This window comes from Rhinopithecus roxellana, chromosome 11 (assembly GCF_007565055.1).
Source record: "Rhinopithecus roxellana isolate Shanxi Qingling chromosome 11, ASM756505v1, whole genome shotgun sequence".
Classification (NCBI taxonomy): Eukaryota; Metazoa; Chordata; class Mammalia; order Primates; family Cercopithecidae; genus Rhinopithecus; species Rhinopithecus roxellana.
In genome coordinates, this window is record NC_044559.1 from 96,794,239 (window position 1) to 96,932,255 (window position 138,017).

Consider the following 138,017-nt stretch of genomic DNA (forward strand, 5'->3'; position numbering starts at 1 on the left):
ACTCATACTGGTGATGTCTTGTCTATCTCTGAAGAAACAATGGGCATTTATTTGGGATTGCTTAGATTTAGTAACATTCCTTTATTTTTCATTTCAAGTGGCTCTTAACTGTGAAGTGGGGGGAAAATGAGTTAATTTCTTGACTATTTTAAATAGTTGTAATAGGTTCTAATTTTACCTCCAGTGGAAACAATTGAAAGTTTTTATGTTTATATTATTCTGGCAAGTTAATATGAACTAAAGAACATTAAACAAATATTTCAGTGCAGATCATGAAACAAATACAGCACAAGATAGTAGCACTTCCAGTCCTGAACTGATTTCTGTGTATATTTCCTTTTAAAAAATTGCTTCTTTTCCAACACTACTGAACTGTACCCTTAAAAGTGGTCAAGGCCGGGCGCAGTGGCTCACACCTGTAGTCCCAGCACTTTAGGAGGCCTGAGGTAGGCAGATTGCCTGAGCTCAGGAGTCTGAAACCACCTTGGCCAACATGGTGAAACTCCGTCTCTACTAAAATAAAAAATTAGCCAGGCATGGTGGCCTGCGCCTGTAATTCCAGCTACTCAGGAGGCTTGAGGCAGGAGAATCGCTTGAACCCAGGAGGCAGAGGTTGCAGTGAGCTCAGAGATTGCGCTGCTGCACTCCAGCTTGGGCAACAGAGTGAGATTCTGTCTGGAAGAAAAAAAAAAAAAGTGGTCACAGTGGTAAATTTTATGTTAAGTGTATTTTACATTTTTTAAAAAAAGCTTCTCTTCCAAATCTTCAAACTTTGGAAGCATTTATTTGGTGAAGTAAGTAGTACAGTTGGCCAGGTGTGGTGACTTCATGCCAGCACTTCAGGAGGCCAAGGCAGGAGGATTGCTCGAGCCCAGCAGTCCAAGACCAACATGGACAACATAGCGAGACCCTGTCTCTACAAAAAACACAAAAATTAGCCAGGAATGGTGGCACACACCTGTAGTTCCAGCTACTTGGGAGGCTGAGGTGGGAGGCTCACTTGAGCCTGGGGAGGTCGAGGCCGTAGTGAGATGTGATGGCACCACTGCACTACTGCCTGGGTGAGATCCCGTCTCAGAAAAAAAAAAGAAAAAGAAGTACAGTTGTCTCTCTATCTGAGGGGAATTGGTTCCAGGACTCCCCTACAGATACCCAATCCGCACATGCTCAAGTCTCTGATATAAAACAGCATAACATTTGCATATAACCTACACACATCCACCTGTGTACTTTAGATCATCTCTAGATTACTTATAACAACTAATGCAATGTAATGCTAGGTAAATAGTTATTTATTATATTATTTTAAAAATTGTATTATGTTTATTGTTCCCCTCCCCCAAAATATTTTTTCTTTTTTCTCTTTCAAGACTTTTTTTTTTTTTTTTTTGAGACAGGGTCTTGTTCTGTCACCCAGGCTGGAGTGCAGTGGCACGATCACAGCTCACTGCAGCCTCGACCTCCCAGGCTCAAGTGATTCTCCCACCTTAGCCTTCCAAAGTGCTGGGATTACAGGTGTGAGCCACTGCACCCAGCCTTTCCCTCCTGGAATATTTTCATGTGTGGTTGGTTGAATCCACAGATGTGGAACTCATGGATATGGCGGGCTGACTGTACTTCCCATAGCTGCTTACCATATTCAAAGGGGAGCTTGATGGCAAAATATAATCTGAGGCCCAAAAAGTCAAACAAGCTCTAGAAAACATCCTTAAAAAACCAGCAGTTCCTTTCCTGTGGGGAAAAGAAAGAGAGATCAGCTTGTTACCATGTCTATATAGAAGGAAGTAGACATAAAAGACTCCATTTAGTTCTGTATTTGAGATGCTGTTAATCTGTGACCTTATCTTCAACTTTGTCCTTGCAAGAGACATGTGCGAAGGTGATTTAAGGTTAAAAGGATTTTGGGCTGTGCAGAATGTGCTTTGTTAAACAAGTGCCTAAAGGCTGCTTGTGGTTAAAAGTCATCACCATTCTCTTAAATCTCAAGAAAGAGAAAAACATTTGTCTCCTGCCCCTCCCTGGGCAATGGAACATCTCCGGGTAATACCCATTGTGTGCCTTGCTTACTGAGTGAGGAGAAATCGCCTTTAGGAATAAGGTGGGACTTGCTGGAGCAATACTGCTAAAAGGTTTATGGAGATGTCGCATATACATCTCAAGGCACAGCATTTTCCTTTAAACTTATTCATATTACAAGGATTTTTTCATATGTCTTACTGCCGATTTCCTCCCTACAATAATCCTATTATCCATCCACTCCCTTATCCTTTTAATGACTAAGATAATTCTCAATAAATACTAAGGGAACTCAGAGGCCGGTGCCGGCGTGGGTCCTCTGTAAGCTGAGCGCCGGTCCCCTGGGCCCCGCTTTTCTTTCTCTACACTTTGTCTCTGTGTTTTATTCCTTTTCTCAAGTCTTTCGTTTCCACCTAACGAGAAACACCCACAAGTGTGGAGGGGCAGGCCACCCCTTCACTTTCCCACTTCACATTCTTTGCACTCGCCGGAAGTAACCACTTTCTCTGTTCTCATCTCCAGATCTCCAGTACTTCCAAATTATTCATGTTTAAGCATTATCAGTTGTCCCATCACTATGGGAGATGAGGACTCTTTCACTACCATCAACACACACACACACCCCTCAACTCCTTCTCTTCCCAATAAAGGCGTATCGTGAATTTCGTTAATAATCCTTGTTTACATTTTTATGATGATGACATGTCAATCACAGCTGAGCCATGTAATTAGACTATTACTTTCCCTTTCTTGCTTATATGATTCTTTTGTGAATAGTAATTTTTTCTTAGTGTTCTTTGCACCAGTCATTTATTCCACCCTAAACTCTCCAGTTTTATAAATCTCCTCTCAAAAAGTTCAAATATATCAATTACTCTCCATTTTGTCTTGGAAGCGTCTCTGACTGGCTCCTGTCTGGACTGGTTGCTGTGTATGCCGTCACCTTGGGGGTCCCGTTCTTTTGTATGCCCTGCATCTTCCTTAGTTTAGTCCCTTATTATGGTTGAGGTACAGCTTCCTGATAAAAGGTATGTAAGAAGTGACATGTTTGCTGGCCAGCACGGTGGCTCATGCCTGTAATCCCAGCACTTTGGGAGGCCGAGGCGGGTGGATCACTTGAGGACAGGAGTTTGAGACCAGCTTGGCCAACATGGTGAAACCCCCACCTCTACCAAAAATAAAAAAATTAGCCAGGCATAGTGGTGCATGCCTGTAGTCCTAGCTACTTGGGAGGCTGAGGCATGAGAATCGCTTGCACCTGGGAGGCGGAAGTTGCAGTGAGCTGAGATCACACCACTGCACCACTGCAACCTGTCTTAAAAAATAAGTAACATTTTTGGGAACTAGTGTGCCTGGAAACCTTTTTATTCCACCTACCCTTACACTAATTGAGGGTGGAGATAACGTTCCCTTGGAATTTTAAAGATACCGAGCTACTTTTTTTTTTTTTTTTTTTTTTGCTATTTCAAGAAATTTTATTATTATTTTTTATTTTTTTATTATACTTTAAGTTCTAGGGTACATGTGCATAATGTGCAGGTTTGTTACATATGTATACTTGTGCCATGCTGGTGTGCTGCACCCATCAACTCGTCAGCACCCATCAACTTGTCATTTACATCAGGTATAACTCCCAATGCCATCCCTCCCTCCTCCCCACTACTTTCTTCTAATATCTGATGTTATTTGAGGCATTCAGATTCTCAGTCATTTGTATGACACTTTTAAAATTTTTTCTAGTTCAGGCATTCTTTGTAGTGAAATTCACAATGGCATGCCCTAGTGTGGGTCTGTTTTTAATATATTGTGCTGGGCATTGGAAAGCCATGGCTTTCAGTTTCACTAATGATTTCCTCTGCTGTTTCTTCTGTTCTCTTGATGGCATGCTTATTTTCAGACCTGAGGCCTTTTGTTCTGGTCTTTTCTTTCCTACTTTCTAGCTGTTCTTTTTGTACTACTTTGTGGGAGATTTCCTCAACTTCATGTTCTAACCCTTCTACTGAGTTTTTAATTTCTATTTTCAGGATTTGTTTTCTGAATATTCTTTTTTTCTTAGATGGCGAAAAACCTTACAATTTGAAAACCTGAGGATATTAGTGGCAGTTCCTTAAAAATGTTTTCTTCTCCCTTCACAGTCCCACTTTGTTCAATTTTGGGTTGTGGGTTTTGATTCTACCTTTCACCCTAGAGGCATCCCTCAAATGGCTGGTGATCCTTGCCTGTCTGTGCATATTGAAGAGGAGGACAATAAACTGACTGGAAGCAACTGGCTCACAGGAGTAGGATTTGTTGACTGTGGCATTCCCGAAATTGCTGCTTCCCTAGAGACCCCCGATATCAGCTGCCAAATTTTGCACAGAATCTTCTCATCTCCTGGCTGGAAGCGTAAGCCTGGCTACCAGCATTCAGACAGCCAAGTAGGGGAAAGGGCTAAGCATTAAATATTCTGAACATAGGCTGGGCGCAGTGGCTCACTCCTGTAATCCCAGGACTTTGGGAGGCCGAGGCGGGTGGATCACCTGTGGTCAGGAGTTCGAGACTAGCCTGGCCAACATGGTGAAATCCCGTCGCTACTAAAAATATAAAAAGTAGCTGGACTGGGCGCGGTGGCTCACGCCTGTAATCCCAGCACTTTGGGAGGCCAAGGCGGGCAGATCATGAGGTCAGGAGATCAAGACCATCCTGGCCAACATGGTGAAACCTCATCTCTACTAAAAATACAAAAAATTGGCCGGGCGCGGTGGCTCAAGCCTGTAATCCCAGCACTTTGGGAGGCCGAGACGGGCGGATCATGAGGAGATCGAGACCATCCTGGCTAACCCGGTGAAACCCTGTCTCTACTAAAAATACAAAAAAATAGCTGGGCGAGGTGGCGGCGCCTGTAGTCCCAGCTACTCGGGAGGCTGAGGCAGGAGAATGGCGTGAACCCGGGAGGCGGAACTTGCATTGAGCTGAGGTCCGGCCACTGCACTCCAGCCTGGGCGACAGAGCAAGACTCCGTCTCAAAAAAAAAAAAAAAAAAAAAATACAAAAAATTAGCCGGGCGTGGAGGCACGCATCTGTAGTCCCAGCTACTCAGAAGGCTGAGGCAGGAGAATTGCTTGAATGCAGGAGGCGGAGGCTGCAGTGAGTCAAGATTGTGCCACTGCACTCCAGCATGGCAACAGAGCAAGACTCCGTCTAAAAATTAAAAAAAAAAAAAAAAAAATTAGCTGGGCGTGGTGGTGGCTGCCTGCAGTCCCAGCTACTTGGGAGGCTGAGGCAGGAAATCACTTGAACCTGGGAGGTGGAAGTTGCAGTGAGCTAAGATCATGCCGCTGTACTCCAGCCTGGGCGACAAGAGCAGAACTCCATCTCAAAATCAATCAATCAATCAATCAATCAATCAATCAATCATTCTGAGTATAAACTTACATATCTCCCTTTGTATCAGCCAAGGTCCAAGGGAATTGCCTTCCAAATGGATACAGAAAACTTTATAGGATACCCAAGGGTTAAGGAAAAGTACCCAAGGAAGGAACAAACTTGGATAGGGATGTCCCTCCCCAAGTTTGGGATTCAGATCTTGTGGAGGTGTGGCTGCAGCTCACTGTATGGCAGGGACATTTGCTGGATTGCCCTGGGTGACAGCCGAGTCAGTTACCAGAAACTTTCCTTTGAGGTGCATTCAGGCTGCCACTGGCAAGCAGGGAATCATGGCCAGGACAGGCAAGAAGGAAACACACCATGGGGGTACACATGGGCTGAGGCTGGCACACTCCTCCAGAGTACAAGGGGACAGAAGACTGCAGCCGCAAGCAGCGAGTGCCTCTCCAGGCTATGTGTGAACTGAGGCTGAAGGACAGGCTCAGAGGGAGCCACCTGCCAGCTAGCGAGGTAGTCACAGGGCGCCAAGGCCAGAGCTGCAAGCTGGCTAAGTGACTGCATACTCGGGTCACAGCTGGAGCTGAGCCATGCCTGACAACAGGATGGTAATAAGCAGCCAGGGGAAGCATGCCAGACCTGAGAAAAGTAGCCCCTTTCTCTCATACTGACAAAGATCAACTGTACAAAGCTTATGCTGACCATGCTATGGAGAAATGCTTAGAGGGTCCTGCTGAATTATCAGAGCAGGCTATTGTGTTAGTTTGCTAGGGCTGTTGTTAAATATCACAAACTGGGTGGCTTAAACAACAGAAATGTATTGTCTTATGGTTCTGGAGGTTACAAGTCCAAAATTAAGGTGATATTGGCAGGATGGATTCCTTCTGAGGTCTGTGAGGGAAGAAGCTGTTCAAGACCTCTTTCAGGCCGGGCGCGGTGGCTCAAGCCTGTAATCCCAGCACTTTGGGAGGCCGAGACGGGCGGATCACGAGGTCAGGAAATCGAGACCATCCTGGCTAACACGGTGAAACCCCGTCTCTACTAAAAAGACAAAAAAAAAAAACTAGCCGGGCGAGGTGGCGGCGCCTGTAGTCCCAGCTACTCGGGAGGCTGAGGCAGGAGAATGGCGTGAACCCGGGAGGCGGAGCTTGCAGTGAGCTGAGATCTGGCCACTGCACTCCAGTCTGGGTGACAGAGCGAGACTCCGTCTCAAAAAAAAAAAAAAAAAAAAAAAAAAAAAAAAAAAAAAAAAGACCTCTTTCCTTAGCCTGTAGATGCCATATCTACACATCATCTCCCCTCTATGCATTCCCTTTCAGTCATATTGGAAAATGATGACTGCATTTTAACCTGATTACCTCTGCAGTAATGAGGTTCAGTAGCCAGGAAGAAGGACCTTGCAGCAACCTGGTACAATTCCCCAGTCCTGCCCTCAAAAGAATGATGGCCATTTGTTCAGGTTACTGGACACTAGATAAAAGGGAATGCCCAAATATTTTGAAGGCTGTTGGATACAGGGTCTAAGCTGACATTGTACCTAGAAACCTAAAACATCATCATGGGGGGCACACATGGAGGTATGGAGTGCCAACTAAGTTCTACTTAGGCAACATATAGTGCTCACATAAAAGCGGCACGTGCTCTGTGGATCCCTCTGCTGGTCATTTCCTTGTCTCTGATGTGTAACTAGAATTGACACACTTAGTAACTGGCATGATCCCTACATTAGATCTTTGGCCTGTTGGATACAGGTTATCCTGTATAGTGACAAAGGCCAAACAGAAGTCTCAAGCTGCTGTGCCTGCCCTTCCCATAGACACAGACAGGGGTAGGTATGAGCAAAGGATGTGAGGATCTTGTGTGACATGTTAATGCCTACCAGACAGTATCTACTAGGGAAGAGGAATTTAACCAATGGTTGACATCAGCCAGTCTGTCACCCATCGCTGCAGTGCTGGTACAGTGAGTACAGGAATGGTGTGGTCAGTGGGAGATGAAAGCTATGCACGTCCAGTAGCAAGGGCTCCCACTTACAAAGCCTGATCGAATTACTGCTTCTGACTAACGTCCTACCAGCAATATTGAGTTCAACTGTTCCTTGAAGAAACCAACTATCAACTTGGTGGTGAGTACATTGAGTCTCCTGTCCCAGGAGGGTCTGCAATTTGTTCTAACAAAAATGTGAGTTTGCCTTTCTTGACCACAGGGCCTCATGCAGCCACTGAGAGTTTTGTATGATCCATCAGCATGGGATCCCAAGTAGACTGACTGCACCACTGCACTCCATCCTGGGTGACAGGGTAAGACCCCATCTTTTAAAAAAGCTGACCAGGCATGGGGGCTCACACCTGTAATGCCAGCACTTTCAGAGGCCGAAGTGGGTGGATCACTTGAGCTCAGGAGTTTGAGACAGGCTGGGCAACATGGTGGAATTCTGCCTCTACAAAAATTAGCCAGGCATGATGGCACAAGCCTGTAGTCCCAGCTACTTGGGAACCTGAGGCAGGAGAACAGCTTGAGCCTGGGGGACAGAGGTAGCTGTGAGACAAGATCACACTACTGCCCGCCAGCCTGGGCAACGGAGCCAGACTCTCTCAAGAAAAATTTTAAAAGCATTGGGCCAGGCACGGTGGCTCACGCCTGTAATCCCAGCACTTTAGGAAGCCGAGGCAAGCGGATCACCTGAGGTCGGGAGTTCAAGACCAGCCTGACCAACATGGAGAAACCCTGTCTCTACTAAATAATACAAAATCAGCTGGGCGTGGTGGCGCATGCCTATAATACCAGCTACTTGGGAGGCTGAGGGGAGAATTGCTTGAACCCAGGAGGCAGAGGTGCTTGAACCCAGGAGGCAGAGGTTGCGGTAAACCAAGACTGCACCGAGCCAAGATTGCGCCATTGCACTCCAGCCAGGGCAACGAGGGAAACTCAGTCAGTCTATGTATTACCCAAAAAAAAAAAAAAAAAAAAAAAAAGCATTGGAGGACCAGGAAAAAGCATTGGAGGCCAGGTGCAGTGGCTCACACCTATAATCCTAGCACTTTGGGAGGTCAAGGTGAGTGGATCGCCTGAGCTCAGGAGTTCAAGACTAGCTTGGGAAACATGGCAAAACCCCATCTCTACCAAAAAACAAAACAAAACAAAAAAACAGCCAGGCGTAGTGGTGCATGCTTGTGATCCCAAGTACTCAGGAAGCTAAGGTAAGAAAATCACTTGGGCTAGGAAGACAGAGGTTGCAGTGCACTGAGATCGCACCACTGCACCACTGTACTCCAGCCTGGGTGACAAGACCCCGTCTCAAAAAAAAAAAAAGAAAAAAAGAGAGACCCCATCTCAATTCAAAAATAATTTAAAAATCTAATTCTCCAGCCATCAGTTATGATACTGTATTAATTATCCACCCCCATCCTAGTTTGCCTGCAAGAGTGTATAAATTTTCTCACTAATTTCTATCACTCCTATATGCCCTTTTGCATCCCATTCCTTAGATGTGCTGTGATTTTTTTTTTAATTTGGAAAAAAAACTATTTTCAGATTTCTCCAGGAAAGGAAAAAAATTAATACGAAGGCTCATAGAGCACAGCTAAAAAATAAAATTAAAAAAAAGCCAAAAAGGAAAAAATACAAAACTAGTTACTACTGGAAGATCGTAGTGATGCAGCTCATTTTGAAGCTTACAAAGGGAAAGAAGCATTTACCTCATCTTTCCTATACAAACTATACATACACACACACACACACACACACACCCATCCCCACTAGATGAACCAAGTAAGAGACCAAGTTTCTCTACTGCAGCCAACAAATGAAAAAAAATACTGTAATTCTGTATCCCCTATTTAATTGATGGATCTAGGCACTGACCAATAGTGACTAACAGTTCAAGAATAGACAAGTACACATTATGTGTCACCTGATGGAAGAATACCACCACCTATCAATACTGTCCTCATCCAACAAAACAACTATCTGAATCTGATTATGTCTGTGGATCCGAAACAAATTTATAGGAAATATAAAGGCCACAGAAATTTGTTAAATGATATGAAGGGGATGCAACTGCTGTATCTAGGAAACTACAGGGCAAAAAAGTTATTTTCTTCATACATTGCAATGAAAAAAGATGACAGTGGGACTCTTCATTAATATATGAACTTCCATTGGATCTTGACTCAAACTGTTTACAAAAACTAAATATTTGAATATATTTTTTGATGTGATTTTTGATTTTGATATGAAAATTATAAATTTTTTGATGTGATAATGGTATTCATTGGGTATGTTTTAAGGAGTCCTTATCTTTTACAAATACATACTGAAATACTTATTAAAGCAGCAAATGCCGGGCGCGCTGGCTCATGCCTGTAATCCCAGCACTTTCTGGGGCCGAGGTGGGCAGATCACGAGGTCAGGAGATAGAGATCATCCTGGCTAACACCGTGAAACCCCGTCTCTGCTAAAATAAATAAACAAACAAACAAATAAATAAATAAATAAAATCAGCCGGGCATGGTGCAGGCGCCTGTAGTCCCATCTACTTGGGAGGCTGAGGCAGGAAAATGGCTTGAAACAGGGAGGCAGAGCCTGCAGTGAACTGAGATCGCACAACTGCACTCCAGCCTGGGCAAGAGAGCGAGACTCCGTCTCCAAAAAAAAAAAAAAAAAAAAAAGCATATGTTTTCTAGGATTGCTTCAAAATAATGTGGGGGGGGGGGGGTTGTTGGGGGAAGATGAGTAGATTATGGATGAAACAATATTAGCTGTAGTTGATCATTGTTGACACTGAGTAACTGGTACTTGGGGTTTACTACTGTCTGATTTCGTATCTGCTTAAAATTTTCCACAATAGTGTAAAAACATATAAAGCCCAATGTACCCCAAAACAAGAAAACAAAATTGCCACTTGAATTTAGGAACAATCTTTTTAAAGTTATTCTCCAGCTAGACCTGAAAGATCATTGAGGAAGTATCTAAAAAACAAACGTTAACAGGTGTTCTTATCCTGGTTAATAAAACCACCAGACTCAGATGAACAATGGGGACTAATCAAAGTAAAATATAGGTGAGACTGGCCGGGCGCAGTGGCTGCCTGTAATCCCAGCACTTTTGGAGGCCGAGGCGGGAGGATCACATGGGGTCAGGAGTTCGAGACCAGCCTGGCCAACATGGTGAAACCCCATCTCTACTACAAATACAAAAATTAGCTGGGCATGGTGGCGCATGCCTGTAATCCCAGCTACTTGGAGACTGAGGCAGGAGTCCTTGAATCCAGGAGTCCCTGAATCTGCACTTGAATCCAGGCGGTGAGGGTTGCAGTGAGCTGAGATCACACAACTGCACTCCAGCCTGGGGGACACAGCAAGACTCCATCTCAAAAAAAAAAAAGTTTTATATGTGAGACTGGTCATTCATTTCTAGCTCTACACATTTAATACCTGCTGTCCAAAAGACTGCAAGACATTAGGAAACAAAATATACATAAATATAATGATGTATCAGTCACTATTCTGTCAAGATAACGCCTGAACTCAGTCATGTAAAATCAATCTAACACTTAAGTTTTAAGAAAGTCATTACATTTCAAAAAATCTTCCTCTTTATTTAAACATAAAACGCATTTACAGCATGCAAGTTAACTTAAAATTAAACGGTGTCTTCCCAAACCAAGTATTTGTGAATGTATCTTCAAGTACTGAAAATAAACCAACATATTCTACAGGTAGACTCAGACTCTTCTGTCACCTCATGTTAAATGGAGTTAAGCGCAAACTGAGAGTTAAGCACAGTAGTTAGTTTGCTTAAGTTAGGCAAATAATTTAATTAATCGCCATGAATAAATATTATTCTCTTTATTTCACTGAGTTTCTCTTCTGAACCATCTGTCAATGCCATTCAGAGGAACGTTAATATGTCCAGTCAAAAAGACACTGCAAATTGAAATGTGTCAATATCCTAGACGATCAGAAATTTTCATTTTTAAGAGTAAGTGCTGTGTTTAATGACCTACCATAGCAAAAAGCAGTTCACTGAAAACAAATTTATGAAATTCTTAGTACACTTTATGAAAGTCTGAAATTATAAATAGAAAAGAACCATCAAGATATTTTTAAAAACCTAACATTGTATATTCTGAACCACATGCTAATTAAAATTCATTGTTCATTACACAGCACCAATACCCATGATACATCTTACAAGAACGAAACTAACATATTCGGAAAAAAGAGAAAAAAAAATTCTGCTTCATTTACGAATATTGCCAAAGGAGGCAAGTTTTCAACTGAAAACAAAACATACAGATCTATGTGAATGCAGCCAAATGTTTCTTCATTTAGAAAACGATCATAAAGAGGTGGCAGCACTCTTTTTGCTTGTTAACTGTATTACTTATATCTGGCTGCACCAACATTTCATTTCGATTTTTGGAGTGTTTCTTCTGATCAATCCTAAAAGCAACACAATCATTTTAGTTTGCAGACTACAACAGCAAAGATTTTTGACTATTAAAAAAATAAATAAATAAATTTGTATTTTAAATCAAAATTATTATAAAAGTGGAAATTACAATAGTTAAGGAAATAGAAAAATAAGCCAATTATGATCTCAGTCTTCTGACTATGGCTCCAAATTTAATACAAATATCTGTGTATAAAACTTTTGGAAAAAGTTAATTCTGCCAGCCAGATCCTAACACAGAACTTTCCAAGTTTCTCTACTGACTAACCTTAAATCCTCATTCTCTGTGAATTTCTGCTAACACAGTTGCAGTCACCGCCCCCTACCATTGATGAAGCAAATAGTGAAATCTCTTTCCCTATTATTTTATAGTTTCCTAAAATAAGCTGTTGACTTAATCATCTGAGGAAAAACTGGCAAAAATACGTATACACTTAGTACTAATTACAAAATTATGGGCTATGGCCAACAAAATAATTTATTTAATGATTATTAGTGACTTGCAAACAAATTACTATTTTTAGACTAAACACGAAATAAATTAGTGTACAAATTAGTGCAGCAGGTTAAAAACACCTCAGGGATTTCAGAACAAAATTGACCTAAATATATTTTTAATTCATCATATATGTGTCCTGTTTCTTCATTTTTCTCAATTTCCACAGGCTATAAATTTAGGTCAGCCAATAAAGTACTAACAGTATAAAATTGTTTAATCCTATAATATCTTAATTCATTTTACTAATATTAAAGATGACAAATTATTACCTGTCCAATACTTATATTAGCTAGCAGGCTCACCAGAATAAAGCGGAGTATTTTCATTCCATCAAGACTTGTTGAGTACAGAATCAGGAAAAAGAGAAATATAATTCCTTTTCCAAACTCTCTTAAACTAAGATCTGTTTTTGATACTTTAAAATATTTCTATTCAAAATAACTCGGCAACAGGCATTTCATGAGATAACAAGTAGCCTTGCTCAGTCTCAAATGCCTAGTTAGGCATTTGTAAGGTTTCAGTGCTCAAACAGTGGTTTTCAGGAGCAAACTTCAGAAACAATACAAGTAATTTTAACCCTAATAATATCATTTCAAGGAATTTTAAAATACAGTACTGACTGGATATATTTTATGGGCATGTAGTGTTGTAAGTGGTAAAATTTAAAGACATTTAACCTAAATGTTCCATTTTCTCTTAAAAAAAAAAAAGGAAGACGTTTTAATAGGAAAAGAAAAGAAGCAGTAGCAACTAGGTAATTTAAACTGAGATTAAAAAATAAACAGACAAAAAACAAATACAAAAAGTACAGTCCTATAAGGTACAGTTAGCTTGGCACAGAGAAGACTAAATTTAAGACATGATAGACAAACTGTGTAATAAATAGGGCCACAGTTGTAAACTGTCCTTTTTCCCTCCTAAGATGCCAAAATTGCACTCTAGTTGTGTTGGGAAGCAGCAGAGTTTACAAGAAGAGTAGGTAGGAAACAGCTGTACAGGCCAGGTATAATTTATACATTTTTTTAAAAGTTATAATTCTACAATCCCAAGGGAGTAGAGGTTATAGTCATTGAATGACTGCTTGATACCATGTCCTCTTCATACTTCGATTACTTTTTAATACCTAAAAATGGGAGAAAGCATAGAGAGTAAATATGTTTAGTTTTACAAAACTTGTGTTTGAGATAATCATGAAGAATAAAACAAGAAAATAAAATATGCCAATAGTTTACAAACATTTTAGCCAACAGCTGTGGCTACTTTCCCCAAAATTACAAAGATGGCAAAATTAAATGAGTTGGTTTCCTTTTATTTACTGCCTAAGTAGAACTGTTTAGAAGCAGTAATGTTTAAAAGGAGGTCAGCCCTCCCTTTGTTTTTATTCTCCCCAATAAAGCTATGGGTAAGCTGATTTATGCATTATATTTGTTTAAAAAAGAAAAAGATGGCTAATCTTTTAACCAGCAGACAGTGGTCAGTGACATCCTTAAACCAAGCAACACTAACCAGCAACTACTAGTTATGTATACAGAAGCTTTAAAAAAAAAAAAAAAAGAGGGGGAGAGGTGTAGAGGAACAGGGATAAACAAGAGGTGTATACAGTAGGAAAAGTAACAGCAAAATACTTCTAGTAGTATTAAACATCTTTGTATTAAACTGCCTACTTACCTATGCATTTAGAAAAACTCAACCTATTTAAAGTGCTATGCAAAGCAGAAGACCAGCCATGTAAAACTGGTTAACTAAAAGTATCAGTATTACAAATGTCATCCTTTCCAAAAATAAACACAGTGACTTGAAATGTTTTTCTTAACATTAAAAAAATTTCTCGCCAGGCACGATGGCTCATGCCTGCAGTCCCAGCACTTTGGGAAGTCGGCGAGGGGGGGGGGGGGGGGGCAGATCACCTGAGGTCAGGAGTTCAAGACCAGCCTGGCCAACATGGCAAAACCCCATCTCTAGTAAAAATACAAAAAACTTAGCCGGGCGTGGTAGTGGGCGCCTATAATCCCAGCTACTCGGGAGACTGAGGCAGGGAGAACTGCTTCAAAGCAGGAAGTGAGCTGAGATCCTGCCACTGCACTCCAGCCTGGGCGACAGAGCAAGACTCTGTCTCAAAACAAACAAACAAACCTCTGCAAATTATTTAACATTTAAACAATTTATCACTTAAGTGAATCATATACTTCCCAATCATGATTTAAGACAGATTACAAGAGTTTGAAAACTAAGAACCACTATCCTTGGACCAGCATCAAAACAAACCTGTAAATAACTGTATTTTTACATCATAACTTTCAAGTCTTGAAAACCTAGTTTGGCTGAGTTAGCCATCTCCCTTATGTGCTAACCTGGTGTCACTATACAGGGATCAGCTATAGTTAATAAAAGTATGGTCTATCCTCTCTACAATGAGGTAAGTTTAAAGTTGACATATGAATTTTAATGTGAGAACAATATTCAAAAAGGGTAAACTTTATATCTATGCTTTGAAATCCCCTTGCCCAGCTCCCACTTCCAGAAAGGTAGGAAAAGGCTTGCATCTACTGAATACTGTGTGATGGGTAACATTTTAACTCGTGTAATTCTTTTTTTTTTTTTTCCTTCTGAGACAGAATTTCGCTCTTGTTGCCCAGGCTGGAGTGCAATGCCATGATCTCGGATCACTGGAACCTCCACCTCCCAGGTTCAAGTGATTCTCCTGTCTCAGCCTCCCGAGTAGCTGCAATTACAGGTATGCGCCACCATGCCCAGCTAATTTTGTCTTTTTAGCAGAGGCAGGGTTTCTCCATGTTGGTCAGGCTGGTCTTGAACTCCTGACCTCAGGTGACCCACCCACCTCAGCCTCCCAAAGTGCTGGGATTACAGGTGTGAGCCACCGCGCCCCGCCAACTCATGTAATTCTTAAGAATGACTTCCATCTTACTAATAAAACAGAGTTATTGTCCAAAGGGGAAGAACACAGGAGCTATCTCTAATTATCAGGAAAACCAGCTATTGTATGTCTACTGATATTAAGTACTTATTATCTATGACATAACCTTGTCAAAAATGTTTATGCTGAGTCTAATCAATGCTTTTGCATAGAAATAGAGGGGAGAGAGAACAAGGTGACTACACATAAGAACAATCAGACACAACATCCAGAAGGTGTTATACCCTCAAGACAACTGGGTCTACTCTTCATTAAGTCAATATCACTAAACAGGGTGCTCATTCAAGATCAGAAGAGATTTAAGGGATAAAACCAAATGCAAACAGCAGTCCTGAATTGTACTCTGGTTTAGACAAACCAGTTGTACAGGATAGTAAAAAAAAATTGGAAAAATGTGAATATGGAATGGCATTAAATAATATTAAAAATATAATCTTACTGGGTGTGATAATATTGTGGCTATGTAGAAAAATTTTGTTTTAGGACGGGCGCGGTGGCTCAAGCCTGTAATCCCAGCACTTTGGGAGGCCGAGATGGGCGGATCACGAGGTCAGGAGATCGAGACCATCCTGGCTAACACCGTGAAACCCCATCTCTCCTAAAAAATACAAAAAACTAGCCGGGCAATGTGGCGGGCGCCTGTAGTCCCAGCTACTCGGGAGGCTGAGGCAGGAGAATGGCGTAAACCCGGGAGGCGGAGCTTGCAGTGAGCTGAGATCCGAGATCCGGCCACTGCACTCCAGCCTGGGTGACAGAGCAAGACTCCATCTCAAAAAAAAAAAAAAAAAAAAGAAAGAAAAATGTTGTTTTAGAGATTCATTAAATAGGCAATAAATCCATAATTTATTTTTATGCTGAAGTACTGTAAAACAAGTCAGAATGAGAAAGAAACTATTAAAAAGTTTATCTGCTCAAGTTCATAAAAGGAGTCAGGATTCCAACTTGGATGGAACTCCATAGTCCATGTTCTTTTCACTCTACCACTGTTTTAAATTCTACATTGTGTGAACGCAATGTTTAAAATTGTTAGAAATGTGAATCCTTCAGAATATTTCTTAATTTTCTACTCAAATTTAGAGACAGTATTATGCAAAATGTCCAAGTATAAACAAGCAACATTAAAATAAAGTTGCTTTAGTATTTGTCAGAAACAGCTAATCATTTCGTAATTATCTACTATATTTTATTTCCAAAGCATATACACACATCAGGGACTTTCTGAAGAGTCAGAGTTCCTGCTATATGATGAATTATTAGGCAACCACTAACTAATTCAATCATGTTGTAGAAGAACGTGTTCTGAATATATTGCTAAGTTTAAAAAGCAGGCTATGAAATACAAAATTAGCCGGGCGTGGTGGTGCATGCCTGTAATCCCAGCTACTTGGGAGGCTGAGGCAGGAGAATCGCTTGAACCCGGAAGGCGGAGGTTGCGGTAAGCCAAGATTGCACCATTGCACTTCAGCCTGGGCAACAAGAACGAGACTCCGTCTTGGAGCGGGTGGGGGGAATGCAGGCTACGAAGCAGCATATGTAGTTAAATAGGTGGAGTGTATTAGAATAGTTATCAACAGTTTAAGCTTTTAAATTGAAAAACTAATACAGAAAGTTCCAGAAAGAGAGATATAGTACTCTAGACTTTTTTTCTAATTTGTGATTGTTTTATGCCCTATAAAGAACAGATATTACTTATACAATTATAAATAAAACTCAGAAATTTGTTAGTAAGCTTTGCTCATATGAAATTTGGTGCAGTCTTTCTAGAAACCAATGTGTTAGTATGTAGCGAGAGCCTTAAAAATGTTCACAAGGCCGGGCGCGGTGGCTCAAGCCTGTAATCCCAGCACTTTGGGAGGCCGAGACGGGAGGATCACGAGGTCAGGAGATCGAGACCATCCTGGCTAACACTGTGAAACCCCGTCTCTACTAAAAAAATACAAAAAACTAGCCGGGCGAGGAGGCGGGCGCCTGTAGTCCCAGCTACTCCGGAGGCTGAGGCAGGAGAATGGCGGGAACCCGGGAGGCGGAGATTGCAGTGAGCTGAGATCCGGCCACTGCACTCCAGCCTGGGCGACAGAGCGAGACTCCGTCTCAAAAAAAAAAAAAAAAAAAAAAAAAAAGTTCACATTTCCTTGTAACTGCATTTCTGGGAACCTCCTGGAAATAATCTCTAATAGGTTAGGGAATACAAGATGTTTCAGGCCGGGCGCAGTGGCTCACACCTGTAATCCCAGTGCTTTGGGAGGCCAAGGCAGGCGGATCACCTGAAGCCAGGAGTTTCAGACCAGCCTGGCCAACACGGTAAAACCTCGTCTCTACTAAAAATATAAAAATTAGCCGGGCATGGTGGCGGGAGCAGGTAATCCCAGCTATTCGGGAGGCTGAGGCAGGTGGATCGCTTGAACCCAGGAGCCAGAGGTTGCAGTGAGCTGAGATCATGCCATTGCACTCAAGGCTGGGTGACAAGAGTGAGACTCCATCTCACAAAAAAAAAAAAAAAAAAGTTTCAAATTTCATATATGAAAATTTTGGTTTTTGAAAATTTCAATTATGGAAAAAATTATATAATTACACGTCCAGCAAAAAGGAATGTTTATAAATCATGGTACATCCATTAGACTGAATATCAAGAGCTAGTACAAATGGTCCAATGCTAGATTTCAAAACAATTAAGACCACAAATTTGAATATACAGTATGATCTAAACTATACAAAAAGATCAAGCTAAATTACCTTTATAATTGCTTAAGTTAAAAAAAAAACATAACACTAATGTGAGAATTTTTTTAAAAATCAAAAAATCTATTTGACAACCAATTTTCCACAAACAGATATGAAAAGCCAGATATAAATAACAAACCTGTGGGTATGTATAAATGTTTACACTTGTTTGCCTCCTCCACCTCGCACTGCCACTGGCTGGCTGTTCTGAACAAATGCACCTCCTCCACGAATTGCACTTGGGTGAGTTGGAGAAGCTGCTGGATGTTGCCCGGGACGAATAGGTTTAGCTAATATGAAAAATAAAGACAGACTTTAGAATAAAGCTTAAGATGTGACTGCAGTGACTGTTAAGGTTTCTTCTCCTAATCACAACAAATTCCCAAATGTTTTGTTTTTCTTTGCCTTTTTGTTTCTCCATCACTTTTTCTTTTCTGTAGCATCCTTTTCTCTAGGACCTATGTAATTCTTAGCCTTTAAAAAAAATCTTTCTGGCCAGGCATAATGGCTCATGCCTGTGTAATCCCAGCATTTTGAGAGGTGGATCACTTGGGTCCAGGAGTTGAAGATCAGACTAGACAATAAGGCAAAATCCTGTCTCCACAGAAAATAAAAAAATTAGCTAGGTGTGGTGGCATGCACCTGTAGTCCCGGCTCCTTGGAAGGCTGAGGTAGGAGGATCGCATGAGCCTGGGAGGTTGGGGCTGCAGTGAGCCGTAACTGTACTACTGCAGTCCAGCATGGGTGACAAGCAAGACCATGTCATTAAAAAAAAAAAAAAAAAAAAAAAAAGGCTAGGCACAGCCTGTAATCCCAACATTTTGGGAGGCGGAGGCAGGTGGATCATCTGAGGTCAGGAGTTCGAGACCAGCCTGACCAACAAGGAAAAACCCTGTCTCTACTAAAAATACAAAATTAGCTGGGCATGGTGGCTTGCACCTACAATTCCAGCTACTAGGGAGACTGAGGCAGGAGAATCACTTAAACCCGGGAGGCAGAGGTTGCAGTGAGCCAAGATCATGCCATTGCACTCCAGCCTGAGCAACAAGAGTGAAACTCTGTCTCAAAAAACAAACAAAGTAAAAATAAAAAAAAAAAAAAAACACTTCCTGCACCATTTTTTTTTTTTTTTTTGAGATGGAGTCTCGCTCGTCACCCAGGCCAGAGTGCAATGGTGCCATCTTGGCAACCTCCACTTCCCGGGTTCCAGCGATTCTCCTGCCTCAGCCTCCCAAGTTGCTGGGTTACAGGTGTTCACTACCATGCCTGGCTAATTTTTTTGTATTTAGTAGAGACAGGGTTTCATGATGTTAGGCTGGTCTTGAACTTCTGACCTCAGGTGATCACCTGCCTTGGCCTCCCAAAGTGTTGGGATTACAGGCGTGAGCCACCGCGCCTGGCCACTAATGATCATTCTTAAACATTAAATCATTGCTGATGGCTTATTTTCTTGCAATTCTCTTGGCTTTAATAATATTGCTCTATATAGTTTCTCCATTCCATGACCATTCTTGCTTGCTTCTCTAGTTCTCATTTATCTTCTTGTTCTGCTAATGTGGTTATTCCTCTCTCCCAACAGTGCCACTCCTTGCTAAGTTAGAAAATAAAGACAGATGCACCATGACAACACATAAAATTCGGATGTTTTCAGCTAAATGAGCATTCAAATTGAGCAAGGTTTAAAGGTTTTAATGTGTTCTACTAACCAATCTGTGCAGAATGCCCTCTTCTGGCCATATTCTTTGACCTGACTGCTTCCTTTATGCGATCTACTTCTTGCTGATAACGTTTGCGATCACGAGATGCATTTTCTTTAGCTTCTTTCAGTGCTGATTCCAAAGCTTTCACTCTCTCAGCTGTAGCTCGAAGTCGCTTTTCCAACTTAGGAAGTTCACAGCGGAGATCTGCATTATCACGTACCAACTAAACGTACACAAAAAAAACACGGATTCCAGATTTAACAGGATGATTTGAAAGAGTACCAGCATTTCATAATTGCTCTTTAGAAAAGAAGTAAAACAGCATTTTATATTGTTTCCCATTTATCTAATTTAGGCAGAAACACGCAGGGAATACATCCATCTCTACATATCATACACACATCTATTTATTGACAAAGGTATAGTTTCCTTTAATTTTTCAGGGGAAGAATTGTTCTCTCCCTCTACTAAGCAAAGATAATACATTACAAGATAGTGCTATGTTTCTTCAGTAAGACAACTAATCTGGTGAAATGAAAACTGCTTCATTATATTTGACACACTGGGGTATTAGATATAAAAACACCACTCTCCCCAAAAGACTATGCAGTATTTTAACTGCAGTCTTGTTGTGTAGTAGAGATTTCAAAATTACCATGAATAAATTATGAAAATCGTCTTAAAATCCTAAAGAGAAAATGAGAATACATGTTTTCACTGCCTCTTTTGATAATAAGGTTGTTAAAAATACTAACTCCTCTAAAAGTTACTTGTGGTTTCTTTATATAATTTCTGATAAAATGGCTCAGGGTATAAACATTCCTGAGGACTCTGAAAGATTGAAATACTCACTTGCCAATCCTCGATTTTTTATTTTTACTATCTTGCAACTACCAGAAAATATACTCTTTAGTACCTGTTTGTGCACTTTAGTCAGCTGTTCAAGATTATTTTCAAGAAAGGAGATTTTCTGCTTCTGAGCAGCGCTGCCTCCGGTGTCATCAGAATCAATCTCGGCACTCTGAGGAAAGAGGTCAATAAGTATTATGAAAATTTAAAAAATAAAAAAAATCTAAGCTTAACTATACAAAAATTGACATGACTGTAAAGTTATTTCACTTTGAATACAAAGAATTACCTAGAAGCAAGCACCATTTATGCAAACACCCACCTCAGCATAGTTACTTTACCTTTTTAACTCTGGTAGCCAGGTCCTGAACAAAGAGTTTGCGTAGGTTGTGTAAAGTCTGAAGTTCTTTTGCCTTGGATTAAGAACAGTGATATTTTTGGAGTTCAGACTTTAAATTTAGAATAATCATGGTAGAAAAAAACACACAAAATATTCCCAAATCCTATTTATTTTCATGTTTTTCTTACCACTGTCTCTTCCAAACCCTTCAAGTCTTGTCTTGCTTGTTCTCGTCTATCTTGCATAACCCTAACAGTAGAAGAACAAACATATATTTTCAAATTTTATTCTGTAAAATTGTACTTAGCATGAGAGTTGAATAAAATCTTTTGTATCTGAAAGGATAAATTCTTAAATAAATACAAGATGCCTATTTTAAACAATTTATCCATGCTGTCTTTTTTTTTTTTTTTTGGACACAGGGTTTCTGTCCCAAACACTGCTCACCGCAACCTCAACCTCCTGGGCTCAAGTGATCCTCCTCACCTGTCTCCCAAGTAGCTGGGACCATAGACATGTACAACCAGGCCTGTCTGAAAATTTTTTGTAGAGACAGGGTCTCACTATATTGCCCAGGCTGATTTTCAAACACTGGGCTCAACTGATTCTCCTGCCTTGGCCTCCCAAAATGCTGAGATTATGAGTGTGAGCCACTGCACCTGGGCGATTTCAAAAAATTTTCATATGCCTTCTAAAACAACAGTTTATTGTTATACATTCCATATATAGCAATGGAAGAGATGAAATAAAATGTGGCAGAATTCAAAGAATAAGGAATGGTTCTAATTTATATTTTAAAATATGCCACATATATTATACTGCTATTTATCCAAAATGATACTGATTGATTATAAACTGTCAAAGACTAAAATATTTTACATTGAAAGTATTCTAAACAAAATCATAGCTGCAAGTTAGCAGAATCTTCATAAAATCCACTCTGAACTGGTCCTGATGTTCCAACTATCCTAATAATATCACAGTTCATTTGCAAATTATCTCACAAACTCAAGGTATGTGAAAAATTATAATCATGAATTTTCTACCTAAGATTCTAGAAAACTGAGTTTTGAGAAAATAAGAAAAGGTAAACTATGAAAACCTCTGTTCAAAATGGCAAGGCTAAAAACCACAATGCTTTTATGCGAAAGAAAGTTTAACAAAAACTCAGTTTTTGTGATAGATCTTAAAATCTCCTAATTACTTAACATATTGTTTTAGGTTCATTTTTATGCTGGATCCTGAAGTAATATGGAGATAAAGAAACAGCAAGCAGATTGATAAACAGAAATCTAAATCTTAACCACAATGAAATAAATATAAGACCTTGCTTTCACTAAAATACAAGTATATATTACAAGTATTTAGATATAAATCAAACCAACTCAGTGGATTTAAGAAAAAATCCTTTAGCCCATACAAAGTAAAACATGTATCCACTGGCTATATCCAGGGTAATGCCTATAATTCTCTAATTTAGCTTTTATTTTTAAACTTTAATTAAAAACAATTACTCACGTAAGTTCATGTAATTTTCTGCTCTTTTCCTGATCTGTGGCTTTCAACTTCTCGTGTTCTACTCTTAGACGTTCCTGCTCTAACATCATTTTCTGATTTTGGCTGACAAAAGAAAAAAAAATTAACACAGTATCAATATCATAACACAGTATCAATATCATAGTTTTCTCAATGTCATCATTAAAATTTCCAAACTTTTAAATTCTATAATCTCATCAAGGACTTTTCTGTTATCCTATCCCCCATGGAGGAAAAGAGGGAAGGGACCTGGCTACTAGCAGGCATACAAAATTTTTCGTATTTTGGTTTGAAATCATGATTTTGTTCTCCTCTTTCATCTTCCCGAATCCTTATGCCTACTTCCATCAAGTACTCATAGTAAGACCTATGCCCCAAACCTCATCATTTTGTTGTGTTACTCTCTTCTGGTCCTTACTCAAACTGTTGCAGACTCTGACTTCCATAAACTCTATGTATGTGCACATGGTTATGGAGGCAGGGAAACTGTCTTCTAGATAAACTAAGATGACAACTTAAAAAAAATAAAAAAACAAAAACCTTTGAAAATCCATAGAACTTCCAGAAAAGTTTTTCCCAGTTAAGAATTTTGAGTCAGGGTCTCACTCTGTCGCCCAGGTTGGAGTACAATCATAGCTTGCTTCAGCCTCAAAACTCCAACACTCCTCAAGTACTTCTTGTGCCACAGCCTCCTGAGTCACTGGGACTACAGGCATGTGCCACCATGCTCAGCTAATTTAAAACATTGTTTTGTGTAGAGGCAGAGTCTCACTAACATGTTGCCCAGGCTGGTCTTGATGAACTCCTGGCCTCTAGTGATCCTCCTGTCCCGGCCTCCCAAAGCACTGGGGTCACAGGCCATCAGCCACTGCATGCAGCCAAGAATTTTTTTAAAAAAGGAAATTAGGCCAGGCACGGTGGCTCAAGCCTGTAATCCCAGCACTTTGGGAGGCCGAGACGGGCGGATCACGAGGTCAGGAGATCGAGACCATCCTGGATAACACGGTGAAACCCCGTCTCTACTAAAAAATACAAAAAACTAGCCGGGCGAGGTGGCGGGCGCCTGTAGTCCCAGCTACTCAGGAGGCTGAGGCAGGAGAATGGTGTAAACCCAGGAGGCGGAGCTTGCAGTGAGCTGAGATCCGGCCACTGCACTCCAGCCTGGGCGACAGAGCGAGACTCTGTCTCAAAAAAAAAAAAAAAAAAAAAAAAACGAAATTAAATAAAGGATTTGGAGGAGACTGTGGTATCTATTTGCAATAATGGACTTAGGTTGGGGATTTTTTTTCTTCCTTTTTACTGAATAATTTAGAACAAAAGACCTAAAAAAAAGCTTCAAAAATTTCACCTGGAATTTATAAGTTTTACTCATAAATGAGAAAATTCTTTATTTTCCAAGATAAAAATGTAATTTTGATGAAAACTGCAGGTTTCTAAATAAGAATATACTGTGTCCATCAGTAACTGCTTCTTTCCTCCTAACTAGAGAAGTATAATACTTACTCTTGAAGATCAGTAATAAGTTTTTCTTTTGCTTCTACTTCATCTCTCAAACTACTGATCTGTTTTTGATGAGTTTCTCTGTGGCTCTGGATCTGCTGTTCAACAGCTTGCTAAAATTTTGAGGGGGAAAAGGTTGTTAAAGTCAGACTAATCAAAATTAATACTGATGAATTAAAGTCATTAGAAACGTGACATCAAACTTGCCTTAACTTCATTTGCAGTCTGAACCTTATTTAAGTGCTCCTTTTCCATTTCATGGACTTTCTCTGTTTGAATAGAGAGAATATAGAAGAGTGAAATAAGCCTTTAAGGTTCCTCATATAAACCAAGGAGCAAATGGATTTTACAATAAGCATTTTCCTTAGCAATATTCCACTTCAAATTACCCAAATGTCACCTGCTCTCCCAGTTCAATGACATGTAGACTAGTATACAAGTCATATCCATCGTGTTGGTATTATGTATTCCTTTGTTTATTTATTTTTTTGCCTAATCCAGAACAGTTAAGGGAATGGTAAAGAAATGAGGTAACTCCTAAGTCCCCTATGTTAAGACACACACACACACCCCTTCATAACTGTGGGAAATCCCCAGATTGGCTATTTCCATATTCAAACAAAATCTTAAAAAAAAAAAAAAAAAAAAAAGTTTCGCCAGGCACAGTGGCTCATGCCTGTAATCCCAGCACTTTGGGAGGCCGAGGTGGGTGGATCACGAGGTCAGGAGATCGAGACCATCCTGGCTAACATGGTGAAGCCCCATCTCTACTAAAAATACAAAAAATTAGCTGGGCATGGTGGCATGCGCCTGTGGTCCCAGCTACTAGGGAGGCTGTGGCAGGAGAATTGCTTGAACCCAGGAGGTGGAGGCTACAGTGAGTCAAGATAGGGCCACTGCACTCCAGCCTGGGTGACACAGCAAAGACTCCATCTCGAAACAGCAAAAAAATATATGTTTCAAAGTAACATTAATATGTATGATTTGTTTAGCATTCCAAGTCAGCCATATTCCTACTATTCTGTCAGTGTGAATATTAAGTTTACTACAATTATACTAAAATAAGAACATAGATGTTAACTCATAAACAGTTGGGAGCTATACCTTGTGCTCGAAGCTGGACTAGTTCTTCACTGAGGGAATCGACAGATTCCTCCAGCTGTCTTTTCTTTTGTTCCACATTTTGAAGGTATTCAGTTAATGACTTAATTTTGGCTTCATGCTTTTGGAAAAAATACACTGATATGAAGTGGAAAACATATCTCATGCGTACACTTTAAAGAATATTTGACAGTAAACATTTTATTATCTATATATGATAAACTTGGGAATATTTAAACCTAAAATGTTCAGGAGCCAATTTTGAAATGTTAAATAATTTAATCAATTAATTAAATGGTGATCATAACTTGCAAACTAAGGCACTGAAGACTCAAATATGAAATACTAATTTTAAAGATACCGCCATCTAACGTTATCATCTTCTCTCTTTGTGAAATTCCGATTGTGGTGAATGGCCCCATTCATTCAGTTGCCAAGCCAGGAAACTGGTTCCCTGCAGTTTTGCCCACCCTGGAATTCTGGAGTCTTTAACAAGTTACTACCGGTCATGTCTTTCTCGTAAATTTCTATACATAACCCACATTTATGCTAGGCAAATATAACTCAGTTAAATCATTCAAATTTACTGCAGCTAGACTAGGAAAAAAACAACTAAACATCACCTACAGACACACATTTTTCTGAAAACTTGTACAATAAATAAAATTTCTATGTGGCTGTTTCAAAAAATACATTTTGTTCTGTAACTTACTTGAGAGATACGAAGCTGACATGCTGCTAACTCCTTTTCATTTTCTTCCACTTTTTTGTTGCTCTCAGTTTGTGTGCTTTCTAACTGCTTGCAACGTTTCACCATGGTTTTTACTTCTGACTTCATTTTGCTAATGTAGAGTCTTGCAACAGTGAACTCTTCATCTATCATGCCAGTTCCCTCGGGCTGCTGTGAGGAAAAAGTAAAATAAAAAATTAAAGCCAAAAAAATGTTCAATGTGTGTTTTCCCAATTAGGCTGTAAAATCTTTTTATAAAATATAATTTAGTATTACTCAATATTCATACAAAGTCTGGATCTTATTTTTTTCTTTTATTACCGTTTTCAATGAAAGGTAAATAAACACAGCTTACTTTTTGCTTTCCTTTTTTTTAAAACTGAAAATAATGTTAATACATGCCAACAAGAAAAATAAATAAATGTAAACCTAAGGAAAATACCAAAATATAACCAAACTAGTAAATTCTGCCTCTTTCAATTTTTTTATTTCCTCTTTACAGGACCTCTTCAGGAAATTCACTGTTAATCATGTACATGTTCAGCTTAAAATTTAACAAGAGGATATTCAGGTGGCAGGGAAAGGATGACCTTTAAGCTCAACCAAAAGGAATTGTGGTCACTGTATATTCCTTAACTTTCAGAAAGAAATAAAACTGTCTTTGCAGATGATATGATTGATAAAGTTTACATGTACAGTCAAAGACCCTGCATAGCTAACACAATACTAAGGAAGAACAAAGTCACAGGACTTGACACTATGCAACTTACTGTAAAGCTATAATAATCAAAACAGTAGAGTGCTGGCAAAAGAACAGATAAATAGGTTAACAGAACGGAATGAAGAGCCCAGGAATAAAACCACAAAATACAGTCAACTGATCTCTGCCAAAAGTGCAAAGGCAATTTGATGGAGAGGATAGTCTCTTCAACCAGACCTCCAGATGTAAAACAATGAATCCTGGGTACAGACCTTACCCCTTTCAGAAAAATTAACTACAAATGGATCACAGACCTAAATGTAAATGCAAAACTAAAAGAAAACTTTTAACATAGGAGAAAATCTAGGTGATATTGGGTGTGGCGATAAGTTTTTAAATACAATACCAAAAACACAATCTATTAATGAAAAACTTGGTAAGTTGTATCTCATCAAAATTAAACAGTTTTAGTCTGCAAAAGATGACAATTAATAGAGTAAAAAAAGCCACAAACTGCGAAATAATGCAAAGCACTATCTGATAAAAGACTTATATCCAAAACATATGAAGAACTTTTAAAACTCAACAATAGGAGGCCAAGTAAGATGACTCACGCCTGTAATCCCAGTACTTTGGGAGGCCGAGGTGGGCAGATCACCTGAGGTCAGGAGTTCAAGACCAGCCTGGTCAATATGGTGAAACCCCGTTGCTACTAAAAATACAAAAAATTAGCCAGGCATGGGAGTGGGAGCCTGTAGTCCCAGCTACTCGGGAGGCTGAGGCAGGAGAATCGCTTGAACCCAGGAAGAGGAGGTTGCAGTGCCACTGCACTCCAACCTAGGCGACAGAGCAAGACTCCGTCTCAAAAAAAACAAAAACAAAACAAAACAAAACTCAACAATAAGGCCAGACACAATGGCTCATGCCTGTAGTTCTAGCACTTTGGGAGGCTGAGGCGGGCAGACCACCTGCAGTCAGGAGTTGGAAACCAGCCTGGCTAATATGGTGAAATCCCATCTCTACTAAACATACAAAAATTAGCCAGGTGTGGTGGTGCACGCCTGTAGTCCCAGCTATTCAGGAGGCTGAGGCAGAAGAATCACTTGAACCCAGGAGGCGGAGGTTGTGGCGAGCCGAAATCATGCCACTGCCCTCTAGCCTGGACGATAGAGCAAGACCCCGTCTCAAAAAAAAAAAAAAGAAAAAAAAAGAAAAAGTAGCACTCTAACAGAGCTTATATATGATGAGAGGAGAATTACTTGTTAATGACAAAAATACTGAGGATCCTTTTGTGTTTTTTTTTTAAAATCAGAATAGCTACTTGCAAAGATGACTTATTTTCAAAATGCTATGGTGGGAAATAAAAAAATATATATGGCCATGCATGGTGGCTCACGTCTGTAATCCCAGCGCTTTGGGAGGCCGAGGCGGGTGGATCATGAGATCAGGAGATCAAGACCATCCTGGCTAACATGGTGAAATCCTATCTCTACAAATACAAAGAATTAGTGAGGCATGGTGGCATGTGCCTGTAATCCTAGCTACTCGGGATGCTGAGGCAGGAAAACTGCTTGAACCTGGGAGGTGGAGGATGCCAAGCACCACTGCACTCCAGCTTGGGCGACAGAGCAAGATTCCGTCTCAAAAAAAAAAAAAAAAAAAAAAAAAAAAAATCTAGTCATCAGGGAACCTGGATTTCATCCATCTGCCACTAAACATAAGCCATTTCCACTCTCTCTCTTTACACTTTTTAACTTAAATCATAATTATTTGAACATAAAATGTAAGATTTTTCTGAAAAGTTGCAAATCTACAAAGCAAATTTTGAACATCATCTCTGGTGTTCTGTGATATAAAATAAATGTACTTTTCTATCGTAGAGATTTCTCTCCATCTCACATTACTCTACATCTCACACTACTTCACCATAAACAGGATAGGGCAGAAATGTTTAGACTGATGGTGAAGAGTAAGCAAGTCAAGTGGCCCGAAAGTGAGTCCACTGAATAACATAAGAAGAGTCATGAGAATCCTTGCCTCCATCAACAAACAGCAACTTTTATTTTGATTTTATTTTATTCTTTTTCTATTTTTAAAAATACTTTTTCTTCATTTTTAAACTGAAGAATCAGTTAACAGCAAACAGCAACATCAAACAATACAACAGACGGAAATGTGTGCTCCATATTGAAAACTTTTATTTCAGTTCCAACTCTGGTTAACAGACTGGGCTTTTTACAAGGCTCTCAATATAAACTCAAGTGTATGCTCTCTTTGTTATTGTAATCAGGCTTTAATCAAAAAGGTAAAGTCTAAACAGCTACTGCAACATAGAAATCTTTCATGTTATATGCATGGTTTTTCAGGTAAGAGTCTTAGTTTTTTGGTCTTAGTTTTTACCAAGTCACATGCCTGATGCCAACAACCAATATTAGTATCCTTAAAAAGATTAGGACAAAGAAGTATAAAGAAAATACGGCAATATTTTGAAAACTGAAAACTCTGGAGCTCATTATATTATTCTCTACTATTATATGTTTCCAATTTTTCACACTAAAATAAACAAGAATTAAGAAAGCAGTGCTCATCTTTTACTTTTTTTTAAATATTTAAAGCAACCACAAGCCCATTCATTATAAATGTATTCCCTGAGCTAATTTTCTTTTCTTTTTTTTTTTTTTTTTTTGAGATAGGGTCTCACTCTGCTGCTCAGGCTGGAGTGCCATGACACAAACATGGTTCACAGCATCCTTAACCTTCTGCCTCAGTCTCTTAAATACCTTGGACTACAGGTACGTATCACCATGCCCACATGCTCGGCTAATTTTTAAGTTTTTTGTAGGGACGGGGTCTTGCCACGTTGGCCAGGCTGGTCTCGAACTCCTGGGCTCAAGTTATCCTCCTGCCTTGGCCTCCCAAAGTGCTGGGATTACAGGCTTGAGCCACTATGTCTGGTCCCTGAACTTATCTTAATTGTTGTTCCAATCACTTCACTTATGGAAATTTACTAATGTAATTTCTAAGTGCCAAATCTTTTTTTTTTTTTTTTTTCTTGAGACAGCGTCTTGTTCTGTTACACAGGCTGGAGTGCAGTCGTGAGATTGCAGCTCACTGCAGCCTTGACCTCCCAGGCTCAAGCAATCCTCCCACTCCAGTAGCTGGGACTACAGGCACACGCCACCGTGCCAGGCTCATTTTTGTATTTTTTGTAGAGACAGGGTTTTGCCACATTGCCCAGGTTGGGGAAAATGTTATAGTAAAGAATCAAACATGAGGTCCAATAAATGCCACCTACTGAATTTATCTATTTGGGTGCCCTTATTCTCTTGCTCCCTCCTGATCTATTTAACATGCAGTTAATAGCACCTACTACACATGACTGATTGTGAGGGTGACATCATGAATACGAAAAGAACTTCATATTAGTAGTAAACAAAAGTACAAGTGTATACAGAAAATTGTCCTGGATATTTAGTTACTATATTTACCTTTACATCATTATTTCCCACAGCAATTCCTATTTCTGCAAGGTCTTTTAGTAAAGATGCCATCATCTCAGCTGCTCGTTTTTTCTGGTGGTTGGTCATTTCCTTAAGTTTCTGAAGCTCAGCATCTATACTCGCTAAAGTTGCCTAAGAGAACCCAAAACAAAAAGTATAGTTAAATCTACATGAAAACTCAAATCAAATACTCATAGATGTTTCAAGTTTTACACATGGTTTTACAAAACCATGCCTTTTCTGCTTTCATTTTCTTGAACCATCTACCAAGTTTTGGGCTCCCAGCTCAAACTTAAAAAATATTTTAGACTTAATAGGCTATGGTAAAAGTAGCCACATTGTTTTCCATTAAGAGCAGGCAGTTTGTGTTATTTCACTAAATTCCTGAGATTGAATAATATTTTCTGTCTAAAAAATGGGAAGCCTCAAATTTAACTAGATTTGATTATCATTTATTACTATATTATGTCTTATCTTTAGAAAGTGAGTCAGCAAATTAACGTTACAATGACACTGTTTTCTAGATGGTTAGTACGCTTTCTTCATCTACTTTCTATATACTTATTCACTAGAAAGAATCCATGTGACAATACTATGATATAAGCAATTATCCAGGAGATCATGATAAAGCAATATTATCTGAGTTTAATGACTATAATTATAAATCTCAAATCATAGCTTGCTTACCAGCTACAAAATCACCAAATTTTGAAAAGTCCAACCCAGTTTGGCCCACTTCAAAATAACTCATATCGCAGATTAGATACAAGGTGAGCATCCCCAATCCGAAGTGCTCCAAAATCTGGGACTTTTTGAGTGCTTACATGATGCTCAAAGAAAATGCTCACTGAAGCATTTGGACTTACCAATTAGAAATGCTCAACTGGTAAGTATAATGCAAACATTCCAAAATCTGAAAAGCGTGGGGCTTATTTTTAATGCCTGTACTGTACTGTATTTTTAATGCCATTTATTGATTTTTCATCAATATCTTTTAGGAAAGATGCCATCATTCCAACTGCTTATTTCTTATGGTAGTTGATCATTTCCTTAAGTTTCTGAGTATCAGTAGAGTGTGTATCCACCCAGGTTAATCTATAATATGATATCAATTATCCTGCAAGTCGTATAATATAGCATGCTTCTACCATAATTGTTTAAATTACCATTTTCTCTAACAACTGAACAGCAACACTGTCTAAGCATATAAATAGATGCTAAACACTAGGGATTTCTAACTCCTATTATCAATGTAATGCTGATAGATTTCAGCTCCACAAGTGAAACATAAATATAGCTGTCTTAAAGACCAAAATCAGTGGCCAAGGACCACCTTTCAGAGTTGTAAGAAACTCCTGTTATTCTTTCATACAACAATTAGCTTTGTTAATAATGCAACTCGGCCGGGCGCGGTGGCTCAAGCCTGTAATCCCAGCACTTTGGGAGGCCGAGACGGGCGGATCACAAGGTCAGGAGATCGAGACCACCCTGGCTAATACGGTGAAACCCCATCTCTACTAAAGAATACAAAAAACTAGCCGGGCGACGAGGCGGGCGCCTGTAGTCCCAGCTACTTGGGAGGCGGAGGCAGGAGAATGGCGTAAACCCGGGAGGCGGAGCTTGCAGTGAGCTGAGATCTGGCCACTGCACTCCAGCCTGGGCGACAGAGCCAGACTCAGTCTCAAAAAAAAAAAAAAAAAAAAAAAAAAAAATAATGCAACTCAGTAAGAGTTAATTATAATGGTGTCTTGGATCTCTACAGTACTGAATGTTAACTTCAAGCTAAATGTAACTTGTAGATTAAAAAGAGAAAAGGAACTCATAGGGGCGCAGGAAACCTTTTAAAAGTGTTATTTTGTACTGTTGACTGCTTTCTTCTAGACAAGCTAATGTGAGTGGGGAAATAAGTGGTGGACACGGGTCCTGAGTGCAACTCTAGATGCTGATTTCTAAACAAGAAGCTAGCATTAACCACAACAAAACCACAAAATAGCTCCTTCATGATGATGTTGAAACAATCACAGATATTATTTCTGCCATCACTGTTGGAAGTTGGCGATGTCTGTCCTGTATCAATTTTTAGCAAGTAAAAATCTCCATCTATTGGGGAACCACAACTACACTGTGCTAAGAAGGCACTGCTCCAGGTAGTGGAAATGTAACAGTAAATAAAACATAAATTGTATTAAGTTACATATCCTCACATCTATTCCAAATAATTCACATAGTTGATTAAATAGCATTTTAATTTGTATTGCATATTTAATTTATTGTTTGAACAATCATCTAGTAACTTTACTGGGCAACTAGGAGCTTTAAATTATTTTTCCTTTAACATTAGTAATAACATTAGGTTCTACATGCTATACACTAAATTTAAAAAAAAAAAACATTAGGAGTAGCAAACATCCTTTAAAATAGCATTTAAATTAGATATTAACAGACCTTAGGAACTAAGATAACTGTCTTCCTCCACCTCTAAGGCTTCACATACAGAAAGAATGGAAGTTGAAACCCGAGTCCTTGAAAATTGATGTTATCGATATTTGACTTACATAGAAGTAAGTTACTCAAGTAGTTTTTAAGTTAAGAATACTTGTACTAAAGCATTAAAAAAGAAAATAAAACTATATCCTACCGATTTCTGATTCAGTTCATCACTAAGCAATTCATATTCCTTAGTTTTGTCTTCAACTTCCTGAGACTTCTGATCATAATTGACAGCAAGTTCTTCTAGGGCCTGTAAAACTTCTTTCACTTCTTCTTTAGAGGCATCATTTTCCGCTTGAAGGCGATTCAGCTCAGCTTGCATATTGTCTTGATCCCTTCTGGTAGATGCCAAAAGCTACAGGACAGAAAATAATTTATTTTCCCCAAAAGTATGCAGGTTTTAAAAAACACCCATGAAGCTTCACCATTTGCCAAGAACAAATGGAGTGAAATATGGATGGTATTCAGTGTGGCAACATTTATTCATTAAACAGATTTACTAAATGTCAACTATGTGCAAGCACTGTGCTGGATGCTGCAAGGCAGAAAGAAAATCAAAGACTGTATGTTTAAGGAACACAGTAGAAGAGAAGATAGGTACATGAATAAGTGCAATACAAGATAGAAGGTAAGAACCGTAGGAGAGGGACAGGACAGATCAAGTGCTTAGTAATACATGGAGAAGTTGGCTATAAGAGATTGATTGCAGTCACATGCAAATTAATGTAATAAAGGAAAACAGCATTCTACAAGAGTTGCTTAAAAATTTAGATTTGGGGCAAGCGGGGTGGCTCACGCCTATAATCCCAGCACGTTGGGAGGCCGAGGCGGGCAGATCACGAGGTCAGGAGTTTGAGACCAGCCTGGCCAACATGGTGAAACCCTGTCTCTACTAAAAATACAAAAATATTAGCCAGGCGTGCTGGCGGGCACCTGTAATCCCAGCTACTCGGGAGGCTGAAGCAGGAGAATCACTTGAACCCGGGAGGCGGAGGTTGCAGTGAGCCGAGATCACGCCACTGCACTCCAGCCTGGGGGACAAGAGCGAGACTTCGTATCAAAAACAAAAACAAAACCTGGTATCAGCACAAAATCTGAACTGCAAGGACACCAAGAGACTGGTTAGGAGAACACCACAATCATCCACATTAGTGGCTCTCCTGTAGGGATACCTGGAAATCTGTGGGAGTGTTAATAATAGGGTAGAATGCTAATGGTATTTAGGAGTAGGGACCAGGAATGCTTAATGTCCTATAATGCAAAGGACAGAAAAACATAAATTATCCAATGCAAAATGTCAACAGTGCCCCTTAGAGGAATAATGCTATAGTTTAAACACAAAATGCTATAGTTGAAAGATGATCTGATCAGGATTAAGTTCACCGACGGAGAGCATCTCCTTCTTACTGAAGCAGTCTGTGTCTTCACCCTACACACCATTCCCACAAAAAAATTTTAAAGGACTGCTTTTCAATTATCCCCCTGCTCTGCTAAGTGAGAAGGTAAAATGAGAATCCAAAGTAGGTGACAAGAAGAGAAAAGTCAAGAACCAGGATGAAAAAAACGATGGCAGAAATGAACAGATTTTATGTGGGTAGATATGACGAATGAGTAAAAACTCATTTTATCCATGTGACATTCTTATTCCCACAAGGAGAGTCATACCCAAAATTATACAACTATTAAAGACAAAGTCAATGGGATTCAGAAACCAAAACTATAAAGCTTTTCTGGAAGCAATATAAAAGGTACTCAACTCACCTCTTCCTGATCCAACATTTGCGTCTTCAGTTTCTCTACCAGTTGACTTTGCTGGTTAATTTCTTCATCCTAGAATTTTGAAGTATCCAGTTAACCAAGTAGTTAACAACCTGGTTCTAGCTGTTTCCCAATACAGGTTATAAGATTACTACTCCCCCAGAAATATTCAAAACCATTTCTCCAAATTCAACATTGCTTATTTTAATGTCTTTTAAGAAAATGGCAAAACAAAAGGAATTTCTTTCAATTATCAATACTTATAATGGTCATGTACTTCGAATCTGCCATCTCTGCTTAAAACACATTAAAAATATCAATTTAAAAAAAAATATTTTCAGCCGGGCGTGGTGGCTCACGCCTGTAATCCCAGCACTTAGGGAGGCTGAGGCAGGTGGATCACGAGATCAGGAGATCGAGACCATCCTGGCTAACATGGTGAAACCCCGTCTGTACTAAAAAAGTACAAAAAACTAGCGGGGCGTGGTGGCGGGCGCCTGTAGTCCCAGCTACTCGGGAGGCTGAGGCAGGAGAATGGCGTGAACTCGGGAGGCGGTGCTTGCAGTGAGCTGAGATCGCACCACTGCGCTCCAGCCTGGGCGACAGCGTGAGACTCCGTCTCAAAAAAAAAAAAAAAAAAATTCTTCTCTTTTTTTTTTTTTTTGAGATGGAGTCTTGCTTTGTCGCCCAGGCTGGAGTGCAATGGCCGGATCTCAGCTCACTGCAAGCTCAGCCTCCCGGGTTCACGCCATTCTCCTGCCTCAGCCTCCCGAGTAGCTGGGACTACAGGCGCCCGCCACCACGCCCCGCTAGTTTTTTGTACTTTTTTAGTACAGACGGGGTTTCACCATGTTAGCCAGGATGGTCTCGATCTCCTGATCTCGTGACCCACCCGTCTCGGCCTCCCAAAGTGCTGGGATTACGGGCTTGAGCCACCGCACCCAGCCTAATTTCTTTACTGCTCTTGTTCTTGCCTTCCATTCTTATGTTCTTAATTTGTTATTATTCATACTATTGACTTTACTTCTATATGCAAAGCAGGAAGATATTATTTCCACTCTATTGTGTTTCCCTTAATCTCTTACATCATCTTTTATTGGAACCTTCAGAGCCCTGATTCTAACAGTTGGTATCATTAAGGCTCCCAATGACCCAATGCCAAATTTTTGTTAGAACAGGGATCCTCAAGTTCCCAGGCCACAGAGCAGTACTGGAAGCCTGTTAGGACCTGGGACGCACAGCAGGAGGTGAGCAGCAAGCGTTGCCACTTAAACTCCACCTTCTGACAGATCAGCGGCATTAGAATATCATTAAGAGTGCAAACTCTATTATGAACTGTGCATGCAAGAGATCTAGGTTACAGGTTCCTTATGAGAATCTAACGCCTGATAATCCAAGGTGGAAGTTTCATCCCAAAACCATCTCTCCCACCCTGGTCCATGGAAAAATTGTCTTCCCTGAAACCAGTCCCTGGTGCCAATAAGGTTGGGGGCTGCTGCCTTATAAAATTCTTTCAGCTTAAAAAGAGGGGGAAAAAATACACCCTCATACAGTTTCCACATAGAAATTGAAATTATGACTTATTTTGTTAATAATTTTTACAAGATTAACAGAAATCAAGGAATATGTATAAAGATCCTAAGTGCCCACAGCACTAAAATATGAAAAATCAGAAAATAAAAACACTCATGTCAATAGTATCCTAATATAAACGGACCTAAATCCAGAAATACCTACCTTGTCATCAAGTTGTTTGTATAATTTGGCAATTTCTTCTTCACACTTTCTTCTTTCAGCATCAGTAAAATTTCCCATAACTCCAATTGTGGTTGCTGGTTTATCATTGGTAATAGCAATATCTTTATCCACTGTGAAAGCTTCCAAGTTGGCCTTCTCTTTGTCAAACTGTTCATCAATAGGCACCGTCTCCCCTAAAATAAAAGTGGTTATATTATAAATAAAAGTGATAAAGTGGTTAATAAGAAACAACATGTCTAAAACTAATTTCAATTTCATTTCTTTAAAATTTTTTTTTTTTTTTTTTTTTTTGGAGACGGAGTCTCAATCTGTCACCCTGGCTGGAGTACAGTGGTGCAATCTAGGCTCACTGCAACCTCTGCCTTCAGGGTTCAAGCAATTCTATTGCCTCAGACTTCTCATTAGCTGGGATTACAGCTGCCCGGCACCATGCCAGGCTAATTTTGGTATTTTCAGTTGAGATGGGTTTTCACCATGTTGGCCAGGCTGGTCTCTAACTCCTGACCTCAGGTGACCTGCCTACCTCAGCTTCCCAAAGTGCTGGGATTACAGGCGTAAGCCACTGCACTCAGTGTCGTTCTTTTAAACTTTTTATTCTCTGACTGTGTTATTTTCAAATAATCTGTCTTCAAGTTCAGATGCTTTCTTCTGGTTAATTCTACTACTGATGGTCTCTACTGCATTTTGCTCATTTTATTTTTCAGCTCCAGGATTTCTATTAGATTTTTAAAAATTATTTCGATGTCTATTACATTTCTTGATCTAGTCACTTACTGATTTTGCTGAACTATTTCTACGTTTCTATGCTCTAAATCTGTATTTAATAAACTTAAGATGACAAATTCTTAAGTTATTACCATTACGCCATCTGTTGAGTTCATTTTCAAGCCACTGAATGGTGTTCCGCAGGATCTTATTTTTTTCTTTTTCTTTTTCATACTTCTTTTTCCACTGTTCTGCAGTTAATTCCACATTGACACAAACTGTGTTCTTAATTGTTTTGGCCCTAAGAGATGTAATTGGAGGAAAAAAGGGATGAGACTGAAATTATTTTTAATTTTATCTATATGGAATATATGTATATATGGCTAAGAAATTTATTCTTGTCTAGTAATCTCTTAGACTAAATACTAAAAGCCACAACCTATGAGGTTATTTACAACCCAACTAAATTTGAGTCTGCTCCAAAATCCATCAACAGCTTAAAAAAAAAAAAATCAACAAACCACTAAAAATAAAAGACAAAGACCTATATTTTTCTAATTTGTTTGCAAGGCTGAATTAAGAAATTACTGTTGAAAGTCAAAGACAGAATCATCATTACTGATTTTCCTAATCATCTCATATAGATGTTAACCTGTCATGCATGTCTACAGGCCTAACACAGGATTATGTTTGCCAGGCTTTTACGTCATTATTTGAGTCAAATGCTTATTTTCTTTAATACCAAATTACAGCTTGTCACATAAATTTGACTAAAATTACATCTGACTTTAATGTGTACTAAAACTTAAACCAAGCAGTATCAAAAACAGACCCACCTTGTTTTATCTGTCATCAATTCAAACTGAGTGTGTCCAGCACAAAACAATATGTACAAGTTGGAATAACAGCTCACATTTTCCTACATTTTATAAACAAAAGGTCTATCTACATTTAGGTTTTGTACTTTCTTAACAACAAACCTTTGGCCAAATAAGAGTGTAGATTTTGTTTCAGATTCATTATATGATGATGGAGAGCAGCAAATTACAATAGTGGTTCTACAGTTGCCACCTAATGAATCTTGAAGGATTCTTGTCATTTTACTATCTCGATATGGAACATACGTCTGCATACAAAAACAAAGAAAGAAAACAAGACCAGTGGGTTCCTGTACAATAAAATGTTATAAAAATATGCTACTTTAAATAAATTAAAAGGTTATTTCAGTTAACTATTTGATATTAAAATGTGAACTAGGATATACATACAATATTATAAACTCCTAAAAGACAACTAACTTACATACTGATTCAAACACAGTGAATCTCTCTCTCTCTCTCACACACACCCATGCACACATATACACCTATATTTAAATAATGCCCCATAAGGTAACAGGGAGATAGAAGACAAGTATACTCACACTACCCTCAGCCAAAGCAGAAATGACATTTCCAAGAGCAGAAAGTGACTTGTTGATGTTTTTAGCTTCATCCAGCACAGCACCTTCAGCTCCAGTTTTACTAACCTATACATAAGATTTCAAAAGAATGAAACAAAATTACAAAAATTTTCTTTAAATTTTCTAAAATTTTCATAGGTCATCAATAACCAGTAAAAAAGAAAAAAGAACATGAAAAGCTTCATGATCTTATTTGCCAAGCATTTACTCTTAGGTACCACCATTTCTTGAGTACTACTCTTAAGAGTTTGATTAGAGAGACATCAAATTTTATCTGTAGTTTGTAGGTACTCTTGAAAATAACCACTTTAAATGTAAATTTGTAGTTCATTAATCTGTTAGTCCCCTTTGCTACATTAGAAAAGAGGAACCGGCCGGGCGCGGTGGCTCAAGCCTGTAATCCCAGCACTTTGGGAGGCCAAGATGGGCGGATCACGAGGTCAGGAGATCGAGACCATCCTGGCTAACATGGTGAAACCCCATCTCTACTAAAAATACAAAAAACTAGCCGGGCGAGGTGGCGGGCGCCTGTAGTCCCAGCTACTTCAGAGGCTGAGGCAGGAGAATGGCTTAAACCCAGGAGGCGGAGCTTGCAGTGAGCTGAGGTCCGGCCACTGCACTCCAGCCCAGGCGACAGAGCAAGACTCTGTCTCAAAAAAAAAAAAAAAAAAAAAAAAAAAGAAAAGAGGAACCTTCTAAAACTGGCTAATGCATAATGTTGATGTTGTAACTATTAGAAAACAGAGACTGAGTTTAAACTCATTATATAAGCAAACCTGCTTCTTCTAAAAAAAAAACCATAAAGTATCTAAATATGTATGTTGTGTGGCTTTTATTTTTTTTGAGACTGAGTCTCACTCTGTCACCTAGGCTGGAGTGCAGTGGCTCAATTCCAGCTCACTGCAACCTCCGCCTCCCAGGTTCAAGCAATTCTCCTGCCTCAGCCTCCCCAGTAGCTGGGATTACAGGCGTGCGCCACCACGCCCAGCTAATATCTATGTTAAAGATAGGTCAGAACAATAAATTAGCAATGCTGGCTGAAGAAACAGCTTAGGAGAATTCTCAACATTAGATAATCTTTGAAAGATGTATATAAGACTTCACAACAGAACAGAACAGATGTATCATTCTAAGCAGAAGAAACAAAATTAGCACAACAGCAAAAATGGTCACAGAGGTCCCTATTATAACATTCAAACTTAATTTGATATAGACTAGAATCAGACTGTATAGAATTATAATAATGAAATAATCATCCAAAGGAAAGAAGCAAGTCCAACCAAACCAGAAAAGACTAATGGACAGTTACCAGTTTTAATAGGGACCCCACTGCCAATATGGATAAAATACATATCAAAAATCAGAAAAGGGATACCTAATAAAGTTTATAACAACATATGCCAAACAAGTTCTCACCATGAACACATCTTAAGTCACAGAAACTATTTATGAGTTGAACTAGACTACGGTCAAACAACAGTAACTTGGAACTGATTATTCAGTTGATGTCATCATAAAGCAATGGTATCAGCAGTTACAAATCTCTGGTTACCAAATGCAATTTGATAAGTTTTCAAGATGCAACAACGAATCCTGCATAACTCCCAATTCAAACTAAAGTTTACAAGGATGCTTAAATATTTATCAAAATACATGAAGACTTTACCTTTTCACTACCAGCTAAATCAACCAGATAAAGTTTTCCACTCAGCTTTTGTTCCGTTTGTGTGTTCTCTTGTTTTACATTAATAAGAAATATACTGTGACTCCTAGAGCTATGTTCATTCATATCTGCAAGGAAATTATACAAATATAAACAAACATGATTTCCTCTTAACAATTTCCCTAAAGCAATCTTATAACAATCTTATAATTAATCACCTGGATAAGGATATTTTAAGCTGGTTTTAAATCCTAACCGGTGTTATTTTCTACTTACTTGTAACTGCTACATGTCTGTTGGATTTTCCTTCATCTATGGTATCCATAACTTCATCTGGACTACATACAAAACGCTCTGTGCACCCCTGTGAAATAATTTTTAAAAAGACATTAATGTCTGGCCAACATGGTGAAACCCTGTCTCTAATAAAAATACAAAAATTAGCTGGGTGCAGTGGTAGATGCCTGCAATCCTAGCTACTTGGGAGCCTGAGGCAGAAGAATTGCTTGAGCCTGGGAGGTGGAGGTTGCAGTGAGCCACTGCACTCCAGCCTGAGCAACACAGCGAGACTCCGTGTAATAAATAAATAAATAAAGTTAATATCCTTTAAAAATGTATTACAGGAGCTGCCAGGCACGGTGGCTCAAATGCCTGTAATCCCAGCAATTTGGGAGGCAGAGGCAGGTGGATCAGGAGATCAGGAGTTTGAGACCAGTCTGGCAAACATGGTGAAATCCCGTCTCTACTAAAACTACAAAAATTAGCTGGGCGTGGTGGCACATGCCTGTAATCTTAGCTACTCAGGAGGCTGAGGCAGGAGAATTGCTTGAACCTGGAAGGCAGAGGTTGCAGTGAGCCAAGATTGCACCACTGCACTCCAGCCTGGGAGACAGAGTGAGACTGTCTCAAAAAAAAAGCATTACAGGGTTTTTCTAGACAATTGTACTATAAATACCTTTACATAGGGAACTCGGTTTTTGTCTTCATGAACTGAAAGGTTGGTCTTTGAAACTGAAAAAGAAAAATAAATATTAGCAACGTTCTCCTAAAACTAACACTGGATGTGAAATAATTCAATTGATAGGCTTCTCTGAGCAGCTTAACAGCAATAGTTGAACTCCAAAAAAAATACTAAAAATTGCTCTAAAGCAGACCTTATAGATACAGTAGGAGATCTAAATAGAAACCAATGTAACAATATAGAATTTTAGGACCACTCCAACCTATACCACCCACATTTTATAAACAAGAACGTTAACCGGGAGTGGTTCAATGGTTTGCCTAAGGACAACGTATCTAATTGAGAGCTGACAGAAGACTAGAACTCAGGGCTCAGATTATGTAACTCCCAGTCCAGTGCTCTAATTACTACTTAAGAAGTACCCATAAACATCGCTTTAAACAAGTTATTCTATTTAGAGGTATTCAACTAAAACTTTAGAAGAAAAAAAAATTGTATTTCCAATAACTTAAGACAGTTTCATACAGGTTACAAAGAAATAGTCTCGTATCTACTATTAAAAAGGAATTAACAGATGCTATTTAAAACTGATTAACTAGCAAGAATTTAACTTACCATCTAATAGGTCCCTTATCTTATCCAAATATATTTCAAAATATGAAACCTAAAGGGCAAATTTAAAAAAACATCAATCAACCGAAATTATATAATAACTTACTCACATATTGAGGTCTGAGTGCTAGGCACTGTTTAGACTAGGAGAACAGTTATTAACATACCAGCCATAGTTCACATTCTAATGGGAAGACATAAATTAACCAAATTAGCTTAGTTATTTAAGCAGTCTTCCCACTGGACATAATTTACATTATCTTCATCTAAAATGAATTAGAATAGTTTTGTGTAGCACGAACTTTCGAGTTCTGCAGTAAAGCAACCTCCTTTATTTTATGTAAGAGGCTAAAGACTTAATCGTTTAAGTTAGTTAACATTCCTGTTCATCTAATGGCAGATGAACAAGAATCCAAGTTTACTAACCTGAATGATCTTTCAACTATGCCTTTCCATAAAAATAATTTTTAAAATTACTTTAAAGAAAGTAGCATTTACTTTTTTTTAAGAACAGTATTCTTGGTCGGGCGCGGTGGCTCAAGCCTGTAATCCCAGCACTTTGGGAGGCCGAGACGGGCGGATCACGAGGTCAGGAGATCGAGACCATCCTGGCTAACACGGTGAAACCCCGTCTCTACTAAAAATACAAAAAACTAGCCGGGCGTGGTGGCGGCGCCTGTGGTCCCAGCTCCTCGGGAGGCTGAGGCAGGAGAATGGCGGGAACCCGGGAGGCGGAGCTTGCAGTGAGCTGAGATCCGGCCACTGCACTCCAGCCTGGGCGACAGAGCGAGACTTCCGTCTCAAAAAAAAAAAAAAGGGCCGGGCGCGGAGGCTCAAGCCTGTAATCCCAGCACTTTGGGAGGCCGAGACGGGCGGATCACGAGGTCAGGAGATCGAGACCATCCTGGCTAACACCGTGAAACCCCGTCTCTACTAAAAATACAAAAAACTAGCCGGGCGTGGTGGCGGCGCCTGTGGTCCCAGCTCCTCGGGAGGCTGAGGCAGGAGAATGGCGGGAACCCGGGAGGCGGAGCTTGCAGTGAGCTGAGATCCGGCCACTGCACTCCAGCCTGGGCGACAGAGCGAGACTCCGTCTCAAAAAAAAAAAAAAAGGGCCAGGCGCGGTGGCTCAAGCCTGTAATCCCAGCACTTTGGGAGGCCGAGACGGGCGGATCACGAGGTCAGGAGATCGAGACCATCCTGGCTAACACCGTGAAACCCCGTCTCTACTAAAAAATACAGAAAACTAGCCAGGCGAGGTGGCGGGCGCCTGTAGTCCCAGCTACTCGGGAGGCTGAGGCAGGAGAATGGCGAATGGCGTAAACCCGGGAGGCGGAGCTTGCAGTGAGCTGAGATCTGGCCACTGCACTCCAGCCTGGGTGACAGAGCAAGACTCCGTCTCAAAAAAAAAAAAAAAAAAAACACAAGAACAGTATTCTTGCTGTAAAATAAAATACAAACATTCCTCAAGGAATTTACCTTAATATGAAATTCCAAATTTTCATCCATGGAGTAAATATAATTAAAAATATCTTGCACTATTCTTGGAATAATTCCCATGCCTTCTGGATCATGAAGTTTACCCTAAACAAAAAACAAAACTAGACTTCTTAGACAAATCATAAAACATGAAGTAAAAACAAAGAGTTTCAATCTACAACTTACAGTCAAGAAAGGATGGGAACTGTATTTTGTGGAAACGGCTCTGTAAATACCTAAAAAATCCAATTCAACTATTACACATATACATAGTACTGTACATCAACCACATGGGTTACCAACAGATCTTAACACTTCATTTAATCACTAGATTTAGATTATCCATGCTTGTAAAATGTTCATTGTAAAATGAACATAATCAAAAAGATTTTAGTTTCTTTCCATATAATTCTACATTGCTCCTCCTGCTTCAAGGCAAATTCATGCAAATACTAGGATATCCTTGTTCTCTATGATATGAAAATCAATAATATCAATCACACTAAAAGCAGCAGTCATTTACTTAATATAGTACAGTCAAATAAATGATAAAAACAGATGCTCTTTAGCAGTGGCAGAAAATCACAGGCTGTTTTCTAGAAGCAAAGCTATAGTGGGTCCACATCTATTATTAACAGCAGCACTGATAATTATGGCAACATTCTTATCAGAGAAGAGTAAGAGGTATTTTGAGGAAGGAGGAGCCAAGGAGAACAGGAAAACGTTATTTACACTAAATAGAATCAACAACATATAAGCATTCAAAATTTCCCATACAACAGGGTGATAGAAAATTCTTGTCTAAAATGTTCATTATTTTATGGATATGCTAACTGATAAAACAATCTCAAATATAATCTCAAATACAGGTATCCCTTACTATTTAAATTCAGGAACTGATTAGATTCCAACAATGATGTTACATGCATATTATTAGTATGAGAAAAGGCAATAAAGAGTAAATTAAAATGTCTATGCATGGTGAAATAGTATCACAAATAATGAATGAATGCTGTATGTATTGCAAATTACATCTAAGCACAGATTATAAAATGTTACCTCCATTGTGTGTGTCTTCCCAGAGGATGTCTGTCCATATGCAAATATTGTTCCATTATATCCTTCAAGTACATCTATGAGAAAATAAGAGATTTTATAATTCAGGGGATTTTCTTCCTTAAGAAAGATTCATAAGAAATTACTTAAACTACAAGATGATAGGGTAGAGAAAAGGTTAAAAAAGAAGTTACTTAAAGAATGTTACAGGGAAATGTCAGATGTTTATTCTCAGTGAGGTATAAAAGACCCTAAAAGACACACAAAGACACACACACACACCCTCTTTCTAATCCTTGCATAGTAAATTCTGTACAATAAAATATTTGTGGGAGTGGCTGGGTGCAGTAACTCACTCCTGTAATCCCAGCACTTTGGGAGGCCAAGGCAGGCAGATCACGAGGTCAAGAGTTCAAGCCTGGTCAGCATGGTAAGACCCTGTCTCTACTAAAAATACAAAAAAATTAGCCGGGCTTGGTGGCGCGCACCTGTTGTCCCAGCTACTCGGGAGGCTGAGGCAGGAGAATTGCTTGAACCAGGCAGGCAGAGGTTGCAGTGAGCCAAGGCTGTGCCACTGCACTCCAGTCTGGGTGACAGAGTGAGACGCCATCTCAAAAAAAAAAAAAAAAAAAAAACTTTAGCTGGACGTGATGGTACGTGCCTGTAATTTTAGCAACTCGAGAGACTAAGGCACAAGAATCGCTTGAACCCAGGAGAAGGAGGTTGCAGTGAGCTGAGATGGAGCCACTGCACTCCAGCCTGGGTGACAGAGTGAGACTCTGTCTCAAAAAAACTACCAAAATTATTTGTGGAAAGAGTGGCAAGAAAGATTCAGATTTTCTTTCTGCTAATATGAAAGACTCCATCAAAGTTTAGTACATAAAGGATTTATAAAGACATTAAAGGAAATATATAACATATATATGTTATGTTATAAAAATATGTTATATATATGTGTGTTATATATATATATTATAAATATGTAACAATGGCAAATTTCTTTTTTTTTTTTTTTTTTGAGACAGAGTCTCGCTCTGTCGCCCAGGCTGGAGTGCAGTGGCCGGATCTCAGCTCACTGCAAGCTCCGCCTCCCGGGTTTACGCCATTCTCCTGCCTCAGCCTCCCGAGTAGCTGGAACTACAGGCGCCCGCCACCTCGCCCGGCTAGTTTTTTGTATTTTTTAGTAGAGACGGGGTTTCACCGTGTTAGCCAGGAGGGTCTTGATCTCCTGACCTCGTGATCCGCCCGTCTCGGCCTCCCAAAGTGCTGGGATTACAGGCTTGAGCCACCGCGCCCGGCCAACAATGGTAAATTTCTTAATGATGACCCATCTAAGCAATTTTTCTGGACCCAGACTGCTTTCTGTGGTCAATTAAGAAACAAATTTTAAATTCCATTGCTTATAATAAAGAATTTCTTCTATCAGCATGTATCTCAAATGTCATTACTCTACATTCCAAAGCTTTATGTGATCAAAAAGAAAAATGTCCTCTGCCAATTTACATACAGATGAGATTTTAGAAACGAGACTGACGGTTAATTAGTAGCTAATCCTCACAAACCCCTACCTTCCTCTTTATCCTGCCCACGAAGTATAACACTCAGTCCTACCTCAAAATCAATTACCAAGAAGTTCCTATGAAAAATCAAAATCAATTACCAATAAGTTTCTATGGAAAAAAAAAGTTATGAGACAGGGTCTCCCCTCTGTTCAGAGTGCCATGGCACAGTAAATAGCTCACTGGTCACTGCTGCCTCGACCTTCTGGGTGTAGTAAGCTGCCTGCTTCAGCTTCAAGTAGCCAGGAGTAGAAAGGCACATGCCACCACGCCTGGCTAATTCTAAAAAACTTTTTGTAGAGACAGGGTCTTGCTATGTTGCCCAGGCTGGTCTCAAACTCCTGGGCTCAAACAACCCTTCTGCCTCAAGCTTCACAAAGTGCTGGGATTACAGGCCTAAGTAAGCCCCTGCACCTGACACTCTTATGAATTTTTTTTTTCAATTTTTTTCCAGCTTCTGACATTAACATTTAAATATATTCCTTTATTAGGTTAAAGGGGGAAAAAAGGCAATCTTTTGAGTTCTGGCTTTCGAGGATTTTGTTTTTTGTTTTTGGTGACAAGAAAAGTACTATGAAATTACATTCTATTCTAGAGGAAGTCAAAATAAAAAGAGAAGCCTCTGCTGGAAACAGCATGTAACAGTGAAAAGTAAACCAGTAAGCAAGCCAATCCTTGTTTTTTCCCCAACATTGGGCACAACTAACTAGATAATAGATTTCCTACAGAAACATTTATTAATGAGAAAAAAGACATCATTACTTACTTCCCTGGGAAGATTTTAAGAGACTCCAAACATTTGAAACTTTCCTTCAAAATCTTTTCATTTTTCAGAAGGAAAGCAAAATTATTTCATGTATCACATTCACTTCTTTCTCGAAACCAATTCCACAACCCACCCCCAAAATATCTGGGTAAAAATCTCATCCTATGTGTTCTTACAGTATCTGCATTTAATCATAATACCTACCAATGAGTATTCTGTCAATTTACTTGTTTGCTTTACTTACCACCCTGTCAACTCCTCAAGGTCAGGACTGTGTTTAACTCCTAACACAGTGCCTGGTACTCCGGAGGAACTGAAATGCTTGTTGAATATTTATTACCATCATCAATGTACAGCATCTTTCTAAAGCCTCCCTCAGCCTTTTTAATATACTTTTGTCATTCCTATGAGAAACAGGTGGACAACTCTCAATAAGTATTACTTCTTTCATACTTTATCAACAGAAAAAACATATTTAGCTAGTGAGATAACAGCTAAATATTTAGCTAGTGAGATCACGTTTTAGAAAAGTCACTTTGTATCTCTCTGAGCTTCAGCTGCCCCCAACAAAATGACTACTTAGGGAAAAGCTCTGAGAATTAGAAGTCATGATATGAAGTTACAATTAACATCTGAGAGCTTACAAGGAGTCAGGTTCTAACTATTTTTTTATATATTATTCTATTTAATCATCACAAAACCCCCTGCACTGTACTATTTGTTTTTTGCTTTTGAGACATTCTTGCTCTGTCACCCAGGCTGGAGTGCAGTGGCGCAATCTCGGCTTACTGCAACCTCTGCCTCCCAGGTTCAAGCAATTCTCCTGCCTCAGTCTCGCAAGCATCTAGGATTACAGGTGTGTGCTACCACACCCAGCTAATTTTTGTATTTTTTGTAGAGACGGGGCTTCACCATGTTGGCCAGGCTGGTCTTCAACTCCTGACCTCAGGAGATCCACCCGCCTCGGCCTCCCAAAGTGCTAGGATTACAGGTGTGAGCCACCACACCTGGCCTGCACTGTACTATTATTGATGAGATGAGAAAACTGAGACACAGAGAGGTTCAATAAACTTGACTGTAACTCCACAGCTAGTAAGATGAAGTTGAGATGCAAATGCAAATAGACTTGGCTCCAGAGACCTGCTCTTAACCACTGTACTATATATTCAAGGAGCAGAGGAACCAAAATAAACACAAGGCAGGCTACATCTGGAAAAACCAAAGGTGAATACAGTGGCAGAGAGTTCATGTCAGGAAGTCATGGTGGAAAAAACAGGAAATCTACAAAGACCTGATGAGATGCTTATCATATAGTGGGCACTGAATAAATAACTACTTAACACAAGGGAAACAAATCACTCAGATTCAGAATTCAAAAGAATACAAGTGGATAAATCTTATTCAAAAGAAACAATTGTATCTAACAAATCTACAAATAGGGAATGGTAACAGCCCTACATATAATCAAATTATAAACTTGTCCAGACAATTATGAGCAAGTGCAATCTCAATGAACTTGTCAGTGACCCAGAGAGTACTATCTGCTTTCAGGTCATTACTGGCAACTTGCTCATCAAATCTCTATCTCAAAAGAAATTCCAGCTGGCCCATTATTCTGCTGATCTTTGCTTACCAACAATTTCTAACCATGGCTTCCCATCCAATCTGTTTAACAATGATTGTCCCAAGTACAACCTACCATGTATTTAATTGCTTTCCTGTCCTCACACCTCCCTAGGTACCTACCCCTACGCCATCCTTCTCCTTAAATATGTGTATTACTGGTAACTCTGCCACATTCATATCCTTGTCCAGGACAAGTCCCACCAGCTACTACATACAGTCTCCTCCAAAATGGTACAGAGCACTTGGGTGAAGATAAAAGGAAATCATGGCCACATGATACTGACATAAATTACAAAGTTTGCATAGAAGAAGAAAGAGATTATGATAGAAACCTTGTATTCTAACACTTGCTGGAAGTCTGATTTTGTGCAGTAGAAATAGCTGAGACTATGAGTTTATCCCAAATACAACCATGACTGATTGAATTAATAATTTCCTCTAAGAACACAGAGGACACATGGCGAGCATGGTGGCTCACGCCTGTGATCCCAGCACTTTGGGAGGCCAAGGCGGGCAGATCACCTGAGGTTGGCAGTTTAAGACCAGCCTGACCAACATGGAGAAACCCCATCTCTACTAACAACACAAAAATTAGCAGGACGTAGTGGCGCATGTCTGTAATCCCAGCTACTCAGGAGACTGAGGCACGAGAATCGCTTGAACCCAGGAGGCAGAGGTTGCAGTGAGCCAAGATCGCGCCATTGCAGTCCAGCCTGGGCAACAAGAGCAAAACTCCATCTCAATTAAAAAAACAAAAGAAAGAAGAAGACGACAGAGGCCACAATTAGCAGTTGATACTTGTTTTGTGTTTAACAACTCCTAGTACCTATTTTGCAGAAGAAGAAATTGAGATTTGAAAAGGTTAGGTAACTTGCCAAAAGTCACATAGCAAGAAAGTGGCAGAGCCTAGAATTCAATCTAGGACTGTCTGATTCCTAAGATTGTACTCTTACCATATTACAGAAAAGGGAACTATTATGCCGAACACAGTTCCAAATAGTAAAGCAGGATGAAGAAGGGACTGAAATTTTGAGAAAAGAAGAGAAATTTCAGGAAGCTAATGATTTCACCTTAGAACTGCAAACAGTAATAAAGCAGAACAGAAGTAATAGATGCATGTATCCTAAATGTCAGGACAACAGACTTCATCTTCTTCTTTTCCTAAAGGTTAGGTACCACTTAAAAAACAATAGATTTTGAAAAACTCTGAGTATGAGCCTATTATTAAAAGACTATGTAACTAAGGATGTACGAGAGAGAGAGAGAGAACTCATCAGAACAGCATGAGAAAGATAAAAGTCCAGGATAAGTAACTCTTAGAAAACCAAAACAAAATAAAAACTAAGGCCCTAAGAAGAACTTTTAAAGTCATATTCAGAAAAAAAAAAAAAAGAATGAATGAATGAATGAACCTGCATTGCTTAGGAAAAGACCATAAAATATTAACTGATGATATTATAATGGAAGTACTTCTGTTTACTGCCATCTTCCACAAATATGATCCTCAAAACAGAACAACAGAATAAACATCGTTGAGAGAGACTTTAAGGTTGATGCGGAAAGTATGATAGCAAAAGAATAGTTACTAAGGAGGATTACATTCCAAGGATAAAAATCTCACAGCTACTGTAGATTAGTTTTAAAAGCCAAAGAGAACAAAGGTAATAGAAGACACAAATGTTACATACATTTTCAAAATGGGAAAAGCAATATATTATGAAATAAGTATACCAAAATTTCTTTAAGTAAAGACTATGGTTGAACTAACCTCATTTCCTGTTTGGATATGGTTATTCAATTGGTACTTGGGCAAATACTAGACTCATGCACCAATGCTTGATAAAAGGATTCAAGTTTTTCATCATTTTCTTGTGAGTATGTTGACAAATTAAGGACTAGCCAACTGTATAGGTAAGGTAAGAGGCTCTGAGGTCGGCTGAATACCCAAACAGTGTGATTTAAATAACTGCCAACAATCTTATTCATTTTAGAAGATTAAGCTAGGGACCATGGCCCATTAAGCACTTTATAAATGATTTAGAATCGTATTTTTCAAACTTCAATGCCTTTGACACTTTAATAGACTTATCAAATGTGCTGACAGCCAACTTACTAGATCCCCGGTAAGATATAAAAATAAAGCTCAAAATATGATTAAGAGCTAAAATGAACAAAATGGAATCTTAAAGGTTTGCTCTCCGAAGTGCAAGTATGGGGTAGGGTTTAAAGTAGGCAGCAAGAGATACAAAAAAGACCTGCATGTTCAAATTGCCCATGAATTCATGAATCAGTAACTTTCTATTAGTTAGAAAGCTAATGTAATTTTAAACTGTACTGATGAGACAGGAAGTATGTCTCAATCAAAGAAATTGCGTTCTATGATAGATCCCTCTGGAAAACCACATGATGCTTACAACATGATGACCCTGTTCCTCTTTGCTGCAGTCATTTACACAATTACAGGTGTTAATTCTCCTTCATTTTACTAAGATTTCAGTACCCAGTTCACTCCCTCTCACCAATACCATTACTGCTGTAATACAACAGTATTGGTGGTTTCAAAGTCTGCAGCAGATAATCCTACTAAAATACCCTGGCCTCTCAGCTCCTCAACCAAATTTTCTGCAATCTTATTTATTCTTTCATTTTTATTTTAAAAACAGAGATGAGGTCTCGCTGTTGCCCAGGCTGGTCTCAAACTCCTGGCCTCAAGCAATCCTCCCACCTCAGCCTCCCAAAGTGCTGGAATTACAAGTGTGACCCACCATGTCTGGCCTTATCCTTCTTTACTACCTCAGAAGCCAACTCCATGACAACTCCTTTACCTTTTCATTACTAACTGCGTTGCTTCCATAATCTCTATTTCAAGTACAGACAATACTCAACTTATAATGGGGCTACTTCCCGAAAAATGTATTGCAAGTTGAAAATACCTTAAGCTGAAAATGCATCAAACACATGTAACCTACCAAACACCATGGTTTAGCACAGCCTACTTTAAAAGTGCTCATAGGCCGGGCGCGGTGGCTCAAGCCTATAATCCCAGCACTTTGGGAGGCTGAGACGGGCGGATCACGAGGTCAGGAGATCGAGACCATCCTGGCTAACATGGTGAAACCCCGTCTCTACTAAAAAAAATACAAAAAACTAGCCAGGTGAGGTGGCGGGAGCCTGTAGTCCCAGCTACTCAGGAGGCTGAGGCAGGAGAATGGTGTGAACCCGGGAGGCGGAGCTTGCAGTGAGCCCAGACTGCGCCACTGCACTCCAGCCTGGGCGACAGAGCGAGACTCCATCTCAAAAAAAAATAAAAATAAAAAAAAATAAAAGTGCTCATAACACAGACATTGACCTACAATTCAGCAAAACCATCTAACACAAAGCCTATTTTATAATAAAGTGTCAAATATTTCATATATTGAATACTATACTCAAAGTGAAAAACAGAATGGTTGTACAGGTACTAGAAATATTGTTTCTACTGAACGTGTATCGCTTTTCCACCATCATAAAGTCGAACAATTTTAAGTTGTTCTAAGTCAGGGACTGTCTGTATTCACCTTCTATTACTCCATCCAGTACTCTGATTCCAACAAAGCTTTGACCCCACTGAGATCTACAACCCACTAATGTCATACCTTTTTTCACTGCCCTTTAGCCTCCCTCATATCCTTATTCCTGTAACTTAACCACCTTAGATCCCATGGTCCACCATTATAATCACTCCTTTGACTATTTCCTCAATTCTCTTGTCCCCCACTTCCCTCTTTTGTACTCAGCTAGCAAAACTCCAAATGGGCAAAAATTCAACTCTTTCAGCAGCTAACCTCACGTGGGCCCTTAATACTGCCTGGCAATACTCTTACACTGCCTGAATCCATCCATTTCATGCCTTTTCCTAGAACCTCTTCCCCCTTCCTCATCTCCATGATGACTCTCCTCCCTGTATTAGACAATATGGAATTGATATAATGAGTACATCCACATTTTCCCTCCCTCACATCTACAGACCTTCTTCTATAACTCCACTTTATCTCCTGCTACTAGGATGAACATCTGTGCTCCTATGCTATCCTAATCCATCTACTTTTATACTGAATCTCAACTCCTCAAATGTGGTGAATGCCACAACACAGATTTTGCCTCAATCTAAGAAGCAGTTTTTAACAACTACAGCTGTAAAAAAAAGAAATAAATCATATCACAAAGTAATAGTCATTCCTTTGATTAAACAGATTTCTACAGTAACTGGAAGTAACTCCAGATAAACAACGAGTACTCTCTAAGCTTTAAAATTCAATGGTTTTATAAAACATAAAATTATAAATATCCTTGTATAAGTTACAGTATTAACCGGAATGCACATACTTTTCTCACCCCTGGCAACCCTTGTTAAATTCCTCAAGGGATATAGGTAAGTCTTTGGGGAAGGAATAACAATGGAATGGAAGAATGATAGACTGCCATTTTCCACTACTTTTTAGAAATGTGTCTAGCCATTTTGTTTTCATTCTCATGCTGTTCTCTTTCTAGAATTGCCACCTTGGAAACTCTCCCAGGAATATCTAATAGAAATGCATCTCTCAAGAATAAGTGTGTAACATAGTTCTCATAATACCCTTAATTAGGTACTGTATATAATTAATCATGGAATTTCAGCAATAGAATATTTACTAATTGTATTTGACCTTTTTATTATTTAAACAACTTTCTTCTGCAATTAACTTAGAATAAAGGAGCATTAAAATGAAAAAGAGAAAATTGAGTAAGTAGAAAAGATCACAAACTTATTTACTTATTGCTGAGACAACTCAGCAGGTTAAATATATTTACCTTTAACAATCTTCTTTGCACAGTCATTATACACTTGCTCTTGGGATGTGCTTGACTGGAACACCCGATCAAATGCATAAGGCTTGGACTGAAAAACAAAAAAGTGTTTCAACTATACAAATTAAAGGTAAAGGAATCTTTCTAACCTTTATAGATACCATCATATATTTAATCTTTAAAACAGTATACCTAGTATGCATAATTTAATATCACTGAATCTTTGAAATGGAAGGGATCTTAGGAATCACCATATACAAACCCATTAGAATAAACTCCAGGAAAACATGAACGGTCTTTAGTCTTTGCTGCAATCCCAGGGCCCAGTAATCACAACTGTAATTCTCAGTAATTATAATTAGCACTACTATGGCAGCCAAATATTGCTGAGTGATTTTTATTTTTTAAATACTTATTTAAAGACAGGGTCTCGGTTCTGTCACCCAGGCTGGAGTGCAGCGGCACAATCACTGCTTACTGCCGCCTCAACCTTCTGAGCTCAAGAAATTCTCCCACCTTAGCCTCCTGAGCAGCTGGGACTAGAGGCATGTGCCACCATGCTATGTTGCCCAGGCTGGTCTTGAACTGTTATGCTCGAGATCCTCCTGCCTTAGCCTCCCCAAGTGCTGGGGTTACAGGTGTGAAACACCATGCCTGTCCTGCAACAGCTTTTCAAACATTCTTTCATTTAACAAATACTTATGGAATGTGAGATGACATGCTAGAATGATAACCAAGACAGATTCCCTCTGTGCTTTAGTGGAGCATAAGTAATAGTGGGGCAAACATTAAACAATTAAGTGATCAGAATTCTGACTCATACAATTGAGTGCTATGAAAGCGCAATGAGAGCATATAGGAGGAGAACCTAAGTCTACGGGAAAGCAGAATATCAGGGAAACACGCTTGGAGAAAGAATATTTAAGAATGGAAGAATAAGCAGCAACTAATTCATCATCACTCTTTCCAGTATTACTCATGAAGGATGAGAAAGGTTTCATGTAGGAAAGTAGTCTAGGCATTGGGAGGATGCTTAAAGATCCTAAGGCAGAAAGAACAGTATAGAATGCAGAATGCAAGAAACCAAGGGAAGTTGTTAAGTTGAAGTACAAGGAGCAAGGATCAAATGCAAATATCAAAACAGTTAAAAAGACATCATCTTTTTCTGAAAACAGCTCTGATCTTCTGGACCCCAAAAATGATAAAATGATACTGGGGACTCCATGGACCACTCTTGGAGAACCACTTATACAGTCTGAGGAGCCAGAGGTATTGAAAAAAAATCAGTGGTGTCCATGCAAGTCAAAAAAAAATAATAATTTTCAAGGAGGGAGTGATTATGTCAAACATAGTTGTGAGGCTAAGACAAAACTAAAAAGTACTCCATGACAAAGGTCAGATTGGAATGGATTGAAAAAGAATGGCAGGTAACCAAGTGGAGCAGAAAATCTGCTGTATGTCTAAGAAAGCTTTTTGTTTTGTTTTGTTTTGTTTTTAAAGACTTGTAAGACCTGAGGAACTTTAAATGCTTGTAGGAACAATTTAATAATCTAGGAGAAAGAGTAGGTATCCGAAAACAAGAGGTAAGGGGTTCTATGTATTTGCAAGTATCTGCCTGCTCTCTAGTTTCTTCTGAAGGAAAGAAAGGAAGCTGGTCCCTAAAACACAAAACAATCACGACCCCAAGCCCTTAACATTAGAAAACACTTTCTAGGTCTTAGCTGAAAAAGACCTACTACACTCCACATCCCCACCTCAAAGTCTGAAATAAAAGTAACAATGAACCAGACACTTCTAAAGCTGTTCCCAATTCCCCTTTCCCTTGCTACCTCCCAATAGGCTGGAAAGCCAAATACCTGCTAGCCTAGTCTCCCTGCAACTAGTAGTCACATGACCAAGCTCTGAATAATATGAAGTGGTAGTCTGTTTGAGGTCTCTGAGAAGGGTGTTGTTATCCTGATAAAAAGGACCATCTCAGCTGAAACTGCCCTTTCTCCTTCCTGGAATGAATGCCTGGAGCTGTAGCATCCATCTTGTAAATATGACAAATAGGATGATGAAAAGCAACAGCTAAGGATGACAAAGTATAACAGAGTGAGGAACCGTGAAGGACCTATATTCAGGCTTTCTGTTATGTGAGAAAAACATCCTCTTATTATTTAAGCCACTATTAGCTGTTGGTTTTCCCTCTAAAGCTGAAAGCATTACTGACAGATATAATAAGCTCATCTCACTTTGGCATCAATTTAAAATAGGCATCAATGTCTGATTATTCTTTAGTTATGATATATGTGAACATATCCTTTTCTTAGATGCTACTGAAGCAATTAACATTCAATTCTACAGGTGTGGCTAAAAGAAATCTATTATTTTACTGCTGACACAAGATATATTCATGGTGAACAATTCTGAAAACAAATGTTAAGTACAATCAAATTAACAATCACCACCCAGAAATGAACCATACTAATAGTTTTTCTACACAAAAATAATTTTCCCTTCTCATTTATTCAGCATTCATTTAGTGACTATAAAGATATGAGATACTGTAGATGAGTAACACAATTTTAGAAATAATTAGCACAGACTGTAGTGTTCAAAGAGTAATAGAGGATAAGGCCAGGCAAAAACCTGAATACTAAGTTAAGCTGTATACTTGGATCTAACATAAGTCATCAAGTGATGTCAGCTGAATTTTATATGTACATATATACACATGCGCACACACACACACATATATATATATATATTTTTTTTAAAACAGTCTCACTCTGTCGCCCAGGCTGGAGTGCAGTGACGCCATCTTAGTTCACTGCAACCGCTGCTTCCTGGGTTCAAGCGATTCCCGTGCCTCAGTCTCCTGAGTAGCTGGGACCACAGGCACGTGCCACCACACCTGGCGAATTTTTGTATTTTTAGTAGAGATGAGGTTTTGCCATGTTGGTCAGAATGGTCTCAAACTGACCTCCAGTGATCCACCTGCCTCAGCCTCCCAAAGTGCTGGGACTACAGGCATGACCTGGCCTTAATTTTTACATCAATAGAAAATAGTGCTCCTAAACCATTTACCAAGAGATATGCCAGACAATAATCTAAACAGCTTCACAATAGTAAACAGTTTTAGTAGTAAAGCCTGCCTCAAAAGTACTTTATGAAGCTGCTTACTCTTGTTACCAACTCAAAGCAAATATATAAACTACCACTACAACCTTACTAAAATAATATAAATGGCAACTATTAAAAGGTAACACACAAACATAAAAATAATTGAGACTGGAGTGATTATCTTTCTAAAAGTTATTGTTCAATAAAAATTAACTCAAGTGCTTAGCATTAAGTTGACAAAAGTCTTCTTATCTTGATTGCAAATCCAAATTATGATTTTGTAATATTAAGTAAGGCAAATGTTTTAATTAAAGATCTAGCCATAAATTAATGACTGACTCTGGCTTCCTGGAATGAAAATTGACTTTGTGATACATAAAGATTATTTCTAATCGTCTATAATTAAGGCATATCTATATGTTTCAAATAGATTAAACAAAGAAAAACTCATCTGGACATCTGTATTTTTCAAACCTGGTTTTAGCCTCAAAATTTACATTATGTAACTTTTAATCCCATGTATCTTCAAAGATCCTCAAAGTTTCAGATTTCAATTTTACTAATAACTCCAAGTCACAAGATGCATCCACATCTGAATGACGCTTTAAGGGGACAAATCAAAAAGGAGTAAACTGATCTCAACTGCATACCTTAGGTTTCTTAAGGGAAGTGATTCCTGTTTTGAGTATGCACCAACCAGGCTGAACACCAAATTTGGTTATGAAGGACACCCTTCTGGCAGGGATATGTCTTTCTCTGGAATTCTGAATAGCCGATTATTTCAGATCACTTGGGAGTGTATTATATTAGATTTTCCTTAGTTAGACACTATAGTGGGCTAACATTCCACAACTGTAAAGGTATGTGATGATGGTTCCTTCCCTCCTCCCCTTCATTTTTCCCTCTTAAGGTAATCAAGAAGGTCCAAACACCAAATCATTCACTTGAAAACGGAGAATCTTGTTTTGCTTTACGCAAGGAACTGGGCAAGATTATCTAATTAGTTTTATTCTCTTCTAATTTCTCTGAACTACCACAACTTGTTTTTGGAAGCCTTTACGGTGTACCATATAAGGAATAATGATTTGTAAAGATACTTAATGATGCAAATAACCATATTCTACTTTCATGGTTCACAAACAGGTGTAATTTTTTATTGATTTTTCCTCCTGGTGTTTTTAGCAAGCTCCTAATTTTTTCTATCTTTTTTTTTTCTGGTGTTTTCAGCAAGCTCATTTCAAAGACATAAACTGTTTCCCTTGTCCTCCTTGTTTTGCAGGTAACAAGTTCTCTAATTTAAAGCAAATAGTTTATAACACTTATAGACTTCCTTAAAATAATTCATTTCATTCAATGTTACATTTATAACACTTCACCAAGCACTTAATTAAAAATAAATTCTGTATTAAAGGCTGTACAGCATACAGAGAAACACTATGAAATTGAAAGATTTGCCTGCCATGGTATCATATTAAAATCACTGATTACACGAGTAGTAGGAAAAAAGTTTGGACAAAGTATTAAAAACTGAAGTTAGAAGAAAATCAGAATCCTTAAAAATTACTTTCTCCATGAGCACTGATTATGCTTCCAACATCATAAACTAAAATATTCTTTCAATTTTGATCTAAATAGAAGATTGTGTACAAAATATTCTTAAATCATGTTTTTAAAAATTGAGTTTTAAATGCTGCATTGCAGCAATTCTCTCCTAAACCGTTCATTATGAATCAGGATTAGAAACCAGAAAAAAAAGAAAAAAACAAACCGAGAAGATTTTACCCAGAGATTTTCTAATTCCGTTCCTCTTGGCTGCTCTTATAACCATTTACAAAAGGAAGTAATTCATTTAAAAAACTAAACAAAAATATGAGACCTCAGTAATTAATGTCGTTACTATAGGCAAGAAACTAGTTTCTGAAAACAATGAACCAAAACATGTTGCCTTTCATTTTTTAAAGCTGTTATTTAGTTGTAATGTATTTTTGCTTACACTTAAAACAACAACAACAAAAAAAAAAACAGGCCGGGCACGGTGGCCCACACCTGTGATCCCAGCACTTTGGGAGGCCGAGGCACATGGATCACCTAAGGTCAGGAGTTCTAGACCACCCTGGCCAACATGGTGAAACCCCATCTCTACTAAAAATACAGAAATTAGCTGGGCATGGTGGCGCGTGTCTGTAATCCCAGCTACTTGGGCAGCTGAAGCAGTAGAGTCGCTTGAACTCGGGAGGCGGAGGTTGCAGTGTGCTGAGATCACCCCACTGCACTCCAGCCTGGGCAACAAGAGCAAAACTCAAAAAAATCTCAAAAGAAAAAAAAAAAAAATCGCCGGGCGCGGTGGCTCAAGCCTGTAATCCCAGCACTTTGGGAGGCCGAGATGGGCGGATCACGAGGTCAGGAGATCGAGACCATCCTGGCTAACATGGTGAAACCCCGTCTCTACTAAAAAATACAAAAAACTAGCTGGGCGAGGTGGTGGGCGCCTGTAGTCCCAGCTACCCGGGAGGCTGAGGCAGGAGAATGGCGTGAACCCGGGAGGCGGAGCTTGCAGTGAGCTGAGATCCGGCCACTGCACTCCAGCGCGGCCGTCTCAAAAAAAAAAAAAAAAAAAAAAAAAATCAACCAACCAAAAACAACTAAAATGCTTATCAGTTTACCTAAAGGTTAACTGTTCATTATACATTCACAAACCAACAACTATACATTTATTCCTAATATTATTGTTTATACAGAGTACTGAAATTTTGAAACAGAACTTATAAGCAACCTTTTCCCAATGGAAACCTAGAATAAATAGTATGTTTCCTTTATTCATTTTCCTTTAGTTCTTTCTTCATAGTTTATGTCATATCTGGGCCTCATCAAAGGTTACCTTCTAATCTTAATACATTTTATGAATCCTAAATTTTAGCATTCCAACAAAAAGAATCATAGTGATAACTACAGATCTGTGTAAACACAAAATCTGAAGAAATAAGACATTCTTAAGACAAGTGTAAAAGGAAAAATAGGTTTGTTATGTGCCAACCACTGCTGAAGCTGATCAGGTACTGTAAATTACAAAAACTCTTAAGAAACTAATGGCCTCAAGTGTGACAACTAATCTAGGCCTTGAAAGCCTCCAGACTATATGCAAAATATACCATCCTAAAGGAAAAGGATTACTGCGCTTAACTACTCCTACTCCGCCTCTGCCGGCCTATGATGTCATTTACACAAGAGTTTTTCTTGTGCACTTGTTAACAAAGAACTGGCCTGACGGTCTTTACACAGTAATAGTTGGCAGTTGTTAGTGACCTAATGACTTGCTTGCCAAAGGCCTACCAAGGAGCTAAGACATTCATTTTTCGGAGCTGAACTTTGGAGAAACTTTCACATCAAAATCCTAAAGAACTTTAGTCTGTCTTCAGTGTCAATACTTTCAATCATCCTTGTTCCATCTCCTGTGACCTCTGCCCTATTTCCAAATTAAATAGCTCCATACAGTTATTAACTACAGAATGACATTAGAGGAAAAATTAACATATTAAAATTTCATACTACGGTACCTATGTAGAAAGTTAGTTCTACTACATAGCATTGCCAAGAAAGACCAACATAATTTAGTCACGAGTTCACTGTTTCGTATGTCATACTTTACAATTAATTTTTAATCTCCTTCAACTAGGAGTGCTATTTTCTCAGACCTTTCAATGCCAGAGATCAGACTAAAAAACCCTCACATTCTGGTCTCACTGACAATGATCACTCAACTCTAGTTATGTTTTACACTACAAAAAAACAGTATCTCACTATTCTTGGGATTACCAAAGATCAATTTTCTTCAAGATAGACCTTAATTGCAGAAGTATGAATCTAATACTGGTCAATTTTTATCTTTTTCATAAGCTTGTTTTTATAATACTTTGATATAAAAACAAAAAGCTGATACTTTTTCCTAGGCCGTTATCCCATAAAACCTAGCAAGAGTGCGATTTGTCTTTCGGAGTACTTATCTGACCCAACCAAAGTCGGCTAGGTCTGCTAGATTAAACAAAATTGATCATTCCGATTTAAAAAAAAAAAAAAAAAAAAAAAGCTCAACTATTTCTTTCTACTATCATCCATTTACCATTTGTAATTGTTAACATGAAAAGTCATTCACCACTCAAATATGGTGGGTGAAAGTTTGAGGTGTAGATAATATTTGTAGCTGTTTGGTGCTTTTTCCTTCTCCCAGGGGAAACAATACGGTTCAAGGGCTGGTTATGTTTCTATAAAACTAAGTATCTTTACTAAAGTATAATACGGCTTGTCTCAGAGCTCAATGTCCCCAGCTGAACTTTATATAAGCATTACATATTTTCTGAATGGCAAATTTGGGGTTAATCCAAAACACCAACAGTATCCGTAACTGCACACACAGAAACGCAGACAAACGTGCACTGAACTTGCTCCCCGGACGTTCCTCCGTTGCCCCAGGTGGGGGAGTGTCCAGGGCTGAGGCTGGGCGCCTCCCGTCTCCCGGCGCCGAAGATTGGGGTGGGGGCGATCCCGGAACGCACGCGAAGCTGCGCAGTCTCCCTCCACTGGGTTATCTGAACCGGCAAACCCCGCCGAGGAGGGCTGGGGACACCTCTGCTCCCTTTCAATTCTGCACCCTGCCACTTCCCTAAACTCTCTGCACAGCCCAGCCCCAAGAAGCGGGAGGAGGGGTGCCGGCGGGGGTCACTCACCGCGATCACGACCGTGTCTTCTCCCTGAAACTTGGCGATGTACTTGTCGCCGCGATTCACCTCAGACTCGTTGAGAGGTCTGAAGCGACACATCACTTTGATGTTACACTCGGCCAGGTCCGCCATCTTTCTCGCAGCCGGGGCCGGCGGCCGGGAGCCACTCCCGGCTGCTCAGTCTTGCAGGGAGCGCGACGGGGCTGAGGACCTGGGGTCGCTAGAGCCCTGAGAGGCAGCAGTCAGCTGCGCCGCGCAGCGTTTCCCCGAGCGGAGGCGGCCGGGGAGCCGGGACTCGAAGAGCCGGCGCCGGCAGCCGTTACCCTAAGGCTCACTTCCGATCCATCATGGCAGCCATGGCGGCGGCGGAACCGGGGAGAGCGTCCGCGGCTCCTCAGCGACGCCCTCGACGGCCTGGGCGTGCTGCGGAGGCTGGGGAGGTTCTGGGGGCCGGGAGAGTGGCCACCTTCTTCCTCCTCGCAAAGAGCAGACCGGGCCTACCCGTCCGCCCGCTCTGCTGTCCACTGGCCAGCTGGCCGGCCGCTGCCCGATCACTCCTGAGGCCGCCGTTGGGCGACTGGGCGGCGTGGGGGGAGGAGTGCGCAGGCGCGATGGGCCGGGAGGCCCGGCGACCAATGGGTGCCCGCGCTCGCACCCGGTCGCCGCGGCCGCGCCGCCGGTTCCGCCACCACTCCTGGCCCGGAGTCGCAGATTCAAATTTTACAGCACTGCCCGTCTCGCAGAAGTGCCTGTGTACACAGGGCGGCAGCTCCCAGTCGCCATCCCAAGTCGCCGAAGAATCCCCCAGAGCTAAGGCAGACGTATTTAGCTTTCTTTTCTTTGGGGGAGAAAGGGTTTGCTTTAACTACTTAATGTCGTTTGTTTAAATAAATCACTAGGCTGGTACGGGTGCGGTGGTGGTGTTTGCAACTAGTTGATGACAGCCAGAGATTTGTTTCTTCTCCACTCCCACTGTGTCACATGACCAGCTTTAAAATTAAAAACATAAAGTACTATATTCCTAAAAGGAAGTGTTGCTTTCATTTTTTTTCTGGCGGCGGGAATCATTCCTGGCCTACCTTTTTAGAGCGCGTTGCCAGAAAAGAGATTTCAATGAAGGGTAACTCTTTCCTGAGAGTGGGATGTGGGGAGAAAGGAATAAGAAAGAAAAAGGAAAATTTTCCTGAGGAATGAAGAAGGTTGCTGAAGAAATGTGGAACAGTAGGGTGAGGAGGGGGAAGAGCCCTCAGCCCGCCTCACACAGCATCTCTGTCACTCCATCTGCCCAGTGCCTTGCATCCAGCCCGCACCCTCGCCGCCCCCACGAAATTCAGCGAATTCCCGCCACTTCGCTGGCAGTGAACATACGGAACTCATCAATCCCAATACTGGAGGAATGACTGACCTGGAGCATAAAGATGGTGTTTATAAAAGGCCTAGGTAAATTTGTGCATTACATATCCAAGGAAAACCACTCCATAACTGACTTTGCCTTCTAGTTTTAGAAGATGAGTACCATAAAATTCCACGGGGAACTGGATCTGAGGAAGTGGCTCTGAGGTGCTGTGGAAGAACTGCAGTAACAACTCCTCCCCCGGTCCCCAATTTCTGTTCGTAAAACGAAGGATTGAACTATGAAAACCTCCAGGGCTCCCTGTGCTCACCCAATCATCCTAATACCTCCAGAAACAAATTCAGACTTCAACAGATTCAGGTTTATTAATCCACTGCCTTGAAGAAGAGCTCAAGCTCAAGGAACCTTAGAGCATTTCACCAAACAAAAAGATAGATGGAATTAACCCGGGGCTTTCTGGGAGGTGTGGAGTTCTGATAACATTTCAATGAGGCAGTGTTTTGAGAGGCCCCAAGCAACGCAGAGCTGCAAGTAAAGGCATTAACATCAGACCTGGCCGGGCTGGTGGCTCACGCCTGTAATCCCAGCACTTTGGGAGGCTGAGGCGGGCGAATTACCTGAGGTCGGGAGTTTGAGACCAGCCTGACCAACATGGAGAAACCCTGTCTCTACTAAAAATACAAAAGTAGCTGGGCATGATGGTGCATGCCTGTAATTCCAGCTACTCAGGAGGCTGAGGCAGGAGAATCACTTGAACCCGGGAGGCGGAGGTTGCGGTGAGCTGAGATGGGGCCATTGCACTCCAGCCTGGGCAAGGAGAGCGAAACTGCATCTCAAACAAACAAACAAACAAACAAAAATCAGGTCTGGACTATAGTGGACCCCAGATTCTGTTTCTTTGAATACTACAGTTAAGATGGATGGGAAGGGTTGTCTTCAGAAACGCCTTTTTCCAAAGCTCTTCACCTGGCTTGGAAGTCAAGGCTGTTTCTCTATGTCTTAGGTTCTCCAACTAAGAGTGGAATGTTTTATTCTTACTGATATAATTTCAAGCAACAGTTTCTAATAGTCTATGATCTTTGTAGAATCGGTTTTCTCAGTAAGAAATCAGTAGGCTAGGCATGATGGCTCGTGCTTGTAATCCCAGAACTTTGGGAGGCTGAGGCAGGGGAATTGCTTGAAGCCAGGAGTTCGAAACCAACCTGGGCAACAGAGAGAGCCCTTGTCTCTACAAAATAATAAAAGTAATAAAATTAGCTGGGCGTGGTGGTGTGTGCCTGCAGTCCTAGCTACTACAGAGGCTGAGGCAGGAGGATTGCTTGAGCCTAGGAGCCAAGGCTACACTGAGCTATGGTCATGCCACTATACTCCAGTCTGGGTAACAGAGCAAGACCTTGTCTCAAAAAAAAAAAAAAAAGTAGGTAACTCAAAGAGGGAGTTTGTATGACACTTTATAAATGTAGTATGTCCTTAAGAGAAATACTCTTTTCTGCTTACCTTTCAGCTGACTTTACACTCCGTTAGTCCAGTCTAATCAATGAAGGTAGAGTCTTACTTTGTCACTTTTTCAGTCCTAGTATTCTTTACCTGGTTCCTTCATCATATCTATATCCTGTCATCCTTATCTACAATTGCAGAAAAAGTCAGCACTCTCCCTCTCAAAAACTAATTTCTCAGTTGCATTCAAAATTCTTTCCAACTTTGTCCAATACCTGGATCTTACCAATGGCCACCGTCTTATTCCATCTTTGATTTCTCCCTTTTCTTGGCTTCCCTGGAGAAAAAAGGGAAACAAATATGCTCAGCCACCTATCTTTAAAACAACAATGAAACCTAACACCTTCATTGGTTCCTGTTGACTAGTTGCCTTCTGTCAAAGATAAAACAAGCCAGACGCTAGTTAAAGTGGTATCGACAGATTTTAATGCATAACACACTATTGCAATGGGGAAAATAAGCCAGAGTCAACAGAACTCAACTTTGACTTGTACAGAGGTAACTGGACGTTTTAAAGGGAGCACAGAAATACAAAGGGGGACGAGCTGGAGCTCAGTAGAGCCCGGGAAGTGAAAAATTGCAAAAAGCAAGAAGTGGGGGTTGGTCCACATGGAACCCATCTGGGTTCGCTAACTGATCCTTATGGAGATTAGGCTCCTGCCCTCCCACAGAACCTAGGAGACAGGGACCCTATCTTCAGGTATTGGTTGGAACAAACAGTATATTTTCTGTAGTCTTGAATTTTCTCAGGAAGCCACTTTAAAGGAAGTAAGGGTCATCCCAGGAATGTGACCTTAAGCTGTTAAATTATGTTCATGTTTTGTTCAAGTCTTTATAGGCCACGGTTGAGGCCTACCCAACAAAGGCTCAGAGGAGCCTGACTGGAGTTTGGTCAAGGGGAGAATCTTTGCCACTTCTTGCTGCCATTTAGTGGGTGAAATTGACTAGAAGGGAGTGTGGTTGCTCAGAGGGAGTTCCATCCAAAGACAGCAGTGGCTATGCAGCTTCTACCACGCGAGAATTGTGGGCCCAACACTACAAAGTTTTCCTTTTTCCAGAAAGACATAATCCAGATTTCCTTAAAACTCTCAATTTTTAACTTCAATTGGCCATCAATTTAAAAATAATTTAAATAATGCATGAACTAAGTAAAACATCCCTGTGGGCTGGATGTGGCAGGTGGGCCTCCAGTTTGCAACCTTTGAGCAGGATGTCGTGATGAGGGCTCTGTCCCCAGCCCTGGCTCTCTTATCTCTGGGCTCACTTCTTTAACAATTGCTGGAGTCTCTTATCTACAACTGATGTTTTCATCTGTGTGACATTGCCATCTCTCCAGCTGCTTACAGGCTACCTTGTGTAGAATGCTGTACCGTAACCTCAAATTTAGCATTCCAGAAATGAAACGAATTATCCCCCACTCCCTGCCAATATTTAATTCATGACTGGTATCAGCATTCTTCTATACTTCCAGGCTAAGAAAGTTCCAATCACCTGTAATTCTATTCTTCCCTTTATCCCCTATACATGCAAAAGAGAAACATGGTAGTCTGTATTTGAAGCTCCTGAACTTCGACTCTACCATTCCCCTATGTTCCTCAACTCAGAAGACCTGAGGATTGATCGATCTAGAGCAGTGAGTTTCAAATTCTATTCCATAGAAACAGAGGTTCCAAAGAGGTGACTGAGGACACATCATGCGTGTGGGCGGGGAAAGGAGGTAGAAGGAAGGGAGTGAAACTCTGGGAACCTCTGCTACCGAAGGTCCTAGCCAACTTCTGTTGCCTTTCAACCCCTGCCTCTCTCCTCTTCCTGCACAACAGATTCTGGAAGCTCAGTCTTCATAAAAATAAAAACCAGAGGCTGGGTGCGGTGGCTCACGCCTGTAATCCCAGCACTTTGGAAAGCCAAGGCAGGTGGATTGCCTGACCTCAGGAGTTCGAGACCAGCTTGGGCAACACAGTGAAATCCCATCTCTACTAAAATACAAAAAAATTAGCTGGGCGTGGTGGCGTATGCCTGAAGTCCCAGCTACTCGGGAGGTCGAGGCAGGAGAATTGCTTGAACCCAGGAGGCAGAGGTTGCAGTGAACCAAGATTGCAGCACTACACTCTGGCCTAGGCAACAGAGTGAGACTCATAAATAAATAAATAAATAAATAAATAAATAAATAAATAAAAGCCAGAAAGGGAAGTGTCCGCAAGAGCTTTCCGCTTTCAGACCTGACATACATACTTTTCCTGGGAAAGAGAGCACAAAAAGCCTGAATGTTATCACAGAACCAGGAAGGAGAAAAATGCTATGGAAAAACAAAATTGTTCTTAACATTGTCCTGTCACACTACTAAAGAATAATGGTATCAGGCGATAAGGGTTTAAGAAATATTTTCATGGGGAAACAAAAGACTGATTTTTTAAAACCTGGTTAATCCTAGTAATTCTTCCAAATATGGAACAGACTGACATTATTCAGCATTAGCAGTGAAACAGCAGGTTTCCTTGAGAGCACATTTCGAGACTTATTAGCATAACTTTTTCCTATGGAAATGCAAGTGGTGCTTTCACCTATACAGATTAAGAACATTAAACCTCCACTGTGGGCTGGGCTTGGTGGCTCAGGCCTCTAATTCTAGTACTTTGGGAAGCCTAGACAGGAGGATCATTTGAGGTCAGGAGTTCGAGACCAGCCTGGCCAACATGGTGAAACCCCATCTCTACTAAAAATACAAAAATTAGCTGGGCATGGTAGCAGGCACGTGTAATCCCAGCTACTCGGGAGGCTGAAGCAGGAGAATCACTTGAACCCAGGAGGCAGAGGTTGCAGTGAGCTGAGATCGTGCCATTGCACTCCAGCCTGTCCAAGAAGAGTGCAATTCTCCACTGTGGAAGTTAGTCTCTGATGAACTGTGCCTTCCTGGGTTCACACTTTTGTGCAGCCTCTCTCCTTAAATCTTGCATGGTTGGCCCTATGACTCACTTACAACCAATGTATGTGGCAGAAGTGTGACACCACATGCTATCTGAGACTAGGCAAGAAGAAGTCTTGCAGCTTCCACCTTAGTTTCATGGAATACTCTAGGAGCTCTGAACTGCCATCTAGGATAACCAACCACCCTGAGACTACCATGCTGGGGAGGCCATATGTGGGCATTAAGCAATGGTCTCAGCTGATCCCAGCCTTCCCTCCAGAGACCAGACTTGTCAGTGAAGCCATCTTGGATCATCCTGGCCAGCACACCCACCAGTTGAATACCAGTGAGTAATTTCAATTAACACTCTTGGAGTAGAAGAATCACCCAGCCGAGGCCTGTCCTAATTCCTGACTCATAAAATCATGAGGTATAATAAAATGGTTATTGTTTTCAGCTGCTCCATTTTGAATCATTTGTTACATAGCGGTAGATCCCTGGAATGATAACCTAAAACGTGGAATTTAAAATGTTTCTCCTGGAAATAATCCTGTCAAATGCTACTTATATGTAATAAATGTTTTAGAGTGGGCTATATTCTAAATTAATTATGAATTAAATGGAGGGAATCTAAGAACATCACCACTGTTTAAAAATAAATGTGCTATTTATTATAAGTACATTTATAAAAGTATGTTTATTTTTCTTACTACTGTAAGAAAATTTATTTTCTGTTTCTAGTTGAAATGACCGGAAATGGGCTTTTGGAATAGAAAATTATAGCATTTTATTTTCAAATCTGTATAAGACACACCTGCTCTTTTCTAGCTCCAGGACCCCATCCTGGTCCAAGGCCTCACTACTTCAGGCCCAGGTTACTACGGGAGGTCTCAGCCTCTTTCCCATTTGAACATTCAGTAACTATAGGTTGAGTTCCCACCATGGGCCAGATGCTGAGATAGACTGAAGGAATACAATAGTGAAAAAGACTAAACAATTCCTCCCACATCCACTGTTTTGCATGGAATTTTCAGATTAAGTCTCCAAAAGCATTACCTTTATTACGTCATTTCATTACTCAAGAACCTATGACAACACCCTTTTTCCTACTCAAACTAATTCAAATTTCTCCACTTGGATTCCAAGGCCTTATTCTAGCACTGACTCCCCATTACATAATTAGGGTGTTCCACTGCTCCATGACTTACATTCTTAACTCCTGAAAACTGGTCTTTTCATGGTCCTTCATTATAATTTGCTAATTTCAAAGTCAATCTGATCTGCCGTGTATGTCTCTCTCCTTTGTGCTTGTCTACATCCCATCCATCTTTCCTCAGGTTCCGCCTTCTGCGAGTGGTTTGTACCACATGGAACTATTTCAGAGGTCGGAGTGAAAACTCCTACGTGGTATTTAATACTATAGTTTTATTTATTTATTTATTTATTTATTTATTTTTAAATTTTTTTTCAGATGGAGTCTTGTTCTGTCGTCCAGGCCGGAGTGCAGTGGCACTATCTCGGCTCATTGCAGCCTCCACTCCTAGGTTCAAGTGATTTGCCTGTCTCAGCCTCCTGAGTAGCTGGGACTACAGGCACCTGCCACCACACCCGGCTAATTTTTGTATTTTTAGTAGAGACGAAGTTTCACCATGTTGGTCAGGCTGGTCTCAAACTCCTGACCTCAGGTGATCCACCCACCTCAGCCTCCAAAAAAGTGCTGGGATTACAGGCGTGAGCCACCGCACCTGGCCTTATTTTTAATTTTTTGAGACGGGGTCTCTTTGCATTGCCCAGACTGTTCTCAAACTCCTGGGCTCAAGCGATGCTCCTGTCTTAGCCTCCCAAGTAGATAGGATTACAGGCACACATTATCGCATCCAGCTTCGTTTAATTCTTTAGAACCTATATATTTTTTCTATTTTATCAAAGAAACACATTCATAGTTTAAAAAGTGAAAACTACACTACAACCCTGAAAAATAGAAGTTCTGTTTCCACTCAATCCAACCTCCATTTCTGTTCTCCAGGGCAACTACTTTAAATCTTTTAGCAATTTCTTCTAGTATTTATCTCCATGTTTCTAAATAGCATGATTTTATTGCTGCTTTTTGACTTATGAACTATTATTATTAGATGAGGTTATAGCTCCTTTGCACTAGCCTCCATCTGAATCAACATATTTTCTTCTCTTTATCTTCTCAATATATATTTCTATCAGTATTTTTAGTTAAATTAATATTCCCAGCTTAGCCATATAGTGCACTGTAATTACGTTGCCTACCTCGTACAACTTTTTGGTTTTCTCTGGATTTAAAAATTGCCTAACTTTTTCTACCAGTTTACTCTTAACACATTCCAAATAGCCACCAGCAGTATAAAGCTAATCTTGATATTTTGAAGGTATTGCTCCTTTTGTTAAGTCTGATTCCGAGTCCTAATCATTTGTATGTGATCTGAATTTTTCTTCCAGGCAGTGTTTTGTCTCTTTTTGTCTACATTTCTCTTTTCTTTCCTATTTCCCATTTCTTTGTTTTCTTGTTCTCCTTTTAGAGATATTCTCCTAACTTTATTTTCAACTCTTTTCTATTGGTGATGTGTGTGTGTGTGTGTGTGTGTGTGTAATTAGGAAGATAGTATCTCCTGGATGGACTGGGCATGATGGCTCACAACTGTAATCCCAGAACTTTGACAGGCCAAGGCAGGAGGATCACTTCAGCTCAGGAGTTCAAGACCAGCCTGGGCAACACAGCAAGCCCCCATCTCTACAAAAAATACAAAAAACTAGCTGGGCATGGTGGTATGCACCTATAGTCCTATCTACTTGGGAGGCTAAGGTGGGAGAATCGCCTGAGCCTGGGGAGGTCAAGACTACAGTGAACTGTGATTGCGCGACTGCAGTACAGTCTGGGCAACAGAGCAAGATCCTGTCTGAAACAAACAAAAAAATGTCTTTGATGTGCTGATCCCACCCTATGGGTGTGTGTGTGTGTGTGTGTGTGTGTGTGTGTGTGTGTGTATAAAACTCTCTGAACCCTTAATTCACCAAATGGATGTTTTTAATGAAATGTTTCTATTCACAGACCAATATGTTCTCTTGTTATTCAGATTATATATATATATATTTCTTTTCTTTTTTTTTTTTTGAGACAGAATTTTTCTCTTGTTACCCAGGCTGGAGTGCAATGGTGCGATCTCAGCTCACCACAACCTCTGCCTCCCAGGTTCAAGCAATTATCTTGCCTCAGCCTCCCAAGTAGCTGGGATTACAGGCATGTGCCACCACACTCAGCTAATTTTGTATTTTTAGTAGAAATGGGGTTTCTCGGCCGGGCGCGGTGGCTCAAGCCTGTAATCCCAGCACTTTGGGAGGCGGAGACGGGCGGATCACGAGGTCAGGAGATCGAGACCATCCTGGCTAACACGGTGAAACCCCGTCTCTACTAAAAACTACAAAAAACTAGCCGGGCGACGTGGCGGCGCCTGTAGTCCCAGCTACTCGGGAGGCTGAGACAGGAGAATGGCGTGAACCCGGGAGGCGGAGCTTGCAGTGAGCTGAGATCCGGCCACAGCACTCCAGCCTGGGTGACAGAGCGAGACTCCGTCTCAAAAAAAAAAAAAAAAAAAAAAAAAAAAAAAGAAATGGGGTTTCTCCATGTTGGTCAGGCTGGTCTCAAACTCCTGACCTCAGGTGATCCGCCCACCTCGGCATCCCAAAGTGCTGGGATTCCAGGTATGAGTCACTGCCCCCAGCATGTTTTGCTTTTTATTTTGTTTTTGTTCTCCAAATTTTCTCTGGAGTCTGTCACTCATGTCAGAGGATTTCCTCACATAAGTGGTGGGCCTTGGTATTCTAACAACTTGAGTGAGAAACTAAAACATGTGTTGGAAAACCTTGTGCATGTTGGTAGTGTTTAGAGATTAATGGGTTTCACCAAGGTGTGATTGGGCAGAAACTAGCCATTTCATTAGGGAAATTCTAAATGTCTTTTTAATTTAATTTTATTTTTTATTTTGAGACAAAATCTCACTCCATCATCCAGGCTGGAGTGCAGTGGCATGATCTCGGCTCACTGCAATCTCTGCCTCCTGGGTTCAAGTGATTCTCCTGCCTCGGCCTCCCAAGTAGCTGGGGTTACAGGTGCGTGCCACGAGGTCCGGCTAATTTTTATGTTTAGTAGAGATGGGTTTTCGCCATGTTGGCCAGGCTGGTCTCGAACTCCTGACCTCAGGTGATCTACCCGCCTCAGCCTCTCAAAGTGCTGGGATTATGGGTGTGGGCTACTGTGCCTAGCCACTGTTAATTTTTTTCTTTACTGTACAGAACTTTTTTAGTTTGACATAATCCCATTTATCTAAAAATAGTTTTGCTTTTGTTGCCTATGCTTTTGGGGCCATATCCAAAAAAATCATTGCCCCTACCAATGTCATGGAGCTTTCCCCCTGTTTTCTTCTAGTAGTTTCATAGTTTTGGGTCTTACATTTATATCTTTAATCCATTTTTAGTTGGTTTATGAATGTAGTATGAGATAAGGGTCTAATTTCAGTCTTTGGCATGTGGATACTCAGTTATCCCAATACCTTTTATTGAAGAGACTGTCTTTTCCCCATTGTGTGTTCTCGGCACTGTTGTCGAAAATCAGTTGGCTATAAATGTGTGGATTTATTTCTGAGCTATTTATTCTGTTCCACTGGTCTATGTGTCTGCTTTTATGCCAGTACCATGCTGTTTTGGTTACTATAACTTGGTAGCATATTTTGAAGTCAGGTAGTGTGATGCCTCCAGCTTGGTTCTCTGCTCAAGATTACTTTGAATTCTTTTGTGGTTCCATATGAATTTCTAGATTTTTAAAACTTTCTATTAATATGAAGAATGTCACTGGTATTTTGATAGGGATTGCATTGAATCTATAGACCTTTTTGGGTAGTGTAGACCCAATGTCGTTTTAAAACATTTCTTGTGAATTGGTTCGTTTCCCTAGAAAGGAATTATCTTATTTTTTGCCAGGTTTACTTAAGTCTGGCTGCCAGTTTTCTCAGAATGATGGGGTTAGGCAATCTTAACATTCAGTTTGTAGGTTTTATTTCCCTGTTTTCAGTAAGGCGACTCACCCCATCTTTGTGTATGTGGTGTCCCTGAGTCCACAGCCTCTCTGGTTCAACTTCTCTAGAGAGTGCGCTTCCTTCTTTCTGTTGTGCTGGGGGAGAGGACAGTCTTCTGGCACTTTTGGTGGGGGGGGGATTGCATTTCAACAGATCTTTATATACATTTTTAACTAAACCCTCCTATTTTCAGCTCTACCCTGCACCCCAGCCTCCTGGTGTCTACATTTCCCGAGGCTTTCTGGTGTTCTATATAGATAATTAACTTACTTCTTGACATTCTGCCTGCAAGCTTAGGTTTTTAGCTTTCTCCAGGCTATTTAGGTAGTTACACATTTCCAACATTTTGTTGAAATCCTGTTTGCTGATGGTCTTCTTTCAAGTTTTCTTTATGCCGTGGCTTTAGGCTTTGGTATTTTGTTTTTTTGGTTTTTTTTTTTTTTTTGGTTTTTTTTTGAGACAAGGTCTTGCGGTACTACCCAGGCTGGAGTGCAGTGGAGCAATCTCGACTCACTGTAACCTCTGCCTCCTAGGCTGAAGCGATTCTCCTGCTTCAGCCTCCCTAGTGGGTTGGATTACAGGCCTATGCCACCACACCTGGCTAATTTTTGTATTTTTAGTAGAGATAGGGTTTTGTTGTGTTGGCCAGGCTGATCTTGAACTCCTGGCATCAAGTGATCTGCCCGCCTTGGCCTTCCAAAGTGCTGGAATTACAGGCTAGGCTTGAGCCACCACGACCGGCCTGGTATTTCTTTACTAACATTTTAGTGGAGCTTCAAGGGGTTTGAAGAGAAATGTTAATGTTCAACCTCCCATATTTAATTTGCCACAGTTTGTGTCTGAGTTTCTAGTTTAATTATGTTGTCACCCCAAGAATATAAGTTACTTGAGGGCAGTGACTGTGGCTTATTTCCTTTAACAATGCTTAGCTCAGTGCTCAGGATCTCACGAATGCTAATATGTCCTCTGTACTAATTGAAATTGGAATTCAATGAGTGCCTATTAATTAACATGCTCTGCTCAAAAGGTGGTGGGATACAAATATGAACAGGGTCCTGTTGAAAAAGACCACGATTCTGTTGGGGAGTTAGGATAGTAGAAACCATAGGGATAGGTTCTATGAAAGCAGGGCCATGAGAGCACAAAGAATGGATATTTTGGAAAACTTTACTGACCATTTAAAGTTGATATCAAGGATGACTGTCAAGATGTTTAACAAAACTTGCCTCTCTGTGCAACGTTAGGTTACATGTACCATTGGTTGACCAGGCATAGCAGCTTCCCTCACATATTTTTGTATTTTTTATTTTTTTTAGAGATAGGGTCTTGCTCTGTTGCCCAGGCTGGAGTACAGTGGCTCAATCACAGCTCACTACAGCCTCAGGATCCTAGGTACAAGTGATCCTCCTGCCTCAGCCTCCCGAGTAGCAGAAACTACAGGCATGTACTACCATACTTAGCTAATTTTAAAATATTTTATAGAGACAGGGTCTCACCATGTCATCCAACTGGTCTCCAACTCCTGGGCTCGGGTGATCCTCTCCCCTTGGCCTCCCAAAGTGCAGGAATTACAGGTGTGAGCCACTGCTCCCAGCCTCCTCATGTCTTCAATGACCAAGGTTTCATTCTTACTCAGCAAGTCCCCCGATATTAATAATTATAAGGTGAATGGACATAATTGAAAAATAAACTGGAGAGCCTCTCCTATTTATTCATATTTTTACTGTGATTTGACAAGCTAATTGATTCTATTTCTAAAAAACAAGACTTGTTTACATTTTACATTTTTTCAGACTCTTTTTTCAGACTCCTTTGTCTTTCTTTTTTTTTTTTTTTTTTTTTTTTTTTTTTTTTTTTGAAGCAAAATCTTACTCTGTTGCCAGGCTGGAGTGCAGTGGCATGACCTAAGCTCACTGCAACCTCCACCTCCCGGGTTCAAGTGATTCTCCTGCCTCAGCCTCCTGAGTAGCTCAAACACTTGACCTCAGATGATCCACCCACCTCGGCCTCCCAAAGTGCTGGGATTATAGGCATGAGCCACCATGCCCGGCCTACAGAAATTAACATTTGTAAAGCCAAGTCCACACACCTAGAATTAAGCAGACAGATCCACAAGAAAACTGGCAGGAATGTTATCACAACCAGTGCATTCACTTAAACCCAATTAATAGAGTAGTAATGTACAATGACATAAAAATTTTTATCATTATTAATACTATTTTGAGATGGAGTGTCACTCTGTTGCCCAGGCTGGAGTGCAGTTGTGTAATCTCAGCTCACCGCAACCTCCATCTCATGGGTTCAAGTGATTCTTGTGCCTCAGCCTCCCCAGCAGCTGGGATTACAGGAGCATGCCACCACACCTGGCTAATTTTTGTATTTTTAATAGAGATGGGGTTTCACCATGTTGACCAAGCTGGTCTCACTCAAACTCCTGACCTCAAGTGATCTGCCTGCCTCAGGCCTCCCAAAGTGCTGGAATTACAGGCGTGAGCCATCGCGACCGGACAACTTGATTTTTAATACAGTAAGAACTATCAGTTTGTGCCCTTCCATCAACTGCTTTTTTCTTTATCAAAAATGAAACAAAACCAAAACCAAGTGGCTGATAGTTAAATTGAAAGGCAGACAACTTGAAATTCATTTTCAGCAAACTCTTTCCCAGAGTTCAGATACTTCCACCTTCTCTAAGTGATAGGCATAGTAAACTCCTCCTAGATGTGTTTCTTTTTTTTGAGACGGAGTTTTTCCCTTGCTGCCCAGGCTGGAGTGCAATGGTGCAATCTTGGCTCACCGCAACCTCTGCCTCCTAGGTTCAAGTGATTCTCCTGCCTCAGCCTCCCGAGTAGCTAGGATTACAGGCATGTGCCACTACGCTTGGCTAATTTTGTATTTTTAGTAGAAATGGGGTTTCTCCATGTTGGTCAGGCTGGTCTCCAACTCCTGACCTTAGGTGATCCACCCACCTCGGTCTCCCAAAGTGCTGGGATTACAAGAGTGAGCCACCATGCCCGGCTGTTTTATTTTTTAAGACAAGGTCTCACTCTGCCACAGGTTGGAGTGGAGTGGCTTGATCATGGCTCACTGTAGCCTCGTCTTCCTGGGCTCAAGCGATCCTCCTGCCTCAGCCTCCTGAATAGCTGAAACTACAGGCACATGCCACCACACCTGGGTAATTTTTTAGATTTTTTTTTTTTTTTTTTTTTGAGACGGAGTCTGACTCTTGTCACCCAGGCTGACGTGCAGTGGCGCAATCTCAGCTCACTACAATCTCAGCCTCCCAGGTTCAAGCGATTCTCCTGCCTCAGCCTCCCAAGTAGCTAGGACTACAGGCGCCCATCATCACACCTGGCTAATTTTTGTATTTTTAGTAGAGATGGGATTTCACCATGTTGGCCAGGCTGGTCTCAAACTCCTGACCTCAGGCGATCAGCCCACCTCGGCCTCCCAAAGTGCTGGGATTACAGGAATGAGCCACCGTGCCTGGTCAGATTTTTTGTTGAGACAGAGTCTCCCTATGTTGCTCAGGCTGGTCTTGAACATCTGGACTCAAATGAGCCTCCCTCCTCGGCCTCCCAAAGTGTTGGAATTACAGGTGTGAATCACGATGCCCAGCCCTAAATGTGTTTCTTAGCATTGATGAATCTTTGGAATATTGAACCTGGATGTGTCACAACTGTCCACCCTCTTTTCAGTTCTGCTTATTACTGTCACTCCAAAAGTTTAGGAATCAAGACAAAAGTATTGATTTATATTATATTGATATACCTATTTAGAAAGGTAATATAATTTTCTCTTATTTTGGAGGCCTTGAAGTGTTATTTAAAAGTATAGTCTGACGTTTTATCATAGACATCTTATAGACAAAATTAAAATAGGCACTTTAAATCAAGATGGTGATGTTTCTTTTATCCTAATTGTGTTCATGTTGTAACATGTCTATTGCAGCTAAGCCTTTTGCAGGAATGTACTACCTTAATCAGGACAACTGCAGCCTCACCCCTGGGTTTCAGCTGCACAAATACTCAAAGTAATCATTAAGTTATTTAATATGCAAAATGTATAAACACCCTTTTTACAAAGGCTCTGTTCATTTTCAAGATCCTGGAACTTTAAATATATCATTTGCGGGTGGTAATTGAATAGTACCAGCAGTAAAATAGTGTTATAATAGCTTGCTTGCTAAATGAAACGATTAGGCATCAAATCTTTTATTCGCAGCATTAAAATGGGTATGATTGTTGGACATTTCTGAAAGTGATTTGTACTCAACACATTTGCAGTTAGCAGTTCTAATGCTCATGAGATGAAGGAGCTGAGTTTCCTGTTGATGAATGGGGAGACCATGAACAGGAAAACGTATTTCATTCAGATAAATAATAAAAACAAAGATTAAAGTCTTTGGAAAGAATCTTTGTATGTGTGTGTGTGTGTGTTTTTAGGATGGTTCATTCTGAAGAATCTTTGTTAGTAAGTAGTTCTTTTATGGGTCACACTTCATCTTCTTTGATGTACTCTAAAGAGTATTTGGATTTATGTCTTAAAATAAAGAAAACAGTTATTATGCTGCATAGAGGGCTTATCTAAGCAAAGACAACATGCACTCCTGTTTGTGGAAAGCATGCATTTTTGTATTAGTTGTCTATGTAATACACAGTCTCTATAATACACGGTGATACAGAGAATATTTGTGAAGTATCCACTTTACACCTTCCGTTATACTGGAGGAAAACTGAAGATCTGTACAACACTTTTATTCATATTATTCTTTTGACTTTTAGGATTATGTAAACTTAAAAAATCTTCAGCTAACCCAGGAGGCTGAGCCTGGCCCACCAAGGAAGATCATTGCATAGCAACTGCCTCCCTTCACATGGCTCCACCTGATAACCCCAAGATCTGGGCTGTTCTCGGTATTGCTCCATGTGCCCCAACAAGCCCTTAGCAAGAGAGCCTGTTTCCCTTAAGAAGCAATACCAGGAAGGAACCTTGATCCCTCCGCCTCCCTGAGAGTGGACCCTCATCTCTCCTCACCCTCCGTTTTATTTCTGGGAATTAGGGCTTAGTTTTGAACCCTCGCAAGTTGTTTTTACTAATGCCCAAGCCCCTTTACCCCTCTCCCTACAGGTTACACAGGGGAGACCCGGGCCTCGGCAGAAGACTCTGCTGCCACAGTTCCGAATCATTCTGCTTGCCAAATATGTCATCTTCACCAGTTGACTGACCCAAGTTTAGGACCATTGATGCTGTTAATTTAAAAAACACATATACAAAAACTCTTGTGAATATCCTTGTTATGCTAGAGAGGAAGGCACATCTCCCTCTATGGCTCTGCGCTGGGGCCTATAGTAGTAAAGTTTACTGTCCTTTTTTGCCTCCCCTGGAAATGACAGGCATTACTCTCCTATTGGCCTCCCTTCCCTTTATAGAAAGACCAAGCAGGCTCCACTGGCCAAGAGTAGAGTATTTGGTGGTCTGAGTTCTCAGTAATTTGGAAAGTTAACGGGTTGGTTCCTGTGTCACCTTTCAGTTAGTGTGGGAAAGGAAGACTCCTGTTTTCCTGAGATCAGTGCAGTCTCAGGCCTTTGTCAGGGCTCATGAATCAGAGCTGAGACTGGAGGGAGAGGCATTTGGTGTGGCCTGGGAGGGTGACCGGGGGCAGCAGAACAAAAGAAGGCAAGGTTGTTTCCCCTATGCTGGTCCTGTGTTCAGGTGTGATGCACAGGATCACCCATGCACTGCCCTTGATGATCAAGGTTGGGCCTTAAGTGGATGAGGGAGGCAGGTTCTGGGTTCCTTGCCTTTTCAGAGCATGAGGTCAGCTCTGTATGCCTCCTTTTCCTAGCTGGTATTCTAACTAGAAGCATTTGTCAATTCCTTTGCCTCCCAGATGACAACACACATTCATTTTCCAACCTTCCTAACATCTTAAACCTTTCTTCTAGAAGAACTAGAAGATAGAATTTGCTTTGATTCTCTCAGGCACTGTGCACAAGCCAGGTCTTCTGTTTTCTGTTACTCTACCCACATTCTTGCCTTCTCTATCCAACTGTGAAAGTGAGGGGAGGCTCCTGTCCCTTCTTTTAAAGTCCCCAAACCTGGGAGTGCATAGGTACTAAATCAAGCAGTACAATTTGTAATTAAGCAACTGCAGTGTTCACATGTTTCTTAATGTGTCGTCTTTTCAATGGTTCTATGTTAAAAGAAGAATATTTGTTTTAATAGTCTATCTGATTAAAGGAAGCCCCTGTGGCTTTGGAGGCATTGTGCCCATGGTCCACCAAAAAAAAAAAAAAAAAAGTTCAACTATACTAAAATATATATACCAATGTGTATCATATAATGGAACAAAACACACTTTGATTGATTTAGCAGTCAAAATGGAAACTCTAAGTGCAGTATCCATAATTCAAATGCAGCCTTTTCATTTTATGATTGGTGTGCTGAGAATAAGCACATGACTTACCAGAATCAAAGTACAATGTGTGTCCTGACAACAAAATCATAAAATCAATATGTGAAAGTAGTTCAAAGTATCAGTTGCCAAATTTGATTCCCTGTGAAATAACTTGCTCTCCTTTTTCAGGGCTACAAGGAAAATGTATATGAGACCTGGCTAAGCTCATGGTAGAAATTTTTGCTATCTCTTTATGCACATACACTTTCACTCAAACATATATATATATAATATATGTAACATTTATACATGTATCTATAATGCATATATATGTGATGTATATTATATGTATATACAATAAACTTGGATCAATCCATTATTTCTACATCATTATTTCTCCCCCACCCCAAAACCTGCTCACCCATCCCATTTGTTACAGCCTTAGAAAGCACAAACAGCTACAAACTTCGTTCCTGCAAGTCCAAAGTTATAAGCAAGTCTTCAAGGGAGCTCTGTCAGCCCTGAATAAAATCTAGGACAACCTCATAGCACTCATCATTAAGTTTGCTTATTTGTAATCAACAGTCAGTGTGACAACTGCTTTAGCTCAGCTAAGAAGGAACAGGGAAGTGGACAGATTTCAGACTCAGCTGCTTGGCTCTTTCCTCCAATGCTTCCAGGACTGAGGTCTTCATTCATGTATTCTTCATTTAACCATTTGACAAGTATTTATTGACCACCTACTAAGCACCATGCCCTGGGATTATAATAGGAGGAAAAATAGACCTAGACTCTGCTGTCATGGAACTTAGAGTTCAATGGAAAACACTAGACTGTAAGGCTAATTGGGATAGAAATCTAATTTTTTTAAAGAAACGGACTTCAGCACCATTTATTAAATCATTCGTTATTTCTCAAAACTTTGTGATGCTACTGTCATACAACAAGATTCCACATATTCATGGGTGTGTTTCTGGACTTCTAAGATGAAAGCTTCTATGATTCTATTAATCTATTTATATAGTCCTTCACCATATAAATTTAAAAATTTACAGCAAAGTCGAATTTTACAGTGATCACCTATATACCTGCCGCCTAGATTCTACAATTGACACTTCCCTATCATTTCTTTATCATGTATTCACCCAGCTATTTATCGCTCTGTATATCCATTGATTCACCTTTTTTTGGTACGTTTCCAATTAAATTGCAGACATCAATACAATTTTCCCTAAATATAACACTATACTTTAAAAATTATGATTTCGCAGTAAGTTTATAGTTTCACTGTTATCCCAAATGAATTTTTCAATTATATAGCTCAGAAAATTTGACAAAGCAATTTCCTATTAAGATGTCGAAAAGTGAAAAAAACCACAAAACTGGGACCTCAAAGGCTTGTATGGTGAAGGGAAAATGCAGCAGAGATTGCTCTCGAGCCTGGGGTCTCCATTCTAGGCCAAAGGGAGAGAAAGGGGCTCAGATAACTCTACCCTGATTATCTGGATCTTGGGATCCTTACAATTATGATAAACTTACAATTTCAAACACTCCGCTTCATGTTACCAGAAGGGGAGACTTAGGTTTTTCTCTGAGAGCAGGCTGTTCCTTTCTTTCTTGGTTTTTGGAAAAACAGGATGGTAGATTTTTTGGTAAGAAAGATTCTATTTTGTAATAAAAAGATCCAACAAAATGAGTTATGCTGTTCTGCATAGCATTTCGAACATTTGTCTTCATTGCAGGAGTTATATTCCTGTAAATTGATTTCTTTAGGATAATATTTCTTTCTTAAATATGGCTTTGCTCTTTGCTGTATTTGAAAATTATTGATTATTCATATAGATGTATATGTGTACTGTGTGTTTTCTTGTTTAAAGATCAAAGGAGCCGGGCGTGGTGGCTCACGCCTGTAATCTCAGCCCTTTGGGAGTCTGAGGCAGGCAGATCGTGAGGTCAGGAGTTAGACACCACCCTGGCCAACATGGTGAAAACCCATCTCTACTAAAAATACAAAAATTAGCTGGGCAGGCGTGGTGGCGGGTGCCTGTAATCCCAGCTACTTGGGAGGCTGAGGCAGGAGAATCACTTGAACCCCGGAGGCAGAGGTTGCAGTGAGCTGAGATTGCGCCATAGCACTCCAGCCTAGGTGACAAGAGCAAGACTCCATCTCAAAAAAAAAAAAAAAAAAAATCAAAGGACCTGGCACATAATGAGTACTCAGTAAAAGTTAATCATTATTAATAATAAAAATACTAGACTTCGATCAGTCATATAGGATGAAGGTTCAGATAATTTATATTTCAGCATAAAGGGAAATGAAATCTCACATGGTGAGGACATCAGGTAGGCTGGGCAAGGTGGCTCATGCCTGTAATCCCAGCACTTTGGGAGGTCTAAGCAGGAAGATTCCTTGATCCTAGGAGTTTAAAATCAGCCTAGGCAACATAGTGAGGCCTGTCTCAAAAACAAACAAAAACCAAACCAAACAAAAAGATATCAGGTATATCTGAGACACATATTATTACAAAACATTATTATTGTGCTTTCTAATTATTGTGATTATTTAATTTTCCAGAGAAATAAATGCAAACTAGTGGGAAATTATCTTCTCTTTATCACGTATCCTGACAGCTATCAATCACTCTATCCATACATTGATCCACCTTATTTTTGGTGCATTTCCAATTAAATTACAGACATCAGTACACTTTTCCCTAATAACATTATACTTTTAAAATGATTATAATGTCATGGTAAGTTTTTTGTTGTTGTTGTTGTTGTTGAGATGGAGTCTCACTCTGTTGCCCAGGCTGAAGTGCAGTGATGGCTCACTGCAACCTCCGCCTCCTGGGTTCAAGTGATTCTTCTGCCTCAGCCTCCCCAGTAGCTGGGATTACAGGCGTGAGCCACTGCCCCTTGCCTTTAAGTGTCTTTTGTATTCGGATAAAATGACTGATAGCTAGGGGACCCATTGGAACTTGCAGCTCATTCCTCAACCTCCAAGGAGGGGAGAAAGGCTGAAGGTCAAGTTGATCACCAACAGCCAGTAATTTAATTAATCATGCCTACGTAATGAAGGTTCCCTGAAAGCCCAAAAGGACAGGGTTGGGGAACTTCCAGAGAGCTGAACACATGGAGGCTCCTGGAGGAAACTCCCAGACTCTTCTCACGTGCCTTACCCTGGGCATCTCTCCTGGGCTCTTCACCTGCATCCTTTGTAATATCTTTTATAATAACTGGATGAATGTAAGTAAAGTGTTCCCCTGAGTTCTGTGAGCCATCCTAGCAAATTAATGGAACCTAAGGAGAGAGTTGTGTGGAAATTCCAATTTTTTAGCAGGTCGATCAGAAGTATAGGTGCCAGACTAGTCCTTAAGATTGGCAACTGAGGTAGGCACAGTGGCTCACGCCTGTAATCCCCGCACTTTGGGAGGCTGAGGCAGGCGGATCACCTGAGGTCAGAAGTTCGATACCAGCCTGGCTAACGTAGTGAAACCCCATCTCTACTAAAAATATAAAAACGAGCCAGGCCTGGTGGCAGGTACCTGTAATCCCAGCTACTCGGGAGGCTGAGGCTAGAGAATCACTTGAACCCAGGAGGCGGAGGTTGCAGTGAGCGGAGATCACACCATTGCACTTCAGTTTGGGAGACAAGAGCGAAACTCTGTCTCAAAAAAAATAAAAAAAGATTGGCAACTGAAGTCACGCGCAGGCTTAAGGGATCTGATGCTGTTTCCAGGCAGTGTCAGAAGTGAATTGAATTGGCCGTCAAGGTGGCATGTGCCTGTAATCCCACTACTCTGGGAGGCTGAGGCAGGCGGATCACCTGAGGTCAGGAGTTCAAGGCCAGCCTGGCCAACATGGCGAAGCCCTGTCTCTACTGAAAATACAAAAATTAACTGGGCATGGTGGTGCACGCCTGTAATCCCAGCTACTCGGGAGGCTGAGGCAGAAGAATCGCTTGAGCCCAGGAGGCAGAGGTTGCAGTGAGCCAAGATCATATCACTGCACTCCATCTTGGGCGACAGAGCAAGACTCTTGTCTCAAAAAAATAAAAAAGAAAGTAGGAGAAAGCATTTTGTCTTTTCATTATCGTTATTATTATTTTTTTTTAGAGACAGGATCTCACTCTGTCACCCAGGCTGGAGTGCAGTGTTATGATCTCGGCTCACGCCTGTAATCCCAGCACTTTGGGAGGCCAACACAGGAGGATTGCTTGAGGCCAAGAGTTCAGGACCAGCCTGGGCAACAAAGTGAGACCCTTGTCTCTACAAAAAATATAAATAAAAAACAAAAAGAGGAACTTCTGTCTATGGAATCTCCATTCTCCTTGTCTGCCAAGCTGTGATCATCTAACCACTTATTTCTGTGAAAACCTAACTCCAATATTGCCCACAGAACAAAAAGACTGATGTAGTATGAAAAGTGGGAAGAGGGGATAGTCTAGGACATTTCCTGGGAGTTGATGACGCTGGCATTGAGAGACCAGAGCAGGGATGTAGTCATGGTTATACATTTTCATGGTCACACGTACCCTGGCAAACTGAGGGTCCACATGCCCTTGTGAAACGCCTCAAAGTTTCACTCTTTCAGTGGAGGCTGGGAGAAGCAGATCCCAGTCCACCCTCTGACTCATCCCTTGGCATTCCTGCCTGATTTTGTGTCAGGGCAAGCCTCAAGGGAATTCTGTCTCTGCCGAGCCACTGGCTGCTTTGACAGCATAAAGGTCATGGTGGATAGAAAGCTTTTCTCTTTCATTCACCTTTCCTTCAAACCATGAGCACAATTCCAGTTCCCCTTCTCATATATTCATTTACATAAGTCAACATGTCTGTACATACATGTGGAATATTTGTACCTCTAAACTCTTCTGATTCAAGCAGCAGAGACAGAAAGAAAAAAATTTAAGAAAATAAAAGAGAGTCGGGCACAGTGGCTCACGCCTGTAATCCCAGCATTTCGGGAGGCCGAGGTGATCACAAGGTCAAGAGATCGAGACCATCCTGGTCAACATGGCGAAACTGTCTCTACTAAAAATACAAAAATTAGCTGGGCATGGTGGTGCATGCTTGTAGTCCCAGCTACTCAGGAGGCTGAGGCAGGAGAATCCCTTGAATCCAGGAGATGGAGGTTGCCAGTGAGCCGAGATTGTGCCACTGCACTCCAGCCTGATGGCAGAGTAAGACTCCATCTCAAAAAAGAAAAAAAAAAAGAAGAAAAGAAAAGAGAATAAAAAAGAAAATAATAATTTTTAAAACCTTTAGTGCAGAGGTATCCACAAATAAGTGTACTGTTTAATTAGTTTAAATTAACCTACCAATGAACAGATATCTTATAGGTATGTTATGTACAGGGAAGAATGAGGAGTTTTTAACTCCAAGTTTTGAAATTCAAATAGCCAAAATAAAAAGCAATAACAATCAAAATAAATATGTGGCTAGGCACAGTGGCTCATGCCTGTAATCCCCACACTTTGGGAGGCTAAGGCGGGAGGATCACTTGAGCCCAGGAGTTTGAGACCAACCTGGGTGCAAAGCAAGATGTTGTCTCTACAGAAAAATGAAAAAAATCTGCCAGGCGTGGTGGTGTGTGCCTGTAGTCCCAGCTACTCAGGAGGCTGAGGTGGGAGGATCACTTTAGCCTCAAAAGTCGAGGCTGCAGTGAACTATATTTGTACTACTGCACTCCAGTCTGGGTGAGAGAATGAGACTGTCTCAAGAAAACAAAAATAAAAAAATCAGTAAGTTAGGAGGGAGGATTTTAAGAATAAAGATATGGATTTTAGACATGTTGTGAATGAGATCTCATGGGCCCATCCCTGCTTGTTCATTAATGTTGGCTTAGTGAGGACCCAGGGCTGGAGACTGGATTTGGGGAGTTCGGTTCCACAGGAGGCACAGTAGAGGACAAAGAATATGGGAGGAGAAGACCAGAAAGTTGAAGGTTGCAACTTCCAAACATAAGTTAAGAAATTACCTTCCCAATTGCATTGCATCTGTGGTCAAACATGTGAAACATGTATGCTTTGTAATGGTTTCTGCTCTGAAAAACATTTAAAAACAGTTGCTTCCTTGAATAGAAAAGTTCAGAAATGACTATCTGTAACAATAGAACAAAGGAGTATGTTTTTGTAATAGAAGAGACGATCAGTGGGATATGGATTTCTACGGCTTTGTTACTGGACATTCTGAGCCCTTTAAATTTGTGCAGGCAGTCCTCACTTCACACAGTCATGTAGCACCATAAGAACGACTGTATAGGCCAGGTGCGGTGGCTCACGCCTGTAATCCCAGCATTTTGGGAGGCTGAGGAGGGCAGATCACCTGAGGTCAGGGGTTTGAGACTAGCCTGGCCAACATATTGAAACCCCATCTCTACTAAACATAACAAAAATTAGCCAGGCATGGTGGCATGCGCCTGTAATCCCAGCTACTGGGGAGGCTGAGGCAGGAAAGTCGCTTGAACCCAGAAGGTGCAGGTTGCCGTCAGCCAAGATCATGCCACTGCACTCCAGCCTAGGCGACAGTGAGACTCCATCTCAAAAAAACAAAACAAAACAAAACAAAACAAAAAAATGACTGTATAAAGCCATGCAAAGCAATGTTAGCTATGAATGGGAAAAATTACAATTGTTCCATAACCTTTAAAAAAGTTTGTCAGAACAGTAAAAACTCCCTGTCAGCTATAAAGGTATAGGAAAATGAAAAAAATAGTAAAATTAATATTTAATTTAAGTTAAAACATTAGAAACATTACACAGTAAAGTGTCTTATTTCTTTGTAAAAAAAATTATGAAGCATAGTTTGTACAGTGCTTGTCTCTTTTCTCCATGTAACTTACAATATGGAGTGAGAATGTTTTCTGTTGTCATGTGCCTTTTTTTTTTTGAGATGGAGTCTCACTCTGTAGCCCAGGCTGGAGTGCAGTGGCATGATCTCAGCTCATTGCAACCTCCACCTCCCAGGTTCAAGTGATTCTCATGCCTCAGCCTCCGAAATTACAGGTGTGTGCCACCACACCCAGCTAATTTTTGTATTTTTAGTAGAGGCAGGGTTTCACCATGTTGGCCAGGCTGGTCTTGAACTTCTGACCTTAAGTGATCCGCCCACCTTGGCCTCTGAAAGTGCTGGGATTACAGGTGTGAGCCACTGTGCCCGGCCTTGCCATGTGCCTTTCTAAGTTTGGGTCAGGTTCTGACATTTTATCCTTTGTGCTTTTATATTGTGCAGTGTCTCCATGAGTTCCTTTAGTGTAAAGTTTTTTTTTTTTTTTTTGCCTCTGTGACATCTTCATTCTTTCTGTTACTTTGCTTTTCTCATTTGAATTATGTCACCTTAACTAAGTTGAAGGGTCTAATGGTAGCAGAGTCAACATTCCCACAGACAGCTATTTCTCCTCCTCGTCCTCCTCCTCCTTCTTCTTCTTTCTTCCTCCTCTTCTTCTTTTTCCCCTTCTTCTTCTCCTCCTCCTCCTCCTCCTCCTCCTCCTCCTCTCTCTTCTTCTTCTTCTTCTTCTTCTTCTTCTTCTTCTTCTTCTTCTTCTTCTTCTTCTTCTTCTTTTTCTTCTTCCTTTTCTTTCTTTTCTTTTCTTTTCTTTTCTTTTCTTTTCTTTTCTTTTGAGACAGCAAGGCTGGAGTGCAGTGGCATGATCTCAGCTCACTGCAACCTCCACCTCCCCAGTTCATGTGATTCTCATGCCTCAGCCTCTGGAATAGCTAGGATTACAGGCGTGTGCTGCCACGCCCGGCTAATTTTTTGCATTTTTAATAGAGATGGGGTTTCACCATGTTGGTCAAGCTGGTCTTGAACTCCTGACCTCAAGTGATCTACCCAGCTCAGCTTTCTAAAGTGCTGGAATTACAGGTGTGAGCCACCATGCCCAGCGACAGCCACCATGCCCAGCTTCTATAGCTCAAGTGTTCACTATTCTAATTTCACTTCCAGAAGTATCACTTCTTGTTTCTTTGCTCTATTTTCATCTTTGTTAGCCAATTCCTTATTTCTATTATCCATTTGTGTAAAATGTTGTGTGAATTTATCCCTGGGAGGCAACACATCTCCCCATTTTGCCATCTGTAGATGAACCAAATAACAGATGTGCAGTGACCAAAAATGTACAGACATGAAAATAAGTGATGTGATTGGCCACTGATCACAGTGCACATCAGTTACTTATGTAGTGATTTGTGGACTGAAGACCTAGTGGCAAAGTCTGTACTTTATGTAGTTGCTGACTCTGTATTGTAAGGCATGGAATTGAAATTCGAACCAGGTTGTTGGGGGACTGTTGTTATTTAACTAAACTGTAGGAACAGAAAATTCGGGTCTGTAGGAACTGCAGAGTGAGAACTTTCTGCAATCTTTCTCTTGAAAAGACTTCTTGGGATACAAGTTATGTTTAGCCACTTTGTAAAGTGCTTTGGAAACTTCAGATTGAAATGGTAAGCACGGAATAGATACCATGTGGAAAGGAAGCTCTACAATGGCAGGGATTAGACAGATCCTAATAAGTTGCTGGGTGCTCAGGAAACAACAATATACATCTATCCTACGGAAATGTTATCAATAATTACAGTCATCGACAGTCTGTCATCCCAGGATCTGTCTGAGAGTCCATGACTGTAGGTGACATATACAGGAACATCCAAGGTATTAATAATAGCCAGGAGTGTGCAAAATGCTATATTTAAGCAACCATTTCTAGAATCTTCTTTGCTTTGTTAATTTAATGAATGAATAATATAACATGTCCACTGGAATAATGTGAATTCTCCCTTCTCCAGGTGTGAAGCTTACATTATTAATTACAGAATACAAAATTCCAAGATTTCACTGATAAGCAAGAGAATCTCTAGAAGATACAATTAACTTCAAAGTCACTTTTTTCTCAAGGTCATTGTCTATAGAATTCTGATTATCACACAGGTAGAATCTAAATCTTTAAAAATAATATATGTTAGGTTATAAATGCTACAAAGTAGGTTAATGATTAATCTATAGATAATTGGGCTGGGCGCAGTGGTTCATCCCTGTAATCCCAGCACTTTGGGAGGCTGAAGGGGGTGGATCACCTGAGGTCAGGAGTTCAAGACCAGACTGACCAACATGGGGAAACCCTGTCTCTACTAAAATACAAAAAAGTAGCCAGGCATGGTGGCAGGTGCCTGTAATTCCAGCTACAAGGGAGGCTGAGGCAGGAGAATCGCTTGAACCCAGGAGGCAGAGGTTGCAGTGAACCGAGATTGTGGAATTGCACTCCAGCCTGGGCGACAAGAGCAAAACTCCATCTAAAAAAAACCAAAAAAAACAAAAAACAAAACAAAAAAAAACACTATAGATAAACGAAGAAGCCCTTGTCTTTTTTTTTTTTTTTTTTTTTTTTGAGATGGAGTCTCGCTCTGTCGCCCAGGCTGGAGTGCAGTGGCCGGATCTCAGCTCACTGCAAGCTCCGCCTCCCGGATTCACGCCATTCTCCTGCCTCAGCCTCCCAAGTAGCTGGGACTACAGGCGCCTGTCACCTCACCCGGCTAGTTTTTTGTATTTTTTTTAGTAGAGATGGGGTTTCACCGTGTTAGCCAGGATGGTCTCGATCTCCTGACCTCTCGTGATCCGCCCGTCTCGGCCGCCTAAAGTGCTGGGATTACAAGCTTGAGCCACTGCACCCAGCCGCCCTTGTCTTATAGGCAATTTAAATTTGCAAAGGTGTTTACATAAATCTACTTCAGATCTTTCCAAAGTCACCAATAACATCATCTGTATTAGAATCAGTATATTGATTGACGGATTGACTGCTCCTTTGGAAAAGGGCTACCCTATAGGCAGTGAACCAAGAGTCGTCTACTTTCGCTTTATTATGTAGTTTTCACCTGTGAGTGTTCACGAAATGCTATCTCACAAGTAATGACTGACCACAAGTTTTCTATGCATGCTAGTTAGAAGTTATCACCTCCACTCTCTGCGCAAATTTTAATTTTTTCCACTTTCTTCTGGATGTTGAAGCTGTCGCTGAAAACTTTCTAAAACTTTGACTGTTACTGAATCTCATGCATAGAATTTTGTGACCATCTTTGCAACAGAATTTCTGTGTGCTTTGTCTACCAACCATATGCTCAGTTTGAAACAGATGCTGAGAGGAATACAAAATCAATGGGAAAGCCACAGGCCTTGGGGACGGAAGGGGGGTAGAAATGACTGGAGGGTGGTGGTCTTCAGCTTTCCACACCCCAACCCACCTTACCTCTCCTGATGCAAGCTCTTTGTCCAGCCAGTGTAGATGACAGAGGGTCACTCCAGATTGGCAGGGCAGCATAAACCCAGATGGAGAAAGTGATATGTGTGGTGTGCTCAGTGGACTGAGAGACTGACTGATGGTGGAGAACATCAGAGAATTAAAAGCTGACAGGTAATGTGGGGTTAAACTGAATAAATAAATAAATGTAAATTAGGAACTTCTCCACATCCTAATATGGGGACTGAAGAGTGGGGAGAAAGGAAAAGGGAAGGAGAGGAGAAAGATTAAGGGACCACTTAGAGTAATGTTCTTTAATTAAAAAAATTTTCAGGCCAGGTACAGTGGCTCAAGCCTGTAATCCCAGCACTTTGGGAGGCCAAAGCAGGAGGATCACTTGAGGCCAGGAGTCCAAGGCCAGCCTGGGCAGCATGCCAAGACTCCATCTCTACAAAAAATTTAAAAAATTAGTCGGGAGTGGTGATATGCACTTATAGGCCCAGTTACTCGTGAGGCTGAGGTGGAAGGATTGCTTGAGTCTGGGGAGGTTGAAGCTGCAAAGAGTTTTGTTGTTGTTGTTGTTGTTGTTGTTGTTGTTGTTGTTGTTTTAGATGGAGTCTCACTCTGTCACCCAGGCTGGAGTGCAGTGGTATGATCTTGGCTCACTGCAAGCCCTGCCTCCTGGGTTCAAGTGATTCTCCTGCCTCAGCCTCCCCAATAGCTGGGACTACAGGCACAGGCCACCACGCCCAGCTAATTTTTTTGTATTTTTGTAGAGATGGGTTTTCACCTTGTTGGCCAGGCTGGTCTCGAACTCCTGACCTCAAGTGATCCACCCGCCTCCACCTCCCGAAGTGCTGAGATTACAGGAATGAGCCACCACACCAGTCCTGCAATGAATTATGATAGCGCCAATATACTCCAGCCTGGGCGACAGAGCGAGACCCTAACAAGTAAATAATACAAATGTTCAAAAGCAAACATGGTGGGGTGTGTCTTATCACTGATCAGAGCAACCAACATATAACACTTTGTCACATAGTCCCCATTTCTCTTTTCTCAGTTTGTCGACCAAAACTGAGCTCTTCTGTGGCAGCCATGAGAATGTCTCAGTTCAGCTGCAGGGATCACGACTGAATAAGGGCCCAGCTGCCAGACCTGAAATCCATGGCTCTGGGGTGCCATTCCCTTAGGCTGCTCCCAGTCAATGACAGTGCAGCAGGGATTCTGGGGAGACCTGTTCCTAGGAGACAGGAGGCTCCTCTGACCACCAGTTTTGGCCTGGGGACTCCTTGCCAACTTTGCTGGATGGACTACTTGGTGGTCTGGGACACCTCTACCAAAGATTCTCTCTTTCTGGTTCCTCTCTCAGAGTCAAATTTGCCTGTGGCTTGAGTGTTTCCCCAGATTTCTCCGGCCATGCTCCACTTTCCTTCACGAGTCATTTTCCTTAATAAAACCCTTGCACATTTTATCCCATCTTGGCAGCCACGTCTCAGTGCATCTGGACTAACACATCTTCCAAAGGCAAATTTGTTTCTATTCTCTTAGTTTTCCATGTCGCCTCATTGGAAGAGACGGGGAGAATGTGAAGATAATGGGATTGCAGACATCTGGAAGAATTTTACTCTAACCACGATGGATTCAAAGCAAGTGTTTCCATTGGAAAATGCTACACGAACACCAACACAAAAAATGAGTCGGGCTAGGCACAGTGGCTCACGCCTGTAATCTCAGCATTTTGGGAGGCCGAGGTGGGTGGATCACCTGAGGTTAGGAGTTCGAGACCAACCTGGCCAACATGGTGAAACCCCATCTCTACTAAAAATACAAAAATTAGCCAGGCGTGGTGGTGGGTGCCTGTAGTCTCAGCTACTGGGGAGACTGAGGCAGGATAATTGCTTGAACGTGGGAGGCAAAGGTTGCAGTGAGCCGAGATCACGCCATTGTACTCCAGCCTGGGCAACGAGTGAAATTCTATCTCAAAAAACAAACAAACAAACAAAAAAACACGAGTGTTGCAGTTGGGTGCTTGGGGATTTGGGAGATACAGAGTTCAGTAATCCTCTTTGTAGTGATTCCCAAATTTTGTTGGTATCAACATTACTTGTTTGTGTGTGTGTGTGTGTGTGTGTATGTATGTATTTTGAGACAGGGTCTTGCTCTGTTGCACAGGCTGGAATATGGTGTCACAATCACGGCTCACTGAAGCCTCAACCTCCTGGGCTCAATTGATCTTCCCACCTCAGCCTCCTGAGTAGCTGGGACTACAGGCTTGTGCCACCATGCTGGGCTATTTTTTCTATGTTTTGTGGAGATAGGAGTCTCACTGTACTGCCAGCTGGTCTCAAACTCCTGGCTCAAGCAATCCTCCTACCTCAGCTTCCCAAAGTGCTAGGATTACAGGTGTGAGTCATGGTGCCCCACAAATGCATGTACCTGTTTTAAATGCAGATACCTGATTCCTTTCCATGTTCACACCCCTACTCCAAGACCTACAGAAATAATCTCCAGAGGTGGAACCCGGGCATAGGTACTTTTAACAAAATTGCTTTGTGATTCCAATTTACACCAAAGTTTGAGAATCAGTGGACACCACTGCCCTGTTGCTCCAGAAGTTGTTTTCTTAGGAGCGATAATGATTCAAAACCTTCTGACTAGTTAGTTTTCTCTCTTTCTCTTCAAACTCGTGCCTGACACTTGTGCCACCTGATTCTTTGTGACCTGAGATTTTTTAAGATAGATGCGGTATGAAAAACTTGGCTTTTTATCATTTGTTTGTTCCCCCAACGTTATGCATACACCTAATTATCTTAAACGAGGATGAAGAATCTCATCCTGGCCAGGTGCAGTGGCTCGTGCCTATAATCCTAGCACTTTGGGAGGCCAAGGTGGGTGGATCACTTGAGGTCAGGAGTTCGAGACCAGAGTGGCCAACATGGAGAAACTCTGTCTCTACTAAAAATATAAAAGTGAGCTGGGTGTGGTGGCGCATGCCTGTAATCCAAACAACTCGGGAGGCTGAGGCAGGAGAATCGCTTGAACCCGGGAGGCAGAGGTTGCAGTGAGTCAAGATTGCACCCACTCTATCTGGGTGACAGAGTGAGACTGTCTTAAAAAAAAAAAGAAAGAAAGAAAGAAAAAGAAAAAACTCATCCTCATCTCTTACGTCTTCAGATTTGTAGGTTTCATGTCAGATTTCCTTAACATATGGCACACATGCATGTATTTTCAAATAGTTAATGCATACCACCGGTGTTTTACTTTGAACATGTCACTTTCTAGAGAAATAGTTACTCTGGCTTCTAGAAATTGGCCTATCTTGCATATCTCTTCCACAGAGGTTGCCACATTTGAGGTCTTGATAGAAGTGGAGCAGAGACCAGGCACAGTGGCTCACGGTTGTAATCCCAACACTTTGGGAGGCCAAGGCAGGAGAATTGCTTGAGGCCAGGAGTCGGAGACCAACCTGGGCATCCTAGAGAGACCCTCATCTCTACAAAAAAATTGGGAAGGTTGCTTGAGTCCAGGAGTTCAAGGCTGTAGTGAGCTGTGATTCCACCACTGCACACCAGCCTGGGCAACATAGCAAGACATGCAGGTCTTACATTTAAGCCTGTAATCTATCTGTAGTTATTTTTTGAGCAAGACCCTGTCTCTGAAAAAAAAAAAAAAAGAATGGAACAGAGGAGACAAGTTCTAGCCATCTTCTCTGTTAACTCTAAGATCTAGGTGGATTAAATGGCAAGGCTTCCAGACTAAAAATTTTCCTTGAGTAGCAGGAACGGAAACATCATCGACTCAGTAATGTGAAGTTACAATTTTCCACCAACCTTTCCTTCTAACTTGATAAAACTTACATTCTGCACAACAAATATTCCTAAATTCAAAAGATCTTAGGTTGCTCAAATATAGTTCATAGTCCTTTTTTTTTTTTAAGTATGAGCTGAGCTCTTACAATATTTTGGTCTTTTGTTTTGGGTTTTGTTTTGTTTTGTTTCAACTTTTAGGTTCAGGGGTACATGTGCAGGTTTGTTACATGGGTAAACTGTGCCACTGAGGTTTGGAATATGAATGATTCCATTACCCAGGCAGTGAGCACAGTTTCCAACAGGTAGTTTTTCAGTCCTTGCCCTCCTCCCACTCTCCTGCCTCTAGTAGTCCCCAGTGTCTATTGCTGTTATCTTTATGCTTGTGTATACTCAATGTTTAGCTCCCCCTTATAAGTGAGAACATGCAGTATTTGGTTTTCTGATCCTGCATTAATTTGCTTAAGGTAATGGCCTCCAGCTGCATCCATGTTGTGTTGCAAAGGACAAAATTTTGTACTATTTTATGGCTGTATAGTAGTCCTTGGTGTACATGTGTCACTTTTTCTTTATCCCATCCACTGTTGATGGACATCTAGGTTGATTCCATGTCTTTGCTATTGTGAATAGTGCTGCAATTAACATACAATTACATGTTTCTTTTTTGTAGAATAATTTGTTTTCTTTAGGTACCTACCTAGTAGTAAGATTGCTGGGTTGAATGGTAGTTCTGTTTTAAGTTCTTTGACAAGTTACGGTGGCTGAACTAATTTACATTCCCACATTCAGTGTATATGTGTTCCCTTTTCTCCAGAACCTTGCCAACATCTGTTATTTTTTGGCTTTTTAATAATAGCCATTCTAGGCCAGGTGCAGTGGCTCACACCTATAATCCCATCACTTTGGAAGCCAGAGGTGGGTGGATCACCTGAGGTCAGGAGTTTGAGACCAGCCTGACTAACAGGGTGAGACCCCATCACTATTAAAAATACAAAAATTAGCCAGGCAGGTGGTGGTGACTGTAATCCCAGCTACTTGGGAGGCTGAGGCAGGAGAATCACTTGAATCCAGGAGGTGGAGTTTGCAGTGAGCCGAGATCTCGCCATTGCACTCCAATCTGGGTGATAAGAGTGAAACTCCATCTCAAAAAATAATAATAATAACAATAGCCATTCTGACTGGTATGAGATGGTATCTCATTGCGGTTTTGACTTACATTTCTCTGATGATTAGTGATGCCAAGCATTTTTTTCATATGTTTGTTGGCCACATGTGTGTCTTCTTTTGAGAACTGTCTGTTTATGTCCTTTGGCCCATTTTTAATGGGGTTGTTTTTTGAACTGTTGAAGTTCCTTATAGATTCTGGAAAATAGAACTTTGTTGGATGCATAGTTTGCAAATATTTTCTTCCATTCGCTAGGTTGTGTGTTTACTCTGTTGGTAGTTTCTTTTGCTGTGCAAAAGCTCTTTTGTTTAATTAGGTCCCACCTGTCAATTTTTGTTTTTGTTACCATTGTTTCTGGGGACTTAGTCACAAATTATTTGCCAAGGCTGATGTTCAGAATAATATTCTCTAGGTTTTCTTCTAAGATTTGTATAGATTTACATATTACATATAAGTCTTTCATTTATCTTGAGTTGGTTTTTGTATATGGTGAAATGTAGGGGTCTACTTTCATTCTTCTGCATATGACTAGGCAGTTATTCCAGCATAATTTATTGAATAGGGAATTCTTTCTCCATTGCTTGTTTTTGTTGATTTTGTCAGAGATTAGATGGTTGTAGGTACGTACTTTATTTCTGGGTCTCTATGTTGTCCCATTGGTCTATGTGTCTGTTTTTATACAGTATCATGCTGTTTTGTTTACTGTAGCCTTGTTGTATAGTTTGAAGTTGGGTAGTGTGATGCCTCCAGCTTTACTCTTTTCACTTGGAATTACTTTGTCAATTCAGGCTCTTTTTTGGTTCCACATGACTATTATAACAGCTTTTTAATTCTGTGAAAAATGATGTCGGTAGCTTGATAGGAATAGCATTGAATCTGCAGGTTGCTTTGGGCAGTATGGTCATTTTAATGATGTTGATTCTTCTGATCCATGAGCATGAGATGGTTTTCCTCTTGTCTGTATCATCTGTAATTTCTTTCAGCAGTGTTTTGTAGTTCTTCTTGTAGAGATTTGTCAACTCCTTGGTTAAATGTATTCCAGGGTATTTTTTTATTGTGGCTATTATAAATGGAATTGCATTCTTAATCTGCCTCTCAGTGTGAATGTTCTTGGTGTCTAGAAGCTACTGATTTTTATACATTGGTTTTGTGTCCTGAAACTTTACTGAAATCATTTATTAGCAATAAGAGCCTCCTGGTGGAGTTGTTAGGGTTTTCTAGATATAGAATCACATTATCAGTGAAGAGAGACACTTTGACTTCTTTACGTATGTGGGTGCCTTTTATTTCTTTCTCTTGCCTGATTTCTCTGGCTAGGACTTCTAGTACTGCATTGAATAGGAGTGGTGAGAGAGGATATCCCTGTCTTGTTCCAATTCTTAAGGGAAATGCTTCCAGCTTTAGCCCATTCAGTATGTTGGCTGTGAGTTTGCCACAGATAGTTCTTATTATTTCGAGGTACGTTCCTTCAATGCCTAGTTTATTGAGGGTTTTCATCACGAAGGGATGTGGGATTTTATCAGAAGCTTTTTCTGCATCTATTGAGATAGCTGGGCATAGTGGCTCATGCCTGTAATCCCAGCACTTTGGGAGGCCAAGGCAGGTGGATCACCTGAGGTCAGGAGTTTGAGACCAGCCTGGTTAACATGGTGAGACCCTGCAGGTCTCCACTAAAAATACAAAAAATTAGCCAGGGATGATGACACACATCTGTAATCCCAGCTACTCAGGAGGCTGAAGTAGGAGAGTCACTTGAACCTGGGAGGCAGATGTTGCAGTGAGCTGAAATCACGCCACTGCACTCCAGGCTGAACAACAGAGCGAAACTCCATCTCAAAACAAAAAAAGAAGCTTTTTCTGCACCTGTTGAGTGAGATGATCATATGGCTTTTTGTCTTGGTTTTGGTTTTTACAGGTATGAGCCATCGGCCCGGTCTTTATTTTTAACTCTGTTTATGTGATGAATCACACTTGTTGATCTGTGTATGTTGAACCACAAATCTGCATCCCAGGAATAAAGACTACTTGATCATAGGGAATTGACTTTTTGATGGGTTGCTGGATTCAGTTTATAGCATTTTGTTGAGGATTTTTGTGTATATGTTCATCAGGGAGATAGGTCTGTAGTTTTCTTTTTTTTGGTTGTGTTTTTGCCAGATTTTGGTATCAGAGTGATGCTGGCTTTGTAGAATGAGTTAAGAAAGAGTCCTTCCTCCTCTACTGTTTGGAATAGTTTCACTAGGATTGGTACTAAGCTCTTATTTGTATGTCTGGTAGAATTCTGCTATGAATCCACCTGGTCCAAGGCTCTTTTTGGTTGGTAGGTTTTTTTTAAGTTACTCATTCAATTTCAGAACTTGATATTGGTATGTTTGGGGTTTCTATTTCTTCCTGATTCCGTCTTGGGAGTTTATGTGTTTCTAGGAAATTATCCATCTCCTGTAGATTTTCTAGTGTGTGTGCATAGAGGTGTTCATAATCTTACCTAAGGATCTTTTGTATTTTCTGTGTGATCAGTTGTAATGTCATTTTTGTTGTTTCTGATTGTGCTTATTTGGTTCTTCTCTCTCTTTCTTTGTTAATCTAGTAGCAGTCTGTCAATCTTGATTCTTTCAAAGAAACTGCTTTTGGTTTTGTTGAGCCTTTGTATGAATTTTTGGGTCTTAATTTTGCTCTGTTCTGATTTATTTTCTTCTGCTAGCTCTGGGGCTAGTTCACTCTTTTTTTTTCTAGTTTCTCTAGATGTTATGTTAGATTATGAATTTGAGATACTTCTAAATTCTTGATGTAGGTGTTTAGCACTGTAAACTTTCCTGTTAACACTGCTTTACCTCTATCCCAGAGATTTTGGTATGTTTTGTCTCTATCTTAATTTATTTCAAATAATTTTGAAATTTCTTCTTAATTTCATTGTTTACTCAAAAGTTATTCAGGAGCAAGTTGTTTAATTTTCATTTAATTCTGTGATTTTGAGCGATCTCCTGGTTATTGATTTATACTTTTATCCCACTGTGGTCTGAATGTATGGTTGCTATGATATCAATGTTTTTGAATTTATTGAGACTCGTTTTATGGCTGTGCATGTGGTTGATCTTGGGCTATGTTCTATGTGCTGATGAGAAGAATATACATTCTGTGGTTGATGGGTGGAGTGTATCTATTTGGTCCAACTGGACAAGTGTTAAATTTAAGTACAGGATTTCTTTGCGAGTTTTCTGCCTCAGTGATCTGTCTAACACTGTCAGCAGAGTGTTGAAGTCCCCTGCCATTATTGTATAACTGTCTAAGTATTTTTGTAAGTCAAAAAGTGCTTGTTCTATGAATCTGGGTGCTCCAATGTTGGATGCATATGTATTTAGGATAGTTAAGTCACCTTGTTGGATTGAATACTTTATCATTATGTTGTGTCCTTCTTTGTCCTTTTTTACAGTTTGTTTAAAGTCTATTTTATCTGATATGAGACTAGCGACCCCTGCTCTTTTTTATGTTTCTGTAATAGATCTTTCTCCAACCCTTTATTTTGAGTCTATGAGTGTTGTTATGGTGAGATGGCTCTGTTGAAGACAGCAGATGAATGGGTCTTGTTTTTTTACTCAACTTGCCACTCTGAGCCTTTTTTTTTTTTTTTTTTTTGAGACAGAGTTTCACTCTTGTTGCCTAGGCTGGAGTGCAGTGGCGCTATCTCAGCTCAGCACAACCTCCACCTCCCAGGTTCAAGTGATTCTCCTGCCTCAGCCTCCCCAGTAGCTGTGGTTACAGACATGTGCCACCATGCCCGGCTAATTTTTTGTATTATTAGTAGAGACAGGTTTTCGCCATGTTGGCCAGGCTGGTCTCGAACTCCCAACCTCAGGTGATCCACCCACCTCAGCCTCCCAAAGCACTGGGATTACAGGCATGAGCCACTGCGCCTGGCCACTCGGTGCCTTTTAACTGGAGCATTAAGACCGTTGATATTCAAGGTTAATTAATTTGGTCTTTGAATGAGGGGTACAGTTTTCAATGTATTTGGGAGGGTTTTTTTTGTTTGTTTGTTTGTTTGTTTGTTTTTGAGACAGAGTCTTGCTCTGTCACCCAGGCTAGAGTGCAGTGGCATGATCTTGGCTCACTGCAACCTCTGTCTCCTGGGTTCAAGAGATTCTTCTGCGTCAGCTTCCCCAGTAGCTGGGACTACAGGCATGTGCCACCACGCCTGGCTAATTTTTGCAATTTTAGTAGAGACGGGGTTTCACCGTATTGGCCAGGCTTGTCTCAAACTCCTGACCTCATGATCTGCCCCCCTCGGCCTCCCAAAGTCCTGGGATTACAGGCGTGAGCCACAGCACCCAGCCAAGTTTTTTGTTATTGTTGTTGTTGTTGTTTTTATAAAAGTAGTTCATGATGGCTGGATTCCTTTATGTAGTACACATCCATGATGGTATACTATCTGATTACCTGACTAAACTTTCGGGAAATTCTCTGCTCTATGGTTTCTTTTTTTTTTTGACAGAGTCTCACTCTGTTGCCCAGGCTAGAGTGCAGTGGTGTGGTCTCTGCTCACTGCAACCTCCACCTCCTAGGTTCAAGCAATTCTCCTGCATCAGCCTCCCAAGTATCTGGGATTACAGGTACCTGCCACCACGTCTGGCTAATATTTTGTATTTTTAGTAGAGATAGGGTTTTACCATGTTGGCCAGGCTGGTCTCGAACTCCTGACCTCATGATCCCCCCACCTAGGCCTCCCAAAGCAGTGGGATTACAGGCGTGAGCCACCGCGCCTGGCCCTTCTGTGGTTTCTTATTGAATCAGGTCAAGCGCACATTTCCTCCATGTGGTATTTTAGAGTGTCTGAAATGTGTTCTCAACCATCTTTATAAGTTTTGCTTCTTCAGGTCCCCTTATGTAGCCCATCAGAACTACTTTCTATTTCCAAATGTTCTGTGGCTCACCACCTCTGTGCCTCTGTGTCCCCCATGTGGAAGGTTCTGTCTCCATCTCTTACTCCACTGATTCTTCAAGTCCAAGTTATATAACCCCCATAGCCTTTTGTATGGTACTTTAGTGCAAAATGCCTTATGTTAGCATAAACTGTGTATTTGTCACATTCAGTTATATTAGACTGAATATTCTTAAAGAGTAAGAATCAGTTCTTATCTATCCTTTAGACTACTAGGATCAGCACAGTTTATTTAGTAAAATTGAATACCTTCAATCAAAGCCTCCAACCAGCAGTGACAGACTCAGTATCAGTACTTAAAAAGTATCTGGTTGCTGAAGACAACAACCATACATCTATCATTGGGGTAGCTGGGTGCAAAACCAAAAAAGGAAAGAGAATAATACTTTCAAGTACTTACTATGTACAGTGCATTATGTCCTTTTATATAATTCAGTCAGTCAGTCATTCAACAAACATTTATTGAGTCTCACTAGCGCTGTGCTAGGAGACGGGAATATAAAGATAAAAAGTCGTAATCCTTGCTTTTAAGGCACTAATAATCTAATACAGCAAGTACATCAATGAATTCAGTCTAACATGATGGAAGCAATGATAGAGGACATATGAAGTGCTTTGGGAACACAGATACGTTCAATTATCTAGGCGGCCAATTCCTTCCAGAGGAAGTATCCTTGAGATGAGCTTTGAAATATGAGAAGTCAGCTAGATAAGGAAATGGGGAAGGGCATTCCAGAGACAGGGAAAAGTATGCACAAAGGCCTGGCAGCATGAAATACCACCATGCTTGTGGGAGTGGGGGTTATGGCAGGAAACAAGACTACAGAACTGGGCAAGGGCCAGGATATGAAAGACCATGGGGATAAGTTTAGGTTTTCCTGAAAGGTAGAGGACAATTTGAAGGCTTTAAAGCCAGAGAGTGATGGGATCAGGTTTGCCCTTTAGAAAGGCCCCACTGGCAGTGACTTGGAGAATGTGTTGGAGGGAAGACAGGTGGACTAGTTAGAATAGACTAGTTAGAATGCTTTTGCAGTCATCTCACAGGGGAGTGATGAGAGACAAAACAAATGGGAATAGAGAAAAAGAAAGCAATAAGAGAGGGAGACTAGATTCCATGAAACTTGGAGGTTGTTTGGACGTGGGGTGGGGTTAAGAATGAAGAATCGGCCGGGCGCGGTGGCTCAAGCCTGTAATCCCAGCACTTTGGGAGGCCGAGACGGGTGGATCACAAGGTCAGGAGATCGAGACCATCCTGGCTAACACAGTGAAACCCCGTCTCTACTAAAAACACAAAAACTAGCCGGGCGAGGTGGTGGGCGCCTGTAGTCCCAGCTACTCGGGAGGCTGAGGCGGGAGAATGGCGCAAAACCCGGGAGGCGGAGCTTGCAGTGAGCTGAGATCTGGCCACTGCACTCCAGTCCGGGCGACAGAGTGAGACTCCGCCTCAAAAAAAAAAAAAAAAAAAAAAAAAAAAAAAAAAGAATGAAGAATCTAGGATTATTCCCACGCATTGCCTTGGATGATGATACAACTCAGACTAGGGTGAGGGAGGTGAGGCACTTGCCTCAGACACAAAATTAAGGGGGATCTCCCAAAACTCAGCAAGATAAATAATATTTTAATGCAATATTTGCAAAATTAAAATGACGGCAAGAGTCCGGGTGCAGTAGCTCACGCCTGTAATCCCAGCACTTTGGGAGGCCAAGGTGGGGGGAATCACTTGAGGTTAGGAGTTCAAGACCAGCCCAAGCAACATGGTGAAACCCCATCTCTACTAAAGATACAAAAATTAGCCAGGCATGATGGTGGATGCCTGTAATCCCAGCTACTCGGGAGGCTGAGACAGGTTGCAGTGAGCTAGGATCGCACCACTGCACTCCAGCCTGGGCGACAGAGTAAGACTCTGTCTCAAAAAAGTAAATAAATTAATTAAATAAGTCCGAGAAAATCCATGATGAACAAACGTCAAAATTTTAGGAAAGAATGTGGCTGTGCTTGCATGATCTGGTTTCACTCGCCTCGCCCTAACCCTGGCCCTGAATAAGAAAGGTGTTGTTAATCCATTTTCACTGAGAAAACCGCAGTCCAGAGAAGTAAAATTACTAACTGAAGGTCACACAGCCAGCAAATGCCAGGATCCAGGGCCCTCACCCTGGGAGCGCATAAGGCAGTGCCCCTCTCCACTGCGGCATGCTGGCAGGGCTGAGGTCCCCTGGCTGCAGTGGTGAGTGCTGTGCTGTCTTCCTTACTTGCTTTCCACTTTTAGCAAATAGTGACTATGTCAATAAAGGGAGGTGTCCTCAAACCCTATTGTCTTGAGTTGAGTTTAGCAGTAAAACAAACAAAAAAAGTCATATACAAGCAGAGAGTTAAGTGTACAAGTTACAAAAGTAATAAAATCTTGGGCTAGATGCAGTGGCTCATGCCTGTAATCTGAGCACTTTGGGAGACTGAGGTGGGAGGATCACCTTAGCCCAGAAGTTTGAGGCTGCAGTGAGCTGTGATTGCATCACTGTGCTCCAACTGGGGTGAAAGAGCAAGACATTGTCTCAAAAAAAAAAAAAAAAAAAAAAAGAGAGAAGAAAAGAAACAAACAAAGGAAAAGAAATCTTTGAGAGCCAGTCTGGACTCAAATAGCAAACATCAATTTCTGAAGTTTCTGAAAGCATGGAATCAGCAAATACAGAATTGATCATGCAAATGATGACCCATGGTGTCAGTACACATGCATTAAGTATAGTTACTTGGAATCAATACAATCGAAATAAGTAAATATATGGGCACTTTGGCACTCAGGTCCTTCATCTCAGAATTCCTGGAGGTTCCACTCTGCCACCAGATCTCAGTTGGCATCTGATATGGTTTGGCTGTGTCCTCACCCAAATCTTGTATCAAATTATAGTTCCCATAATTCTCTTGTGCTTTGGGAGGGACCCCCTGGGAGATAATTGAGTCACGTGGGCTGTTCATGGTAGTGAATAAGTCTCACAAGATCTGATGGTTTTTTAAGAGGAAACTCTTTTTGCTTGGCTCTCACGCTTCTCTTGTCTGCCACCATGTGAAATGTGACTTTCACCTTCCACCATGATTGTGAGGCCTCTCCAGGAATGTGGAACTATGAGTCTATTAAATCCCTTTCTTTTGTAAATTGCCCAGTCTCAGATATGTCTTTATCAGCAGCATGAAAACAGACTAATACAGCATCTGTGGAAAACAAGTAATCTTTCTTTTAACTTGGTCAATTCCAGAGATTTTGAGCTCTCAATTCAGACATGAGCCCTGCCAACGCCTTTAGACAGAGCTTCCCTCTGCAGACTACTGCGAAGAATGTGTTTTGTTTTTGTTTTGACACGGAGTCTCACTCTGTCCCTCAGGCTGGAGGGCAGTGACACAACCTTGGCTCACTGCAACCTCTGACTCCTAGGTTCAAGCAATTCTCCTGCCTCAGCCTCCTGAGTAACTGCAATTATAGGCACATGCTGTCACACCCAACTAATTTTTGTATTTTTAGTACAGATAGAGTTTTCCCATGTTGGCCAAGGTGGTCTTGAACTCCTCACCTCAAGTGATCTGCCAGAATGCGTTCTAAGTGGCTCTGAGTAACAAACTTCCCAGTGTTGATGATGGCCCAGTACATGACCTAGACTGATGACAATTCTCAGCCCAAATTATGGTGGCTTTAGCCACTGCAAAGCTGTATAAGGTACAGAATAGCACTAGTTACGTATGTTTTCATATTTCTTTTCTCTTCGTGATGTGAATCAACTATAATGCACTAAAAGATTATTTATTTACTGCTGTAATTTTGTTTTCCATTATAGCTATTGCTTCCCAAAGTCAACGTAAAAATAGTTTACTACTGGTAACTTGCTTGGTTAACCCAACTTACGGAATTTATTGGTATAGTAAATGTTTTATATAAACAGTTTTTGAGGGCACAGCACAAGTCAAAAGTCCACAGAGGCAATGTGACTTAATTTCTGGAAAATTAAGAGTTTCATGAACATCTAAGAAATGAAATAGATGAACATATATTTAATGGTTAGTGGCATTAAAATCAAACATTAAGGCTAATTGCAATGTACTTATCTCACTTGACCAGTTAAAATGGTTTTCAATTCGTAAAATTCTGCCTTTGAGGTAAGATTACAACATGTAAAAGTTTTTCAGTGTGATTTTAACCAACCTAGCCATTTATTTAGGACTAAGACCATATTTTTGATCAGGGACATTTTGTCCTTGTTCAAGTACAGTTGTAAATTTGTTTTATTTTGAAATATTTTAACATAAAAAAAAGTTTAGCATGTCATGTTATGGGCACCTATTCAGCAAAAAGCCCCATTTAAGTTGTAAACTTGGTATAAGTGAAGCTTTTTGTGCACTCCTCCCCATTTCATTCCCACTTTTCCCATTGGGTACTGACATCAATCCCAGTTATTCTTGCTACATGTTACTTGTATCAGTCCATTATCATACTGCTATGAAGAAATACCCCAAACTGGGTGATTTATAAAGGAAAGAGGTGTAATTGACTCATAGTTCTGCATTGCTGGGGAAGTCTCTTACAATCATGGTGGAAGGCAAAGGAGAAGCAGGCACTTCCTTCACAGGGTGGCAGGGAGTGCATGCAGGAGAAATGCCAAATGCTTATAAAACCATCAGATCTTGTGAGAATTCACCCACTATCACGAGAACAGCATGGGGGGAACCACCCCCATAATTCAATTACCTCCACCTCGTCCAACAGTTGATACATGGGGATTATGGAGATTACAATTCAAGATGAGATTTGGGTGGGGACACAGAACCTAACCAGATCATTCCACCCCTGGCCTCTCCCAAACCTCAAATCCTTTTTACATTTCAAAACCAATTATACCTTCCCAACAGTGCCCCAAAGTCTTCATTCATTCCAGCATTAAACCAAGTCCAAGTTCAAAGCCTCATCTGAGACAAGGTAATTCCCTTCCACCTATGAGCCTGTAAAATTAAAAGCAAGTTAGTTACTTCCTAGATACAACGGGGGTACAAGCATTGGGTAAATGCACTCATTCCAAATGGGAGAAATTGGCAAAAATGAAGGGGTTACAGGGCCCATGCAAGTCCAAAATCCAGTGGGGCAGTCAAATCTTAAAGCTCCAAAATCATCTCCTTCGACTCCATGTCTCACATCCAGGTCACGCTGATGCAAGAGGTGGGTTCCCATGGTCTTGGGCAGCTGCACCCTGTGGCTTTGCAGGGTACAGCCCCCCTCCCAGCTGCTTTCACAGACTGGCGTTGAATGTGGCTTTTCCAGGTGCATGGTGCAAGCTGTTGATGGATCTACCATTCTGGCATCTGGAGGACAGTGGCCCTCTTCTCACAGCTCCATGAGGCAGTGCCCCAGCAGGGACTCTGTGTGGGGCCTCTGACCCCATATTTCCCTTCCACACTGCACTAGCAGAGGTTCTCCATAAGGGCTCTGCCCGTGTGGCAAACTTCTGCCTAGATATCTAAGCATTTCCATACATCCTCTGAAATCTAGACAGATGTTTCCCAACCTCAATTCTTGACTTCTGTACACCCACAGGCCCAACACCACAGGTAAGCCACCAAGGCTTGGGGCTTGCATCCTCTGACGCAACATCCTGAGCTTTACCTTAGACCCTTTTAGCCATAGCTGGAATGCAGGCCACCAAGTCCCAAGACTGCACAAAGCAGCAGGGCCCTGGGCCCGGCCCATGAAACCATTTTTTCCTCCTAAGCTTCCTGGCCTGTGATGAGAGGGGCTGCCAAGAAGACCTCTGACATGCCCTGGAAATATTTTCCCCATTGTCTTGGAGATTAACATTTGGCTCCTCATTACTTAAGCAAATTTCTTCAGTGGGCTTGAATTTCTCCTCAGAAAATGGGTTTTTCTTTTCTATTGCTTTGTCAGCCTGCAAATTTGTCAAACTGTTATGCTTGGTTTCCCTTTTAAACATAAGTCCCAATTCCAAACCATCTCGTTGCAGATGCATAAAACTGAATGCTTTTAAGAGCACCAAAGTCACATCTTGAACACTTTGCTGCTTAGAAATTTCTTTTGCCAGATACCATAAATCATCTCTGTCAAGTTCAAAGTTCCACAGACCTCTACGGCAGGGGCAAAATGCCATCAGTCTCTTTGCTAAAGCACAGCAAGAGTCACTTTTGCTCCAGAGTAAGTTCCTCATCTACATCTGAGATAGTCTCAGCCTGGACTCCATTGTCCATATCACTATTAGCATTTTAGTCAAAACCATTCATTCAACAAGTCTCCAGGAAGTTCTAAAATTTCCCACATCTTCCTGTCTTATTCTGAACCCTCCAAACTGTTCCACCCTCTGCCTGTTACCTAGTTCCAAATTCACTTCCACATTTTCAGGTGTCTTTATAGCAGTGCCCCACTACCTTGTTACCAATTTACTGTATTAGTCCATTCTCACACTACTATGAAAAAATACCTGAGACTGGGTAATTTAATAAAGGAAAGAGGCTTAATTGACTCACAGTTCCGCATTGCTGGGGAGGCCTCCGGAAACTTACAATCGTGGTGGAAGGCAAAGGAGAAGCAAGCACCTTCTCACAGGGTGGCAGGACAGAGTGAGTGCAAGCAGGGGAACTGCCAGACACTTATAAAACCATCAGATCTCATGAGAGCTCACTCACTATCACGAGAACAGCAGGTAGGAAACCGCCCCCATGATCCAATTACCTCCACCTGGTCCTGCCCATGACACATGAGGATAATGGGGATTACAACTCAAGATCAGATTTGGGTGGGGACACAAAGCCCAACCATGTCATTATCCCTCTGAACTGTTGGGTACATTCTTTAATGACCAGGGGCTTTGGGATGTGGAGAAGAATACTCCTAGCTATTTGTACTTTGTTTAATGCTCAGATTATTAAACCTCATATAGCTAATATTTGAAAACTAAATTTTCTTGAACATTTAATAATTAAATTTAATTAATTACATTTCCCCAAACAATTTTAAACTGTAATTACAAATATACTTATTAGTATGGTTGATTTCTAAGACATTTCAAACACCTCAGATGGTGTATGTAAATAAAACATATAAATGATAATAGAACGTATTATTATACTGAAATTATTTTTGAGACATCAGAATAACGGGCTAACTTGATTATGTTTGTAGTTATTTTTATACCTTTTTTGGGTTATAGTTATTTTTATTTTAATAACATCTTGTGTTTTCGTAACAATTTTTTTGATACATTCCCAGGATTGCAGTAATCTTACCAGATCTAAAAGAAAAATACTCCATAGAACAGCCAAGGTTGTAAGATGTGGCTTATCAAAGATTATTCTCCAGAGCACAGGACTTGAGGGCTTCTTAGGTGAGTCAAATCTGATCCCTGGTCATGGGGGCTGAACTTCTTGTTTATAGTAAAGCTCCACTTAACATCTCAGTAAAACTTTTCTAGATCATTTTTAGCCTGTGTTTTAGTTTTTGCAACTTGTTATCATCCTTCAAAATAGTTTACTTTGAGCAGGGAACGGAGACTCATGTCTGTAATCCCAGCACTTTTTTCTTTCTTTTCTTTTCTTTGTTACATAGGTATACATGTGCCATGGTGGTTTGCGGCATCCTGTCTCCTAGGTTTTAAGCCCCGTATTTGTCCTAATGCTCTCCCTCCCCTTCTCCCCCACCCCCTGACAGGCCCCGGTGTCCGATGTTCCCCTCTTGTGTCCATGTGTTCTCATTGTTCAACTCCCACTTATGAGTGAGAACATGTGGTGTTTGGTTTTCTGTTCCTGTGTTAGTTTGCTAAGAATGATGGTTTCCAGCTTCATCTATGTCCCTGCAAAGGACAAAAACTCATTCTTTTTATGGCTGCAATCCCAGCACTTTGAGATGCTGAGGTGGGAGAATCAATTGAGCCCAGGAATTGGAGGCTGCAGCGAGCTAGGATCACCCCACTGCACTCCAGCCTGGGCGATATAGTAAGACCCTGTCTCTAAAACACAAAACAAGCAAAAATCCAAATCGTTTACTTTTTCTTTATAGTCCTGGTTGGTTAGTGTTAGATAACATGTTCTGCTATTATATATTCACCTGGTCTGTTTTCATATTAAAACCCTATTCATTTCTTGCTGTATTTCACTATAACCTATAGGACTATCAAGAAGTTTCATTACCTAGGAGATGCACAGTTAGCTTTCCTTTTTAAGACATTTGACACATTTATCTCTATTGAACTATTTTTTTGCATCTTATGTGTAACCAGCTGCTGTGATTGTTAAACTCCTATCTTCCCTGCTGTTGTGTGTGACCACTGGGGACAGTAATTCTTCCTGTCTTTTGTATAGTCTCTACAATTTCTAGGACTTTTTAACAGTGTTGTATTCAACATTTTTCTTATACAGATAGAAAGAATTACACATCCGTACTTGATTAATAGGTAAAAACTTAAAGAAAGAAAGAAAACACACATGCTTCCTCTTTTATTTATTAAAATCGATACAAATAAAACATATTTCCTTATAATCACTCTTTTTTTCCAGTACATTACCTTTTGTATAATTTAGGCTGATGTTCCTTTTTCAGGTATCATAAACCCTTGGCCTTTTATAGATTTGATTTGTTCTAAGTTTATTAACAGTAATGTTTATTGTTCATGATGGGAAACCATTTAAGTAAGTTGCTTTGCCCTGTAGCATTGTTCTGGCATCCTTAAAGACATTCTGACTTTTTGGCAAGACATGAAGTTCCAAAAACCATCCTGATTTTTCTTGCTGCAAGACATGGAATCAGCTGTTCTCTAGGAGTCCTTCTCTTTTTGGTAGGCAGTAGTATTAGAAACCAACTTATACTTATATCTATCTGCATAAGAAAAATGTTGAATACAACACTGTTAAAAAGTCCCAGAAATTGTAGAGACTGTACAAAAGACAGGAAGAATTACTGTTGCTAGTGGTCACATACAACAACAGGGAAGATAGGAGTTTAACAATCACTGCAGCTGTTTTACATAAATGTGCTGCTGTTGCCAGGGGACCAAATTCAAGAGTGATAGAGCTAGAAAAAATATTTTTTAAAGCCAAAAGCTTATAGTGATTTTTCCATTTAAATACATGATGTTACTATACTCTACTTTCCTAACAGTAGAAAGTTTTATCATTGCCTAACTGAATAAAGCCATTCCCTGCCACAAGAAGGAAAATTTCTAACCGCTTAACATTTATTTCACCAAAACTCCTCCCAGGAAATATAAGTTCCCCACAAATAACACATTTTGATTTACTATTCTATTTAATTAAACAAGTACGTAACTGAAGCGTTCTGAACACAGATGCAGGAGGACTTAGGTGTCAGGCTGAAGATCACTTATGTCTTTTTTTTTTTTTTTTTTTTTGGCTATTAATCATGCCATGTTATTTTTAATTATGTACAAAGATCTAACATGTCACCCAGGGACCATTTCACCCACTGCTCTGTTTGGCCGCCAGTCTTTTGTCTCTCTCTTCAGCAATAGTGAGGCAGATACCCTTTCCTCAGGGAAGAGAAATTCATGGTTTGTTGCCCTTGCCGATAAGTAAAATGTTGGAAATTCAAGTGGTAAAGCTGTTGCCATTGGCATCTTTCACTTGAACCACGTCAAACGATCCAGGGTGCCTCTCTCTGTTGCTGATCACACCAATTCTTCCCAGGTTAGCACCTCCAGTCACCGTACACAGCTTACCGGCATCAAACTTGATGAAATCAGTAATCTTGCTAGTCTCCAAATCAATCCGAATGGTGTCATTCACCTTGATGAGGGGATCAGGATAGCAGATGGTGTGAGCATCATGAGTCATCAGATGAGGGATTCCTTTTGTGCCCACAAAGATTTTTCTCACTTTGCACAACTTGTACTTGGCCACCTCAGGTGTAATAAGATGTATATCAAAGCGACTCTTGGTGTCATAGATCAGACAGAAATTCTCTCCCTTCTTGTCAATGCTGATGACATCCATGAATCCAGCAGGGTAGGTTATATCAGTTTCAGACCTTGCCATCCATCTTAGTGAACGGCTGCATGCAAATCTTTACTTCATCTCCTGTCAGGGCATACTTAAAGTCTGTTCCTTAGGAAAATGATGAGGGGGAGACACTCTCTCAACTTGTGGGGACCACTGGATGGACGAGGAGCAAACATACTGGACAATGTATCCAGCATCCAATGCTTTGGAGCTGCTACCTGCTTCAGATGCTTCTTGGGACTATGAGTCATGGCTGCATTAGGCAAGGAAAGAGGATCACCTATGTCTTTTTTTTTTTTTTTTTTTTTTTTTTTTTTTTTTTTTTTGAGACAGAGTATCGCTCTGCCCCCAGGCTGGAGTGCAGTGGCTGGATCTCAGCTCACTGCAAGCTCCACCTCCCGGGTTCACGCCATTCTCCTGCCTCAGCCTCCCAGTAGCTGGGACTACAGGCGCCCGCCACCTCGCCCAGCTAATTTTTTTGTATTTTTAGTAGAGACGGGGTTTCACCGTGTTAGCCAGGATGGTTTTGATCTCCTGACCTCGTGATCCGCCCGTCTCGGCCTCCCAAAGTGCTGGGATTACAGGCTTGAGCCACCGCGCCCGGCCGATCACCTATGTCTTAACCCTTTCTTTTTGCAATAATAGAATAACTAAACATGGGTAATTTATAAAGAAAAGAGGTTTATTTAGTTGGTTCTGCAAGCTAGGAAGTATGAGAAGCACGGCTCCAGCATCTGCTTGGCTTCTGATGAGGGGCCCATGGTAGGTTAAAACATGATGGAGAGGCGGGGTGTGACGGCTCAAGCTTGTAATCCCAGTGCTCTGGGAGGCCAAGGTGAGCAGATCATTTGAGGTCAGGAGTTCGAGACCACCCTGGCCAACATGATGAAACCCTGTCTCTACTAAAAATATATAAAAAATTAGCTGGGCATGGTGGTGTATGCCTGTAGTCCCAGCTACTCGGGAGGCCTAGGCAGGAAAATTGTTTGAGCCCAGGAAGCAGAGGTGGCAGTAAGCCAAGATCGTGCCACTGCACTCCCGCCTGGTGACACAGCAAGACTCTTTTTCAAAAGAAAAAAAAAAAAAATGGTGGAAAGGTCAAAGGTGAAGTGGACATGTGTAAAGAAAGGCAAAACCTGACGGATGTCCCGGCTTTATAACAACCCGCCCTTCTGAGAACTAATCCATTCCCAAGAGACCTAATCCAAGACTAATCCAAGAACTCACTCACTACGGCAAGAACAGCACAAGCCATTCATGAGGGATCCACCCCCATGGTCCAAACACCTCCCACTAGCCCCACCTCCCAATGCTGCCACTTTGGAGATCAAATTTCAACATGAGTTTTTTGGGGAAATAAACTCAAACCATACCCATATCATAGCAATCTACAAAATCATGAAAGCCATCAGGGTTGCCATAACCACACTTAAATTATTTTAACTCTGTTATCTAAGGATCCCAGGAACACAAGCAATAAAAATTTTCACTCAAAGACTTTGCAGAGGAGTCTCAATTCTCATTTAAAGCTTTAATGTCATCATAATGTTGGGTTCCTTAGCCATCCTAAAGGCTGTATGCTCTGAAGCATTTACTTGTTTCTTTTACAACATTAAAAATGGAACACTTCCATTTTTAGGGCAAGCAATTTATTTTATTGGAATTTCTTGGGTAGTCTCCAGCTGTGCAGGCCAAGTGACTTATCTGGGGGTCACAGACACATTCTGAACTTGTGAGCTCTCCATTTCTGAGTCCATCAGAGTGGAAACTCTATTCAGCTTGTTAACACACATTTAGTGAGTCTCTCTTATACACCTGCCCAAATTTATATAGGAAATAGAAGTTTGGAAATGAAAAATGTTTGTTTTGTTCCTTTAAGCCACCTCTAAGAGCTAGACTAGCCTTTCAGAATGAAGGACTATATATCAAGGACTGTACTTCTAAGAGGATCAGCTCAACTCCTGAGTGTTGCATGGGAATGGGGTCAGTCCTAGAGATGACTCGTGGATTGAAATTGATCTAGAAGGGATCAGCAGTGGCCCTGATTGTGTGTTGGTTATGTAGTGGAAGGAAGAAGAAAGAGGGTTCTGTAAAGAGGAAACTCAGTCAGGAAGTGGAAGGACCACAGACTTCTGGGCTGACCCTCCCTGGAGTGACCTTGAGCCCCTAATCTGGTCTGGGGATGACCCCTTTGAATATATTGGAACAGACCCAGAACCCCAAGGATGGAGCACTATTCCCATTCAGGGAATAGTGATGCATGTGGGCCAATCAGTGGCTCACCTAGCCCCACCCTATTCCATGGCTGCCCCACCAGGACCTCGTCTTCTCTGGATCCTGTGCTGCAATGATCTGGGATGCATTTCTGTGTGGTTGAAGTCTTTAGGTAGCAGCTAGGAGAACTACTATTTCTGACATTAAAGAAATCATGTTTGGTGATCATAAACCAGTTTCATCATTTAATCTTTTTGTATATCCAGACTATGACCTTCTCTTTCTTTCTTTCTTTATTAATTTGCCAATTCATTTATTTAGCAAATATTTTTCAAGATCTTTATGTGCACATAGCAGTAGTTAGGAAGGTGAGAGATTAACAAGCACAAAATGTATTCTGTAGAGAGGTGACTGCAGTATTACATGGTGTGACAAAGTGACAATTTAGGGACAAGTTTTGAAAATGACATTCTCCAAAGTTGAATTGAAATAAAACATAAAGTGCGTAAGATTAGCCATCCATAGAAGTTACTCAACCTGACTGACACAAATGAGTCTTCCCCATAGTAACAACTGTAAATATAACTACATTTTGTAATTGGGGAAACACAATATGAGGTTATGTTGTCCTACTATAAAACAAAAGCATTCATGTGTGGGGAGAAAGGGTGAAAAAGAAAAGTATTGGCTGGGCACAGCGGCTCATGCCTATAATCCCAGCATTTTGGGAGGCTGAGGTGGGTGGATCACCTGACCTCAGGAGTTCAAGACCAGCCTGGGCAACAAGGTGAAACCCCATCTCTACTAAAAATACAAAAATTAGCTGGATATGATGGCAGGCACCTGTAATTCCAGCTATTCAGGAGCCTGAGGTGTGAGAATTGCTTGAATCTGGGAGGTGGAGTTTGCAGCGAGCCTAGATCGCGCTACTGTACTCCAGCCTGGGTGACGAACAAAACTCATAACAACAAACCGAAGTATCGCTAGTGTGCCTCCAGCACTGTCCAAGGGAGAGAAAATAATAGACCAGTGTTTGTTATCTAGATGGACATAGTCCCAGAGAAAAGGCTAATATTTGCATAGTGCTTTACTTTACAAAGCGCTTTCATGTACATATCTCTTTCAACATTCACAATTGCCCCATAAACACGCTATCATTATCATTCCTGTTTTATTGAGGAGGAAATGGAGTCTGGAGGCAAAGTGACCTTCCAAGGTCACCTTGTCAATGGAGTAGACCTAGGAGTGATCTGAGTTGAAGGTGAGTGGGGTACTTTCCACTTCCCTGTAGCTGTCTCATATATGCCAGTGAAAACCCACCACAAGGCCAGGCGCGGTGGCTCACACCTGTAATCCCAGCACTTAGGGAGGCCAAGGAAGGAGGATCGCTTGAGCCTAGGAGTTGGAGACCAGCCTGGGTAACATAGTGAGACCCCGTCTCTACAAAAAATACAAAAATTATCCGGGTATAGTGGCATTCCAGCTTTTCCAAGTCCCAAGAATTGCTGGAGCCTGGGAGGTCGAGATTGCAGTGAGCAGCGATGGAGCCACTGCACTCCAGCCTCAGTGACAGAATATGAAAGAAAAAAACGGGGGCTGGCTTCAGGTTTTTGCAACCTGTGTAGCTGTGACCTGCACCAGGGAGGGCCTTACTCTTAGTTTAATGCTTTATTGTCACTATCCTGAAGTTCGTTAATACTTTTTTAACAAGGGACTGGGTATTTTCATTTTGTACCAGAGCCTACAAATTGCACAGCCAGTCCTGACTGTACAAGTGATGGCTACCAGCTGGGCATGAGAGTCTTGGGAGTTTGTCCCAAAGTTTTGGGAGCTTGAAAGGTATATGGGATCTGGAAACAAGGACAGGAGAGGAAGTAGGCATAGGGAGAAACATGGGGAAAGGCAGGGTGGTAGGGCATACTGGGCACACTCTCCAGAGTCGTACCATCTTGCAAGCTTGCTGCCTTTGGTTCATTCCAAAATATCCCTGATAAAGAGTTATTGAAAGTAATGACAAAGACTGCAATTACTTTTGCAACAAACTAATACCACAACAGGTCTGTATGCTTAGTCCTTACATGTCTCCAAGGACACCATGATTGACTTGATTGACTCTTGGCCAGCAACTGGGAATATGGCTCCTGAAATGTTCTTTATGGTAGTGACAGTTTTTGTTTCTTTTTGGGACACAGTGTCACTCTATCACCCAGGCTGGAGTGCAGTGGTATGATCATAGCTCACTGCAGCCTTCATCTCCTGGGCTCAAGTAATTGTCCCACCTCAGCCTCCTGAGTAGCTAGGACTACAGGCACGCAACATCATGCCCAGCTAATTTTTAATTTGTTTTCAGAGAGACAGGGTCTTGCTATGGCGCCCAGGCTGGTCTCAAACTCCTGGACTCAAGTGATCCTCCTGTCTCAGTCTCACAAAGTTTTAGAATTACAGGTGAGAGCCAATGCACCTGGCTATGATTGATTGTTTTGCTACATATACTTGGAGCAATGGGCCACACTGTACTGGTTTGTCGGGTTCTTTGCACAAATATCAAGACACTTGGATTTTTTTACTGGGATCTTGAGTGTTGGTTGTCATGACTGGTTGTATAGCAGGAGGTACCTTTGTGACCCACATGCTACAAAGCCCTCAGATTCTGAGACTCATATATACCAGACAGCTCTACCGGAGAGAAAGTGCTCTGTGTGTTTGTGAATGAGGAAGGAAATCAGAGGCCTATGCTGGGTCTCCCAGGACCCTCCCTGGACTCCTCTGCTTGCACATTCCCTGCCATTTTTGCTCAGTATGCTTTGCTGCAATGAATCTTCAAGCCCTGTCACTGAGTCTCGTGCATCCATCTGGCGAATAACCAAAAACAAGACAAAGTCTTTGGAAATAGTCCTTACGCTATTTTCTGCATTTTTCATGATCAGAATCCATGTGGGTTTTTTAAAATCACACACACACAAAAATTCACTATGACAAAAATTTGGAACTCAGGAAAGAAAAGTATTCGTTAATGAGCTACAAAAATAAGCCATGGCAATGAGCAAAATGCAGGTGGGTGGGGAGGACGCTTGTAACTCTGATCACAAGAAAAGTGGTCATTTCTTTAACATATGAATGGTTCCTATAAACCAAGAAGAAAATCCCAACAATCCAACAGGAAAATTATTGAATGGATTACGCACACAAAAGACATGATAGTTCACTCAAAAAAGAAAGATAAGGATACTAAGCAATAAATTCAAAATTAAACCAAAGTAAGATACCAATGGCGTGAACCAAATGCTTTGCTGACATTGTGGGATAGGGTATGGTAGATTTATATATTGCTTATGAGGGTACAAATTAATACAACTTCTTTGGATTTTAATTTCCCAATAGTTTTAAAAATTTAAAATGACCTGTCCTTTGGCCTAGTGAATCCACTGTAAAAACTATCTCACAGATATGATTCCTGAGCATAGGTTAAATAGAAGACATTCACTCACTGAATGCTGTTTATAAAAGCAAATGTCTAAACAATCCATGTGTCCGTCAACAAAATTCTGGCTGAATTATTCTTAATCCATACATTAGAAAAGTATAGAGCAATTCAAAAAAATAAGATAAGGGCAGGCGTGCTGTGGCTCACACCTGTAATCCCAGCACTTTGGGAGGCCGAGCCAGGTGGATCACTTGAGGTCAGAAGTTCGAGACCAGCCTGGCCAACATGGTGAAACCCCCATCTCTACTAAAAATACAAAAATTAGCCAGGTGTGGTGGCTCATGCCTGTAATCCCAGCTACTTGGGAAGCTGAGGCAGGAGAATCACTTGAACTGGGGAGGCAGAGGTTGCAGTGAGCCAAGATCACACCACTGCACTCCAGCCTAGGCTACAGAGCAAGAATCTGCCTCAAAAATAAATAAATAAATAAGTAATAAATAAATAAATCTATATGCACTTGACATGTTCAAACCCTTTGCCACTGTAGATGAAAAGTGTAATCTGCATAACACAAATAGTGCAATAATATTTATGAAAAAGGTATATTTGCTATATCTTTGATATGCATGTATATGCACAGAAAGGGTTTGTAAGGATGTAGACCCACTTTTTAACACTTCCTTTAAGAGGAATGGAATAGAAAGGTTTTGATTTTTTTTTCCACTTTTCATTCTATGCGTTTTCTTGTTTCTACTAGGAGAATGTATGCTCATGTTACATTTGTGGACAGAGAATAAAAACAATAACTAAGTCAAGAGAATCAGGTTCACAAAAGCCTTACCTGAAACTGCTACAGGGTGAACACCAGGAAAGGTAAAACCTGTTTCTCAGGACAAGGGAATTTCTGTGCCATTTGTGTGTGTAGGAGAAACCCCCAAATTCTCCCAATAAATTGCGAGTCCTGTAGGATAGGCACGCATTTGATGGCCTTGAAGAAGTGATCCTTGTATTTGCCGAACCCCTGAGAGGCCAGGCAGGCCACAAACACATTCCAGATTCGTTGGGCGACTGGGGCCAACGCCGCCTCCGCAGGCAGACGCCGCCTCCGCCGGCAGCTCCCGGCCCAGCTGAAACAGACTTCCCTAGAATTTCTCCAGGAAACGGTTGGGTGGGTAGAGCTCTGGCCCGCGGCTGATTTTTCACCTGCCAAGGCCTGGGTGCTTCCTGCAGGGCCATTTCACCAACGACGACTCCTACCTCTTCTTGGCTTCCAGGATGAGCACCGAGGCCAATTTCGCCTCGCTTCGGCGGTCTCCTACAGCTACTCATTGCTGAACCCGGCCACCTTTGCAGAAGTCAGCAAACTGGATGGCGCGGTGCAGGATTTGCGTGTGGTGCCGGGAAACGGAAGACAGATCCAGTACCAGAAGGTGTGCATGAGGTACAGGGCGCTCTGCGTGCCCCGCAACCCGCTCCTGTACGCCCGCCAGGTGGACCAAACGCTCGACCTGAGCAGCATCTCCTTCCCCATCTACAACCATGGCGGGCATCCTCTCTACCTGACCGGCTTCTTCGGAGGACGCATCTTGGGGGGCAGCCTAGGAATGGACCAGTTACTCCTGCCGGCCAAAGCCATGCGGCTGCTGTACTGCCTGAAGACCGAGGACCCTGAGGACAACGTGCACAGCAAGCAGTGGCTCACCCATTTCCTCGACCAATTTACCAACCTTAAGAACACCTTGGCCTTGAAGAAAATTGAGGTACCTGGTGGTTCGGGTTTACAGGGACGCCAGGAGAAGGTGGGAGGGATGAGGAAGACTTGCCCCCAGAACCCTAACAAAAGCAGTGCCTGACTGCTTGATGGGGTCCTTGCCTCCAGGCTGGGTGTGCTCTGCTATATTTGGTACTTAATCCAATTTTCTGAACATGACAGATACCAGAAATTGTGAATTTCGGTAACATTCTAGTCAATAACACAAACCCTGTGTCCACCAGATGGTTCAGTTCAGTACAGACATTGATCTTCATGTTTAATTTTGGGGTTTGGTTTCTAATCAAATTATAGTACTCTGAAATTCTACTTTTAGTTAAAGTCTTCACTGGCTTTGCAGAGCCCCCTAAAACTTGCTTGGAGCTCTCTGGGATTGAAAAACAAACTTTTAAGTAAAAGTTCCATGGTGTTAAGAAGGTAACTAGCTCAGCATTTTTCAGATTAGATACATATGAAGAACCGGCTTAGCATGAGGTCCGTGTCAGCTGTTCAGCTACTGCTGGGTCAGCAACCCTATTAAGATGTATAAATGGAGAAGCAGTGTGGGTGTCAGGGCACAACACAGGTGGGAGCAGCGGCCACGGCCTTCATCCGCCTATGGAGAATGAAGTATCCTTGGCAGTTCAACTGTGTTGCTCCAAGTGACATACGTCATGATTTTGGTGGCTGAAGGGTTTTGCCTTGTGTACATACTAGAGTTTCTGGATCTCTTCATTTGTGGATGGACAGGTTCATCTGTGTTGCTCCAAGCAACATAATTTTATTATTTCGGTGGCTGAAGGCTATTCCCTTCAGTATAGATACTAGAGTTTCCTGATCCCTTCATCTGTGGATGGACAGGGTTCTACAAGGGACTGCAGATGACAGGGTTTCCAGAAGCTTTAAGGCTGAAGTGTATTCCATTGTATATCTACACAGCAGTTTCTTTACCCCTTCATCTGTGAATAGCCAGGTTGACGTGATTCCTGGATTGCCTGGAAGAAGCAAATACAGAAGACACCATTGAATTACTAGTTTAGATAGCGGGAAAGAGACATATGTTTACTGTTATCTTCTCTTAGCACATTTGGCATATTATAGAATTTATTTTACTTAGTATATTTTTGTGGCAGGCAGTCCAGTTTACATCACTTTCCAGACAATTGGAATTTTAGGCAACTTCTATGACAGTGATCCCTGTGTTTCACCTGACATACATTCTCATCATACTGTTTGCAGTCACATCATGCTATTGTTCTGGATCAAAAGTATTATCTGTGAAACTCAAGAGAAGGCTGGACTTGCCCACCCGACTCTTGCCAATGATGAGGATCTTCAAGGTGGTCAGCACATCCCCATCCATCCCTACCCTGCTCGGCTGCGAGCCCAGCTGTCCACCCTGGGGTCCTCCTCTCAGCTTTTCAGCAGGGAAAGCTGCCCAGAATCCATGTGTTTTTATGAAACATCCATCAATTTCATTTAATAATACTAAAGATTGATCATGATAATATGCATAATTATAAACCTCAGTCCCATTATGTCTTTTCTTAAACTGCTTTCTAAAATTTGAAATTTGTTCTTTTCTTCTGAAGATTTTGGAGGATCTAGTTGAATTTCAATAATTTTAAATGACTTTTAAAAAACCCCACAAAACCCTGTATGATCCAGATACCATCTCGCCACTTGGAGAGTACCTTTTATTTTGGAGACTATGCACTTGCTAAAACAGGCTTGGAACAGCCTACAGAGTGCATGCCTTTGGGTCCTCTTGGATTGATTACTGCCATTCTTTCTTCTCCAGCATTCCAGAGGCACTGACTCATGGATTACAAAGTGTTTCAAAACTCTACCACATATGTCCCTGCTAACTCTAGTTTGATTTTTATATCTTTGCAAAAACTTGACCTCTAATGAGGTCTTAGGTTTATTTTATAATCCACTGAGTTAAAAATAACTAGACATAGATTGCCTTTATATGGTATTCATCTGTATACTCAGCTCTTAGGCTATTGGTTAGGACTTACACAGTTAAAAAACTCAAGATGCATATTTAGAAGATGTCAGAAAAACACTCACTTTCTAAGTCTTCAAAGCTATTTTCTTTCACGTTGTCTCTCCTGACCATTGAGAATGCTCTTGAGGCCAGGCACAATGGCTCACACCTGTAATCCCAGCAGCTTAGGAGGCCAGAGTGGGAGGATCACTTGAGCCCAGGAGTTCGCGACCTGCCCGGACAACATGGCAAAACCTCGTCTCTACAAAAAATACAAAAAATTAGCCAGGCGTGGTGTTGCACACCTGTAGTCCCAGCTACTCAGGAGGCTGAGGTGGGAGGATCCCTTGAGCCCAGGAGGTTGAGGCTGCAGTGAGAGGTGACTGCACCACTGCACTCTAGCCTGGGCCACAGAGCAAGACTCATCTCAAAAAAAAAAGAATGTTCTTTGTTTATATTAATACTATGCATATGGTTATTTTACTATTTTTAAACTTTTCATTAAAATATCTTATTGTTGAAATATAATTTATATTTCATTTCAATTTATAGTTTTGTGTGTGTGTGTGTATGTATATATATGTGTGTGTGTGTGTATATATATATATATATATATCTCCCTTGCTTTGCAGAATATCTGTACTAAAACATTTGACTATAAAGGCAAGTTTCTATCTTTATACTCCCATCGTCACAACTGGGGTTTGTGTAGAATGCTCATTACCTCCCTTGCTCTTTCAGCTCTTCAGAAAGTCAGGCATTGTGAGAGGTGAAGGGAATTGTCACTGTAATCTGTCATTCACCGCAGAAGCTGAAGTTCCTCTTGTCACGCTAAGCTCAAAAATCTTCGGAGGTTCTCTTCTCTACCAAATCAAGTTGAAACCCCTCCTACTGTTTTTAAATTTCCTCTGTAGTCTAGCCCTATCCTGTCTATTTGATCCCGTTTTTCACCACTCCCCAGCATGGGCATTTAGCTCCTTACGGTGCTTAAAACAAGGCTGACCACATAGTAAATATATGCACACTTATTGCTCAGTTTTTCGTTTTTAAGAGATGGGGGTCTTGCTATTTTGCCCAGGCTGGAGTGCAGTGACTATTCACAGGTGTAATCATAGGTCACTGCAGCCTCAAACTTCTGGGCTCAAGCAATCCTCCCACCTCAGCCTTCCAAGTAGCTGTGACTGCAGGCATGCATCACACCCTGCTTATTGATGGATTTTAAAAGATAGAAACAAAATATTCTAACACACTATCAGCATATGAAACAAAGCTATTACAAAAACAAAAACATTTATAAGATGATTGGAGAAAGCTGAACTTTCACTAAATATTTGATATTAAGAGATTATTGTTAACTTTTTAGGTGTTAGTGGTATTGTGTATCGTGTTCATGTTAAAAAAGAATCCTTGCTTTTAGGTGTATATATGATATCTGGGATTTGCTTCAGAATGATTGTTGGAGTGGATGGTGGTACAGATGGAACCTCACTGATAATTATTGATGCTGAGTGATGGGTACATGGGAGTTCATTGTACCATTCTTTCTACTTCTGTTTGTGTTTGGAAATTTTTATTTTAAAAGATTTTAAATGTTAGCAAAAGTGAAAAACCAAAAACAAACAAAAACTTGTGACTGAGAAGAGGCTGCAACTGTTGACAAGCCAATGGCATATGGCAGTGGCTGGGAAGACTGGGGGGGGTTTGGGGCTTGGGAGAACTTTCAGAACTTACTCGACTCCAGGTCAGAGTCTGGTAAGAGAATTCAGCAATTCTCCTTGCTCTTTCCTGAACCTTTTTTAGGGCTTTCTCCAGATTTTTTTTTTTTTTTTGAGATGGAGTCTTGCTCTGTTGCCCAGGCTGGAGTGCAGTGGTGCGATTCCAGCTCACCACAACCTCCCCACACAACCTCTCAGGTTCAAGTGATTCTCCTGCTTCAGCTTCCCGAGTAGCTGGGACTACAGGTACGTACCACCATGCCCAGCTAATTTTTGTATTTTTAGTAGAGACTGGGTTTCACTGTGTTGACCAGGTTGGTCTCGAACTCCTGAATTTGTTGATCCGCCCCCCTCGGCCTCCCAAAGTGCTAGGATTACAGGCGTGAGCCACTGCACTCAGCCTCTCCTGATTTTCTATAACCAGTTATGAGATGGGCTAAATCTGACCTGACCTATCAGTGAAATCATTACATACTTAAGAGGAAGATCAGAAAGCCCATTTCATCCAGAAATATCTCTCTTGTGCTCTGCCATACATGCCTGAAGTTCCCTGAACTGAAGCAATGAGCACCAGTTAATGTGATGCCCTCAGTAAAAATTAGACACGCACTTACTTACGCAGGCGCAATCACACATGGTATAACTTGCTTTTCCACTTTGGTGCACAAATATAATCTTGCCTCATTTGGAGAGCTGACTGCTTGAATGCCTACTTGTTCCACTTCCAGGCAAACTAACATCTTCTTTTCTTTTCTTTTTTCTTTTTTTTATTAGCTCTTATCCCAAATAATATCTTCTTAAGGGCTCTTTCCACCTCCCAGTGTTCAAATCCCCCAACCTATTATTATTAATATTATTATTACATTTTACTTTTTTATGGTAAAACATAATTCTTACCCTCATTATTATGATGATGTTTACCTTTTAAAAAAGTTATTACATACCCAACTTATTAAATACCAAGCATCCTCTTACACATGCACATCTGCTTCCATGCCAGGCAGAGGGGGGGAGTTAGAGACTCAATAGTCCCTCCTCCACGCCCACCTCTTTGCTTCTTGCAGCCTCACAGTGCCTTTGCTAAAGGCTGTCCTACTACCGTTTGAAGGAAAATTGTTGTCCCACATTGTTAGAATGACCCACTGGTCGGTCGGTCTAGATTTCTCCCGGAGTCTCAGATGTAACCTACATTGGATACTAAAAACTACTTCTCCTCCTCCTCCTCTTCTCTTCCTCTCTTCTTCCTCTTCCTCTCCTTCTTCCTTCTTTCTTTTTCCTCCTTCCTCCTCCTCCTCCCTTTTTCTTCTTCTTCTTCTCTCTCACTCCTCATCTGTTCTTCCCTTCTTCTTCTCCTCTTTCCTTCTTCTTCTTCTCTTCCTTCTTCTTCTTTCTTCTCTTCTTCTTCATCTTCCTTTTCCTCTTCCTCCTCCTCCTCCTTCTTATTCTGTCCTCCTCCTCTTCCTTCTTCTTCTTCTTCCTCTTCCTCTCCTGCTTCTTCTGCTGCTTCCTCCTTCTCCTTTTTTTTTGAAGGCAGGGTTTCACTCTGTCACCCAGGCTGGAGGGCAGTGGTGCCATCATAGCTCACTGCATCCTTGACTGTTCTCAAATGATCCTCCTGCCTCAGCCTCCCAAAATGCTGGGATAATGGGTGTGAGCCACTGCACCGGCCCTAACAACTCTTCGTAATGAACACTATTCTACCCAGCCATTGCTCCCCAAAGCAACTCACTGTGCCGAGGTGAGCAAGTCTGCAGTTGCTTCAAATAGCAACCACATGCTGGGTCACATATGGTTTTCCCACAATCCCCTCATGCTCAGCTTCCCTCAAATTCTACTTACTACTGTCAATGGGAAGGAGTTTAGGAGGGAGGGTCAGTTTTGTAAAACCAAAGAGAAATCCACTTCAACTATAATCAGGACCTGCTTCTACCAAAACATGTTAGTGCAAAACTGAGAGGATGGATGAAGAGACAGTCACAGGACAAAGAAGATCCCTGCCAGGGGAATTTTTGTCTCTCCCTGTTCAGAGGTTATTTGATACCTTCATTCTAGAAAACAAGCCAACAAAACTCACTCTGTTTATACACAGGAATGTTATACCACATGATCCCACCCTAGGAGTAGGTTCACGGGTGGTTTTTATCTTGCTTATCTGTATTGCTAACCTTTTCTTAAATGAACATATCATTAAAAAGTCAATATATAGGCCAGGCATGGTGGCTCACACTTGTAATCCCAGCACTCTGGGAGGCCAAGGCTGGCGGATTGCTTGAACCCAGGAGTTCGAGACCATTCTGGGCAACATGGAGAAACCCCATCTCTATAAAAATTAGCTGAGTGTAGTGGTGTGTGCCTCTAGTCCCAGCTACTCGGAAGGCTGAGATGGGAGGATCACTTGAACCTGGAAGACAGAGGTTGCAGTGAGCTGAGATCGTGCCACTGCACTCCAGCCTGGGGGACAGAACAAGACTCTGTTTAAAAAAAAAAAAAAAAAGTCAATATAAAAGACATTTGAAACAAATAAATGAATACAAAAGTCACAGGAACTGATGGCGTTGAGCAGGCCCTTATGAGGTGCCAAGGTGGGGGTTCTGTGGCAGAACTGGGCACCTGGGGAAAATGTTTATTAAAAATAGCAGGAACACAACAAAGGCAAATGTCATGTGTGTTACTGTGTCCCTCCTAAACTTCTCTCCTTTTTGCAATAACTCTAGAGTGACAGTCACAGTACACTGTCACTCTAGAGGGAAAATAGCAACTTCTAAAGAGTACTATGAGGATAATGGGATTTTGTGGAGACATTGAAATAAGTTAAATCCAGCAAGTATTTAATTTCTTTTTGGATATACCAGCCACAGATATAGGTTCAGTGGAAGATGCAAAATAGAAGAGTATGACATTTTGCCAGGCACGGTGACTCATGCCTGTAATCCCAGCACTTTGGGAGGCCGAGGTGGGTGGATCATCTGAGGTTAGGAGTTCGAGACCAGCCTGACCAACATGGCAAAACCCCATCTCTACTAAAAATACAAAAATTAGCCAGGTATGGTGGCGTATGCCTGTAATCCCAGCTACTTGGGAGGCTGAGGCAGAAGAATCACTTGAACCTGGGAGGCAGAGGTTGCAGTGAGCCGAGATCGCACTATTGCACTCCAGCCTGGGTGGGCTACAAGAGAGAAATTCCATCTCAAAAAATAATAATAATAAGTAAAATAAATAAAGAAGAGTACTACATAGTCCCTGCACTCAAAGAACACATAGTCTACTAGGCGACTTGGGGCTGTACACAAAAGATTATGATAGATTGAAATAGATGGCGGGGCGCAAGCTGTTGTGCTGGGGGATGTCACAATTTAATATCTGTGTGTGTGGCAGGGGTGACTAGAGGGCGAAGGGGCTTCAAGAGGGAATAAGGGGCATTTTAATTGGATCTTCAGGAATTTTAAAGACGGATATTGTTGAATCAGATACAGACAAATGACTCTACTGCCCTTTAGAAACCGAGGCAGTAAGCATTTACAAAGAAAATCACATGTTCGCGCGATTTTGTTGTTGTTTTGTTGTAGTTTGTTGTGTATTTCAGAGACAGGTCTCTCTGTTGTCTAGACTGGACTGCAGTGATGCAATCATAATTCACTGCGGTCCCAAACTCCTGGGCTCAAGTGGTCCTCCTGCCTCAGCCGCCCTATTAGCTGGGCTTACAGGTGTGCACCACCATGCCCAGCTAATTTTTTGATTTTTTGTGGAGACAGGTCCTTGCTATGCTGCCCAGGCTGATTTCAAACTCCTGGCTTCAAGCAATCCTCTGATCTTGGCCTCCCAAAGTGCTGGGATTACAGACATGAGCCAATATGCCCGGCCTTGTGAGGTTTACCTGTAATTCCCTTTAAAATAAAATAATTTTGATATAAAACTGAAATGACCACTCCAATAAAAAGCCTTTTTCTTGCTTTAACTAAGTCTATAGTAATCTTTTTTTTCTCATTAAAGTAATGAGCCATGTTAACAAGCTTGAAGTCTTTCACACATGCATCATTGTAGTTTTCTTAGGTAGGTCTTCAAAGGAAGACAGGAGAATTCCAGAAATACAGTGTACTCTCGAACTATGCTTGGTAAGCAAAGGTCTCCACAAAACCCCTTCTGTTTATAAATAAATTATAACTGTATAGAAAACAAAATCGCTTGCTGATGGTGAAAGAGAATATGAAATCCAACTAATAACAGTATCAAAAATCATATTCTGGCTGGGTGCGGTGGCTCACGCCTGTAACCCCAGCACTTTGGGAGGCTGAGGCGGGTGGATCACTTGAGGTCAGGAGTTTGAGACCAGCCTGGCCAACATGGTGGAACCCTGTCTCTGCTAAAAATGCAAAATTAGCCAGGCATAGTGGTGGGCACCCATAATCCCAGCTACTCAGAAGGCTGAGCCATGAGAATTGCTTGAACCCGGGAGACGGAGATTACAGTGAGCTGAAATCATGCTACTGCACTCCATCCAGCCTGGGCAACAGAGCGAGACTCCGTCAAAAAAAAAACCTTTTCTGAAGAGAAACCTGGATTGCTCTTACCTAAAACAAAAATAAAACAAAGAAAAAAAAGAATAAAAATTTAATAAACTCCCTTAGGCGGATTTACTCATGGACTCTCTTTCAAGGTAAGTTTTCAGGTTTCATTTAAAAAAAACAGAGTCTCGGCTGGGCGCGGTGGCTCAAGCCTGTAATCCCAGCACTTTGGGAGGCCGAGACGGGCGAATCACGAGGTCAGGAGATCGAAACCATCCTGGCTAACACGGTGAAACCCCGTCTCTACTAAAAATACAAAAAATTCACTGGGCGAGGTGGCGGGCGCCTATAGTCCCAGCTACTCGGGAGGCTGAGGCAGGAGAATGGCGTGAACCCGGGAGGCGGAGCTTGCAGTGAGCTGAGATCCGGCCACTGCACTCCAGCCTGGGGGCAGAGCGAGACTCTGTCTCAAAAAAAAAAAAAAAAAAACAGAGTCTCACTTTGCCTTTTTTCAAAATATCCTTTTCTATTTGAACCTAGTCTTCCGGCTCTTTAAATTCAATCCTGTAGACTCCAAGGGAGAATGCAGGCCCAGAATTTATCAGGTGAATCAGGAAACTGCTCCCTTTCTGTTCTTTCCTAAAATAGCCAAAGATGGTGATTCAACCAAACGACAAATAAACAATAATACTCCACCACAACATAAACGGGAATTGTCCTTCTCAGCAATACTGTTTATGTTGTGCTTACTTAAGTACCACATAAGCACCATGATACTGAAAGTGCTATCTCGGGACAAAAAGCCAACTCCCTTGAGTTGTTAGACAAAAAGACAAACCAGAATGCTCTGGGCAAAGGTTGCCAGGAGCAAAAAGGTGACTTTTTGCCTATCAATAATGGACTGGATAAAGAAAATGTGGCACTTATACACCATGGAATACTATGCAGCCCTAAAAATGAATGAGTTCATGCCCTTTGCAGGGACATGGATGAAGCTGGAAGCCATCATTCTCAGCAAACTAACACAGGAACAGAAAACCAAACACTGCATGTTCTCATTCATAAGTGGGAGTCGAACAATGAGATCACATGGACACAGGGAGGGGAACATCACACACTGGGGCCTGTCGGGGGTTGTTGGGCAAGGGGAGGGAGAGCATTAGGACAAATACCTAATGTATGTGGGGCTTAAAACCTAGATGATGGGTTGATGGGTGCAACAAACCACCGTGGCACATGTATACCTATGTAACAAACCTGCATGTTCTGCACAGGTATCCCAGAGCTTAAAGTAAAATAAAAATAAATTAATTAAAAAAGGAGGTGACTTTTGCTGCCACCACAGGGTACTATCTCCCTGGGTAAGACATAAGATGCCATGGGTCCCTGCGAGCCAGCAGACATAGGCCACTGGCTTGCAGCGTTAAGGGAGAGAGGGTCCTTGTGTGGGGGGAACTACCGTTTTCAGTACAGGGAACAATGGTGATGGTGGCTCAAAGTGGAAGGTAACATACTAGAGACTCTCTGCCAGGGAAAAACGCGCCCCCACCCCATTTCCCTACAATAGAAGAGAGTATTTGGCTGTCTTTGTTCATCAGTCTTTAAGGCTACAGGGGCAATGTCTGACCCTGTTTGCAGCCAGTGCCAGGGTAGGAATGCAGAGAAAGAAAAGGTCAGAACACAGCTCACTAGTTCTTTGGGGGTGATGCAGAAACACAGATGATGAAGCGGGGACTTGAAAGCAAAAGCTGGAGTGAGATTGTCTTATTTTACTTGATCGTTTCTCACTAGAAACTCCCAGACATCACAGCAAAAAAAAATTCAAAAAAAGATTTTTGGCACACACACAAAAAAAATGTTTGCTTTTTCCTACGTCCTACTCTTTGAAGTTTGACAAAGAGGGAGGTGGCCCCCGTTAAAGCTGGGATCAAACGGTGCCTTGAAGTTGCCAAGCTGGGAGCCAGTGGAGGACCTGGAAAAGCAGAAGTGGTGCTTAAATGCTTTTTAAAATTTATTTTTAATTTTTGTATTTTTTGTAGAGATGGGGGTCTCCCTATGATCCCCAGGCTGGTCTCTAATTCCTGGCCTCAAGAGATCCTCCTGCCTTGGCCTCCCAAAATGTTGGGATTACAGGTGTAAGCTGTCACACCAGGCCAATGCTTAGATATTTCACATGAATGAGAACATTTAAAAGGAGGAAAACCATGACTGTGTCATTTCAATGTTATCTTTGAAACCATTCCTACAGAGTTGACAAGGATTGCAAGGATTTTGTCCATGGTTCTGGTCAAAAATATAGTTACTATTAAGCATTCATCAGACTGCACTCTGACCTACTTCCTCGTTGATAAAAGTCAGGTGCACTAGGTGTTGACATTTGCATCCCCATTGCTCCTACAGACAGGATCTTTGACATTAGAATCACAAGGCTTTTGTTTAAGGATTGCTTAAGATGTTTCTCCGACCCTGCATTCCAGCAACCAGTTTGAATACCCCTTAAAAATCCTAACTTCAAATTCCTTGGGGAGATGGATTTGGGGTTCCCTCCCATCTCCTGGTTTGGTGACCCTAGGATTACATCTTTCTCTGCTGCAACCCAATCTCTCAGCATATTGACTTGTGGTGTGTGTTGGGCAATGAACCTACTATGATTACACTTTGGATCATTATTTTACCTCCTTTTCTATCTAAAAGGGTGGATTTACATGTGGTAATAGCTGCCTCTTTGTTTGATTTAAAATAATGGCGTGGGCACAAGCTCCTTGTGGCAATCCCCAGGGCTGTCATTGTTGCCATAGTTTGTGTGAGAGGTTCTGGGGCGGAGAGGGGGATGGTCTGTTAGCCCTTTAGTTTGGTTCCATTTGGCACACAATAAGTGTCTACTAGGAGCTAAGGCTGGCTCTTCCCAGCACTGTGGAGAGGAATTTGGAAGATTAATAACATGCTTAGCAGTGTAGGCAAAGGGCTGCGGTGGAAGATTTTCGTAGATTGGAGCTGGACCCTGCAGGGTGAATGGGATTTCAGCAGGCCGAGGAAACAAAAGCACAGGTTCCTTCAGGATATGATCAGAAATCTTGGTTTCCAGGGATTCCAGAGGGAAAGGGAAGGGTACCCATGCAGAAGCAGCAGGAATTTTAGAGCCACTACTTACTGCCCTTCCTGACATGTCAAGGCTTTGGGGGAAAATAAAGAGTAGTTTTGTTACAGGATCTTTGGGTGTTGCTTTTCTGGCTGGAAACCTCTGTGGTTGTAGTGCCATTGCCCGATCTTTGCTTGGGCCCACTGGGCTCATTCCACCCACTTGGCCTGGCATGCTGCTGCCCTGGATCCGATGCCTGCCGAGGGTAAGCCAGGTGCGGGACAGTGAGGAGTATATGAGCAAGTGTGAGGTCTGGCCACTGTGCACGGTCAGACATGCCAGCTGTTGCTGGGGGGCAAGCAGCTTCAGATGCTGGCATGAACACCAGCTCTCCACGAGGCTGCAGCAAGACCAGGCGCACCACAAGCAGCTTCCTCAGCTGGCACTGGGGATTGCAGTGGTGCCTAGAAACTTGGAGACACCAGGAACCTCAGGGCCCCAAAGAGAGTCACATCCCTAGCTCAGGGAGCTCCTAGGTTGGCCTCCCCAAAGGGCCACAGCTCTTCTCTCCTTTTCTTCACCCACAATATGATGAGCAGGGGACAAGTGTCAGCCCTGTTTATGTTGCAATACTTTAAGTCTTGCCATTTGATGGGCCCTGAGTTCTCATCCTGGGACCAAGAAGAATGAGGTACATAGACAAGTGGAGGGTGAGCAAAATGAAGAGGAGCTTTACTGAACAATAGAACAGCTCAGAGGGGACCCGCAGTGGGCAGCTCCTTTCTGCAGCCAGGGTGTCCTGATGAGTGTTCAGCTCCTAGCAGAGAGGAGACCCTGGAGTGGGAAGTTCCTCTCTGCAGGCAGATTGTCCCATTGTCTCTGCAGCTGTCAGTGGAGAGGAGGCCCTGGAGTGGGTTGCTCCTCTCTGCAGCTGGCTGTCTCAATGTCTCTGCAAGTCTCTGAAGCTCTCAGCATAGAGGAGGCCTTAGAGTGGATATCTCCTCTCTGCTGCTGGTTGTTCTAACATCTGCTCAGTTCTGGCTCAACCTGGGGCTTTTATGGGCCTCAGAGAGGAGGAAGTGTGCAACAGCTGGTCCGCAAGCAGCCATTGGTGGACCCAGAAAAGCCACCACAAGCTCCCACTCTGGTCTGCAGGACTGGCAGCCCGGCTTCCAGCTTTCAGACCCTACCTGGCCTGAAGGTGGGGCCTCACCAGGGACCCACCCCCTTCTGCCCAAGAATCTGTCTGCCTCCTCCTGCCATTCATAGTGCCCAGGCTCCCACCAACTTTGCGCCAAGATCGGACCAGACACTGACAGCAGGGAGAAGCCAGGCATCGGGAGCAGGCACTTCCAAGTGGGGGTGCCTTCCTGGGCCTCCAAAAGTGCAGGGATGCCTAGGTCTGCAGCTGCAGTTTGGGCAGCTGCAGCTGTGCCTGGGAGGGTGGGGCTCTTGCCTACTCTGTGGAGTGGGAGGCCCAGGTCTGCAGCTGAGGTTTGGGCAGCTGCAGCAGCACCCAGGAAGCTCCCACCCCAACTTAGAAAGGGTGGGGCTCCCACTTGTCCCCAGCTCCCACGGGCTCCACAGAGCAGCAACACTGGCCACTCCTCCCTGCTGCAGCTGGTGTGAAGGCAGCGGTGGCTCCAGATGGCCTGCCCCTGACATCAGTTTCACCTCTCTTGGGGATCTCTGTCATTGGAGCAGTAACATGGTGTGATTAAGGTAGGATTTCAGGGCCTGGTGGGCTGAGGTAGGGAAGGAAAGAAGCAGATGTTCAGTTAGCAGAGCAGTGGAAAGATTTAAAGTCCTGGTTCTGTTCCTCCCTACGACCCGACCTCATTTCTCTTCTTGGACTCCATGAGACACACAGGTGTCCTTGACTAGTTTCCACTTTTTGCTTTAGCTAGTTGAAATTTATGCTCTATCATTTGTTAAACTAAGCTTAGCCTAAAGCTGCCTCCTTACATATTTTAAGTTCAGCTTAAAGATGTCTCTGTACATAGTGAACTGTAAACTAAACTGGGTGTGTGAACAGACTGCAAGCTATGCTTGTGACAGTCATCAAGTTTTGGGCAATCAAAGGTAACCAACTGTTCAAAACGTGTTTAAATAAGGCACACGCCCAGCTGTAACCAATCTAGCTGTTTCTGCACCTCACTTCCATCCTCTGTACATCACTTTCCTTTTGCTGTTCATAAATCTTCTCAGACCACCAAGCCATACTGGAACCTCTCTCTACCTCCTCTGGTTCAGGGGCTGCCCTATTCGTGACCAGTTCTTTGTTCAATTAAACTCTGCTAAATTTCATTTATCTAAGATTTTTCTTTCATTTTCTTTTTATTTTTTGAGAAAGGATCTTGCTGTGTTGCCCAGAGTAGAGTGCAGTGGTGCCATCTCGGCTCACTGCAGCCTCTGCCTCCTGGGTTCAAGCGATTCTTGTGCCTCAGCCTCTCGAGTAACTGGGATTACAGGCATGTGTCACCATGCCTGGCTAATTTTTGTATTTTTCATTGAGATGGGGTTTTGCCATGTTGGTCAGGCTGGTCTCAATCTCCTGGCCTCGAGTGATCAATGCACCTCAGTCTCCCGAAGTGTTAGGATTACAAGCATGAGCCACCATGCGTGGCCTGTTTAAGATTTTTCTTTTAACACTCTCCAGCCAAAAGAATCCTGGCTAATCCGGCTAGACATGGTGGCTCACACCTGTAATCCCAGCACTTTGAGAGGCTGAGACAGGGGGATCACCTGAGGTCGGGAGTTCGAGACCAGCCTAGCCAACATGGAGAAACCCCGTTGGGCCTCCCACTCCACAGAGTAGGCAAGATCTCTACTAAAATACAAAATTAGCAGGGTGTGGTGGCAGGCACCTGTAATCCCAGCTACTCCGGAGGCTGAGGCAGGAGAACTGCTTGAACCCGGGAGGCAGAACTTGTGGTGAGCCAAGATTGCACCATTGCACTCCAGCCTGGGCAATAAGAGCGAAACTTTGTCTCAAAAAAAGAAAGCATCCTGGCTAATCCAGTACCATTATTTTTTCTCACTAGCCAAAGATTACATCTAAATTGTGCCCTTTTTATTGCTTTTCTTTTCCTCTTTGATCACATTTCAAATATATGAAGCTGGCTAGAGAATTACAATGATCACTCAATGCCTTGAGCTATGGGCACTGCTACTTGAAGTGACAAATAGCCCCAATATGGAAAGGGTGGGCACGGGAGAGCTTTTAGCTTTGGGATTCACACAGAGGCAGGAGGGCTTTCTGAAAAATGTACTTCGGTGAGACTCCATCATTTGGGACTTGTCCTGGGATTCTTTTTTTTTTCCCCAAGATGGAGTCTTGCTCTGTCCACCAAGGCTGGAGTGCAGTGACGCTACCCTCAGCTCACTGCAACCTCCAACCTCCTGGGTTCAGCAATTCTCCTGCCTCAGACTCCCGGGGTAGCTGGGATTATACAGGCACCTGCCACAGGGCCAGCTAATTTTTGTATTTTAGTAGAGACAGGGTTTCACCATGTTGGCCAAGCTAGAGGCTGGTGTTGAAACTCCTGACTCGTGATCCACTTGCCCTCAGCCTCTCAAAGTGCTGGGATTACAGGCACATGCCACAAGGCCAGCTAATTTTTGTATTTTTAGTAGAGACGGGTTTTCACCATGTTGGCCAAGCTAGAGGCTGGTGTTGAACTCCTGACCTCGTGATCCACTTGCCTCAGCCTCTCAAGAGTGCTGGATTACAGGCACTGCCACCAGGGCCAAGCTAATTTTTGTATTTTTAGTAGAGACAGGGGTTCACCATTTGGCCAAGCTAGAGGCTGGTGTTAACTCCTGACCTCGTGATCCACTTGCCTCAGCCTCTCAAAGTGCTGGGATTACAGGCATGAGCCACCGCACCCAGCATGTCCTGGAATTCTAACAAAAGACATTGAGTTGAGAAAGATTCTGTCCTCTAAACTACTCTACATTATGCCCCCTTCCCCCTTCTTCACAACCCCTCAGGGATCTCAACAAAGGCTGTGTCAAGGACGTTGGGACAAAGGTCTATTCACCAGTGTAGTGGAACAGACAGCAATCTAGACATTTCTATGAGTAAAGGAAATAATTGTTTGTGTGAATTTTTAACATTTCAAGTCTGTGTTGCCACATAGACAATCTCACTGGTGTCCCTTAGTTCTCAAACTTGAAGGATTTAAGAACCAACATACTTTTATATTTTCATCTCTCTGTTACTGTACATTTCAACATCTGTCATTTTAATTTGATCCCAGCAATCAATTTAATTTTAATTTGATTCATAGCAGTGAATTTTTTAAAATGCCTAAATTATCATCATTTTTGTTATTCTCTAGATTTCATTATTTATCAAGACCACACTCTTGTTTTTTATTCCTTAGTTCTTGTATTTCCCAAAACTTTGGCTGTTTAACTGCTTTATTTCCTTATTCTTTTCTTACCTCAATAATATGCTTTTTTCAATCTGCTTTATTTTAAAAAGCAACACATACAACCAGACATGTAGCTCACACCTATAATCCAGCAATTGGGAAGCTGAGGCAGAAGAATCACCTGAGGCCAGGAGTATGAGAATAGCCTGGGCAACATAATGAGACCCCATCTGGGGTTGTGTTGCATGCCTCCAGTCCTAGCTACTTGGGATGCCTAAGGCAGGAGGATCGCTTGAGCCCAGGAGTTCAAGGCTGCAATAAGCTCTGATTGTACCACTAGGTCCTCCAGCCTGGGTGACAGAGCAAGACCCTGCCTCTAAAAATAAATAGAAATAATAATAAAAAAAAATTAAAATAATGCAACTCACAGATGATGCATATGCTAATTACCCTGATGGCTATGCTAATTACCCTGATCTGATCACCATACGTTATATGTATGGTAATAACATAAATCACCCATGAATATGTATAATTACTGTTTGTCAATTAAAAAATAAAATTAAAGAATGAAATAGTTGATATGCTCAAAGGAAAAAAAAACGCAATTCACAATGAAAAGATATAACTCCAAGAGGTGCTATGGAAAACCACCATAAGGCTGGGTGTGGTGGCTCATGCCTGTAATCCCAGCACTTTGGGAGGCCAAGAAGGGTGGATCACGAGGTCAGGAGTTCGCGGCCAGCTTGGCCAAGATGGTGAAACCTCGTCTCTACTAAAAATACAAAAACTAGCCAGGTGCAGTGGCAGGCATCATAATAGTCCATCATTTTCTCCTTAGACACGACCAAACGTGGCCCAGCACATTCTCTGAAAGGCAGTTAATAAAATGAAAATACTTGCAGTTTCACAGGACCCAGAAGTGTTTGGTTGGGATCCTCATGGGCCCATCTGCCTGCAATTCAGGTCCAATCACAGATCCCTGCATTACTCCTGGGTTTGTGACCCATATATGTAAGTTGTTTCTTCTTCTTCTTAGCAGAAGATACCCAGCTCAGAGTGTTGTCCCAAGACCATCAGGATGGCCTCAGTAGTAGAAAGGAGAGCTTTATTCTCATTCAACATCAGTTTTGCAAATGGGAAAAGACAATCTCTGATGTGTGACAAGGTGTTCTCTTTTTCAAGAGGGAAGAGCAAGTAGGGTTTTTTATTTTCCTCACACGACATATATTTAAGCAGTTTTGGGGGGGATAAACTATACATATTTATGAGGGGAGCCGAATGCATGTGCAATGGGCAAACAAACCCGTCTGTAACCTACATCTCATGTTCACTTTGGGGCAGGGTTTTAACATTAAAATGAGGTGGAATTGGCTGGGTGCGGTGGCTCATGTCTGTAATCCCAGCACTTTGGGAAGACGAGGCGGGCAGATCACGAGGGTCAGGAGTTGGAGACCAGCCTGACCAACACTGTGAAACTCGTCTCTACTAAAAATATACAAAAAATTAGCCGAACATGATGGCAGATGCCTGAAATCCCAGCTACTGGGGAGGCTGAGGCAGAAGAGTCACTTGAACCCAGGAAGGCAGAGGTTGCAGTGAGCTGAGATTGCACCACTGCACTCCAGCCTGGCTGGAGTGAGGACCTCTGTCTCAAAAACAAAAAATAAATAAATAATAAAAATAAAATAAAATGAGGTGGAATTTGGCTCTTTATGTCAAAAGGTGAACTATAGGACACAAAGACAGTTTGTATGCAGTCTCTGTAAGTTACTAAACTGGCTTAAGGTCTGCAATTGCTTATCAGAAAAGGAATGTTCTTAAGGCCGGTCCTCTATCAAACTGGGTTGTAAATCAGTTAGGAGAGGTGCGAGCTCCTGTTGCTAGGAAGCTTAAAGCTTTAGGAATTTAGAAATTTGCCACGCCAGTCGAGCCCAAAACCCTTGACTTACAGGGAACTTTGTTTCCTTAACCTTAGAATCCATCTTAGTGATGAAGGGGTGTCTGTTTTAATCTCTCAGATCACAGTGGGCCCAAGTATGGCTGAAGAGCTGGAGCTAGCCTGTCCAACCCTAGTAGGTTTCAATCCAGGCTTCCTTAAGAATATTTTCAGAGCCGTGAGTGGTGGCTCACACCTGTAATCCCAGCACTTTAGGAGGCCTAGGTGGGCAGATCACGAGGTCAGCAGGTTTGAGACCAGCCTGGCCAACATGGTAAAACCCCATCCTCTACTAAAATACAAAATTAGTGGGCGTGGGGATCACCCAGCTACTTGGGAGGTTGAGGTGGAAGAATCGCTTGAACCCAGGAGGTGGAGGTTGCAGTGAGCCGAGATCGCACCACTGCACTCCAGCCTGGGTGACAGAGTGAGAACTCTGTCTCAAAAAACAAACAAACAAACAAACAAACAAAAAAAAGCAATAATTTTTCAGAAACCCGTCACCTGTGCAGCCTTGTCTGCCCAGACTTGCTTTGCCTAAATGAGCTATCATTGCAAGATACTCTTAGCCTTAGAGGGGAGTTCAAGCCTCTCCAGACACTCAACTGTAATCAGCCTGGTTTTCTCTAGTTACTTCCCAGCCATCAGACTTACAATCACGAATCCTCAAGGAATTTGTTTTTTTTGCCTTCACCTCCTTGTAGTCCACCACTCTAAGCTTTTTCTGTGTGATTGGTGAGTAGTTTTCAATCACTTATGGGCCCTTATAAACACATCACTTCGTAGTTGCCTGCGTTGTCCTCCCCAGATACATTCTAAGTTCGCTTATGGGAAGGAACCTCGTATGTGTCCTTTATACCTTTCTATTGCATCTTGCACAGTGCTGCGTACTTTGATGCCCAGTGAAGGGGCATGTCCTTTCCATTGAAGAAGATATGGGATAGATAAAGTACAAAATAAAAAGTTTTCTAATAGTTAAAAAGCAGAGAGAACTAGAAAGCGAATTAGGGAAGGGGAGGGAACAATAAAGAAAAGAGAAGAATACTCCTTTGTTCCTTGGGCTGCTAGCATTCTTTCTCATCTCAGAGTTAATGTTGAATCTGTTAAGTGCTGTGTCATAATAAAATGTCCAAAGTGTGTATATTTTATAGTCCATCATCAAAGGCATTTAATGTTTAACCCCACTTTTTTCTATGTGAATGTTGACTCAAGTGTCCCCCTTTTCACTGTGGCAGGAAACTCAATGTTGTCCTTGAATAACAATTGAATCATTCTTATTCAACACATATTATTTTCAACACAGTATGGCATGGGGGCATTACTGAATAGTTTTTCAGTATATCTCATTTCCATAAACTAACTTGCTTTTCCTTCCTTCCTTCCTTCCTTCCTTCCTTCCTTCCTTCCTTCCTTCCTTCCTTCCTTTCCTCTTTCTCTTCTTTCTTTTCTTTCTTTTTTCTTTCTTTCTTCTTTCTTTCTTTCTTTCTTTCTTTCTTTCTTTCTTTCTTTCTTTCTCTTTCTTTTCTTTTCTTTCTCTTTCTTTCTTTTCTTTCTCTTTCTTTTCTTTCTTTCTCTTTCTTTCTTTCTTTCTTCTTTCTTTCTTCCTCTCTTTTTCTTTCTTTCCTCTTCTTTCTTTCTCTTCTTCTCTTCTCTCCTCTCTCCTTTTTCTTTCTGTCTCTCTTCTTGGGAAAAGAGTAAATACCTCCAAGCACACCCAGGGTGGGTGCAAAATGAACAGGATGAATTTTTTGATGGCGGACTAGTACTCCATGATGTACGCCGCCTCCCCTTTTTCTGTCATCCATCCCTCTTTTGAAGGGCACTGTCAGAATTGGTCCAAATCTTGGCTATTGAGAATAGTGCTGCACAAACCTGAAATATCAATATCTAGTTGATAGACTAAGATGCGTTACTGTTGATCGTCTGGACGTAATCTTCACAGTGGGCACTGCCAGATCACGGTGTGTAGCTCGAGGTTATAATTTCTTGAGGAACCACCGGCCAACACGTTCTCCAGAGTTTGTGTCAAAGTCACATGTCCTAGCCAGTGGTTGTGCAGGGTCCCTTTTCTCCACTCTCTACACATTTGTTGTTGCCCATAACGTTTAGATAAAGGCTCTGGGGTGAGATAATATCTAATTGTATTTTGATTTGCATTCCATCCCTGAAGGATCAGTGATGCTGAGCAACCTTTTTGTTGGTATGCCGGTTTGCATTTGCATGTCGTTTGAGAAACGTCTATTCATGTATTTTGGTCCATTTAATGTCAAATTACTAGATTTTCTTCTTTCCTACAGAGTTGGTTTGAGCTTCGTACTATCTAGTTCTTAATTCGTTGAGATTAGTTTTGAAATACTCTCTTTCCATTCTTGGTGTTGTCTCTTACTTGTTTTTATTGTTTTCCGTCCTGCCCTTGCTGTGCAGAATTTTTTAAACTTATGTGATCCCATTTTGTACATTTCTCTTTGCTTTGATTGCCTGTGTGTTTTGGTTAATTACTCAAAAAATTTTTACCCAGACCATGGCCGTGAAGAGGTTTCTCCAATGTTTTCTTTAGGTGTTTATAGTTTGAGGGTATGTAGATTTACATTTTTTTTATCATGGCACTTTGATTTTATTTTTTGGTTGGGAAAGAGCCGATGTCCGAGATTCATTCTTTGTATAGGGATAGTCAGTGTTTTTCCAGCACCATTTATTGATAGACTCTCGCGTTTTCCCCATGTAAGTCTAAGAACCTTTGGTCTAAAATGAGTTTGCTGAAGGTGTGTGGGATGTGTTCCTGAGTGCTCTATTCTGTTCCATTTGTCGATGTTCCCCTTTTTAATACCAGTACTTATGCTGGTTTTGGTTAGCTCGCTGTGGTCTCTCTTTGACCCCGATCATCTCATTCCTCGCCATTTTTGTTCTTGTTGCCAGAAGAAGCTTTTACATTCTGCATTTTCTGTATTCCACATAAATTTTAGAATTGAATGATCTGTCTAAATGTCGTGTTTGAACCAATCAGTTTTGCCAGTAACTTTTTGACAGAACATGTTGCATCGACTACTTCCCCCGTCGCGCGCTATTGGCCTGCAACTTTTCTTTCTTTCTTTATCTTTCTTTCGTTTCTTCATCTTCGTACTTCTTTCTCGTTCCTTTTCTTTCTTGCTTTCTCTTTCCTTTCTTTTGCTTTCTTTTATCTTTCTTCTTTCCTTGTCTTCTTTTCTTTCTTCGTTTCTTCTTTTTTCTTTTCCTTTCTTCCCTTTCTTTCTTCTTTCTTCTACTTTTCTTTCTTTCTTCCTGTTCTTTCTTTCTTTCTCTTCTTTTCTCTCTTCTTTTCGTTCTTTCGTTTCTTTCTTTCTTTTTCTTTCTTTTTCCTTCTTTTTTTTCCTTTCTTCTTTTCTTTTCTTTTCCTTTCGCTCTTGTCTTTCTTCTTTCTTTCTTAATTTGTTCTTCTTTCTTTTTCTCCGTCTTTCTTATCTTTCTTGTTCTTCTTCTACTTTCTTTCTTCTTTCTTTCTCTCTTCTTCTTTCCTTTTCTTCTTTACTTCTTTTGTCTTTCTTTCTTTCTTCTTCTTTTCTTATCTTCTTTTCTTCTTCTTTTTCTTTCTTTTTCTTTCTTTCTTTCTTTCTTATTCTTTCTTTTCTTTCTCTTCTTCTTATCTTCTCTTCTTTCTTCTTTCTTCTTCTTTCTCATTCTATTCTTCTTTTCTTTCTTTCCTTTCGTTCTTATTCTTCTCTGTTTCTTTCTTTATCTTTCTTTCTTTACCTTTCTTTTCTTTCTTTCCTTTCTTCTTTTTCTTTCCTTCTCTTTTTCCTTTTTCTTTCTTCTCTCTTCCTTTTTCTTTCTTTCAGTCTACTTTCTCTTTTCCTTTCTTTCTTTCTTTCTTTTCTTCTTTCTTTCTTTTTCTCCTTCTTGTTTCTCCCTTCTCTTTCTTTCATTCTTGTTCTTTCTCTTTTCTTGTTCTTCTCTTCTTTCCTTTCTTTCCTTCCTTTCTTTCTTTTCGGTTTCTTCATTTCTTTCTTTCCTTCTTTCTTGCTTTGCTTCCCCCTCTTTCTTTCTTTCTTCTTCTTTTTTCTTCTTTCCTTCTTTCCTTTCTCCTTTACCTTCTTCTTCTTTCTTTTTCTCTTCTTTCTTCTTTTTCTTTCTTTCTTTCTTCTTTCTTTTTTCTTTCTTTTCTTTTCTTTCCTTTCCTTTCTTCTTCTCTTTCCCTTTTCTTCTTTCTTCCCTTTTTCTTTCTTCTTCCTTCTTCTTTCTTTCTGTTTCTCTTTCTTTCTTTCTTTCTTTCTTCTTTCTTTTCTTTCTTCTCTTTTCTTCCTTTTCTTTTTTCTTTTCTTTCGTTTTTCGTTCTGTCTTCGTTCTTCTGTTCTTCTTCTTTCTTTCTTCTTTTCTTTCTTTTCTTTTCTTTTCTTCTTCTTCTTTCTGTCTCTTTCCTTTCTTTCTTTTTCCTTCTACTGTCTCTTCTTCTTTCTTTCTTCCTTTCTTTTTGTCTTCTTTGTTTTTCGTGTCTTTCTGTCTTTCTTTCTTAGCTTCTTTTCTGTTCGTTCTTCTTTCCTTTCTTCTTTTCTTCTTTTTCTTCCTTTCGTCTTGTCTTTTCTTATTCTTGTCTCTTCTCTTCTTTCTTCTTTTTCTTTTTTTTTTTTTCTTTTTTTTCCTTTCTTTCTCGTCTTTCTTTTTCTTTTTGTCTTTCTCTTCTTTTTCTTTTTTTTCTTTCCTTCTTTCTTTCCTTTCTTCTAATCTTTCTTTCTTTTTTCTTTTTCCTTTTCTTTCTTTTCGTTCTTTCCTATTCTTTCTTCTGTTTCTTTTCCTTTCTTCTTCTTTCTTTCTTTCCTTTTCTATTCTTTCTCTTTTTCTTTTCTTTCTTCTTTTCCTTTTTCTTTTTCTTTCCTTCTTCTTTTTCTTCTTCCCTTTCTTTTCTCTCTTGTCCTTCTTTCTTTTTCCGTCTTTCTCTTTCTTTTTCTTCTTTCTTTTCCTCTTTTCTTTTCTCTTCTTTTTCTTTCTCTTTTTCTTTTCTTTCTTTTCTTCTTCTTTTTCTTTCTTGGTCTTTCTTTTCTTCTTCTTTTTCCGTTCTTCTTTCGTTCGTCTTTGTCTCTTCTCTGCTCTCTCTTTCTTCTTTTTCTTCCTTTCCTATTGTATCTTCTCTTTCTTCTTCTTTCTTTCTTTTCTTTCTTTG

At 41.2% G+C, this 138,017-nt stretch overlaps 1 protein-coding gene, 1 long non-coding RNA gene and 1 pseudogene across 2 annotated transcripts; all 3 read right to left on the reverse strand.

The window, feature by feature from the left end:
- Positions 1-618: 618 nt before the first annotated feature.
- LOC115900279 lies at positions 619-9,830 on the reverse strand. Its single transcript, XR_004059930.1, has 3 exons — positions 9,696-9,830; positions 1,635-1,731; positions 619-675 (listed from the first exon to the last, which is right to left on the reverse strand). It is a non-coding gene; the product is annotated as an uncharacterized LOC115900279 (long non-coding RNA).
- A 1,122-nt stretch (positions 9,831-10,952) lies between these two features.
- On the reverse strand, positions 10,953-61,066 carry KIF5B (kinesin family member 5B). The gene is made up of 26 exons (XM_010357030.2): positions 60,495-61,066; positions 52,672-52,759; positions 43,894-43,967; positions 42,835-42,939; positions 41,359-41,407; positions 40,738-40,793; positions 40,059-40,146; positions 39,786-39,910; positions 38,081-38,185; positions 37,638-37,783; positions 36,810-36,958; positions 35,932-36,125; positions 34,198-34,266; positions 32,585-32,791; positions 29,935-30,078; positions 25,729-25,917; positions 25,020-25,137; positions 24,123-24,184; positions 23,919-24,028; positions 22,398-22,499; positions 21,068-21,128; positions 20,881-20,952; positions 20,607-20,711; positions 19,697-19,913; positions 18,130-18,280; positions 10,953-13,457 (listed from the first exon to the last, which is right to left on the reverse strand). Exons 1-25 carry the CDS (start codon positions 60,618-60,620, stop codon positions 18,150-18,152), a joined length of 2,892 nt encoding a protein of 963 aa, XP_010355332.1. The 5' UTR covers positions 60,621-61,066; the 3' UTR covers positions 10,953-13,457; positions 18,130-18,149.
- A 46,264-nt stretch (positions 61,067-107,330) lies between these two features.
- On the reverse strand, positions 107,331-108,121 carry LOC115900454 (annotated as a pseudogene).
- Positions 108,122-138,017: the final 29,896 nt, after the last annotated feature.

Bases quoted from the DNA above. Each gene is read 5' to 3' on its own strand.
- KIF5B (XM_010357030.2), bottom strand. From the start codon at position 60,620: ATGGCGGACCTGGCCGAGTGTAACATCAAAGTGATGTGTCGCTTCAGA. The intron at 39,911-40,058 runs GTAAGTAGAAAA...ATTTCCTTGCAG, and splicing joins CAGACATGTAGCAGTTACAA to ATATGAATGAACATAGCTCT. The intron at 25,138-25,728 runs GTAAGTTACAGA...TTTTTCCAAAAG, and splicing joins GTCAGCTTCGTATCTCTCAA to CATGAAGCCAAAATTAAGTC.